This window comes from Ptychodera flava, chromosome 21 (genome assembly GCF_041260155.1).
Source record: "Ptychodera flava strain L36383 chromosome 21, AS_Pfla_20210202, whole genome shotgun sequence".
NCBI lineage: Eukaryota > Metazoa > Hemichordata > Enteropneusta > Ptychoderidae > Ptychodera > Ptychodera flava.
In genome coordinates, this window is record NC_091948.1 from 19,824,474 (window position 1) to 19,940,057 (window position 115,584).

At 38.2% G+C, this 115,584-nt stretch overlaps 7 protein-coding genes across 9 annotated transcripts; 3 read left to right on the forward strand and 4 right to left on the reverse strand.

Annotated features, from left to right (window-relative positions):
* Positions 1 to 1,099: 1,099 nt before the first annotated feature.
* LOC139121661 (synaptotagmin-7-like) lies at positions 1,100 to 29,131 on the forward strand. 2 transcript variants are annotated; one of them, XM_070686738.1, is made up of 4 exons: positions 1,100 to 1,256; positions 20,852 to 21,711; positions 22,270 to 22,444; positions 26,012 to 29,131. In XM_070686738.1, exons 1-4 carry the CDS (start codon positions 1,208 to 1,210, stop codon positions 26,152 to 26,154), a joined length of 1,227 nt encoding a protein of 408 aa, XP_070542839.1. In that variant the 5' UTR covers positions 1,100 to 1,207; the 3' UTR covers positions 26,155 to 29,131. The 2 variants fall into 2 exon arrangements, with proteins under 2 accessions (XP_070542839.1, XP_070542840.1); XM_070686739.1 differs by lacking the exon at positions 1,100 to 1,256 and adding an exon at positions 6,177 to 6,300.
* LOC139121660 (protein FAM151A-like) lies at positions 28,539 to 34,351 on the reverse strand. Its single transcript, XM_070686737.1, has 3 exons — positions 34,207 to 34,351; positions 31,926 to 32,057; positions 28,539 to 31,221 (listed from the first exon to the last, which is right to left on the reverse strand). The coding sequence occupies exons 1-3, from the start codon at positions 34,268 to 34,270 to the stop codon at positions 29,828 to 29,830; spliced, it is 1,590 nt and encodes a 529-aa protein (XP_070542838.1). The 5' UTR covers positions 34,271 to 34,351; the 3' UTR covers positions 28,539 to 29,827.
* A 1,043-nt stretch (positions 34,352 to 35,394) lies between these two features.
* On the forward strand, positions 35,395 to 56,576 carry LOC139121662 (uncharacterized). 2 transcript variants are annotated; one of them, XM_070686740.1, is made up of 12 exons: positions 35,395 to 35,513; positions 37,582 to 37,915; positions 43,112 to 45,690; positions 46,130 to 46,273; positions 46,649 to 46,864; positions 49,617 to 49,697; positions 50,536 to 50,694; positions 50,969 to 51,097; positions 51,666 to 51,806; positions 53,721 to 53,869; positions 55,071 to 55,230; positions 55,579 to 56,576. In XM_070686740.1, the coding sequence occupies exons 2-12, from the start codon at positions 37,834 to 37,836 to the stop codon at positions 55,678 to 55,680; spliced, it is 3,942 nt and encodes a 1,313-aa protein (XP_070542841.1). In that variant the 5' UTR covers positions 35,395 to 35,513; positions 37,582 to 37,833; the 3' UTR covers positions 55,681 to 56,576. The 2 variants fall into 2 exon arrangements, with proteins under 2 accessions (XP_070542841.1, XP_070542842.1); XM_070686741.1 differs by lacking the exons at positions 35,395 to 35,513; positions 53,721 to 53,869; positions 55,071 to 55,230; positions 55,579 to 56,576 and adding an exon at positions 53,469 to 53,592 and having other exon boundaries at positions 37,419 to 37,915; positions 51,666 to 51,848.
* Positions 56,577 to 57,002: 426 nt separating this feature from the next.
* On the reverse strand, positions 57,003 to 64,942 carry LOC139121664 (glycosylated lysosomal membrane protein A-like). Its single transcript, XM_070686743.1, has 7 exons — positions 64,787 to 64,942; positions 63,654 to 63,926; positions 62,679 to 62,873; positions 61,830 to 62,057; positions 61,120 to 61,233; positions 59,659 to 59,816; positions 57,003 to 58,830 (listed from the first exon to the last, which is right to left on the reverse strand). The coding sequence occupies exons 1-7, from the start codon at positions 64,913 to 64,915 to the stop codon at positions 58,656 to 58,658; spliced, it is 1,272 nt and encodes a 423-aa protein (XP_070542844.1). The 5' UTR covers positions 64,916 to 64,942; the 3' UTR covers positions 57,003 to 58,655.
* Positions 64,943 to 65,212: 270 nt separating this feature from the next.
* LOC139121666 (alpha- and gamma-adaptin-binding protein p34-like) lies at positions 65,213 to 75,849 on the reverse strand. The gene is made up of 8 exons (XM_070686744.1): positions 75,726 to 75,849; positions 74,004 to 74,191; positions 72,503 to 72,602; positions 71,501 to 71,614; positions 71,281 to 71,349; positions 70,517 to 70,984; positions 69,971 to 70,078; positions 65,213 to 69,183 (listed from the first exon to the last, which is right to left on the reverse strand). The coding sequence occupies exons 1-8, from the start codon at positions 75,790 to 75,792 to the stop codon at positions 69,035 to 69,037; spliced, it is 1,263 nt and encodes a 420-aa protein (XP_070542845.1). The 5' UTR covers positions 75,793 to 75,849; the 3' UTR covers positions 65,213 to 69,034.
* A 13-nt stretch (positions 75,850 to 75,862) lies between these two features.
* LOC139121663 (IQ domain-containing protein H-like) lies at positions 75,863 to 99,328 on the forward strand. The gene is made up of 21 exons (XM_070686742.1): positions 75,863 to 76,087; positions 80,092 to 80,217; positions 81,108 to 81,208; positions 81,788 to 81,871; positions 82,509 to 82,590; positions 83,387 to 83,587; positions 84,105 to 84,288; positions 85,054 to 85,274; positions 86,813 to 87,021; positions 87,381 to 87,717; positions 88,426 to 88,576; positions 88,917 to 89,092; positions 90,000 to 90,141; positions 90,669 to 90,799; positions 91,335 to 91,523; positions 92,594 to 92,714; positions 93,354 to 93,628; positions 94,257 to 94,442; positions 95,128 to 95,253; positions 95,731 to 95,901; positions 98,060 to 99,328. The coding sequence occupies exons 1-21, from the start codon at positions 76,028 to 76,030 to the stop codon at positions 98,192 to 98,194; spliced, it is 3,408 nt and encodes a 1,135-aa protein (XP_070542843.1). The 5' UTR covers positions 75,863 to 76,027; the 3' UTR covers positions 98,195 to 99,328.
* A 4,549-nt stretch (positions 99,329 to 103,877) lies between these two features.
* LOC139121667 (transmembrane protein 53-like) lies at positions 103,878 to 113,160 on the reverse strand. Its single transcript, XM_070686745.1, has 3 exons — positions 112,789 to 113,160; positions 110,400 to 110,514; positions 103,878 to 106,985 (listed from the first exon to the last, which is right to left on the reverse strand). The coding sequence occupies exons 1-3, from the start codon at positions 113,023 to 113,025 to the stop codon at positions 106,246 to 106,248; spliced, it is 1,092 nt and encodes a 363-aa protein (XP_070542846.1). The 5' UTR covers positions 113,026 to 113,160; the 3' UTR covers positions 103,878 to 106,245.
* Positions 113,161 to 115,584: the final 2,424 nt, after the last annotated feature.

Consider the following 115,584-nt stretch of genomic DNA (forward strand, 5'->3'; position numbering starts at 1 on the left):
TTGCAACACTATATCCTCTATGATCTTGTACTTCTTGTACAGGATGTTCCTCCACATTTCCTGGCATGTCCAGCGAAAGATGACTTGAACCATAAGAAAAATCACATAGTATAAAAAAAAATCTGACACAGTTGCTTTCAAGAGAATACTACGAAAGAGCGATGAATGCACGGGAAAACATATGAATGTTGGTGTTTTTAGACTGTTACTAGTAATTTGGAATTGAAACACAAATGCATCATGTTTATAGAGAAAGTGAGTTTCAATTATAGGTATACTGTCACCTTTTCCAATTTTCCAGAGTTACCATGGAAAGAGAAAATCTAACCAATCACAGATTTTAAGCGGGTGGCCGCTTTTTAAAAACAGGGCCCTTACACGGGCATTTTGAATACCAAGGAATGCCCCTTTGGTCATATATGGCATATTTAGATTACAGGTGACTGTGTACCTTTAAAGAGGAAGAGTCAATTGACAAGCTGCACTGTATTTTCACTAAGTAGCAGCCTGAGCAATTCTTATAGTGAATCTTGACGGGTACTCCTGCTATTTCAAGGTCAAGTTCGATAATATGCCGCTGATTCACGTGTGTGAACTTCCTCTGCCGAGAGTCAAATTATCATGTTAGTCTTTGGTGTCAAGGGCAATGTGCAATTTCTTAGCTAACAGGAAAAGATTTGGCATGATGCACTGCCGTTTTCCGTCGCACCATTCGCTTGAGCTTAAAAGCAGGGTTTTATAATCGACGGAATTGCCGTAGTTTTCCTTGCGGCCTGAGGGCCTGAAGAAGTGTGAGCCATCCTTTAGAAATCAAATATGACAGAGACGGACAAGTGTAAATGATTCCTATCATACCTGTACTGACGTCATCAACACGTGTGAAAGTTCGAAACAGAATATAAACTTGCAAACTTTCCTTTCCATACTTGACTCACTCCTTTGTCAGGGAAACAAAAAACCTGTTGTTCGGGCGAAATCGTTAAAAACAGCCCTCTACGACCTTTTCCGGAATATCTTTCCCATCTGACCATAAATATGCGGGCGAGTTTTCGTTACCAAAGCAACAGGTGGACTCGAAGTAAGGACAACCTTTGGTTTGGTTGATTGGTTGGTTGGCTAGTTGCCGTGGTGTACCACCGTCTGTAAACGTTGCGAACGACATAAACTTTTGAGGACTTCATTCCGTGGAAAAAAACCGCCACCGTAAATGGAATTCAGCTGTGGGTTGACAAATGTGACGTGTTCCATAATGGACGGTAAGTTGAAAGTGTCTTCAGAGTGTTCAATATTGTTCACTATTTTTGCCCAGTATGGCCTCCAACTATTCAAGGTATGGCGCTAACGTGCCACGTTGGTGACATGTGCTCAACAACCTCGCCCAAATCGAACGTCGAGTCGTGACCACCGGTCGCTCGCAACACAAGTGCGTCATATTGCGATTGGAAACTTATCATATCATGTTTAAGATTGACTTTTTCAACTTTTGCTGGTCACGACTTTAAACGTTTCCACAGAGATATGCAACTGACGTGACCACTTGCCCTTTTTGTAGCAACTTACAGTGACTTAAATATAGAGATTCTCACTTTGCCATGGTAACAGAAACCCTTTAGGTTTCGGTTTATTGGGCAGCATTCTTTCCTTTCAAAGCGTAACGCAGACTCCCTCTTTGGTGTATCCCCGTACCGAGCATCATCTTAGACTGACGTATTACCAGTATCTAGTGCGTCATGCGTCAGAGAAAAGTGTAGTCAGATTTCCAGTGCAGACAAGATTATTTACCCATATTAGTTGATTGCGAGACAGCTAAGGAATACATCTCCGAGTGAGAACATCTCTGATTTCTCAAAAATTCGAACAAAGATTAAAATTTAAATGTCTCGTCTGGGATAAGCGTGTGCCAGCCACGAATTTTGCCTTCACGTTGAAAATTGCGCAACGGTGTACCGACTCTGCTTTTTGCCGTACGCGAAGTGAGAATTAAATTTAGTTTGAAACCAGGCGAATATTAAACAATTCAAGAGGTACCGGTATATACACCAGTCTCAAAATGAACTCGGCTGCCTTTGTCAGAAATTGCACTTTGCATTTTCAAACAAGTTTTAAATGTTGATGGCCAACTCTTTGAAACGTTTTCTAGGTTTCACGTAGCGATGATATGGCCGTGCGTGCAAATAATAAATAGTTTTACATAGCTTGACCAGCAGTCGACTTGGCAACTGCGTTTATTTGAACTTTGCGCTCTTCACGACTATCATCCGACTTCATCCAGAGCCTGTGTGACATTTTGCTAACGCATTAACCCTGTTAATCCGAGATTCCCCACATTAGGTGTCAATACTGCCACTCTGTTCATTAATGATGGCTGAAAGGCGTGTTCTTTAGAACTAGCGTGGGTGTAGTGCTTCCGTCGCTAAACTGATCCAAGTGTGTCGCCGATTACTTATCATTATGTGTGCATGTGTGTATGCATGCATACCCGAATGTGTATACATAGTCTATCATGCACGCGTGCATGTGTGCGTGTATGTATGTGTGCGTGTATGTATGTGTACGTGTATGTATGTGTGCGTGTATGTATGTATGTATATATGTATGTATGTATGTATGTATGTATGTATGTATGTATGTATGTATGTATGTATGTATGTATGTATGTATGTATGTATGTATGTATGTATGTATGTATGCATGCTTGCATGTATTGGTGTATAAATGGGTGTGTCGTTATTTGCATAAATTTCGCTGGAAGTCAAAAAGTCATATGATACACTCCCACGATCCTCTGGACAGACAGAAAAAATCGTATATATGTGACGGTGTGAAATTTTGAAATTGCTACAGACATTTTTTTTCAGTTTTCATTCACAGGTTTTCATTCTAAGTGTTTTATGTTTTGTATTGAAATCAGCTGAAAATTTTAGCGAACACAATGCTCATGAATGCTGACGTCGTCAAAATGGTGTTCAAGATTAAGTCGTTAATGTTCGTTTTGGTGCAAAAAGCTGCCTTCCAGTGACAGTGACACCCTGATTCTATGTTCAGGACACATATAGACTGTGCACACGCTTGCATAAGTAACACAAGACAGACATCCTATAACAGATTTTCAATCAACGATCAGAATAAGAGCCTGACGGATTGCGATCGAAAGCAGTTTCGGAAATCGTGCACGTTGTCGCGCCTCCTTGCTTAATGCCGCCGCACGTCCTATACATTTTAAAAGCCGTACTTTATTTTTTCGCCTTAGTTTCGTTCAGGATTTTTGAGTGACGCCAAGGTACTGTTTTTCTGCCCGCGACGTCCGGCTAGCATTAACGTGAACTGAGATTCCTAAACGTTGTGTTTATACTTTGAGTATTGTTCTAGGAGCTTTAAAGGGAAATAGTCGTCGGAACTGCGCTTAAAGGTCGTATGGGACCCATATGACCAACGTAAACACTGTATCCAAGGTACGATGGTTATTGATGAAAGTTAAAACTTGTCTGTCATAATCTACATCGTATAATTTAAATGTTGCAGCTATGATGATGAGATGCATCTAGATATCGTCAGTATCGTACACGGAATACATTGTTTGTAAACAAGAAACTCGCACAGGCGCAGTTCCGACGTTTCCTTTTAAACACTCGTCCTGTCTGTCTATTAAGATTAGAATCACTAATTTCTAGTGAACACAAGGCCATTCTGTCACCGAAACGTCCGTGTCACGACTTTGAGCTGGCCACATTTAAATATTTTGACAACCGAACAACTATTACACATCACCGTAAGATTGAATTTAAGGGCTCTTCACATGAGTACATTGCCATATAAATGTAGAAATGCAACACATTTGCTCATCAAATGGACGAACGTATGTCATGGCAATAAAACTGCTCACGTGCAACCGAGATAGCAATGTGACACCATTACGATCAGACGCTCTCGCCAACTGTTGCGTGACATATATATTTCAGTGAGTTCAATCGAAAGAATGATAGAAATAACGCATTTACTTTCCCAGGAACGTGGCGACGTTCTTTCATCCACGTTATAGAGACGTTTTTCCCGAACATCAGCGAGCATTTGAGTTTAGTCTTCCCATACATACACGGGCACATCTGATAATACACCGGATACTTTGATTCAAACAACGTTCGTTTGCGCAAGTGCAAGCTGTTGACAGGATAGAACATTCTGCTTGACGTGAACCGAAAACATGAGATCGATGCTATAACAACGTTTAATTGAGCTTGCGCAGTGAGCAAAGCTATCGATTATAAGGCTGGACAGTCGGAATATGTTCAACGCAAAACGCATTATCTTACCATGCCCGTGTGGATGCGCTGCTCTAACAAGTGGCCATCATTTTGTGCAAAGCTTGAAATCTAGAGTGCTGAAGTGCTTGCACGTATTACGTACGCACTGCAATCCAATCTCTCAATAGCAAAAGACAGGGACGTAATCAAATCGGTAACATTGCGTAAGGAAGATCCGACTTGTATGTTATGTAGACAGAGTAGACTAAGCATATGGCAAAGTATCACACTAATAACTACCTCAAACTTATACAGGGGATTACATGAAGACCGAACAACGAATGAATGTGCTATTTATTAACTCGCCGTGTATTTTTCAATCTACCGTACAAATTTACCCGGTGTAATGACGTCATATTTGATGGTCAAATGAAGACTTTGAAGGAAGGTGACTTCAAGGAGATGACGCTGCTTGTCACCTTTACATTTAGGGAAAATTTGACCCACGTTGGCGTGCTTTAATTTGTTTGTACTTTTCTGTCTGAGAGAGACAGGAACACTTTCCCCGATAGGGCTGACAACCTTTAAAGTGTATACTGCTTTACAAAGCTTCGTCTGCTTTGTTCATGAACAGCTCTAGGGGAAAGCCGAATACTTCACACGAACGCCACTTTTTTGGACACCTACCCTCCAGAGAAAGTCATGAAATGTTTTCAATACGCGATTTATGTCTAGAAATTTCAAGAAGGTCTGAGTATTGAGATGGGCAAGCATAAAAAAATTCGGTAGCTTGACAAACGCAATCACAAACCACAGAAAGTCTGGTTTTCTTTTTCCGTTCTGCGGCTCGGAGCAGCTCATCATACAAGAAACAGAAATAATAATTCATATCATATCAGTATCTATCGATAATATACGAATGAGATTGAGTCACAGTGGACACTGCCTAACCATAGGCAAACATTTTGTTCCATCTTTAGTGTTCAAGCTAGGGATTAAAGTGCTAGATTACTCTTAGATATCATAAAAAATCATAATACATACCAGGTAATATATATATATATATATATATATATATATATATATATATATATATATATATATATATATATATATATATATATATATACATATATGGCATCTGTGTATTTACTTATTTGATATTTGCCCTTTTTACAATTTGACCTTTTTTAGAGCTTTCGAGGTCACGATATTTTAGTTACCACTGACATGATGCTCCTGGGTTTTTTAACATCCCAAGTCACTTTTATCTCCCCCTCCCCCTCAGAGGTTGTTAACCCTCTTTGCGAGCTGTTTGGCAATGCAGTTAATGGGGGTTAGCCTAATTCCGGTCTAGAAATTGTATAACCCAGCTTTACACGCCGTACTATGGTGACCCTTCTTCTAAATCGGTGGCGAAACCGGTCTTTCCTATATCCAAATGACGATCTCAGTCCGTGACCGCGCAATTGTCGTTGTCATGACAACCTTTAGGTCAGTCTTATGAGCAAGTAATTTAATAAAAAACCTTGTCGATGTGAAGTGGGTCCGCAAAGTGGGTGTCATGTGAGCATGTATGTACAAAGTATTAACACTGAGGCCAGTGCAATGGATTGTGACAAAAACTGTACGGCAGATGACGACAAAGCGAAATACCGTGAGACAAGCGCCACCTGTGAAACAGCAGCTCGTCGATTATCCAACACGAAATGTAAATTTTTTACCTCAAGCCGGCGATGCACATGCACCGAGAAAGTAATATCTAATAAGGCTAATATCTATGAAAGGCATTAGCGAACAGAACGGGGTCGAAAATCTCTCCGATCTGATCACCCTGTGTAGCTGAACGTCGATGATATCATCCTCGCGTCTGTCAGCCAGAAGCAAGTCCATCAGTAACCTAGGGAGTTCACATTGCAGCTTTCCCGAGTCGCTTAAAGATACCCATCCTGATGTATAAGCGATAGCGCTGCACATGTGACCGACACTACCTTAATCGTCAGTTTCTCCAACGCATCATGAAAGTGTGAAAGATTCTAACGCAGCTGCACGATGGAAGGTAACGTAACGATTTTAAAATAGCTATTTTAGCAATTACCTTATCACCCAACCAATGCAATTTATTTTGCACTGAAGGAGGAATATAGAGGACTTTTTGTTGTAGAAATGTCAACTGGACTGGTAGGCTTGGTATGTAATCTAACTGTGCCTGAAAAGTTTTCTATATTTCTATTGTTATTTCGTCGAATACAAAAACCGTGACAGTTTCGCGCTGTAAAATTTGCATATTTGCGACCATCGCTAAGGGAGATACAACCTATACTAGACTAACAATTCATCTTGTATGACCAAGTTTAGTAGCTAGGGATCAACGGATTCTCTCCGCACAATATGAAATATTTTACTGTAATACTCCGGAATTTGCCACCAAACTATTCTGTATCCAAAAGGTCTGCCAGTCTCGTTGTTTTGGCGCCATCGATATTCACTTGAGCCAGACGACTTAGTTGCGACAGACTGCCTGTGCTAAGGACATGGATGTCCTGTCTGCCTACGATTTGTATCCGTTATGCGTAGTAATGGTTGGCCTCGTTAAATCTGTTAAATCTAAGCTGTTGTTTCGAACAGCAGAATAGGGAGCCACGGCGCAAAGTTACTTTCCCGGTCAAACGCCAGAAATGTGTTAAGACTTCCAAGTGCCTTGACATTTCTGTTGGTTTCATAATTTATTTGACTTTGTTTGATATCCGTGCCCCTGGGTACATAGCTCGTCGCGGTTCGTGTTTTCACATCCGGGATTATTCACACTCCGTCATTCGCAATCACCCAGTCACGCACCACTGTTCAATGCGTAGGTAACAACCAGGAATACACGAAAGGGTTTCTTTAGATCAATTTTAAATGACGTTATACGCCTGTCATATCATTTTAACAAAGACGGTGTGTCCTAGTCAATGCTCTTCGAATATTTTTGACGCACCACAAAGTTGGAAGGCTCTGCAATCCATGTTCATTGTTGCATATAGTCGCGTGCGACTATGCTCTTTGAATAAGTAACAAGTCGCGAGGCTCATCGAGGGCAAGTTAATGGCCCACAAGGGAATGAAATCACATCTACAGCGCGAGACGCACAAAACCACGCGCGATTTCAATATGTATTCGACATCACTATAGAGAGATAACTTTGTCAAGGAGATATCAAGTCAATTTGGACAGTTCACCGGACTCACTATCGGTGGATGGTCAGTTTAAGACTTCAGCATGCATGGTTCTGTGCTCTTGAGCACGGATACTTTGCTCCTCCATTGAGTATTAAATGGGTAGTGGGTACCTCGTCCTGAAATCTCGCTGGTTTGATGATGAATTAAATACACATACGAGATAAATGAAAATTTCCCGGTGGGCGGATTACAAAAATGCGTTGATAGATGTATGTTTCAAAGAACCTAAACTTATATGACTCGAAAAGGGTATCAAATGCTTCGATAATAGCGCCGCATAAAGCATTCGCAACAATACCTTCAAGGGAAACAGTTGTCGAAACTGCGCCTGTGCGAGTTTCTTGTTTACAAACAGTGCATTTTGTGCACGATATCTAGATGCACCTCATCATCATAGCTGCAATATTTAACTTATACGATGTAGATTATGACAGACATGTTTTAGCTTTCATCAATCACCATCGAACCTTGGATACAGTGTTGACATTGGTCGTATGGGTCCCATACGACCTGCGAGCGCAGTTCCGACGACTTTATATCCCTTCAAGTTGGCTGGCTTCGATATATGTGCAAAACGAGAGATCATCTATGAGAACAGGTTAGAGGATATGATGACGATTAAGCTGTCTGCCCGTATGTTCTTTGGTCACCAGGCTGACGGCGATTGATGACGGGGAAATAATGACGCAATTTCCGTTTCACACGAGCCTGGCCACGACCAAAGTGGCATACCATTTGTCTCATACTGATGAGGTCAGCAATTAAACTTGTCCCTCTGTAATCTTAAGTCGGTATGTGTACTAATGGAACGGTGGATAAGATCTATCTGTGTGGCTTGTTGGTTTGATTGTTTTAGTAAATAAATACATACTATTATAATTTAGTTTACAGAGTGGCCATGAACATGGTCACTTAATCATTATGCTGTTCTTTGTCCCAAGGCCCCGTTATCTGTCGAAGATAACTTGTCGATCAATTATGCAGACATTCGCTAATTGACAAAACTTGTTCCTGATGCCAAACACATTTAATGGTGATTGTTATATTGACCCTTGACAATTTTTTTTTCCAATTTTTATTACTCATTAAACCCAGAACAATGCGATTGCGTCATCGTAAATTCATGCCTATAAGCGAACCCCTGTTTTAAACGTGTGTTCACATGATATACAAAAGACCGTCAAGGTGTACACCGTACGGCTTTGTAGACTTCGTGACTATTTTATTCTTTTCATTGCGCGCGCACACGCATTCTCCCTTTTGAGCCTCTGGCAGTTTACCTGCAGGCATGACGTCACTGTCATGAAAATAGGCGACAAAAATAGCACGCTGAAAAACATGCCAAAACATGGAAGAAACTTCGGCAAAAATGGCGCTGTTGAAGTGCAATATTATCGTTGTCCACTTGTTGCACCATAGAAATGTTTATTGCATGTAGGCTACTCAGTGATTAGGTTGTTAGCAGGGAACTTTAAAACGTTGAAAAAATTCTTTCTACAACATGATTGCCCCATTTCCATTCTTTAAACTTTTCAAACCCTAAGTTGCAATCATTGATGATTAAGTGCCTTGCGCACGAAGCCTAATCGTCTTGCCGAAAGGGGTAAGCCTAATTCAAGAGCCGCGGTGCCAACGTGCGCCGCGTGCTGGGGTGCCAAATTTCACAGGCCTCGATTCACGTTCTGCACTTTAAGCTAGAAACAGATTCAGCCACATATGTCGATGATTGACTACCATATCTTGATTATCATTTGACGCGGTTTCACTTCAGCTTACAGTGGGTTTGAAAAGACACGTACTTGACCTTGTCACCTTGGGAACTTCTATACATTCTAGTCCAAATAGTGAACTCTGGCTCCTTGTTTGTTTATGCATGTTTGTTTGTTTGTTTGTTTACAAATAAGTCAATAAATGATAATTCTAAAAGTCTCTAATACTATCCCATATATGAAATAAAGCATAGCCCACCTTTGCCATACTCATGTGTGTCCACCAGTCTCTCTGAATACTCACCCTTTTCATGAGTTATTAGCAAGGGTGAATATTTAGAGAGAGTGGTGGACACATATGAGTGCTAACTCCTCATGGCAAAGGCGGGCTATGCTTTATTTCATATGTGGGATTGTATTAGAAACTTTTAGAAATATCATTTATTGACTAGATTTGTAAACAAACAAACAAACAAACAAACAAAAACAAATAAACAAACACAGACACCATTCTTTATTGACAAATATGAACACCAATATGACTGTTTATTGGTTCTTCTTTATATATGGAAATAATCATACTTAACAAATAAATATAACACGCATAAACAAACAAACAAGGAGTCAGAGATCCCTGTGGCAGAACTTGAATCGTGGCCAGTGAATTTAAAATTCGACACGCGGCACTTGGTCACGCAGCCCGTGGTTCTTGAATTAGGCTTACCCTGCTGAAATTTTGAATTTTGCACTGATCTCAACGATTTACATTAACAAGGCATGCACTGTGTACCGAACGAACAAGTGTCCAATTCGCGTACAAATGCCACAATCTTGTATGCCTTCGGGACGTGTATAGAGATGTGTGTCCTCGGGCATCGCAGAATGAAATACACACTCTTCGGAAATTAAGAAACTGTCACACCGGTCGCAAATAGCACGGCGTTTTATCCGCCCACATAGTGACATTTTCATAGCCCATGGAAAACATTGAATCGACCGTGATTTTGATAAGAGTAAATTTTGTGGTTGTTTGAACCGCTTAAAAAATAGGTACCGTTTTAGCAGTTTGATCAACTGTAATTAAATCCTAATTTCTATGGTTACCCTATTCTTTTCCGGGTCTCTGCTGAACGACATACCGTCGAGATGGATGCCTACTTCAAAATCAATACCCTTAAGGCACGACGAACACATTGTACCGGCATGACGCAGTTGCGTCGGGGTAAACATATCACAGCTTTCATTCAATAGGGTCTACCTATTGAAATGCTTAGCCCAGGAAATCCGCTATGCTACAGATGATCTGGATCTTCCCTGGCCAGTCACGGTATCGTCAAGGGACTTCGGTACCTGGTTGAATGAACCCAACAACTGAGGGAAACCTACAAGTACGGAACTACGTTGAAGAAAACATGCACGGTCTGGATAGGCCAGAGCCAATATTTATCCCTGGCATCTCTGCGGCTTCTCAAAGAAGACAGTTGAACTTTAAGTCAGACGCCTGATATTAAAGATTAGACTCGGCGATTAGGGAGCTCTCCCCAAGGGTTTTGATTAAAAACGTTTCTTGGCATTTTCTCCGGTTTTTTTGTGATTTAACAGTGAACAGATTGTTAGAGAAAATATGGTATACTAAATTATGGCTGATTGTATCCCGGCCCGTTACGAAAGAGCATACTTCCCTTGCCAAAAGTTGTGATCACAATCTTTGACATTTCAGAGACTCCTATGTCGAGTCACATATCTTCAATTCCTGTGTTTTCGGCGCACTTTTACTTTTAAATGCGTTCTCTTTGTTACAAACCTTCCAAGTAAACAGCAAGCTATCTATCAGACGAATTCATGGATCTGGAGCGGCAATATCTAATAAAGCGCAAATATTTTTGAAATTTAAAATGCTACCATACCTGATGCAATCATATAGCGATAAGACAGTACGTAGCCATATGTTCTCGTTTTCCTGTAAGGCCAAAAAAATAAATTGTGCTGTTCCGATAACATGGTTTTCAAAAATAGGGTAGGTAGGTCTGCAAGAATTTTTTTCCAAAATATTTTCATTTTTAAATATGCATTTTCAGAGGTTCAGGGCGGTCAAACACTGGCAACAACATTTCCAGAAAAACGTATCATACATATAGTAAAAGGAATAAAACCGTAAAAGACGTCCTTGTTCAAGCAAAAATCAAATGCCAGGTAACGAACACGTGATTCTACGCGTTAATTCTATCTTTTTTACTTCCGTGTTTACGTAGCACTAAAAAGTTTAGGGTCGGCAGACAAAAAATAGAGTAGGTCGGGTTATCGGAACAGCACAAGTTTTTTTTCTTTGGCCTGAGGCAGGAAAGTGCAGCTTCTTTGCTTAAGGTAGAATGCGCCTCAAGACAGATACTTGGACTTTCAAATTTCTACAATTCTTTTCTGATCTACCGCTCGTTGAAGCTCATTATAAAGCTCTTTGAGTCCGAAAGATTTTCAATTGCTTAGTTTTTCGAAAATCGAAAATTTCGTTTTTCCTCATAGAGTTAACACAGGGATGGCGGCCATGTTGAATTTCGACATCTTGGGACACAGAAAGAGCATTCAGTGCCATTTACAGACGGAATGGGTAAATAATGTAATGGCGTAATTTCTGTTATGTAGCATACAATATTTGAGTAATGTACAATGGTGTCACATTCGGCATGCATCTTCTTGTGCAACATTATTTATTGAGTTTGAGACACAGCAATTCAATAAAGGTATTTCCTTTTTTCATGTTATTAAAACACACCGCACAAGACAGTTATTCTGTCCTTTTTAAAGTTTCCAAAAGTTTGCCAGGACAGTTTCCCGAACTAGTGAAGCATTTCCAGTCTTTTCGAGTGATATCAGTATGGACGTTAGGGACTGGTCAAACAATGGAGGTACCTGCGGCCAGAGCCTGCGCACATTTCCTCCTGTGTCATACCTGGGAAATATACCTAACAACGCGCTGTCTGATAATCGCGTGCACTGTGTCATAACAGCGAGTCAGTTTATCAGAGATAATCTTTATCTAGAAATCTTACAGATGACATCAGATCGCAATCTGAGAAATGTAACATGTGCCAGTTGTGCGTACAGATCCACGGCTTAAAATGTTGTATTTTTCGTCTTTTCTCAGGTTACTTTTAATCTTATTAGGAATTTTTTCCCCAATTCAATAGCCGTTTTTTTCCAATGCCCGAAGCGAAACAAAGTATCTACTTGTAGGGCGTCACTAGACATCTGTAATTTGTGCTCCATGAGGGTGCTATTAATTAACTTTCAGAAAGGTCTTCAAAATACAACGCCCCCGTGTTTGGCGAAAATGTCACCACAAGATTATTATCTTTCGATATGCAACTCTGACCTTTCTGTCCGCAAATGATACTTGAAAATTGACAGCCAGGCGATATTAAATGTAAGCTACTGCCAGGTTTTTAATGTACTATTTGTATTGGTTTTATTATAGTGACATAAGATAAACAATTGACACGAAAAAGCGATAAATCACCCCCCCCCCCCCCCCTTTTTATCATGTTGTAAGAATAAGAGTAATGTATGATATATAAGATGGGAGTCACTTTGTCTGACGAAGACTCTTGGATGAAATATAACAAAGATGGCTATTTTGAAATCGAGGTGCGAATAAACGAGAAAGTCGAACGCATTATGTCATTGCATCACCACTCTCCTATAAACACCGAGGCACCCATAGAAAAAGTTATACAAGCACACTGCAGCAAACCAAAGCGCAGTTCTTCCGTTCACCGAACCGCCGCAGGAAACGGATTGTGGAGAAGAAGCAAGTGCCGTAAAACGTAATAGGTTTTACGACAATGCAAAGACGTCGCTATGAGTTTCACAGTGTCTACGATAAGGAAGCTCAGTACTATCTAGGATAATCAAACCAGCAAACCGACTGTTTATATCGATAAAATATTACAACGGCCTCCCCATCCACACAATATTTAAAAAATATATTACACCGTCGATAAATTGAAATTGTTATCTCTGATCATGACCTTGCGCCAGCAACGACGCCACAAATGAAGAGGCCGCATTGTCACATAGAGGCATTGTAGGCACCGCAGGTACAGAAAAAAGTGAATTCAAACTATATAGTTTCCCTTACAATAAATCGATGCGCTGATCCCCTGACATGAAAATGTGGAGCAGACTTCAATTAACTAGGTCCGGATATGATAAACGCCCGCGCATTTTCATATGCGTTTCCATGCATTTTGTCCCTTTCAGCTGCTCTGTGCCTTTTCAATTTAAAGACAGTCAACAGACTCTCATCACTTCGCATTATATATTGTGTAATCTACAAACGCTGGATGTCAAGTCAAATGGTAGATGAGTCCCTAGACTGCTGCTAATCCTGTTTCATTGCTCACATTTATTTTGTTTCATAATTTGAAACTGAAGGTAATTCCCCTTCTTGCTATTTATTGACTAAGATGACTTTCAGAGTGGGCGCTGTGCGATATGAGGAGGGCGGACTGGAGGCGTGTGTGTCCGTCAAAATATCCTTTCCCGACAGCGGGAAGAGATTTCCCTCTTCTTCCGTCAGCATTTATGATAATGACCCTAAAAACTCATGAAATCATATTCCCCGTGCGCGTTGTTCTGTTCAGTCAAGAGACCACGGATATGTATGAAATTTTGTTTCAGTTCACCCATGAATTCATTCATGAATTGAATGTTTCACCTATGTTTCACTTATTCGCCCCTAAATCCCTATTTAAAGGTCAAAACTTACCACTGATCTTACCACTCACGACGATGGTTTTTTGCCAAGCCATGGTGGGAGGATTAGATCCAACAGCCGCGAACTGAAACTATAAACCTTGACAGAACTCCGCTCAGTCAATTTCGGTTCAGTGCCGCAAGCGGAAAGCCCTGTTTAAAAGCGGAAGAGCTACACCGACGTATGTCATATTTGAATATGACACATTTGAAAAATCTCTAAAGGCTTGTCCCCTATCTTTTGAGAAAAGGATGGCAAACTACATCACTCTTGTATCAAAGTCAAAGGATGGTAAAGTTAACGCACCTGAAAAATGATAAGCGATCATCGCAAGTTCTTCAGGGTTTTATTATACCCACGTAACCAAAACATCCATTTTCTTAGTCTCCCACAAAAAATTTTAGTTTTGAATGTCGAATAGAATCCTCGATATTTTCGACCAGAATCAGCAATGTTATTTGTAGACCTATCCAAAAATTTGATATTCAGTCTGCGCGTCTTTGTAAGCCTGTATATGAAGAGCCGTGGGCCGGTCCCTAAGCATATGAATCTCGATCACAATCCCTTCATCTGTACTTCGACCTACAATTCACTTTCAGCTAATCGCGACGTTTTTCGTCAAAGACTTAATTTTGTTCCTGACTAGAATCACGGTCATTCCAAAACTTCTATTCTCAACAACTACAACAACATCGCATATGCGCGATGCAGTGTGGCGGGACTGAGGATATGCTTTATTATTTAAAGCCCGGTCAGCTGCAATGTGTTTCTCGCATTTTACTTACAAAAAAAGCAGTCCAATCTTAGGGAGATGTTCTTTTTCCGTTATTAAGGTAGTATGCGCCTCGAAAGTGAAAGATTTAAACTTTTGCTCAAACTTTCCTTAAGGTATTTTTCAACCATTCTCTTTTAAAAGCAAGAATTATAATCGGGGGTCACCGTGCAAATTTTGGTACTAGACAAACAAATAACGAAAGATTTACCGATATTTTAAATTGGCCGCCATCCCTGTGTTAACTATATCGAGAAAAATAAAAATTTTCGAATTTCGTAAAACTAAGCCCGTAAAAAGTTTTTTTACACCAAGAGCTTTAAAATGAACCCCCACAAGTGGTGTATCAGAAGATAATTGTAAAAGTTCGAGAGTCTGAATGTTTGTTCCCGAGGGGCGTTCTACCAGATTGTCTTCGTAATTGTCATTGTTTCATCCTTGGCGATGAATTTGGTCAACTGTTCATAATTTGTTTTTACTCGCTTGCGGTGGCTATATACATGTACAGTGACTTGTGAGTCGAACATTATTTACTTGTTAAGATCCAAGTTGTACGCGCCTCGCCAATATTATGAGGTCACACTTCAGCAATTATTTTTACATAAATTGCTTTTGATTTCAAGCCATCTCATCGACAACATTGCAGAAAGATGCAGCTAACTGGGTCTTCAACATATGTAGAGACATATGTATAACAATCGTCATGAAGAAAGAAAATCATGCAAATATTATCGAAAGTTACAGCGGTGACCCTTTAACCTTCGGCATGCATACCTTGTGACGCCACGGTAGTGTTATCTGAGAAAGGATCATAATTACAGTATGAGCAGATAGCTCACGTGACCTTGTTGATTCCGCGACATAACTCGAGGGTCATGAAATATGCATAGCACTTATATTTGAGAAGGTGCCAATGCTATGGCAGTGACCTCGTTGATAATGGATGACGTGTCTCCCATCTTTTATCACTGTGAAGTAATATCGCATACGGAACATAAAAAAGTGTTGACTGCACGGAAAACCCTGGATGTAGCTAGCTTCCCACAGTTTGGGAGAAAATTGTTGTAGAGAAATACCGAAACGTAACATGTTTTGGAAATCGCCCATTGATTGACATTGATTGACATCGGTTTGACCACAGACAGTAACCCCCCTCTACTGCCTATAGTTTGACATAGATTCAGGGCATTCTGACGGGACATTTGGCGTCTAGATTATCGTACGTCTTTGTTGACCCTCACGTCATCCTATACGTGATGTGAACGATTTTTGTAACGCTGTTCATACTTTAATGGAAGTGAACACCAGCTGGCTCGGTTTTCTTTTTACGTTTCACTGTTTTAATGGCGACCTACATTGCCAACAGATAATCGTTATGCTCAATGACGTGAATGATGTTTTTAATCGTCTGCTCTTTTTGTTATTGAGCAGACAATGACCCGGTTCTGCCTCATGAACTTATTAATTCGCTACCGAATCGTTGCAGTTGACAAACGAGCTCAGATTTTCCTGCATTTCCCGTATTTTATCTGCTTTTCCTCCTCATTTGCGGCCTTGTTTTTCTCAGAAGACACAAGAAAATGGAAACCGCCCACTATACAAGTGACCGACCGGACCACTGGTAATGCAGTTGGTTTTCTTTGTTTGGTACAATATTAGTGGGTGATTCATCATCATAAAATTTCGTATGTCGAATATGTTTCGACATCAGACAAGTGCATGTCTGAGCTACTTGTAACGATACTTTGAATTTAATTACCTAACTCGTAAATTTTCCTATCCAACAACAAATATTATACACTGTGGGGATTTCAGACTAACAGGATCAAATGTTATCCTGGTGATCGGAGAGAGTTTGTCTTACTATACCAAAAATGAACGAAGTCAATTTTATAGAACACAACTTCCCAATATCATGACATATGGTATTCCTTATTTCGAGTAAAAGCCATAAAATTTGTCCATGCATGCTTCACAAAACTATAACGATAAGTCTGAAGTTGATGACTTTATTATCCATGGTGCGAACAGACAGACATGTCACACCTTCCAGCCTAACACCTAATTCCCCAATCAAAGCAGATTAAGTCTACCTAGCAACCAACCCAGCAACAGGCCGGCATTAAGTGGCTTATAATGATCGCATACGTGGCAAAATATCAACAAGTGCCGAAGAAAGACGTCTGTTTGTCACTCACTCACGCGCGACTGCGAAGTGTCGATAAATGGTCTTCAAATTGCTCGACCGTTCTACTTTCACTGCGGGCAAATTGCAGTATCCATACAGTGACGGAGTTTGAGAATAGGTGATCAACGTACATGTGTGGGTGTACCCTACGTTCAGTTTTTCGTACTTTCTTTATTTCACACTTTTCAGGCAGAAAATGTTTCTCATAGTAGACCACCTCTGAAAAACAAATACGCAAATATAGAGAAGGAAAATGTGAGAGAAATGTGAGACCACAAGGAGGGGAGACATCGATGTATTTAAATTACATTTAATATCATGATGAAGACGATCATAAAGACTTTAGGATATAGTTCGGTTAGGAGTTTACCCAAAAATATCATCAGAAAAAATATAAATACAATCTAGTTCTGAATTCGTATTTTTACACGTTTCGATCATTTCCACGGTTGCAAACTGCTTGTTCCAGTGTACAGAGCGCTTGCTCACGTGACCCGAGCTCCAAACAGCCGCGACTTTTACTCAGAGTCTAAAACTGGAGTACATTATCTTCCTCTCATGATTGACTAGCTGTCATCCCAGTAAGGGTTTCATTGAGATTAATGCTGTTTTAACTGCTCAACGTTATGACAGATGTTGAAACTTTTTAAAGAGCGTAAAGTGGGCCAAGTGGAGGCTGACGAGTGGTGATTTACTTGGCTAAAGTACGCCGAACTGCTACATTTCATCCAATGGGTAACTCGACTGATGCGTGCACGTATAGGAATATAGCTCGTGGTCGTTCGCAGGAGGCGTGCACCCGCCAACAATTCACAGGAAATTTGTCTATTTTTTAAGTTTGTAAGATTCTACAAAGTCAACACATCACAGATCGCCACATCACGAAACCTCTGTCAGCGCTGCAGCTGGAATAGATATCGTCGCCCGGAAAATGGGTCACGTGACCACAGGTCGCGATAACGCCGTCTGACAAGTAGATATATCGAAGATTGCCCAGAGAGTATTTCACTATTTACATCGGACGTAACACACAGAGTCGTGAGGTTTAGAAAACGACAATATCTGATGATATCAATGCAGTTTTTTTTTTAAAAACTGCAGCGTATTGTTAATACTTGACTTAATTAGGGTAAACATGTTTATTGAAAGGCAGTCTAGCGATAAATTACCTCAAGTATTTGAAACTGTTATCAGATTGTCCTGATAAGTACGACATCGGTGAAAAACTGAACACGTGTGTAAACTGACAGAATTCACATCAGGGAATTGCTAAGGGTTAAAAAAGTGGGACACGGGTATCCGCACTGTATGTTTGTTTGTTGACATCGCTGTCCTGATCAGGCATTTTCGAAGTGTGCAGAACAATATGTGTTAATTTTAGCGTCCCATTTTAGCACTGACACTTCAACAGGCGGCAGGCCCAAACTAATTTGAATTTACCATTTCACCCTTTAAGAATGGCGGTCTCCTATCGGTATTCAAAGTCTGACCTGCATGCACATTAATCTCAAAAACATTATTTGCACAGATGTGGAAAACTGCAGTAAATCCACCATGACGCACTGCAGTATTAATTATGTTTCAGAGCTGGAAAAAATCATATACACTTACACAAATATAATTAGACTTAAACTATTATAAATATTATGTATTGAGCAAACTGTTAGTAACTTTGATATATATTCAGTTTGTTTTGCTCTTAAAACTCGTTCTACTCTTAACATCATATTGTCGAGACAACCTCTAAAGTATATATTGTCCTTTATTATAATTTTATTACTATCTGAATGCTCTTACAGACTAGAACTTATTTGTCAACAATAATATCCGACTCGCATATCCAATATAGATATGTGGTGTCGACAAGGCTTATACTAGATCTTTCATGATCGTACTTTAAGGCAGAACGCGCCTCAGGGATAGATATTTGGACTCCCGGACACTTTTACGATTCTTTTCTCATCTACCATTTGTTGGGACTCATTTAAAGCTCTTGGAGTAAGAAAAATGTCTACCGTCTTAGTTTTCCGAAAATCCAAAATTGTTATATTTTCCCCATACAGGGATGGTAGCCGTTGTGAATCGCAAATATCGGTAAATTTTACATAATTTGTTTCTCTAGTACGAAACTTTGCACGGAGACCCCTGATTTTTATTCTTGATTGGGTAAGAGAACGATGATAAGTTTCATTGAGGAAAGTTTGAGCAAAAGTTCAAGTCTTTCACTTTAATGGCGCGTACTGTCATCATCTGTTTTCCAGCACAAAAAGAATGATAAATGTTAGCAAACAATACAGCTAAAAACAACGAAGAATGTTACCAACAAATACAGCTAAGCAGCGAGAACGTAGCACACTCCAAACCAGGGGAGTTGTCCATGAGAAAAAAAACAGCGGATGTATAAAAGCCACATGGGCTGTGAAAGAGTTTTTCTCATCGGGTCCACAAAATAATATTTGAACTTTCAATTGGCCAACAAAATAACATTATACGGTGATTAAAAATACTTGTCAGCTGGCATGATCACATACAAAATCTATGTAACACAATGTGTGATGAATGACATGTCAGCCCGGGAATGTCAAACCTTTCGATCTCAATGTTACTACTTTCTGCATATTTCCTAATTTTATACTGGTCCGGTACTGGTACGCGCACAATGGATAGACCATCGCGTGATATGATAAAAGACAGAGACCGATCCAAGAAGCTACAGATAGAGCAAAGAAACTTAACTTTTCCCTGCAGGCTTTAAAGCCCATGTGCATAATACAAGAGTTTGTGAAAAAACCGTCAAATTTGATCTTCTCTCTTCGCTGCTTTTTCCGGTTCATGGGTGTACAAATATATGGTTAACTCGTTGTACGCTTGTCCCTCTTGATTACTAGTACTGTCTGTCTGTCATTCCTCCCCGCCTGTTCCGCGTCTATCTTCTCGACGCTTCAACTCCTTCCCTCCCCTCATTATATAGCCTCTTTATCATTCTCTCAATCTCTATACCTCCCCTCCCCTCCCCCTCCCCCTCTCTCTCTCTCTCTCTCTCTCTCTCTCTCTCTCTCTCTCTCTCTCTCTCTCTCTCTCTCTCTCTCTCTCTCTCTCTCTCTCTCTCTCCCCAATTGCATGATATGGTAAAAAAATATCGCTGGTTACTGTATATTAGAGCTTCTGAGGCAGTGGTGAGAGGGGGAAAACAAAGTGAGAACAAATACTAACACACATTATAACTATTAACCAATCGAAGAGAACACAAAAAAGTAACAGGAGACAAGTACTCAAAGACAAACGGCGATTTACGGATGACACTTATCAGTCTAATTTGCATGATATCTAGAATACAGTACTCTCGTAACGATAGACGTTCTTTCTGTCTATCCCCAAGTTGCACAAACGATCAAATTCGCCCTATCACTCACATGAGCGCGGTCTCAAGTTCTTGAAATCGTATGCCACACCTTGGAGCATATGTTGCGTGGCCTGGCTGAATTCGTCGAGGCTTATTTCACCATTACACCCCTCAAAGTGTTTAGTGCGTTTCCAAATCATGTAACTTAATTCGAATGGCCACGGGGAAAACAAGACTTATGCTTATCGGAGCTGCACTGCCGGCATGAATTGTTAATTCAGGAGATTACCCGCATGTAGCTAGACCTACACGGTCAATTGCAATGACACAGTTTTTCTATCGCTGCAAGTTATATCTTGCTTCACCCGTAACTGGAAGGATGGTACCTATGCTCAACTAAAATGTAAAAATTATGATTTCACGTCAGATAATGAAAGTTTCACTTGATTTTGTTTTTCAAACAAAACACTAAACTCCACTCCATTCTTTTGTTCTGTAACAGTCATCCAGAAAAGTAAAGATAAATCGCAATCTAATAGACATCAATATGCACACACTGTCGATACATGTTGATGGCAATTGTATCAAATTTGCCCATTTATTTGAATCTTCCTTTCTTTACAGTTTACGTCCAGTACATCCTCGGCGCATGCGCGGCGGTCTTGTCGTTCGTCCTCATCCTCGGATGTATTCTGTGCTGGCGGTCGAAGAAATCGTCAGAGAGGGAAAAAATACGACCGGAAAGAGTCAGCGTTGAGATGGGAAGCTCTCCATTTCAACGATCAGTGACAACAGGCCAAAGCGAAATCAGAGAATTATCGCCAAAACGGCACTCCGGGGACGAGGAGCTGCTGTTTGACAGTTTGAGGTTGATCAACGAGCGAAGTGAAATCCGACGAAATTCATCAACGGGCTCCATGATTGGTTTGCAAAACAGTGCGTGTGCGTCGCCCATTGGGAGCAATTACGTTTCCCCGTACACGTCACGGCCGCCTTCACCAACCACATTTACGGACTGGAGCAATTACAGTACGGAAACCGAAGAATTGTCCGGCACTGCCGACGAAGGCTCCAACCGTCCTCTTCCAAGGCTTGATTTTAACATCCTTTACTCACCAGTGGAGTCAACTCTAGTTGTCACAGTAACAAAGGTCGTTAACCTACCCATTAAAAGTGGTTCGACCTGTGACTCTTTCGTCAAACTTTACCTTCTTCCCCAGTTTCCCGAGGCCTTGCGAACGAACGTCTGTAAGAAGTCCGTCGAACCGGAATTCAACGAGCACTTCCAATTCCAGGGCCTGACGATCGACGAGATCGACAAATCGACTCTGAGATTCAAAGTCTACATCAAAGAATTCTGGAAGAAAAAGAAACGATTTATTGGTGAGGTCATGTTTCCTTGCACCGATGCTGATCTTACTTCTGAAATACCATACACTTACTCCAAAGAGTTGAATCCGAACAGAAGCAAAACCACAAGAAGGGTAAGATAGTAGATCGATTTTTTATCGGGCGTACGTTAGCACATTAAATTCCGAATATCGTTATTTGTAGAAAAGAGCGAAGGAAAGTCTGTCTTGAACACTGATAACCATAAGCACGCAATGTGAGCCAAGTCGGTCCACACACAGGGACTGTGACTCTAGAAAAAAAAACTCTAGGGTCTATGGACTGTACGATTGTAAGCCTCCTGACATTTTAATGAGGACGATCGAAGAGAAAATTAATTTACTAGACGTATCAAGTGGGGAGGCAAGAATGGAAACACGGTAGTCGACATGGTAGACATTTGAAAATCGGAAGTGTTAGTGCATACAATTGTCAGTATTGAAGGAAGACAATGTAGAAAAGACTGGAACAAACTTTCATCTGTACAGAACTCGAAAGCCGGGACTAAAAGAGCGGTGTTGCTTTCACCATCGACACACGCACGCCAGTCTTGAACGATTTTCGACATACTAAGGTCTTTTGTGAGCTTTTCTTAGTGTTGATACGCCTTGCATTCTCAAAGTAAAGTAGTTTTCGCTCTTTGTTTCTGTCAGAGATCAAAATCTGCGGCTTCCGTCGCAGCGAAGAGAAGAAGTAGAGGGAAAATTCACGTCGGCTACGGTGAATTGTTCGTACTGCTGCAATATCAGGCAGCCTCGAATAGAATGAAAGTCCTCGTGAGAAAAGCTGAGAATCTCGGCAAGACGAACTGGATGCCGGGAACTGCAGGTTGGTATATTATAAATGTCAGCGATTACACGTGACACGCTGATAACGTGTACAAACGTACATCCTAGATTTGAAGGAAATCCGTCTTAGAAGGCATAGGGAGGTGTTTTTTCTTTTACCTTGTCCGCGGGTGTTTGCTAATATCCGAGGAAACGTCTGTAGTGTTACATCGCATTATATTACTGATGCATTTGAAATCAAAATCTGCTAACCTTTTACGGGGAATATATTGAAATTGTCACGTCAAGGATAGGTCACAAAAAATAATGTTGAAAATATCAATAACATGAACACCTAAAAATTGTTGAGGATATTCAGCTTAGGTTTCAGTTTCATCGGGATTCGCTATTGTCGGCGTAGGCTTATTTGTAATATATCTGAGCATTGACGTCAAAGCAACTGAACACGTGACGACTGTGCACGTTATCAGACTTGACAAGATTACTGAAAACCGACAAAAATGTTGTCAGCAAGGAAAATACCAGAGTCCTCTTGCTTGTCGAAACTGAATGTCTTTCTTACCCTCTATCTCTCTGCAAGTTTTCGAAGAACATATTGCAAACGACTTTTGAACGTATGTTTAGCCACGCTGTCAGCGACGGAGAGCAATTCAGACATGTTGATTTTCCATCGTCGTCCGTCGTCTACTGTGACCTTTGCGCTTCTTCTCTGAAACCACTGCTCAGGAATCTTTCATTTTTGGTCTACAATTTGGTCACTCGGGATGACTGAACGTTGACCAAGTGATGAGGAAATTTGCATATGCGAATTTTTTTGGCCTAGTTTCTCATTTACGGTCCAAGAGATTCTTCTCTGATACCGCTGGTCTGACAGCTTTCAAATTCGATTTGCGGTTTCTTAGGGATGCCCTGATTAAATGTGATCAAAATTGCTTCAACATTTGCTTATGTAGATTTTGGGGAATTTTTCTATATTTTGCTTAATTTTTCTTTAAAATTTTCTTCTCTGTAACCGTCTGTCTAATAGCAATCAGATTTTGTTTGTAAGTTCCCAGGGATGACCCAATGCAAGATTCTTCAAACGGTGATGAAATTTGCATATGCAAATCTTTATGGCTGATTTTCTAATTTTATGGTCAAACAGATCCTTCTCAGATACCGCTGGTCTGATAGCTTTGATATTTGATGCGTAGCTTCTTAGGAGCGCACTTATTGAGCATGCGTTTTTTACAGCATAGTCATGAGTCTTTTGTATTGATTGGCGTGCTCGAGCAAAATTGATATAAACCAATACACAGTATTTGATGACGTAATGGCTACATCACACAACAAACGTAACGTGTACACAAACTTTTACTGAAATTATTCAATGAATAGGGCAACAATTTAAGTCAACGTTCAATGATATTATTGATTTATTACAGTATCGTGTTCCCTGTATCACCAAACGGGGAAGATTGGAGGGGTTACAGGTCCCCTATCGGAGGAAATCCACCCCCTTACATTCAACTTGTTATAGTCACCTTGCGTACGCATATAAATAAACTGTGCACGTTTGTAATGGGGTCGTGTATACGCTGACATCTTGAGGTGTTGCTTTTTATTGTGTTCGAGTAAATTTAGGGTCAGGACCTGAATTCATATTCAATATGCTTCAAAGCACATGTTTCCAGATGTTCCCGAATCTATTCCAACCTTCGCACCAGACTTTGAAACTCGAAGTGATCCATCAAGCACACGTCAAACATATTTAACACCGGAGGTCATTTTACATGTAAATAGCTAGTGATTCATAAATAAAGGAAAAGTTGAAAAAAAGATACATACGGCATCAAACATTCATTAAAAATCTGAGCAGAGAGGTCTTCTAACAAAGTTCCATAATGTCAAATCGAAAGTCACCCGTCCCATAGAGACGCTCTAACAGATCTACTATAGGCCTAACGCCTTATCGTGAGTTTCTTTTGCTAGATAAACCAACTGGCGTTGTGAGAAGCAAAAATTGCAAAATTAGGGAATTCCTAGTTGAGGCAAGCACTTGCGTCGGGCATTCGTCAAATTATTTTTCTCTCAGTGTTTACTTCCATTCCATAACTATTCCTTTACTGCCCCTGCACAGAGGTGGTTGACAGAGATCCAAAAACATTAAAAAAAGATGTAGAAAGATGTAGACACATTTACTTTGGGATGAGTTCCAAAGAAAGTAAGGTTAAGCTCTCATTTGATTATGTATTCTGCCGTGCGTTCTCATTGCGACAAGGCTCTCGTTGACAAATTTTCGAATCGGGTAATGCAATAAATTTCTCGACTCATTTAACGTGCTAGACACAGTGTTGTGTGGAAATTCCAGCTCGTTAGTCGCCGCAGAATTACTTCCTAAAGCCTTCAAAGTTCTGCGCGTATTTTCTGTAATAGCGACCTCGGAAAACGGTACACTTTTTAATTAAAGGACTTATAGTACTATTTGTAGGTATGGGTGGGAGGTGTTTGAACTCGCTTTAATGTAGGTCAACATGTTTATATTTTTTTGCGATAAGATAGGTATGAGAATACGGGCATATGTGTAGGAAGATATGATATAGTTCGATTCGCTAAATTTTAATAGTCTTTTCATGAGTGTTTAATGAAGTATCAGAAAACGATTCCCTCGTTTTCGCAGACGTGTCCGTGATGATTCCGCTCACATTTGAGTCGCGTTGCTCCAGTCTTTTCTAAGTGACAAAAACTGTTGGTACAACAAGGTGAGCCGCTCGAGGCCATGCGACGGACTGTCGTCGGCCTGAAAACCAGCCTGAATACAAATGACATCGACAGTTTATCAAGTCATCTGCCATTCCTCCAACATGGCGGATGTTTTATCAGTGCTGTATGTCTACATTAGGTCTCATGTGATTTGGCCGGATGGACGTATGTCGTTCAGTCACGTGATCATAAAATCATCGTCAGTCCGCGCCGGTAAATGTCGCTGTCATGGCGGGGACTCCTGGGACTGGGTTTTTGAGGATGTAATGGATGTTCAATAAAAGAAAAGTTTACTGGCAAAGTAAAGTATGAAGAAGTATATTGTTGAAAGGCTAGCACCACTCAACGTTTCAGGGACGATGTAAAAATAATGTAAACTATAGACAAAAAGAATATACTTGTACATCTGGCCCTCTAGGCCCTATACGTTTTTAAAATAGAACTTGACGATCGCTAGCTCAGAGTCGTAATGAATTTGAAAATTAAAATTTAAAAATGTTGGTCATGTCACAAAGTCAGGTCGAAATGCTTAGTTTCGACTTGTGAACATAACCTATATGTGCAACATGTCCATATGTTTTTGTTGACATCTGAAGTTTAAGTCCAGACTAGAATTCATTTGTCAACAATAACACTGCGTATACTGTACAGATTGCATCGTCTTTGCATTGCAAGGCTAGGCCATTTTCTTTGTTGTAGAACATCCCTTTGGCGAAAAAGAAGAAATTCACTTTTCTGGGACAAAAGTCATGAGAACATTATCAAAAGTTGCATCTATTGTCAATATATCGGTCATTATTTTTCGATGGCATATTGGAAACGCCTTATCTGTTTTTCCGATAACCTAGATATTATTTATTTTCAGATCATTACGTCATCGTTAATGCTACAAGACGAGGCAAAGTGGTCGATTCTAAAGAGACGCGAACTAATGGAGGATATTCGCCAGTGTGGAATGAGCCTTTTCTCTTTGAAGTTCGAGTAACGAAGTCCATAACTATTCTCTAGAATTCATCGTGATGAAGGGGCGACTGTACTCTCGTGACGGGGTTCTCGGTCACGTCCTTGTCGGACCCGATACCACTGAATCAGGTATCGCACACTGGAACGAGGTGATGCAGCCTCGTGCGCGGGAAACGGCAAGGTGGCACTCGATACTTCCTGTCAGCAAGTACTGAGAAACGGAAAGTGACGACGCCCACTTACGTCAACACTTCGGATTACAGGAGCGTGAGCGCACCAACTTTGAGTAGAAGGTCGTGGAATAATGATGATAGATGCCAAGGAGAAGACTTGATCGATGAAGTTGTCTTGGAGACCGGAGTCCATGCGACAGATGGCAGAGATGTCGAGGAGAGATATTTGTGTGTGCAGATGCACTACGGTATCTGTGAAAGGCGGTGCAAGTTTTCGACGAAGGAAAATAACTTGATGACTTTTTGATTATTATTTTGCTTTACATGAATTACTTACGCGTGTTTTTGGTGTTGATATATCGCTGTTTGTTTTTGGAAATATCGTTATCTGCCATCTTTTTCTGAAGCGATCTGCCCTAGTCTGAAATTCAGGGACACTGTGTGTAATTTTTGGAAAGAGTTACTTAAACACCCTCCCCTCCCCCCATTTTTTTCTTAGGTAGGATATACAACACTTTTAAGAATGCTAACCCTAAAACTACCCCTAACGCTAATTCAAAACCCTTCCAAACGTTGTATTTGATGTGCTTCCTCCAGGAAAGTCCACAATAAAAGTGATTTCCAGGTACGACGGGGCCTAAAGGAACTCTTGCCTAATTTTGTTTGATTACATTTATGCTGCCAAATGATAATTCGCAGATAACGCCATATTACAGGTCATTGGTTCTCACTCTTTGAAAAAAAGTTCTTTTTGAAAAAAAAAAGCAAAGCAACTTTCGATATTATTACAATTTTTCTCGGCATTGCGCATGCCCACGCTCGATGACTAGGTAGGGGTGGCTGTTATTTCGATACGAACACAGTATACGAGTGCTCGATTGTGTCAGATTTTATGCAAGGTTAAAGCTAATGTAATTTCCTCAGCTGACGTTCAGTCCTATTCGTATACAGTTACGTAAGCTAGTTAACAAAGTTGCAGGAAAAAATCGTCATCTTTTCTGCTCCTGTGATGATAAGAATTGATTTGTTAGTAATCCAGTTTCTTTGACCCGAATTCCATCTGACATTTTTTGAACTCTTCTCGGGGGCTCTCCTTGGAAATAATGAAGCCAGAGAAAGCATAGATATGGGACTCGTCACGCAACTGGAAAGTGCGGTCCTCTGAGCTATATACGATAGGCAAGACGGCAGACGTCATTTCCAAAATGGCAGACCTCTGATTATATATTGTAAGTATGCTGATGGTTTTCTCTGTATCCAACGCCCACGAGCTATTGTAACCTTTCGATAAAGCTTTTCCTCGTAGATTACTGTTGTGGTTCGAATTTATTATCTATGAAAATTCTGACTGATTATTCCTTTGCGAAATTGATCGGTTTTGATGTTACAATTTCATTTTAAGGTTTTGCAAAATTAAATCCTGCGTTAGTTCTTTATGGAGGCCATCTCATATTTATGTACGGAACTGTGACAATACTGTTTGACTTTCATGCATGACATTATGATGAAGGCCGGTCGATTACTACCAATCTAACGACAATGTCCGTCGGCATGAGTGAAAAAGGACTGGTTCAGATGATATGTATAAATTGACTGCGTACATGAACAGCATTTTAGAACCATTTTTGGCCGGCGTCCAGCCTTAATAGCCGCGTTAAAGTTGAAGGTCAATGACTCAAATGACAGGAAGCAATGATGATATCTGATCCCGATGATGCGTAACACAGATGTTGCTTAAGTACTTTCCGGGTAAAATTCTGTGTGCGAAGGTACACATCGGTTGAATTAATTCATTATAGTAGCCTACAGCTGATGTAGAGAAGTATCTCAATATCTACAGTCAGGCAGAGGCTGTCATTTTGTCACGTGTAACCCGTCTACAATGTACCCTGCGTATCACCAACTATTTATTTGTATCAAATAAACTCAGCATTTTGTACCAAAATCTTTCTATTATTATCTATCATCCGAGTGAGGCCGATGACTAACTTCATGACACTTGGTCACATGATCTTTTAGGTTGGTGACGTTAATGTGTATTATTTGGGAAATTAAAATGTATCAAATCCGCGAATCAAACATTTTAATTTTGTTAGTTTGACTATTACTCATCTGTGTTGGGTGTATATCCTCAACTGCAGCACTCGAAGATCCTAGTGTTCTTAATACAAGTGCGCCCTCAACAATCAATGTTGTTAAGTTTACAATTCTATCAGTGCTGTATTGTGTTTGGTAACAGAAATGCAACGTTAATAATTTTTTTTCAACAAATCGTTATCACGTTTAATAATGGAAAATTTACTTTTAGAGAGCGGCATATTTAAACAATACAGAAGACTTATTCAGAGAGTCGATTTGGAAAATGATTGGTGTATGATTTAAGAGTTCTGGCGTTCCACTTTGCCCAAGATTACGTCTTTTTCGTTGAGCGTCGATACGGAAGAGAGATTTTAAGTGCATTGGTGGAGTACTTTAAATGTTCTTGAAAAATCATGATATATCGATAATTGATCATGCACTGTAGCTCTTCCGTAACGCCATGGCTTATGGGACATGGATTTCCTTGTTGAAATATACATATTTTGATTCAGTTTGTGTTTCCATTTAAGTTTGAGATAGGTTTGCTTATTTGGTTAAGGAAAAGATTTTTCTTTCTTCTGTTTGTGGCCAAGAAGGGTAATAATACTATACAGGTGTTACTTTTGCTAAATGAAAGAAAAGCTTTATCAATTGACTTGTCAATTTACAGATTTACGAAAAACATTTAATAAATTGGTGTAGTTTGATGTACTTGGATTGTACCCTTGTTATGAATTATTTTTTGAATAAATCTTATTGACAAAACCCAACGCCAAGGTGTCGCAGCGAAAAGTCCTCATTATTTTGAGGATTTCAGGTTTTGCTATTGCAGGCACTACCAGTGTCTTTGAGTAGATTTCACACTATTACTTCGGGGATGTTCCTATTTAAAGTAGTGATCAAGGATATCGTGACATTTTTTCTTTGAAAGGGGGTTCAGATAATTTACATCACTTCACGTAGCTCTGCATGGCAGAACTGTATGTTCATTGGCTACGTCCCCCACCACATGATCGATGAACACACAGCCCTTTTCACCGTGATTGGCGGGGCCCCAAGTAACATAAATTCAGCTAAAGGCGAGAAGAGGAGTGAAGACTACCTTACGAGGCTCCCGAAAGCTGCTTGCCCGGTCCAAGACGGGGCCGAACATCATCATTTCTACGGCATTGCCATTTATTGCACAATTGGGGTTTAGCAAACGTTAAAATGTAATTGGTTAAAAGTTTTTTGAATTTTGTGTCAAAAGTTAAATTACCTGTTTTTATCTAAAGAAATCGAAAAGAATGGCTGTGTAAACGATAAACTACCACAGTTAACAATTTGCATTAAAATCCTTCAGGTGGTTTACAAGTTAATAGTTTCACCTTTTTTTAAAACTTTCGCGATATTAAGTTCGATTACAGGTATTAATATAGCTTTCATCCCTGTCCAATATATGATGAAAAGGGTGTGGATATGATTTGTCACTGTAGCTGCTGGAATGTCGTCTGCATGAGCAAAGGGAGAAACACAAATAGGTAATGTACACGTTGTTTCCATGCCGTTGAAACCTCGGATGGCAATACGTGAACGTCTTCCAGTACAATGTCAAGTTCATCCCCGGTTTTCGTCATGACGATGTAGAAGAATTCATGGTCACCGGAAGGTTCGAATTCTATCTCAACGCTTTCGAAATCCGGAGGTTGTCCGCCATGTCCATCGCTACATCGCGCAGGAGTAACTTTCGCTGTGACGGTCCCTCTCTCGCTGCTGTCCGTCACAGAGAATTCGTAGCAGTCTGTCTGAACCACGCTTCCGCTAACTCTAGACTCGTCGCCTCCTTCCTCGTTTGGCTCGATGAAAACATTTCCGTCATGAGCGATATTGATTCTTATTCCGCCGATGACAGATTTCAAATTGCTGACCCCGGCGCTGCGAAGGTAGATCTCGAGCCCTGCGCCAGGTTGGAACGTGTGGTGCCTTTCCTTTGGTACGAATTGAACTTGTCCGTGGATTTCAGTCGGCAATGACGATGGCTTGTGTTCTGCTTTGCTCTCGATGAATACGCCGTGGTGTGACCCGGCTAATCCCGCACCTTCAAGACTCAGATACACGTGGTCGCCTACTGCACCACTCGACAGTCCATTCCACGAACCAACATCCCATATTCTATCGATTTCTACGGTCACGTTTTCGTACTTTTTAAGCGCTTCTAGAAATCTATCCATTATTAAGTCCGGTAGGTCATAATATATACGCCTAGGATCGCCATGTTTACGTAAAGCCACTAAACCATCTTCGTCGAGTTGGTCGCCCGATCCGTGCCAAACAGTGATCGAAAAGTCGTCCCGAAGTCCCAACAACCAAACAAACTTTTGCCAGGACGTGATTGCCCAGAGAGCACGAACAGGGAAAGTGACTGGATTCTCAAGTGGATATGTGTACATCAAGTTGTCATAGATCATAGTCCACGAGTACATATTTTCTTCTGGCGGTGCCCATGGCAACCCCGCGTTGGTGGTCCAACCGAGTGACATCACCGTTAAGGGGAAGATCCTGTTACATGTTGTAATGAACTCAACAGGTGGGATTGGGTCGCTTTCCGAGTTCGGCCCTCGAACGATGTCAGCGTTCACCCACAACGGCTGGTGGATTCTTGACTCCATGTCCTTGACGATGTTCATGGATATTTCAACTGCTTCGATCTGCTTGAAATCAAGTTTCATTCCTTTGTTTGTTTCTGTTGTGTTGTAGATCCATTCTTCGAGTGTAATGTCGCTATACACAATAGGTGGATGGGCCATCACAGGGGTGTCTGTTTCGTTTGGCGTTCCCATACCTTCCAAAACTATGTCTCCTTCTAACATCATCGTGTCATCTGCAAAGGAGAATGGAAAAAAGTCTCTGTTTTATTTTCTATGCAAATAAAGTAAGGCCAAATATAAGAAAAGTTTTGTTTCCAATCTTCCTCTGTGTTTATCTAGACTAAACGCGTCCAGTTCTGTCACGTTCGCCTTAAAAACAAAGTAAATATAAATATATAACAGTGTGGTACGCGCAGACTTGGTTCAGTATGTTATTTCTGAACTGAGAGTGAGAGTGAACGCGATACAGGCATACCGGACAGTTTTACCCGGCAGAAACGGACTCGCCACTGCGCAGACTCAAAGGTAGTGCATTCGATTGCAAGGAAAACCTGACCTGGGCTGCCAAATTTCAAATTGGTTTGTATGAAATAGAAGAGACACAAGAGAAACTGTAGCAAAACAATTTAACTTTCTGAAAATTAACCGACTTGCACCAAGTCTATGGTACGCACGGCGAACAGAAAATCGTAGTAAGCTTATTGTTGTCATCTTGCAGCTTGTCAATTTCGGCCACTGCATGTAGACACTCCATTCCTATTTGGTTGTTTTTATGTCAGAAACATGATCTTGTGGGCTGAAAAGGGACAATTAAATAAAAACACGTTGCTGCACAACATTCTGTGCAAGATCGACAGCGAGAAATAAACCTATACATGCATAGTCCAAACCTGACGAACAGGTAATCGAAATATGGTAAAAATTATGTAAAACCTACCGTTGAGGGCATCTTTTAGCTGACTTTGGCTGTTGACTCCATGGGCCCACACAATGTGGAGTCCATCGCCATCTTCCACCTCATAGAAGTCAACAACATTTACAATCGTGTTGGAACATATGCAAATTCCCACTGTACAAACAAAGCCAAATAATACAAAATGAACCTCATAATTACAGCGTATCATCAGTTTTTCTTGAAAAGATTTCGACCATGCATTCATGTGGTATAATTTTGAAATCAGCAACCCAATACTTTCTCGGGAAAGCAGGGATGAAATCTCGGTTTACAGTTGCTGCAGTTTCGTAGCCCCGCAACTCCCCTTGATGATTTTTTTTTGTGTGGGGGAGGCAACTCCGCTTGAAGATTTTTTGTGGGGAGGGTTGGCCACCTCCCCCACACAAAAAATCCTTTAGGGGAGTTGCGGGGCTACGAAACTGCCGCAAGGTTTACAGTTAATAAACATGCAAACGCCTCTATAATATAATCGGATGTTTTTTTAGTATTTCAATTTATGGGAATATCTCCTGAACACGAGGAGCGGAGACTTGAAGACAGTGGTTTTAAATAAATGAAAGGGATATTTTAAATAGCATATTTTCCGTGCACAGAAAACGAATAAATGTCAATGCAGTTGCTCGTGTTTATTCCAGTGAAAGAACATTGAGGATATGATACGGTAGCCTGCGTAAGCCTTCAGTGCACGCGACTATCGACAGTCTAGTCCGTTGTGCCTTTTCTTTACTATACTATACTATTGATGTAATCTCTCGCACATACAGGGGTGGGGAATGCCGCAAGCATTACCGGGAGCTGCGAAACACAACGTGCCTTACGGCACTTACGGCTCGCGCCTTGGGCGTTACGCTTGCGATCACCCCCCTCCCCCGTCGTATATGCGAAAGACTACACCAATAAGAGACAGAAAAGGCACAAGGAACTGTCGACAGTCTAACTCTATCTCCGCAACGGATATACAGTGACCAAATCGATAACAATGCCGATACAAACAAATTTTTAGGTTTCCAACATGATTATCAACTGATAATCAATGCAATGACCATCAGTTGATAAAGTAGATCTTCAACTCACTATTTGTTTGGAAGGAGCATATACATAAATGGAGAAAAATATGGGCTTGGAAAATATTTCAGTGACAAGGCACTCTTAACCGGAATGGGTTTGGTAGATAAGCACTTTATGAACATTGGCCTTTTGTCATACAGAACTTATTGGATCTGATCGTAAAAATATGTGTGCAGTTACGAAATTAATACGGCGACCTATTTACATTTTGAAGCAGGCAATGAGGTGATAACACTACTTGAACTATGTTACGCATGCGCACCTCTGCCACACTACATGAACAAACTTAGCACCAAGAGTTTCAGTGGACTTTGTGTCCGTAGTTGCGTCGACCCACATTTTGCAAGATGGAACACCAAAATAAGACCAAATAGGGCAATTGCAATAATACAAGATCTGCAATGTTCCATTTTAAGAATAACTTAACACCATGGTTGTTATTTTCTTTCCCTGGAGTCAGATGTTGATTTGATATATAACTGTCAAACAGTGCGTAACTTGGTGGCACAAACTATAAGGCGTAAAAGTGCCTTGCTCTATAAGTGCCAGTGCATATGTACAGCTTAGCTAGCAAATCTTGTTTAGTGCTGTGGCATTGAAAGAGCGAGTTCGTCGAGGTTCAAACAAACATTTTATTTCTTGCGATGATCACGTGCGTATAATTGCAAGATAAGAATGTGTGTGGTTGTCATTGAGTCGAAACAATGTCTGCAATTTTCTAACCGTTTCCATGACGTCGTGAACTCGACACGGACTCTATGACATTGACCAGCAGAGAGTCCGTCTGCCACAGTGTCTTTTCAAAGGGCTTCATGAATCAAGTGTACGTGAGAGGTAGCTTTCTTGTTTGTAATGTGATGAAGGAATGGCGTGCGTCAGACCAGTGAAATTTACTTCACAATGTCTGCTACATCAAGGTAATAGTGTAGAGATGAAAAACCCATGATTCGCTTGCACTTATATTGTATGCGGATAAAATTTACAACAAATATTACAGGTGTCTTGATTAACAAAAATCAGTGATTCCCTCAGTTGAGAATTGCTGTAACTGTGCACGAAAACAAAAACAGATGCGTGGGTCCAACTAAAAATGCCGATTACGTTCAATTAACAGAGTAGGCGTGTACACCAAGGCCCGGCAACAGACGGACCCCCAAGCAACAATTTATCTTACAGGGATAGTAGTGAAACTTACCCGTACTTTCGACCAGGCATAGAGTTGTCAGCGCGAAGACTGACAGATAAATAGTTACTTGCATGACGGAACATCGACGGATAATGGGTAAAACTCACAACTCCAAGCGTTGATCGCCTTCTATCGGTCTCGTTAATTCACGGGTTTTACAATAACAGATAAGACGGTTGGACATCGATCAGTGTTCACAGTGCCATCTTTGTCTGTCACTAGGTAACGATCGAGTACAGTGCAATATATATAATTTGAAAAACGGCGATTGAGAAGAGACAAGCGGTAAATATTGGAAGGGATGGTCCGAAATGCAGACGTACACATCATTTTTCTCGTTCCAAAACCTGATAAGTATTTTTTTCATAACATGCATACTCTTCCTCCATAAAAATCAAAATTTGGTCAACCTCAAAATGGCTGAATGGCGAAATTTTTCCCGCAATTTGCTCTCCTGATTTCTCCCCGTCCTCCATAAAAAAATCAAAATTTGGTCAACCTCAAAATGGCTGAATGGCGAAATTTTTCCCGCAATTTTGCTCTCCTGATTTCTTCCCGTTTTTAACCACCCCAAGGTATAATGGTCGACCCCTACCAGAAATCACTGGATCGAATGGCCATAGTCAAATAAAGACCACTCGGGCGGGCAGCCAACCAGCCTAACCAGACATTGTAACTAAATGTATTTTCAGTTTAAATATAGTACTTAAAGGAATTTTAGGCAAAACATAATGGCGGGGAAAGTAAAAGTTGTTCGCAACCGCCATCCCATTCAAATTGAAAAGGTTTCCCTCCCATCCACACTTCTTGGTTCCCCTTTCCCTCCCAATACAAGAAACTCCGGAGTGTCCCTCTCCCCGGCCGCCACAAGAACCTCCCCCCTCCTGCTATCTTCCCATAACAAAAGTTTTCCTCTGCCAATTCATCTACACATGATTTTGTCCTCCCCCTAAAGTCTGCTTAAAATAATTATAAAACAAAACTTTTCCCGGACCACTGACATAAAATAGATGCCTCTTTGCACGCCCACTGATAGAAAAAAACAACTGCCTTCTCGCCATCGAACCACTTGCGAACACCTCTATACACGAACAGCATCATTGGTGGCGCTTGCCACTTGATTTTATTCCTAACTTTGAAAGACAAACGTACATCTTCATGGTTGTTATAGAGGGCGGACAAGCTTGATTCCAGAGTAATTGGAAAAGTTTCGCTCATTCGCCTCTCCAGAAAAGTGACACAAGCAAACAAAAACAGCCGAGGACAAGCAAAGGTCGAAACGTCGTCATCTCTACATCTGGTTTTCATCAGAATAGGTGGGTATATTGAGCACCGTGACGATTGGAGTTCACTTTGGAGAATGTCACGTGATGAACACGTGATCATCGTTCTGTCCTGTTCACCTTATAATCTATCTCCAAGTATACATACATGTCTCCTTTGATCTTTTCATTTCTGTCTTCTTCATTTCTCCTGCTCTCTCCTTATCGTTCGAAGAAATATTTCCCCTTTTCAGTGGATTGATGCTATTTATGCAGAAGTGGTCTTGGCCGGGGTTCATGTGCACAGAAGCGAAACAAAATATTTACAATGACCTTGGAGCCGTGACTATGACATTGTTGATGAGAAAATCACCTGTGATAGTTTTTTCTCTAAAGATTTCCAGAATTTCCGCCCGTGGATATGGCAGTTGGATTTCGCTACATTCAAACAAGTGACCAATACACGATAGAAAATTGATCAGATTGTCTCACTCTTGCGCATATGGAGAGTTGATCTCAAGGCAATCACATTTTAGAGAAATATGAGACAATAGAAGAAGGTTGTAAGCTTGTTTGCCATCTGCCACACATACGTGTACGAACATACAGCTGTAGACACTGCTTTTACTTCGATCTTTGCTGTGTAATTCTTCTGCACGTCACTTGTCCTCCTCTTATTCCAGCAACAAGGGATCTACAAACACTTCGTACATGAAAATGTCATGAAACTAAAATTCAATGAGATCATAAACAGTCTTCCTCCGATACATTTTCAACGTAGGAATGCTCAGGGAGCCAGAACACGATTCAAATTATTAATCTATTCAAAATATAAAACAAAACTATCACAAATGATAGTATCTTGTGCGGTGTGCAAATGGAGAGATAACATTTGGATTGGGACTGTTGGGTGAATTATTGGTTAACTCTGGTAACAAGACCGCGTTTGATCGTCTTGTGATAACCATTCATGAAGAGTGTATGTCTTCCAATGTGATAGTGAATGTAAATTGGGATAACAATTAAACGAACTTTCTTATTTAATTAAAGCCTAGCAATGTGCACGTGATCAAAGAAAGATTCACGTTCAATCACATTTATCAAATTTGTCTCATTTCAAACGTTCTTCTTTTCCAAAATATGTAGTTGTAGTAGTTATCCACAAATACTTGTCAGCTTGTTGACTCGGCTGCGGTCAGTTATCTTGAAGGGGGGAGACATGCAGAGATTAAAGCAAAATTTTGCCGAAGCGGAATTCATCTCTGAATAATTAAGCGAGCGGAACGTCTTCAATTGATAGCGAATATTTACTAGTAAGTCGCGCAAAGAAAACATGCCATGCCTGGGCCTTTATCGAGCAAAGGATACGCTTTTATTTTAAAAATCACTCATCTAAAATAATATAATTTTGTTGCCTTATCATGAAGCCATTTCGGTGAATCACTTGTTTCACAAGCGGAATCGCTTGTATGGCAAGGGCTTAACATTTTGGACTTGTTCTTCTCAAATTGTGCGAGAATGTTTAGAACTAAGGCAAAATGCCGTGTCGTTTGTAAATTTAATTCTCAAAGTATAACTATTGCTCTACTATATCTCAGATATGTAGAGTTCCCTTCATTCCATTCCGCAAAAGATGTATTTTGCCTTCTGGCCCTGTGGTGCATGGTGTATCATTCTTGTCTTCCCTGCGAGTATACGACTCACTTGGTTGGGAACTGAGATGATGGCATATTCTGTCACTGGGCCAATGGAATCACCCGGCGATTGATGACCGCGCTGAATATGTTTTTCTCCCTAATCTGTCTTTCTTTCACTATTTTCTTCGGCAAAGTTCGGGTAAAACTGTCCTAACCGTTTCTGGTGTAGATAAACAATATTATTACTGGTAGTATATTGGTCGGGAGCAGTCGATGGATTTGCGATAACCTAGGGGGTCTGCCTTGGATTCCGAAAGTTTACATCAATCAGCGAAGAGTCTTGCATGAGAGATGGGAGTGTAGCAAAGACGGTGCATGGCATGGCAGTGACATGACAGCACATCTCCGTATCCTATTTCATCGGTCGTCGGCACTGGCGTAAACAGTCTTTCACATTGTGTATGCCTATTTGATCTTTCTTACAGTAAATCATCGCTCGGGTATCAACTTTCAGTGCGTGAGCGTGAGATGTAGACGGGGATGCATGCCGGGGATGCATGTAGCTGACCCAGGATAACTTTCTGAAGCAGTTCCCGGATTCGCTGACAACAAACAGGTCTATATTGGCAGGGCTGTTACAATCTTCTATCGTATCGCCCACCACTTCACTTGAAAAGCAGAGGCTTGAGGGTGTGCTCGTTTCCCCCAATCCTCCGTCAGCGAATGAAGCTGATAAAATGGCCAACGCGAAGCTCTCGTCAGTACGGGTGATCTGCTGTACTCTGCTGGTCATCGCAGTCGGAAAGCAAAATGCCCAAGGTGAGATTCTTCTTGTCTGTTTCAGGCTGTGTTAAGTGTGGCTTGGTTACTTTGATCAAGTCGACAAGATTATGTTTCATACCCAAAGTCTGTGACCTTGCCATGTTTTCAAGTCTGAAAAGTGACAACTGCAACTTTCCAGAGAATTTTCACTTCGGAATTGACGTGTCAAGGTTGCTGATCGACTGTTCAGTATCTATCGTAGATGCCATTCGGAAAACTTTTAACCATCGCCCTGAACCTCGAAATCGCAGATTATCCGGGGATATCGGGCACGACGTGAAACTTTGTAAATTATGCTATTAAAACACCATTTACACGATGTCAAAGTCACGCTGATTTCGGCAATTTCGATGCAAAGGTCAGTCCTGAGGTCGAGATTTATTGACATACTTGACCCACACTGACCCCACGGAGTATATAGTACAAAACAAACTTAAAAGTTAGAACAGAGCTAACCAGAAAGATTCTTGTCCGTGGAAGACGTTCTTCGTTGATATTCGATATCAGGAAACTATTTAGTTTCTTGCAGAGATTGCATACACATATTAAAATGTAACTCGAAGACTGCAGGTTTAATTTAATCCAGACTTGCCATGCATATCATATCAGGCTATCTTGAAACGGAAATAGTGACAAAAGAGAACAAGTATGAAATGTTGAGATGAAGCTGAGCACAGAGAACATTTCATTGTAAATAAAGATATCAATACAATCAATATCAAGATGTATGGTCAGAAATACTAGCACTGCACTGAATTTCTTCTGTGTTTTAGTTTATAAAAATTAGCACACATCGATACCTATGATTGCCTTAAAGAGAAGTATATGTAAATGATTGTGAATATATGTCTACAGCAATCATTCATGACAACTGCTGTCTGAAAAAAATTACAAAATTGAATGGAAAAGTAGTTTATTTACATATTATATATATATATATATATATATATATATATATATATATATATATTATATTCATACATATATACAGTACACGCATACATGCATAATATACTGATATATACATAGAATTATTTCAAGTATTACAGTAAGTATTGAAATTTTACACTCATACATGGCGTGTAGAGATTAATAAAAGAGAGTTTGAAGAAAATATTTACATACGTGACTGCCTGTTAGCTACTCCACTTAAATATTGTTGTTCGAAATGTTTTCAGAGGATTTCAGTACTAATTTCATATGTGTAAATAACTTTGTTTTATTGCTGAAAAATTGATTCAAAAAGTTTCAGTTGATTGTTTTTGTCTATTTTATATCCTCAAAGCAAAGTTTTGACAACTCAAGGTGTTCAGTGACAAACAACAGTGCTGTTGATTATCAGGTCAACTGTGGAGGATGACCTTTTTATGCAAATTATAAATATAGTTCACCTTTGACCTCAGCTGTGACCCCAGGCACTATAATTAACTTTTGTGATATCAAAGCAAACAAACAGTGGCATCTTCTAAAACCTGCCTAAAGTTGGCGTCATACTCATCCTCAGCCTCAGGGGTCACGCGAAAATGAGGATGAGGATGACGCTACAGCGTCAGCTTCACCGGCGTCAGATCCGATTATTCCCGAATGCGTCTGATGGAATAGTAAGTGTAAAAACGACTTTAAAAATGTGCTCCAAGTTTCATATCACTGTAAATGTTAATCAAAACACAGTTGGGTTTGTATTTCATAATATTTAGTAAACTCTCTGCTTCTCACGATGTAGCTACAACGCAACATTCTTAGCCCTTAATTTCAATTTAAAGTTCAAAGGTGGCGTTGACTTTTCAGGCCTCAAGTCATAGTTCTACAACTTAATTGTTTTATATATCCTCTGAATAATTAGGGCTTTCATATCGCCTCTCATAGTTCCGATTTTTACAAATTTCGGACATGTATACCTTTTTGCACCAATTTTTGGAAAATCTTAACGCAAGAGTTGAGAGGTACCAACAAACACATCCATGGATCCATGGACTGAAAATTACGAACATTTCCTAAAATCTAGCCTGTATGAGATATTCTAACGATTAAAAATTACCTGCGAAACAGTTTTACGATTCAAAAGAAAGTTGAGAAAGAATGGAGTTGTTATTTTCTTAAGTTATGGGCGAATTTTATCATTTATCCGTCATCGGGTAGCGTAACTTCGGCAATCTTCGGATACGACGCTGAAGCTGACGCTGAGCAGCGTCATTTTCAGCGTCAGCTAGAAAGGTCACCTGAGGCTGAGGATGAGGATGACGCCAACTTTACGCTCGTTCTTCTAAAACAGTTCCCTTGTGGATGACTGTATGGCATTATGGGTACCATCAACTTGGTTTATTCACCTATTGTAGAGATTTTTTGAATGATTCTTTATAAGCTTATTCTTTAATGGAGAAAAGTTTGTTTTTTCTGACTTACCACTGAACAGATGGGATTGAATTTTGGTTATTGTTCAATTTCAACATCAGGTCTGTGAAAGAAAATGAAATATAGTTTGATTTCAGGGGGGTTGGAGGAAATAGGTATGGCAGCATTTTTTTTCCTGCCACAGTGGCAGTAATTTTATTTTCTATTGTCTGTCCTCCATCAATTTTTTTTCCCAAATAGGGAAGCAATGCAAATTTTTGTTTGTGATAACCAGTTTTTTAATCTGCTATTCTTGAATTAATCACTGGTTAACAACTGCATATCTAAAAAAATGTGTAGTGTTCTACGTAAGCACAGGACAGATGACATTAAATTAGAGGACAGAGATTGTGTAAACAAAGAATTGTCTCTAATGAATTCTTTATTGAAATTGAATTGTAAAAACCTGGAAAAAAGCTACCAGAACATCTTGTGGATGTAAACAATCTAATGTCCGCTGTGATGTGAGTAGAAATGAGTCACACTTTACAATCCATATGGCTGTTATATCAGTTCTATTATATCAGTTTTATGTACAAGAGATAACTGGTAACAAATCCATGAGAAGCTGTCTGATTGGCTGAGTGTTGTAATCCAGACCCCCCTGAGTTGCTTTCCTTCAAGCCATCTGAGTAGAACCAGGAACCGGAAGAAAATATTATGCACTTGTAGTGTGAGCTATGAAATATGTTTGCCAGGATGTAGCATACAGCAAAAGCCTTTTGTAGAATGAGGTTGACCTAACTTTTATTGGGTGTTTATATTACAAATATTGGTAAAAAGACATTGGACTTCTTCATGTATTTTGAAAATGTTATCTCTGTCAAAGGCAGCACACTCACCTCCAGAGAATGAAAGAATGAAAGAGTCAGATTTCCAAAAGTTTGTGAAATTTTTTTCTTTGGTCTGCTATGGTAATTTTTTATTTCTCAAGACATTACTTGATCAATTCTTTTTCTTCTTTACCTGCCGACAAATTTGTTTCCACAACTCCCCCCCCCCCCGAAATCAAATGGTTCTCCCCTTAGAGAATGAAAAACAATTCTGATGCATTAGTTTCATCGTAATTATGATACCTAAATTGTAGTTCTGGTGCATCTTCTTGTAGTAAGGCAGTGGACTATGGGCATGGGATACCTCCTTTAACGTGTCAGTCCTCCATCCCTGTTTCTTGCACTTTAGTTCTGTTGATATCGACTGTTTATGTGATTTTAGTCCTCTTTTCTCCTTGGAAAGTCATAGTCAGTTGGTTGTCGGTTTGTTCAGAGATAAAGTTGATAACAAACCTGTCCCTTTAAGAAAAGGTTTCATATACTTTGAAGGTTTTGCCGTAAATGTTTTTCACATCCACAAAGAAGTTGCTGCTCTGTATGTTCCACATTAAAAACACCAAATACCCTCCTTTCGAAAGTATGTGTAGGACAGTAGCTGCATGGTTGCAACCAGCAATAGTTAGACAGTGGGAGAGCTATCTTGTGGGTTTTTAATTTGAAGAAAACAAGTTGCGGCCAGTATTATTTTCTTTTCCTTCTTTCCCAGAAGAACTGAAATCAGATACTTTGAGGAGGTTCTGAGACAGTAGGCAAGTCTGGCAACATCATCCAGAACGCTTCTAATTGTTACAAAGTTAAGGGGCTCTGTAGGACCTCTGAGCCTGTCCATAAACAGTGTCCAGGGCACACTCACATGTTTTATGACTCTTCTAGAACTTATAAATCATGTCAGTGAGACTTGTGTTAGTATTTTACAGTCAGAGTTTAGGAAAGTTGAGAAGGGCAAGGAGACACCAGAGTTTCGTTTGTACATAACCCCGAGGATGAAAAGATATGATAGCGACCGCTTGTAGCGGTGTCCTGATGAAATCATATACATGTAGTTTTTGTTTGCTAGAGTCTCAAACAACGACTTGGACTTTGAAGGCTTCATTGACTGTTATATACATATGTCAAGGATTTTCCAGGCCGGCGTTAGTTATCTGAATGGCTTCCTATATCTTCATGCAGCTTGTGGATTTCTTGTTATTTTTCTGCTGAACGTAAATATTTGAATAATTACAATTACTCTGTCTTTCTTTACTGCACGAATGGAAATAAATCATTCAAAATACTTCCAATGATGTACTTGTCATTTCTCTGTTTACAGCGATAAACTCTTTCACAATTTATATATACACTATCTTTAAGAATGCACGTAATGTGATATTTATATGATGGAAAAGTTTGGAGCAGAAAGAAGTGCTTGATATTTCAATATTGTATTTGAGCTGCAAGGAAGGTGATCTAGCAAGGCAGTGTAATCAACACTGACAGCAGAATGACACAAATAGTATGGCTATAGCGCTGTTCACGGTTACAGGTTTGTTACTAAATATAGCTGTACGCGTGCGACATCGGACACGCAGCTTGAAATGCGGACAAATTTTATCAATGTTGCATGCGTGGCTGTTTTTGCAGCTTGTACTCTGAGTCGTGAATATTTTTTTAGTATTCATTGTTACACTAGCAGTTGCCCACTGAGATGTATTTTCGTCGTTCTAGCATGCGTAATTTTCAAAAGCTTAATCTAAAAATGCGGACAAATATTTATTTTTGCATATTAATGAGAGAACAGTGACGTAAACCGTGAACAGCCCTATTCCACAGAGTTATGGCAACCTCAAAAGAGTCCGTGTTTGAGGTCTGTCAATATTGCTCGTTGCTGCATGTTTATACTGCTCATTACCATTTTTAATCCAAACTTGTGAATTATAACAAGTCCACATATGATATGGGATTTTCAATCAAAAATAATTATTTTTTCCAGGATTTGGTGGTGGAAAGGCAGGTGAAGATGGCAAAGAAGATTTGCCGGGATTCCATTCTATGGATCAAGGTGATGCAGCTTTCTCCACAGAACATAGGATCCTCAACATCCCATTTACAGTGAGAGACATTATTTCAGCTGAAAACGTCCGACCGACAGCCGTTCCACAGGCAGATAAGTTCCAAGACAAGAAGAAAGAAGACGTACATTATCAGAGTACAATGAGCGTTCAAAGAGATCGTGTCAGTCGCACTGCTATCCCATCTCAGACTCTAACCATAAAAGATCTGAAAAAATCTAAACCCATTGTTCTTATGTCAAATGAGATATTTCCAACACCCACTGCAAGATGGAAACAGCCAGGACTTGATAATGATGACAAGGATGATACCATAGCAACTGGCGTCATGGAGACATCAGAGCTGGACGACAACTTTGAACAAAATACTGTTCGGCTTCACAATGGTGATGTTTTAAAAACAGCAAAGGGTATGAAAAATACAGTCGTAAACTTTAGACATGAAACATCTAAAAGCGTAACAAGACGGCAGGAATCCCAAGTACCTTTAAATAGCCTGTTCGGAAAATCCATTGTGGCAAGCGAAGTGTTTTCCTCCCTGGTAATTCATGATGTTAAATCAATTCCCATCAAGGATATTGCCAGAACCCAATTGATATCTACAGCCCAATTAGCATCTACCATAACTGCAAATGGAAAGAAACAGGAAGTCAGTGCTGAACAAGGCAATTCCTTGCACATTCCTCTGCAGTCAAGAAATGTAAAAGAACTGAAAGAAACTCAGAAAGTGATAGAAATTTATCCCACACCTGTAGTCACGTCATCACTGACCAGATCTGAGATTATGGAAGTCACTCGTCGTGTCGTCAAAACCGATGAAAAAAGTATCGGAAGTCCCTTTCAAGATGCAACCATGCTTTCTCAAAGTATGCCTCCTGTGAAAGAGTTGAAACACACCACTGTTCGTCAGAATATACAGCCATCTAAAGACTTGAAATACCAAAGCTCTGTTCTAGGTGATATAATTACTCAAGAATCCAACATGCAAACATGGGCAGCCACTTCCTCCATCCAGGAAATTAAACCAATCCCAACACCATCAATCACGTTTGACCCAAAGGAAAATAAATTTATGCCCTCTTCAACTTTGGAAATTTTAGCATCACCCGATGGAACAGAAAGTTTATCAAGAATGGTAAATTTGAAAACAATCACTGGTGACAAATTCATCACAGCTGGTAAGGAAGTAATTTCATCCTCAGTTTCCATGGAGAGAGGAAGAAAGACAACAGTTGCTATGGAAACTGCTTCTGAATCTTTTCCTAGAATGACATGGAAAGGTAGCGAGGATGTGAAAGATATTATGAGAACACATCAAGCAGCAAAGTCAGAAGAAATCAGGAATTCACAGAAATTGATTGCACAAACTACACACGATGAAGTACTATCACAGGCAATCTCTCCGACATTCTCCATTCCAGTTGTCATGAGAACAAAGAAAACAAAAGAGGACGAATTTTCAAAAATTGTTCCTGTGTTCTCTACAGTCCCCTTGAACTCTGTGGACAAACTTACTAGGGTCCTGCCAAGTTCAAGTATCCAGAATGCAAGATCATTTAGTGACAAGTTACCTGAAAAATCTAAACAACTTTTGAAGTCTGCAGTCACACAAGAATTTACATCACCAGTCAATGAAGTGGTCACTTTGTCAGCACAAGTGGAAAAATCTGTTGCAGGAGGCAAAAAATCAACACAACAACCTCACATAACAGCCTCTTCATCATTGGATCATATGCAGAGTCACATGACTTCAGACAACCAATGGCTGACAGTCGGTCCAACTTCCAGCCAATCAGAAAGAAGCTCTATGAAAAGTGCAGAAGTATCAAAATCTCACACGATTGAACCCAGTGACATAGTTTTTAGCACTCAAGATATAATATCTAGCACTCAAGGCATAACCATAAGTCATTTCAGTGTTTCAAACCCAACCACAACATCAAGTTTGCACAGCAACACAGCAATGACAACCTCTGTCACCAGTTCTGCCCCTGTGACTGAAAGAATAGAAGTGAAACCACCACCAAACAGACCCCCAACAAAACCATCACCCACCAAACCACCCCCTAAGAAGGTGCCACGAAAGCCAACCACTGAAATCTCTTTGACAACAGGAAACAGGCAGCACACAAGTAGCAGAAAACCAGAGGAGAGCACAATCCCGACCACACCAAGCTACCCTGAAGTCTACATTGAGCTAGTCATGGAAATGACCTGGACAGAGTTCTGTCCAATGAGAAAGGACTTCAAGACAAACTTGGCCATGATCGCCAAAAATGTGTCCGTCATCAAGGCCACGAGTTTTGGAGTGGTTTTACTCAATGACTACAGAAACTGCAACAGAGAGAAATCAAACCAAAAGTTTCTTGAGAGAAGATCATCTGAAGTCTACATTGATCTGTATTATGCGATCAAGAATAAATACAGTAAGACGCTTACAGTCCAAGCTGGATATGCCATCGAAACCAATCATCAACATCTTGGTGCTTATGCTGACAAGGTAATCATTCCACTTTCAGACTTACAGATAAGTTTGTAAATAAGAGAAAAAATTTTGTAAGAAAAATTCACGGACTAAAATCAATGATGAGGGGACAGAAAATACCCATGTACAATGTTCCTGTCAAAGATTCATGGATATGTGCTTGAAGTTGTAGGGCAACTTGAGACAGACAAAATTGTTTCTTTGTTGTTAAGTGTACTGATGGCAGATCATAATCTCTGTTGTTTTATGGGAAGAAAACGAATTCCATATAAATCATCTTGAAACAGATTTTACATCAAAGACACATAAGCTAAAAGAATCATCTGCTCATTAAAAGAGCATCTATGTTTTTGAAAGTAAATGATGCTATCGTTATGAAGTTTTGGAAAGGAGTTTCTTTTCATATAGTATGGTATGCCTGTGCACTAGCTTATAGATTTGCACTCTCTTTCAGTTGCTAAAAGTATCTATTAGTGGCGAGGCAAGTACAAGTCAGCCCACATATGGAGACAAGCCGCCTCACTTCATGGGCTGGACTATTGGTGTGGTAGTGGCTGGTGTACTACTCATGGTCTTTTTTGTCTCAGGGACATACAAGGTGAGACGAAAGCTTTGTCATTAACATTCAACTAAGTAAACTTGAAAATGGCTAATACTCTCAATGACTGTGGTTGCCCTTCTCATATAGCTTACAGATAATCTGGTAAAGTAGTTTTTAAAGTTGCTACCAATGTTGCTTCAAAGTAAAACTACAAATTTGAATTGCTGCCAAAAGTGACGGCAGCTTTCTGCTTATCATATTCAGACTCTAATACATTTTTATGTAGCATAGATGGTTGATAGATAGAGAGTTGGCAGTCTGTATATAAAATTTACAAGGTAGGGCTGTCGAAGACTGATTTCGGAGGAGGAACATAATTTCTGATGGTCTACTTGTACAATTTTTGATGTTTATAATTTTTTTCGTCTTTAGATGAGAAAAAGACGATTGAAGAAGAAACAAATGGAAGTGTTTTACGGAAGTTGTGGTGAATGCCTGGTTATAAACAACACCAGTTATGATAAAGAAACTGTTCACCTGACGTCGTTTTCTCAGCAAACCAGTCATTCTAAACTTTCTAAGAAGAACTCCAAATCCATCGTAGCTGCGGTCAATTATGCCATGGAGTGGGATGAAGTAGCACCTCAGGTAAGAGCTGAGATCTGTCCGTGAGCTTTGAGATAGTGATTGAGTTAAGAGGAAGATAATACAGTGATTTTCTTTCATTTTGTGGATGTCATTGTAACGGTATACAGATTGTTGACACATGTTGAAGTGAAGCGAGTGGTATCTGTGCATGCATTTGCGCTTAACATAGAGTATGATGAGTTTACAGGCATATGCAAGTGAATAAAGTAGAATTATTCAGCAGTAGAATTACTCAGCAGTACGTAATTACAAGATGTTGCTCTGGTAGAATAAAGTAATTTGTGTTGCAGCATGTTTGGGTTGACATGTCATGTCAACCAAACATGCTGCAACACAAACATGTAGGTCAAGTTCGCTTTGATCATAGGTTAAAGATGACTTCCGTTTGAAGATGACTTGCAAAAATCATGTAACAACTGCATTTTGTGATGAGATGATGTTTACGTTTTGCTATGTAATATATTCTGTACTTAACCCTTTGAGTGCTGTGATTTTTCCCACCAAAATTTCAGTGTTACATTTTATCGATTTTTATGAATTTCTCTGTAATTTTTTTTGTAATTTTGGACCAAACTGACATAACTTTTTATTAGCTAGAATTTTTGACCAAAATCTTTCAGAAAAATTGGGAAAAAATTTGTTTAGATATGAAAAAGGTTGTGGGTGTTATGTTCTATAGAGGTAACAAAAATTGACTTTGGCACTCAAAGGGTTAATTTTGAAGAAAGCATCCATGATGATAGAATCAATGATACTCTCTGTAGAAGTCCTTGACATTATATCACTCTCCGATATTCAGTGAGTGATACAGCACCGACCACCCATTTAGCAAGCTGTAAATGAGATAGTAAAATCTAGTCAATAGCTTAATTTTACATTAACATTGATCTTTTCATGAATAAAGAAATTTTCAGGCAAAATATTTTCATCTACGAAAGAATGATTTCTGACCTGTGAGATTGATCAGTCAGTAATGATGGTATTACATAACAAATCAAATCTTATCTATCTGTCTTTTACACACACACACACACACACACACACAGAGTCCTCCAGTGATTCATATTACACAGACCATGATCTGTTTCTCTATATTATAAAATGTTAATGTCCCTATAAATCCCAAGTACCCCACTCAGGGTGGTCAGTTTTTGGTTTAGAAATGTCATCCCCAAGTTGATTTTCATATATCTATGCATAATTCACATTGAGACAATCGCCAATACAACAGTAATTATAAACTGAGAATCGAAAGTGCCCATAAACTTCAAATGTTTGGCACAATGTGGTACACCAATCCCCACTTTAGGGATTTTCCATTTAATCTTTGAAGGGGTGATCATCCAAAATTAGTTTCTGCCTTTCAAGACACGGTATATTTTTTCAGCATTAAGGCAGACCGCGTTAAATTTATTACAGAATTCTACATTTTTCATATGTTCCATGGGATTGGTTCAACCATATAGACAGCTGAGGCGATATCTTCTCCCTCTACTGTTTATGGTTCAGCCATTCAACCACAGTTGGCTGGTAAACTGCAGTACGTGTTGCAAATATTTTGATTCTGTTTTGGGTGGCTCCTATAAATATACTGCACAGCTGCAAATAACATCATGATACAAAAGAGCAAGTCTCAAAAAACTAAAATTAGAAATGAATTTTCCTAAAAGAAGCTGTATAGGATACTGTTTATTTGTTCCCCTTGGTGTGTTCCATCTATTCTGAGAATGAGACGAGCATCTGTGATATGTCACTCACCATCTCTGATCACATGCCACCCCTTTTTTTTGAATTGGAATCTTCCACCGCTCTGTGGAGAATGTGTAACATTACCTGGCACTGTCCATGGATGACAGGGTGGATATATCTCTGAGATAGGAAAGAAAGGCTGGGTAGTTAACATTATGACATAGTTTTGTATCAGACAAACAGATGTTGTTACAATGATCTATGTCTTGACATGAAACTCTTGTAGGAGTTAATTTGTTCCATGCGTGACCTTCACACAGCTCCAAGTCATATCACACGATGACCTGTAGATGGAAGGTCACCAGAGGTCTCACATCTATCAAGTGTCCCTGTGTTTGACAAACAAACAGGGAATTAAGCATAAACAATGGGTTTTTTTTATGTGAAGGTTACAGAGCTGAAATTGTTTGTCTATTTTTATGTTATTGTTTGCGTTGAAAAATCATATCGTGAACTTCCAAAACAATTCAATTAGCCTCTTTTAAACTGGACTTGCAAACTCTGCTGTGAAAACAATAGACACATTTAGCCTTCTGAAGGTTATGAGCAAGGATTAAAGGGTAAAGAGCTGACTTTTCATGATTTTTCAACTATTTGTCTTTATTGTCAACTATAGTTTCTTGTTCTACCCCCCTCCCTCCCCCTCCCCCTCTCTCTAGTATACACAGTGCTCAGCTTGTCAACTCTGTCTGTTCGTCTGTAGCCTATACATTGTTATTATTGACCAGTCAATTTTGGTCTAGACAAGAATTCAAATGTAAACAATACCAAGTGTGTTTTACACATAGAGATGCTGTGTTGTGTGTTTCAAGCATGCTTTGGAAAGTAGAACAAGAACTAATTGGTATACAAAACATGGTGAAAAATCATCAAATGTTACACCTACTGGTCCTTTAAAAGATGAAAGTGTTATCTTGTTTGCCACTGGACTCAAACGGAACAAGAGTATACAAGCTGTACAATTAAATAAGATAATCATTTCTTTATCTTGTTCATCACACAGGTGTTTCCATCTCATGTTCTGACAGTTGAAAATTTGTCCAAATTTTACATGTACACGGAGGCCATAGATGAAGAATTTCAGGTAATTCATGCCTTTTAAAGTATTTCTTTGATTCCAGGGAGAGATTTGTTTTCAGTGGTAAGAGGATACAGGTGACTGTTAAGTGTAAATATTCTTGATGAGACAATACATGTAAGATTTGTTATAATTGTATCAAATTATTGACAAAATCTAACTACTCTAAATTAAATGTTATTTAATATTGACATAAGGTGAATTCAACTTTGATAATTACAGTGATCACTGAAATTTTTTTCATCTTATTTTGCCCTCAGACATGATAAATAATGTGGCATGTGATTTGTATACAGATTTACTTGTTGTTGTTGAATATGTATGTGACAGAACTCTCAACAGATACTGTAGGAAACAGAAAGTTGTTACTAAAGAACTTGACAAGAACGTACAAGGCTTTAAACAATATAGTGCCGAGATATATAAAGGAGCTTATATTCGTTCATAATCTAGGGCGTACTCTTCTGTCGACTGCTGAGGGTGCAACTATCAGTTTACATCAGCCAATCGCTAACACTCTGTTTTTACGGAGATAGGTCATTTTCTGTATGTGCTCCACGGCTTTGGAACAGGCTGCCACCGAAACTCTGATGTGTTGATAATTTTAATGTTTTTAAGTCTCATTTAAAAACTTACCTTTTTAAAGAGAGTTACTTGTGTGATTGTAAACCATTTTCCATTGCTCTATTTTTATAACTGAAATATTTCTAAAGTAATTTGCATTTATCTGGAGAAGAGTACTTTGAAGTTTGTCAGGATTCTAGAGGCAAATCAGTTACTAAATTGGTCAATAGTAATTACTGACAAGATCACTGTTGAATTCCTAATTTCTGTTTTTCTGCAGAGCCTCCCAAATCCTACGGTAAAAGCTTGTGAAATTCCATCGGGAATTGATCATAAGAACCGGTTCAGCCATGTTTTACCACCGTTGAAGAGCCGTGTTCAGCTCACTTACAGGATGGAAGATGAAACTTCAGAATACATTAATGCTAACTTTGTCAAGGTAAGGAACAGTGTGTATATACTTTCCTCAAAAATTAAGTAGCATTATTCGCTGGATTTGCCATGTTGTCTTGCCATAAAAAAATTTGTCATATTTCAGTGAGATATTGTTTTTCTTAGATGATTAGCATAAAGTAAAGATGAAATACGATATCAAATTACCCATAGGATGATTGACAACTTCATGTTATTAGACAACAAAATAAAGAAAATTGGTACATTTGTCAAAATGGTAAATATTAGTCATTTCATCTACATTTCTTTATGTTGCCCAGGGTTACAATGATCAGAGGAAAGAGTACATAGCAACACAAGCCCCGATGGAAAACACGGTCGTTGACTTCTGGAGAATGATTTGGGAGCAGCAGTCACGGGTCATTCTAATGATAACAGATATCAATAAGGTACATCAGATACATAATAGTTATATGCGAAGTATGTGAGTTGTACTGATATGTGATGTTGTATGATGTGATACTGTGATGATTTACGCGGCACACGTAGGGTCATGACGCGACAAAGAGATGTAATCACTTGAAATCCTCTCTTGATGACTCTCAAAATAACATCAAACCTTAGTTGGCAAGTTTCTCTTGACAGCTGCGGCACAAATGTTATGAACATAGTTCCTCAAGGGAAAATTTTAACACACACTTACCAAAGACAACCAGTATATGGTCTCCAGAAAGACAAGTATTGACCAACAGTCTTAACCTGATCACCCCCAATTCCCTGTAAACAGGTCCACAATCACCATTGATAACAATGGTTTTGGACCAAACCATGGTGGTGAAAGGGTTAAAATGTGTCCCTCTTTCTATTAAAAGTTATGACAGATTGTTTTCAGTGTGTCAAACACAAATGACATCTATGTATCTCTGTAGGTCACAAAGTAAAGAAATATAAGCAGCCCATAACAATTATATCTGATAATGAAACTCTTGTCCCGTTATGCTATGGCTCTTTTCTCAGAAACGATGTTATCAGTACTGGCCGGTGCGTCCGGACGGTGAACATTCGACACAGTTACACGGTGATTATCTCATATCGGTGCAGGCTCGACACATCAAAGAATATTGTACTGTCACAACACTACTTATCAAAGATATTGAAGTAAGTGAATGCTTAGGTTGATGGGACTGGTCAATGCCTTGTGTAAAAATACCGTCAAGGACACTACGTGCTCACATTCGGTTTGAATTGGTCCATTCGAGAAATATTTAAACCAGGAAAAACAAGAATGACAAAAGCAAATAAGGTCTCCAACTTAGGTACTGGAGGTCATCTTTAGGAACATGCATATCAACTTCTATAGCAATGGGAGAAGCAGATCCTAAATACATAAGCAAATGTCAACAACAAAAAACAGAGAAGGCTTGATAAAAAGAATAGGTGGGAGTGGGCAAAAAATTCACGAGGGATCTGGTAAAAAGTAATGCTACATCATTGATCTTCTAAACCCTACCCCCTCCTGCATATCAAATGTTTCACCCCTTGGTATTACATAAGACCAAATGACAGGAAGTACATTTACAACCTTGGAGATTTTTAATTAATGCCATGAGTGTTATCATTCTAATGTAAACAGCACTTAAGTTAGTTACAGATAGTGAAATGCCTTCCACTGTGGGTGGTGATTACAACATCTGGAATTATCCTGGATCCAAATTTCTCATCAGTTTTTGTATGTCTTACATAGAAAAGTTGCAAAAATTGGTCCAAAATGAAAAAAATCACCTCAGCTTTGTTTTCTGGATCAAATTTTCCTACAAATTGGTATCAAATATGACAAAATTATGTTCACAGCCTTCAAAGTTGTCTCACAACATATCCTGGGTTGGTGTAGGTCATTTAAGGTCACAAACTGATAAAAAAGTAGCTAAAATATACAAATTTGGGGGTTTCCCAACACTTTGAGCAGAAAATTTATCTAATAACATCTTTCGGGACTTTATACCAAATTACAAAGCTATCAAACAAGGGACTTTATACCAAATTACAAAGCTATCAAACAAGTAATGTTGAAATAATGTTTTATTGACCCAAAATGACAATATTGTCTTAAAAATACAATTTTTTATATTTCAGGACAATTTCCACATATCTAACTATTGTCATCTTGTACGTCTGTGTACGAAATATGAAAGCTGTCTGTCCAGGGGTTTTAAAAGGAAACACTGTCTAAGATTTTTTGACCAAAAATGACAAACTTGCACAAAAATAGTAATTTTCCCAAATTTGTCATAATTTCAACAAATTAGAAGAGTAACACCCTTGCAAAGAGACAACCAAAATTTGAGAGTGATTGGGCCGGCGGTTTCAGAGAAGAAGAATTTTTACTGAAAATGAGAAAATCACAAAAAAATTCAGCAAAAATACAAAATTAAGGATATCTTCACAATATTCATAAAACTGTATAAGGTTAACCTAAGGTACTTGCACACAAATTTTCAAAGCAATCAAAAAAGCGGTTCTTGAGTTATTAATTCTTACCATTTTCACATTTTGTAAGCTCATTTGCATAATTTTGGCAATGCAGACTTCATTTGAACAAAATCCCATCTATAGCCCAGGATGCATCCACACACCAAATACCAAGCTGAAACGTGCAGCGGTTTGCGTGTTTTTGATGTTGACGGACATACTGTACGTACATGCATACATACATACGTACATACATACATACATACATACATACATACATACACACATACATACAGACGCCATCGACTTCAGCCTATACGATAAACTCACATTGGTAAAACCAAATGTGAGCTAAAAATGTTGCATCAAAGTTCATCGTGAAGATGCCTGTTTTCTCCTAACTGACAGAAATGCATAAGAAAGAAAAATGATACACAAAAGAGTTGTCGAATGTGTTTCAAAATCACATTTACTTAGCATCTTTTGACATTTTGATGTATTCCAGATTTAAATTATCAAAATATTTTAAGACAGTTAAACAATTACGCCCATTAGTCATTTCCTGCTCTTGAAACACCCTTTCTTCCAATTTTTTTTCCACAGAAAAATTTGTGTCGTACGCTGACACACCATTGGTTTACAAATTGGTCACATGACACACTGCCTGGTCAGCCATCATCAATTGTCTCCTTCCTGTTAGATGCCAGGCAGGATATACATGAACACCATGGCCCAGTTGTTGTACACTGCAGGTATGTATAGGGAGATGAAAACATTCGGAAAAACATGCTATATTTGTCTGATGAGACTTATTTGATACGATAGCCTTGACTGTTCTGAAGTTGTGATATACCAAGGTGAACCTCAGTAACATCACTAGAAAACTTCTGGCCTGTGAAATTTTATTTTGGGACACCTTAAAAGAAACTACTGGTGCACCTGTAATATAAATATAACATGTACCCTTGAGAAAACTATAATTTTCACAGCACATTTCTGGTACGTCTGTTGCTTTTGTGGAATTCATTTTGATGCCTACGGAGCAATTTCACCAGTTTATTGATGTGAAAATGGAAAATTTTACACCAAAGAGTTTCCATAGAGTGTAGCAAGCATTTTGAATTTCTAATATTGGTCAATTTTTGGGTAACTTGTTTCTCAAATCCCAATATAATAAGCATGGTGACTTTTGACGTTTGTTCTTGATTGTTAAAGAGTATATTTTTAAATTTCTTAGGGGAAAGTTTGAGCAAAACTTCACAACTTTCTGTTTAAAGGTGTGTATTAAATATGTAAAATACAAGCATTGCTTTTGTTTTTTGAAAGTGTTCCAAAAATTATACTGGATTAACAGTTAATGATGAATTAAGATAGGTATCAATTGATCATTGCCTCTCAAACAGGCAATCTGGCCATGCAAGAACTTTGGTCGCCCTTTCACTCACAGGAGTTCCCCCTTTAATGTGTGACATACGTTGGATTGTGATTTACAGCTTACCCAATGTCACTTACAGGGCACTCATGTCCTTAAATGGACATATTTTGTAACTTGCCTTGTGTTGTTAGGATAGATTGTATGTATAGTATCTTGAAGAGAAAGGGATGCTTTGTTACTATCACAGACTGAGGAAAATCTCAGTGATATTATCTGCAGTCTAGATGGTATCATTAGTGGAATGAACAGACCACGGTGTTGTGGTTCTGGGATAGTCATCTCCTGGAAATTTTTCCATTTGACACTTGACAGTATCCTGACCCTAACCCTAATGGGTGGATGAGAAGAGTATGGGTGACACATGCCCAGGGGGTGACCGCCCTGATACTGAAGATTACATGCTTGCAAGAATTTATGCATAATGTGCATGCTCATGGTTTTGCCACTGCTGGAAAGTGGATTATTGTATCAAATTACCTTGGCAACATTAATGTAGACTTATTGATCTTTGCCTACAGCCCTGGTACTGGACAAACAGGCACCGTGATAGCTATTGACATCGGTATGCGAGCACTAGAAGATCAGAGCTCTGTGGATGTACCGTACACTGTTTGTTGTATCAGACAAGACAGAGCTGGAGCTGTACAAACCAAAGAACAGTACAACTACATCTACCAGGTGGGTGACTGAAATGGTTGTCATGGAGATGAAACTAATAATTGAAAGTGCTGGCTAACTGATTGGAGAACAAAACATTGCTCATCTAAAATATTTTTTCTATAAATGAAATTAAGTACAATTTCTTTGAATTTTGAATTTGCAAAATGTTTTACTTTAATATGATAATCAGCATGGATTTGATTGCCTAAAATGTCAGAATTTATGGCTCATACCTCATTTATTAGTGTTGGTCACATCAGAATCACATTTGTACTTTAATATTAAAAACAAGTGGAAGTGAATGACAACACTCCCGTAACTGATTTCCTGTGTACGACATGCTTATGACAATTTTGTATTTTGCAGGCTTTGTACTACTACTCAACTCGTCTACAGAAGCAGTTTTACGCATCATCTGCTGATTGTGATGAATTGGAAGACATAACAGAGCACGGCTCTGAGGTTTAAATCCTGAATGAACTATTGAATTGCTACTGGTAATTGTTAAGAGACTCATCAAGGAGATGTGAGCTTTGGTTCAATGACCTTCAAATCTTGTGGCCATGGAAGGGACTCTGTTTACAAGATGTATGTGTGATAAGTTGACCTTTAGTCTTCTTAGACACAGCCAAGTTGAAGGAAACGTTTCAAATGCTCGCAATATCTACAAAACTTGTTTAATGTCAGCTTGTGTCATCATATGGAGTAAATTTAATGAATGCTGATCAGGGAGTTTGTGATATGTTTCGCTGACTTGACGATTTCACCTGCTGAGGGGTCTTTCTCAAGAGTGGACTGTAAGTAGATTTCTGTCCACTTAAGATTAGTTGAAGGACTTGAACCATCAACTAGCATAGTTGACATGGTGAGAAATGGGAACAGATGATAAACCAATGACACTCACGGTCACGTGATATTGTGCGGGAAAACTGCATAAAAACAAAAGATTACAACTGGTTGACCACTGGAGGGCCATATGTGCTGCTATTTCTACAGTCTACATACTGTCAATTTTGAGTTTGCCCTGATGGTACATGAAAGAAAAATGCAAAAGTTGATGTCAAAGAGAAGATGAAGAGATTTTTGATCAATAAGCAAGCTGAAATTATAATTTGTGAATTAAAATTCAGCAAGAGAATATGACATTTGTTGGTAAAAATGTCACACAGCAAGCTGAACTCAGTAATTTAATGTATTCCGATATTTCTACGCATTTAGTCTGAAGTATAGAACAAACTGATTATTTTATGGGTTCTTTGATTAATACATTGCTATCATGTGACACAAAAATATATCATGTGAACAGTAATGTAGATTTTAATGATTTTTATCTGGACTTTACAAATAAATATTCAAAAAGATCACTTGTGGGAGGAACTGTATCTTTTATCGTACCGTAGAGGGCCACAAAGTAATTTGATGTTGCTGGAAAGCTTATCATCACAGAAAATGCTTTCTGACTCATAGAGGTGCCATCAAAATAAACCAAGACATGTTGATTCAGGTTTCATGGTTTGAGCCAAAGGAAAATATCAAGGAGGAAAGTCAGCAAGCCAGCCAATGACAACTGATATATTGTATGGGATTGAGGGTTTGAACTTGTGGCCCGTGTTGCACGGAACCATAATCACACTGAGACATGCAAACATCAATTCAAACAAAGAAACAAAATGGTTTTAGAGTTTCAGAAGACTAAATGTAAATTATAATCATTTCAACATCACTTTGGCTTTGTAATACTGCCACGTTCTTCAGGGATTCTTTAAAACAACAGACCACACACACGCTCATAAAAGGCAAATTCTTTTATTGAAAAGCATGTGCCATTGAAAATATTTTCACAATTTTGAATACCCTCTCAAGTTTCTTTTGTAAAAAGAGAGCACCATGGTGTCACTATGACGACAACACTGTATTTTCTTATGATGTCACGATGACAGTGGTGCAAAATCATTATGACATCACTGGCAGGTATAGTGATGTCATAAGGAAGATGCTATGACATCACTATGGCACTTATTGTGATATCAGTTTTGTCATTGTACACCAATGGCCAAATCTGATCCAGATATAGTTTTTAATTGTTCAAAGGACATTTTTGTTGTGTACTTTCTGTGTACAAAAAATATACATCTTGTGAATGATATTTTGCATTGTCATGCTGTCTGTTGTACCCAGTAAATTATTATATGGTCCTGGGCAAACACCTTTAATCACATAACAACTTACATCTATAACTGTTCAGGGTCAGGTTCATGACTTGGCTGTCTATTAGATTTTACAATCTGTAAAAACTCTGTATGCTATCTCTGATTATTAGAAACATGAGAATTCTCAGAGTCATGAAAACATTTTGAGACTGAATGGTACTAGGTGGATTTCACAAGTTTATAAAAACATTTGACATTTAATACACAGGGTGAGTATTGGGGTCAATGATGATGTGTAAAAGAATGCTTGCTGTTATCGGGGCAGACAGTAGCTAATAGTTTACAATCCCATTGTGCTTACTTTTATTTCTGAAAACTAAAAAAAATAACTTTAGAAAAACACCCCCCCCCCCAAAAAAAAACCAATTGAAGGAAGTGACAGCGAATTATTTACATGCTACAAGAAGTGAAAGTAAAATGTTTAAAACACTATTTCCAAACAAAAGGCAAGATCTAACAATACAAAAAGAACCAAAGCTCCTGTAAATGAAACACCATAGTAACAAACACTGCAAATAAATGCAGTACGATTGCTACTTAAAAGATCTCATTCCCTGTCATGGGTCAAATCCCAGATACATGCTGCTGCAGCTGAATAGATCTACCCAAGTGTCACGTTCAACTACAGCTTTTTGTCAAGCAGCATTGATTCAACTTTCATCTCAAATCTTCCCGATATATCTTTAAATTTCACCCTTCCTGATATTTCTTATCTTTTATATATTTTTTTCAATTTTGATTTTTTGTAATTTTATATCTCCGATGATGTGCATACAACAAGGCATTGTACATCTTAAAGTCTCGTTATTGGCTTCACAGCTAATATGTTGCTTGCAGTGTTGCACTCTTGTCTCAGGCTTTGGACATGGATGATGGTGGGCATTTGAAGCAGGTGATTTCTGATGTCGTTATTCTCACAGATCAGATGAAACCACTGTGCTCTATCTTCACACACGCACATAATTTCTTTGTGACCAATTTTGAACAGTACCCGTTCGCTTGGATATTCCATAGTTTCAACAGGAACAAAAGGGGATAAAATACCCTACAATAGTGAAGGAGTTGGTATGAAATTTTTTTTCATGCAGAAAAGTGAAGGATGTTATCAACTTATTTTCTTTTGACTGTGCCATTTAATCAGCCTCTAAATTTCAGAGTCGCATTTCCACATCAGATAATTCAAAATCTCTTGGTGGCGTCGGCTGAAGACATACCTCTTTGAACTTTATGTACCTAGTTCACAAGAAGGGTGAGTTCTTTGTATTTCTGCCTTCGTTTCTTGATGCAGACATATGTGCCACCCGCAACGATCAGAAGAACTGGTATTCCCAGGCCAGCTATCAACACAATGATGACGAGTAGTGACAGTTCGTCTTCGGGTGGTGTGCCATAACCAACATTGGTTGTCCTGTTGTCATAAGAATATACTTTCAAAGTTAATATTGAAATATCATTAATGAAATGGTTGCCATGCCATCATACATTACATCGATGTTTGGCTTTCAATTTCACATTGATGCAGTACACAAATCTCAGTCCAAAATGCTGAATGATATTTGTTTGAAATATTATCAGACTACTACTACTCAGTACTACTACTACTACTACTACTACTACTACTACTACTACTACTACTACTACTACTCAGTACTACATCTATACTACTACCACTCACTGTAACTCACTACTGCTACTACCTGTCATTATTGTTATGATTATTGATAGTGCTGTTATTGTTACTGTCGTTTCTTTCATTCATTGATTTCATAACTTGGTTTGTATACACACAGAAAGGGATAATAGAGAATTAAAACACACACACAGTGACCCGAAGTCATTGTCTTTGACCACAGATCCTTCCCCAAAACAAGCATTTGGAAATGTCAAATCCCTTCAAACAATGAATATTGCTGAAATAGGGACTTCGAACTTTTCTGAACAATACACATTTACAGACAAACTCTGAACAGTGATTGAGTACCACACAATATACACTGATTCCATGGAATCACAAAATATATATTTTGGACAGTACTGAATTTGCCCATGATGATCAAAATAGGGGCAAGCCCTATATACTATAAATTTGCTGCTCTGCAGAGTGAAACTGTCACAGAACTCTCCATAGGCATTTACCGTAAATGGAAACAAAATACCCAGAACATTTGAAGTACACAAATATGACACTTTACAATCCATTTCTGATCAGTAAACTACTATACAGGTAATAACTTACCAAGTAACATAGTGATGGGCATTATAGAATCCATCTTTTGATGTTCCAAACGACAAGTTGAATGCAGCCATATCAACTTCTTTCATGTCATAAAATTTCACCATGATACTTTCCCTTGGAATGTACAAATTTTCAGTCTGTAAATCATCGCTGTTGGCCTAAAACAAAATAGAAATATTCCATCAAGCAAATTCTGAACCAGAGGTTACAGGATCTTGGTTTTATACAGGCTCCCCTAGCTGTATTTTTTAATTCATTCTCCTCGTTTTTTATTCAGTTTGTGAAATAAAGTTAATATTTGTTGTATTCCCAAATCATGTGAGAACGCCCATTGTTGAATTGTAAATAGAGCATGCATGTTTGTAAAATCAAATGTTATTATTGTTGTTGTTGAGAACAAAAGTTTAATCCAGACTAGAATTTATTTGTCATTATATTACCATGCCCTGTCCATTGCGTTTTAATTGGTCGAGCTGAACCACATGACTGACCACAAATGCACAGTAATGGTTTGTTTCCATGCCCGTGAATATGAATAATATCGTAAACATAGTAACTTTACGGCTAAAACGAAAATTGTGATTTGTACAAAGATCATAATCAACCACAAAATAAAATGGAGCATTTGTGGGCCAAGTTTAGACGCTTTTTTTCAAAAAAATCTCCGGATTTGCAAAATTTTTGCAGCGCGTGCACTACTCACTGACAGGTTCTGGGGCCCTGTTGTCGTTCGCACGGGAAATTTTCGTAAATTTTGACGGTTTTTCGGGGTTCGTTGATAATATAATGGAAATAACAGACTCCGCGCTGACCATCAACGTTTATTTATGGGCACGGGCTAGAGGAAAGCCAAATTAACAGGCTCGGCAAGCCTCGCCCATTAATTTTTGGCTTTCCTCTTGCCTTTGCCCATAAATAAACGTTAATGGTCAGTGCGTCGTCCGTTATTTCTACAATCATAACAATGCATATTGTGCATAATGCAGTTTGTTTGCAATGCAAAAACTCTGTAATTTAACATACCGGTACTTGAGTTGGCAGAATATGAACATGCACTTCTCATTTCAGAACAAAGATATTATAAAAAGGTACAGCTATGAGTTGGGCTTCAATAACGTATATTTCCACATAACTTGAGGGGGAACAATGTGCAAATGCACTTGACTTTCTGGGGAACAAAGATAATGAAAATGTAATCAAAAGTTACACTAAAGAGATTGGCTTCCATTTGAAAATCACTGCCTGACTATCTATTAAATTTAAATAGAGCCGTGTTGATCTTGACTGATACCAGTATTGTTAAGGGTAGCACACTGTTTATCAACTGTTTTACTGTAGCATGAGCTGTTGAAGACAACAGTCTGATGAAGGAGACTGTTGTCTTTGAAAGCTTACGTTACAGTAGAACAGTTGATAAACAGTGTGCTACCCTTGACCATCTATTACTATTGTTAACTGTACCTCCAATGCATTTGAAAGATCTCTGGCTTGGCCGAAGTAACATACAGGTTTCCACTGAGAGTAGCTTCCATATTTTGACTTAGGCGGCTGTGGTGGTAAGTGTAACTCATCAACCTGCATTGAACATGTAGAAACGGATAAAAATTGAGACCCCGGTCTCTTGAACATTTTTATCAACAAAATTGTCCTTTCAATGACTACATACAATATGTTACTTTGGCTCTGTGATGCCTTGCAAAATTTTGTACTCTAGCCTCCAACTGTTGCTGCAAAGAGGTCATTGGTTCAGATGGCATGGACAAATCATTGATCAGCTTAATCTCTCCAACCACTGCCAGAACACATTCCGCTTGATTCCTGAGCAATGCTTCATCACGCACTTATCTTTCCCCTAAGTAGACAGATATTTGGTTGATTTTTGAACAGCAACAGCTGGTTTCTGCATTCCTCATGTTAGTTAACTTTCACATTCTAGAAGTGACCTACCTACTCCGACACTCCTTTCGATATTTATTTTTACAATAGTAAGTTTCACTGGAAAGCCTTTGAGGTGCATTTCACTGTCTCAATCCACGGTTTGAAAAAACAAGAATTAGAGTGACAAGTACTGTGCATATTTCTCATATTAAAATCTATAGAAACATTTATACATAATCAAAAATATTCATAATCTTTTGGAGAGACCATTACTATGAGGGCACCACACTCACTTCAAACATTCCTGGAGTATACTCATCGTCAATGGACTTTGTCATTTGTTTTATGATGTCTTCCTTGGGATTTTTCTGACCACTGACGGCAAGTACTTCCAAGGCAAACCTGGAACTATTGAAGGCTGGTTCTAGACTGTCGATGGTGAAATCCACCTGAGTAGTGTTGGCTGTGTATTGTAAATGTGGCAGTATCTTTGATCTGTCCTTTTCGCCATAAGCTGTGAACTGCAATGGTACAGCGAGTGATATCAATGTGCTGAAGTCAGCTTAAGGATGGATCATGAACTTGCAATATCATTCATCATGCTACACATGGTGAAATAAATAAAATACAGTGGCCTATACTAATACTCTGATCAAATTATGTAAGAACGTGAAAGACTCAACATTGCCAAAATCTACTGACATTGATGCCAGAACATAATCCATCATCAATGTTCAAAATACGTTCAAACACAGTCCTTCCACCCAGTGTGGTTCAAATCACAGCATTGTATGGCTTCCATTGTAATGGACATATCCATCATGCCTCAGAAAATCCTTTACGGGACAAGAAGCAAAAGGTAAGCAATAAAACTACAACTTTGAAAGTCAGCGAAGCCAACTGTGGCAAAGTGTTGTATTTCTCTATGCTTTACAGCTGTTTGGAAAGTTAGAGAAATTGACAAATTCTGAAACACAACATTGACTGCAATATTAAACAGTGTATTTATAACCTGTCCTCACTTTGCTGAAATTCATGAAAGAAGTTTCCACTGAGTGATATGACAAGGAAACTCCCTTATCAACCAAAAAACACTGCCATCGCCTCCAATGCCGAGTGTGATGACACGGACAATACCTTACCTGTATTGAGATAGTACCATTGCCTTTGATGCTGGGCTGGTACAGTGTTGTGTTAAGCACAGCACTGTGTGTAGTCTCATTGATGGTAATATTCATGTCTTGCCACTTGAGATCTTCTAGCAACAGTGACTTCATGTTGCATCTGGGACACTTTGAAATGACCGATGTGTCATTGACATCATCATACTCGAACATCTGAAACACAATAGATGGAATTACATTATTGCTATCACCGTAGAACTTACAATACAATATGTTAGGACTTTGTGTCTTTCACCTGTTCTTCACACATTGTAAAAAATTCAAAGTTCATGCATCCATTCTCTCCAGCCCTAATTCAATGTACATCTACATGTAGAGATGGAACCTAGATGAAAGTGACTGGCATATTGTTAATTATTACAGGTTTGGTCTCAGCTAATAACAGTAAATTCACCAGGCACAATATTCACTTGATCTTTCATCATTTGTTCTCTGACAACTGACCAGAAGTATCTTTACTGTAGTATCATGCTTCCGCCAATACACTTTATCTAATCTAATCATTTGAGGTGGTGCTCTGACGAAAGTGCCATTTTAGCGAATGATAAAAGTATTGGCTACTCCTGTTATCCGTTAAATTCAACCAAACCCTAATTTCTTCCAGTGGTACCATATGATCATTCTCTGAGTCCATGGATGGGTTCACTGAAATGTCAAGTACTCCGGTAATCCTCATCTCATTAAACATTCCCAATTGGGAACCAATGTACAGTGTTGACACTGTTATCAATTTCCTGCATTCACTCGAACCAACAAAAGCATTGTTTTATTCAAAAGGCTGCAAGTGGAAGGGATCTACATTCCTAATGATTCTGACTATCAGCCTCTGGGAATAGTATTATTTAGAGCAAGTGATACAATCATGGAAAGCACAGCATCTGTGGACAAAATGAATACTTGTGTAAAGGTATCATCAGGCGAATTCAAACTTACCCTGGTAAACACCATGGCCATGGAGTATATGACATCATTTGGTACAAATTCTATGGCTGTGTTGCTCTCTCCAGAACTCATCAATTTTTCCCAGTTCACATGAAGCTTGGTGTTATTTGGCGTGGTTGCAAGGACTAAGGTCGGCGCTCCTATAGAACTCCATAGGTAGTGTATGACGTCATTGCCTACAGCTTTGACGTATACTAAATTTTTATTGTCTGTACTGTTTTTACATACTGCTATTGTGCAATTCGGATTATATTCTATGGATAACTGAAATACAAAAACAACATGAAACTATGTGAACTGCCACATACCATAATCACGCGTATGACATATTAATACATTTTAAACGATTAAATACATGAAAGGGGAAAACAATTTATTTGTGATCCTCAGATACCAAGCCATTTTTGATGAATAAGGACACCCTCATAAAACAGCCTTCAGCTTCAGTCAGTAAGACTGTATGCTACTGGTTTCTAATGTCACTTCTGCTTTACTGATCTTGCTGTTTTTGTTATATATTGGACGGTACAGGCTGGTTGTGATTAAGTTACAAGCACTTCTCAATTGTTGAAAACATGGTGATTTACATAGCTTAGTACCTCCATGAATGAATTAATATCATGAGTTTCCATTTCTATGGCATTGTTTCTTTGGGAACATGGCTAAATCACGGTCCCTACACAGGGTGGAGGGGCCGTGGCTAAATGAATCGTAAAGCCGTCTAGTGTGATTGAACAGTGTGGCACAATTTCTAGAATGGTTTCAATGTGCACGGTCGACCGGTCCTCCTCTCTGATGACAACGGACAAGGCTGAGCTCTGAGTGACAAGGGACAATACGTTGTGACACTGTGACAGTTTAAGGACCGGCATTACAAGCAAATAGTCGCATACTTTAAAGTTAAAAAGTGTAAACGTTGGTCAAAACCCAGAAACCTCTTCGAATTATTCACTAGTGTGAAATAACATGGAAAGTAGTCGCATTGGACTGGTACAAAACTGTCTCTTCTCGTTCGAGTTCAATGGGCTTAGTAAACTTCCGGCAAAATACCTATCGTTCGGAACTTTGTATCACAAACTTCGATCAGAGCAACATTTGAAAATATATGCTGAGGATGGTCTTACCTTTCGCTCTGATGTTGAAGCTAATGAAAAGGTTGATATGATTAAATGAACACAAAGAAATATTGCCAGACATCGATGACTCTCCATCACAATGTACGCCATGTTTGGTGGTTTTGCAGTTCGGGTCATGTGAGTTTAGCACCTTTAGCTTGGTGTTAATTCTTTATAGTAGGAAGCTAATTTCACAGCGGCTAGAGGGTCTGTGTATGAATCACAGTCATGTGATCCCTTGCTCCATTTCAATGTATCGTTTTACAAAACTACTCTTCGATAAGTGTGCCCAAAATAAAATCACAGATATTAGCTGGACAGCCAGAGATAATTTTGTTTGACTGTGGTTGACAAAAATCACAACTTTCGTTTACTCGGTCTCGGTAGTAAAATAAATCTTTCTCTAGAACCTCAATTGAATGCAAAATCATCACATTTGATGTGGTAAAATTCACTTTATTACTGTCAATAATTCATAATTGTTGAAGCAAGTATATAAGGTGTTTCTTTGGAAGAAAAAAAAAATTGATTACTCATTTTTCATTACAATATACACATTTGGTAATATGATATAAATTTTTGAATTGATTGTCTACAAGGGGTTTATATAGCTCAGGCACCGTACCTGTAATCAGAGTGGTACTAGAGTAATACTCAAGAGTATGAGGCAAGAAACAAAGCCATAACTTGGACTCTCTGTAGGTTAATGAACCTTACAAACTAACACACTGTATGATTCTGTACAGAAAATAAACGAAAAAACTCAAAGAAGATTATCTGTTGGTTGGTTGTTGCAGAGCTAGTCTTAAAATCACATGTCTGCAACTAATGTTACGTATAATTCATTATTACTTACTGTACAATGATCAATTCACTTTTCAAGATGAGAATGATAGTGCGCATGCTGTTCACAATGACAGTGATGCGATGGATTCCGTCAGCAAAGCCAGCATTATCTAGCAGCAACATCCTCTCCCTTAGTCATTATTACCTTTGGAAAACTACATTGGAAGTGGTATGGTAAGACTTCAAAACTCAAGAAAATCCAAGGAACAGAAATTTCAATGCAATTCACACGGGATGTATTATTGTACAAAAACAACAAAACTGATATCAAGTGAATTATGTGATCTCCATTGCTGTATACTGGTCTGATTCAATAGTTGCAGACAACGACAGACAAACACAATTAAATTAAATTAAAAACAATACAGTTGAGGATGAAAAAATGAAAGTGGTCCACCCCATCTGCTGGATAGCCAGGTCTTGTGAGTCTAAGGGCTGAGAGAATTCAAATTGATCACTTCAATTACATTTTCACAGGTCCAACAATATCACAGTAAAACTGCTTGTTCAAAAAATATGGGGGGAAAATGTATACCATTTGCGCTTTTGAGTCAAGTACACGTTTTCCCAGGTTTTCATATTTTGAGATAGTATTTCTAACTTCTTCCACATTACTCCCAGAAATTATGCAGCTTGCCCTAGTAGCCGATCCCTCCCATTAACAGAAGATATGATTATATAAATCATAGACATTAGAGGGAGAAAGAGCATAAACTTTCAATTTACAGTTGGTTTACTCATGTGTTTCTTCTCTTTTAAATCTTCCATGGAAGAAAGTCTGTATTTTTTCAACTGACTTTCAGTGTATAAGCATTTGATAGTATGACATAAAATACTGTAAAACACATTGATTTTAGTAGCTGCATGCTTTTTCAGTGTTTTTGGATTTTCATCACAATCAGCTGGTTTTTTGAATTTGGCTTAAAGGACGTGCCAACCATAGAAATCATAGGGAAAAATTTAAATTAGCAGCATCTGAAATTCATGAATCAACAGGCTTCACTAAATTAGCTAAACATGCATGCTAGCTAAAAGTCATGTTTTACAGTAACCAATCCTCCCCTTCAATGATTAAAAACATTTGACGAAGGGGTTATGTGAATTTTGCTGCTGACTAGAAACATTTTGAACTGAGCTATGAATTAGCCATTGTAGCCATACACCATAGAAAGTTACGCCCTACATCTCATTTGCATACTACGATTTATAACATACCTCAAACAATGAAAAGCACCTTCTTATACAGATATTTACAATTAAAAACTTTTGAAAGTTTACATTTTTCAAAATAATACTGCTTTATAAAAAACATTACACAAACTTTATTTCTGACAAGATGCATGGTATCTTCATATTACTGACAGAATCTCACCTCACTCCTTCATGCAGTATAAGTAAATTATCAAATCTAAATATTCAAACTACGTTATCGTTTGGAGTTTACGGCTTCATTGCACCTATCAATGGATCAACCCCTGCTACTGAAACACAGTGATTTTTTCCAAACCCTAGAAACGGAATGGGTTAATGCAATGTTAATATGGAAATATTTCAGTCATCAAAAATTAATAGTTCTTTGTTGACCTTGGCAAATGATGACATGCACCAACATACTAGAATTTCATTCACGGGCAAGTTACTGTAATATTTGATGATTTTTTTTCACCATATTTGTTTTTAATGTTAACCACACTGTCTTGCTCTACTCCCCAATCACGTTTAGATACAGCATTGAGCTTGTCAACCCAGCCTGTACATGTATAGATTGTATTGTTGTTGTCGACAAGCGAATTTCAGTCTGGACTAGAAGTCAATGTACATGATAACAGTGCATTTTACACGTGTTGACGCTATGTTGACGTGTCAAGCTGAATTGTTGGTGTTTCAGTATGCCTAGGGGAGTAGAAGTTTAACTTGCAATTGGAATAAAACAAAAATAGTGAAAAAATCATCGAGAATTACAGCTACAGGACCTTTCAATAGAGTGCTTATTACAGCACCCAGGTAACTTTCCTGATGATACCTAGGTAGACTACAATACTTGATAAAATGTTGTTCTAACAAACTAATCTGAGACACATATTCTTTTTGCACTGATAACTAATCTCATGTAATTACCAATTATTTATTCTATCCATCACCACGACTACAGAGAAACCAATTTAGGTAAAATAGCCAGTACTCAGAGTTTATACAGAGAAGTAGTGAAATAGCCAGTACTCAGAGTTTATACAGAGAAGTTATGGGAAGGAAAGTATCTTACTGAAGGGAAAAAATACCTTGGCCTTGAACTCACAATATTCTGATCGCGAACTTGCTGTCTTTGCCACTGTGTCATCTAATGTATGAAATATCAAGAGTTCATAACCTTCCAATGGAAAACCTGTCAATTGTGAGACAGGATGTCTACTCTGTCAATTCAACAAACTTGTCTGAATTTATATTCTGTATTCATGTATCAACCTTGTCTGGGAAGGCAATAATTTGATATGAATAATTTGTTTCACTTCAATGAAGATTGACATGTGTCTGACATGAAGCAATGCTGCTTTTTACAAAGGTACATATCAGACTGTTTTTTTCATCACACACAAAACAGGAATCACAAGTTCTGTAGAACTCTAGTTGAGTACCTGTTTGTGGAAACCATCTTTGATGTTCAACATAACATAATTACTGAACAATGGACCATTCTTTGTGATATTAAATATGTGAGTGCAAGGATTTTCAAATTGGTGTATATTTTCACCAACTTTTGGATTCTCCCGATATCTGCTTTAGTTAAATTATACATTTTTTACTTTTAAAATTTGTGTAAATTTAGAGTGTTCATTATCTATCCTAGGGTTCTTGTCCAATTTTTTACAATCTTTTGCAGCAATACAGGGCAAAAGAAACCTTTTCCATTCAGATTAAAATTGACACTATAAAATATGCTATGAATTAACTTTGTGAACTTATTTATTATCAAAGGTGACTGGAACTGACAGTTTCTTTTTGTATAGAAAAGTTGAATATTTTAATTTAGAGAAGATTTGATACAGAAATGCTGACTATATCATGCTACTTACATTTCAAAATTTTCAAAGACGAAGTGAAGTGTTGATCGTAAAATTACTGGGGAATTCATGGGATTCTAAATGCAACCTTTCAATGCTACCAATAGGAATATTGACGTCTAACAAATACTGAATGTGTGTACTACATATATGTATGAAAATAATATATGGGGGAGAAAACACTTAAATGCCGAGAAGTACCATACAAAACCTAGAAAGCCAGTTACCTTTCATAAAAGAACATTAGTTTTGCCTTTACTGTAAATTTAAAATCATGATTAAAAATAAAATTGACGCTGTTAAGTCCACACTCTGTATGACTGTCATTGTCACCATCTTTATCTGCCTGATTCTAATCACTGTCGTCATCACCCTCCTCATCGTCATCTGAAGAGAGTCCCTCTATTTCAGCCATGTCTCCTCCCATTGCTCTCCAGAATGCAACTGTCACTTTTTCTGCGTACGATTTCCTCTCTTCTGCAGGCAATGTCTCGGCTTTCTCTGTGGAACAGAAAGTCAAGTCCATGGTTACAAGAGGAAAAGGTAACTCAGGATACTGTCTCATAAAGTTACCAGCTACGCTTTTTTGATTGCTTGATTTTGATCCTAAATATCTTCATTTCTTTCTGTATCATCAGAAGAAAATACCAAGTTACCATGGTAATATTTCAAAAAATAAACCTGTACACAGTATTCTCAAATGCATTGAAAATACATCTCTTGCCTAAACAGAGTTTGGTATAAAAGTAGATTGACCGTCCACTGTACAAGTGAATCAGATGCAAGTGTTTAAGGTAGTATGCGTCTCGAAAGTGAAAGAAGCTTTTGCTCAAACTTTCCTCAATGAATCTTTCAACCATTCTCTTTCAAAATCAAGACTAAAAATCGTCGTAAACCACGCGCCTCTTTACGGCAACAGCTCAGCGCTACCCGTCAAGAGATTGACTTTTGCGTAGGTCAGCGGAGCGGAAATTATTGCTCTGGCTCGCGAGAATGCTAAAAATCAGAGGTCACCGTGAAAATTTTGGTGCTACAGAAACAAATAACTCAAGATTTACGGATATTTGAAATTGAAAATGGCCGCCATTCCTGTGAAAAATAAAATTTTCGAATTTCGAAAAATTAAGCCAGTAAACAGTTTTCTTACACCAAGAGCTTTAAAATGAACCTTCGCAAGTGGTAGATCAGAAAAGAATTGTAAAAGTTTGAGAGTCTGAATATCTATCCCTGAGGCACGTTCTACCTTAAACCTGTGATGCTTTTGGAATAAAGTACAGTGATGGATTACCTTTCATTTTTGCAAATTCTTCAAAGAGTTGTTCAAAGGAGGTCTCTCCAGGATCTTCATTGCCAAGTGCTTGATATAATGCTCTGTCGTGCTCATTTAGAAGAGAATCTATCAAATAAAAGGATGTAGATGATTTCAAGTTGTCAAAATGAGAGTCAGAGGTGGTGTTTGTACCAACACAAAGCATCATGGCAACCGGGATGCTTCATGCCATTCGACTCACATTCATCAAAGGTCTACATGTGAAATTATGTGAATGAGCTTGTGCAGGAATTTGCCCGACAATTTAATTAAGATGTGTCAAAGCGGAATAACATAAATGACATCATACACAAAACAGAATTGGTTAACAAATTTAAAGATGACTCTGTCCTTTTCAGTTTTTGAGGAAAAGATTCACGAGAACAGAGCAGAAGATTGTATTTTGGCGTGTACTTTGGAAAACTATCATTGGTCTTGTTATGTTCACACACTGGATATATTGAGAGACTGAAGTGAAATCTTTATAGGAATGTAACATGAAAAAATAAAACCATCATGACTTACCTATCCTTTCTGTCGTACTACTTGCTTTTTCTTTTTCCTTTTCTTTATCTTTCTCTTTCTCTTTGTCATCTTTTGACACTGCAGCAGCTGCTGTCGCTCCTTCCACATTTGCTGCCATTTCCTCCTCGTCAACGGCTACCACTTTCTGGCATTTACCCTCTTTTTCCATGGGTTCACTATCTGCTTTCTCTGTCTTATCAGAGTCACTGTTTTTATCACTAGAATTATTATCATTCTCTGTCCTATCATTGTCTCTGTCATTTTCATCCTCCGCATCACTCTGTCTTTCCCGTACATTTGTGTCCTTCATCTGATTGGCGGCCTGACCTCCACCAGTGTCCTCTTCTTTTGTTTCGTTGTCGGCTTTCTCGCTGAAAGCACTGGCTTCCGCTTCTGCCCTGTTGTTGGATCTGGAGTTCATTCCTTCACACAGTCCAAGGTAATCCAACGGACTGGCATTGGGTCTCTCTGTAAGATAAGATCCATCAGTAAGTGTTTTGTATTGTTCAAAAGTAAACTTTTTATCATGTAGGCAAGTTAAGTATCAGCAAAAGAGGGCAAAAGATCTCATTGCAGCACATTTCAATGGACTTTATCAGGTACTGAGAAAAAATGTTTTCAAACAGTTTATCAAGAAAATACTAATGAACAGTAAGTGTGGCCTATGCTAGCAACTGGTGTGGAGTGTAATTCCTGAGTATTATAATTATAATAAATCTTGCACGTAAAATGGATATAAAAAAGTGTTTTATAAAGAAAATTACCTTTCATGGCAAGATTTGACCATGTATGGGCGTGCAGTGCTGAAATAATTCTCTTTATTCCATAAATATCTAGAAGGTAAAAAAAATTACGGAAAACTTTATTTATTTCAGTATGTAAAGTTCCTGTATCGTCAACAGTTCAATGCAAACCACTGTAAGAGACACCTTGACAATAAACTTTGGTTATTTAGAGACAGAAAACTCTGAAGCTGTAGATTACCTTCATCTTCTTCCTCCTCCTCGTCATCACGGTCTTCTGATGTTGTCGTTTTCAGTTCCACCAACTCAAAGGCATTGTCTATGCACCATAGCTGGGCATCGTGTTGTGAGATGTCTGTCAATGAAACAATGAAAAATTCACAGCATCAGAATGATTACACCCAGAATTTTACCATGCTTTTCTTGCCCATCCATCAGGTTGAGGGTATGGTTGAGGACATTGTGATATTGCGCAAAAATTTATACTTCTGCCAGCTTTGGTCCAACTTTACAAAGTACTCTTTTACAAAAATTTGTGTGGCGTATAATAATTGTTTCAGACGACTTTTTATCTTTCCAGGCGCTGTAGTATTAGTACCATGTTTGTTGCCTATGATGTATTGTCTTTTGGAGAGTTATTACATAAAAGTGTTTTTAACCTTTTGAACAGAATTAAGAGATCTCAGAATTTTTATATTAAGGCTATATCGATTCATTACAGTGCAGACATTGGAGGAATATAATGAATTTTGTACTGGTAGGCTGTCTTTGTATCTATGTTATGTGTGTTTTTCATTTCTCTATGGGCCTAGAGCCTGATTCAAATAAATAAATAAATAAATAAATAAATATTTTGATATTCAAGAACAGGGAAATTCACATGCAAGTGAGAAGTGCCTTAGATATGTCACTGTACAGTTGGTAAAGGAATATAGTTAAGGCAGAGGGACCATGGTTATGGTAACCTGTCTAGTTCTCATTCTCTGGTAATGGCATTTGTAGATGTGTAAATAGCCCATTAGCACTTAATCAGGCTTTTGTTTTCCACTACATTTTACATCTACTGGGTAAAGTGCCGGTTTAGTATTAAAATGTGATAGTTGTCTGGGGCCTTTATAATAAATAACAAATGTGTACTTATGGAGAAATTAGCAATCTCATGTCATGGAGCAGAAATGAGACAAAAACGCTGTAATTCTTTTGTGCAATGTAATCTTTGAAGAAAAACATCAGCGATTCTTACCTTGTCCAGAGATGAATTGATTACATGCTAATATCCTAACTTCCGGTTCCCATTCCCTGATAAATGGAAGCCAAGACTTCACTTCTTCAAAACTTGATTTCTAGGATGAAGTATCAATCATGAAAATGATCAGTTTATTGTTTGTTTCTGTGTTTCTAAGGATACTGACAGCAATCAACTGATAGATCTTAGGATCCTAAAATCAGGATCATTCAGTTGACTGTAATTGCCACCTATGTAACCAGTTACCTGTGTAAGTTTTTTTCTGTATAACAGAGAATGTAACTGGCATCCTTCAACTGTAAACTGCTGGCGACAGTGAAAACTCATCAGGAAAAGCTAGTATGTCTGAAATGGTAGGACCGATGCATGATTGTTAGTAGCACAGCCCTTCAATAAACACCAATTTATGTTTTATATTTCATTTTTGTTGACTTTCTTCATTTCCTCCCTTCTCCTCCTTCCCTCTGTTTCTGTCTGAGCTGTCCCCCTGTCTCTCCCCCTCCCCTTTCCTCCTCCTCCTCCATGATTAGACCAAGGAAACAGTTGTATTTTTATCAAACCTTTTCACCTCTCTGTCTTCTCTACTTCAATTTACCAACACACTTGCTCTGTTCAACTTACAGGTGAATAAACGAAAAATACAAGAAAACAATACCGCAATGATACGGTGTCGCTCAAATTTGATCAGAATTGGTACATACCAGTATGGGTACCAAAGATCAACAATAAATGTTGTTTCTATCTGTTCAGTGCAGGAAAATTCTACGTTGATGTTATGACAATGATTTCTGCACAGTACAACCAGAAAAACAACAAGAAATATTTAAACCAGAAAAACAAGAATGACAAAAGTAAATAAGGTCTGAAACTTTAGGTACTGGAGGTCAACTTTAGCAACATGCATAGCAGAGGAATGTTTCAACACAGCTAGTCCCTCTTAGTTTGAGCAGGTCTGTTAATATGTAACAGTTCATAAACAATGACAGGAAATGACTCAAGGTCAGTGGAGTAGCCTGTTTCAGTCATTGGCATGCCACCACTCCTGCACATTTGCAGGATTTCCCTTTTTCTTACCTCATTTGCATATTTTTGACACTGACATGTTCATTTGAACAACGTCACATCTCAACCCCTGGGTCTACCTGTACACCAAATATTGAGATGGTAGGTGCGGCTGTTTGGGAGCTTTTGTGTGTGACGGACATACATCTACACATACCAGTACATACCCGGTACCTGGGTACATACATACATACATACACATAGACATACAGACACCACTGACTCATCATATTAGCTCTTTTGGTATTTATATACATACCAAATATGAGCTAAAAATCACATCAAACTATTTGGATTTTAGGTATTGTTATTATTGTTAAAACAGCACCTTCATGTTAACATCAACAATGCTTACGTAAAATTATGAAACCATTGTTGACACCAGTTTTCATATATCTTTACAATCAACCATACTCAAGAGCCTGGAACATTTTACCTTATTTTCGAACACTATAATGATAGCTTCTACAGATGCTGCAAAGTCAGAATCTCCAAGTGTCTTCCGAGGAAGTGTGCATAATTCAACATCAGCTGCATAGTATTTGTTTGAAATACTCCAAGGATATGCTTTAATGCTTTCAACTCTAGTCTTGAATGTCGGTAAAGTATCCGCACCGATTATGTCTGAAAGGGTACAAGATTTTATTAATTTTCACCAATTGTTGGTTATCAGGTTAAACCATACTGGTGCTGATTAATCCCTGGATTTGGATTGCAGTACTTTTTAAGACACGTGAGAACGTGTTCTTTATTTTTTTACTAGTCTGTAAATTACATGCTTGGGCAACCACAAACATCACACAACCACAGCATTCTCTCACCAGTGGCCCCTTAACACTGCAATTAACCATGGTCCCTTGGACGAACTTACTGAGAATCAAACATTCTCACTTGGTAGGATTCTTTTCCCTTCACACTGAATTTCCGACGACATTTTACAACAGTATGTAATGTTTGTACACATAGTAAAATACCCTCTCTCAAGTAGAAGGTTGTATGCTTAAGATCTCTGACAAATGTCATAAATAATGGGAACTCAAGCTTTGTCAAAACTTGCACCATTCTTTACTTATAGCAATAGCATGAGTGGGCGGGCGGGCAATTCTCCGCTATTTTTACTCGGTATATTGTGAGAAATTAGTATGAAATCATGAGTGGCGGTAAAGTTTGGGCTATCCGGAACTGCTATCAGTGGGCAGAAAAAAATTGGGTGCAGAGAAGCAGGAAACTATATATACTACGGATAAAATTGTCTTGATGACATCATAAATTCGTTGCTCGATAATAGCCGTTTACATGTATGTATCGGAAATTCAAAGGCACAGGCTCTCTGGGCACCAGCAAAAGCAATGTTTGCAGGTCGATCTTGAGTCCTCTTTCTGAACACTATTCTCCTGACCTGACCCCACTGGCCCACATAATCACGAACGTGGACTTGCCTAGTGGGCGTGAGAGACTGCGCTTCGAACGTGCTGGGGTCCAGACACTTCGCACCAAAACCAGTTCGCCCCACACAACTTCGTCCCAAAACCATTTCGTACCAAAACCACCTCGTCCCAAGTACTACTTCGCCCAACCCCACTTCGCCCCAAGTACCACATCGTACTAAAACCACTTCGCCCAAAGTATAGTACCGTCAACTCGTCCTGAAACAACGATGTTACGACGTATCATAAGGTTGTTTTTACCTACAACTTGGAAGCATTAATGTGTTAGGACATTTTGGCTACCACGAACCATTTATTGTTGCATGAAACCATAAACGATAGAATAAGAAAATAGAAACACGCAAATGCTACAACTCAGGTGCCTTGCGCGGAATTGCACGATGTCAATTTCGCGAATGCGTACACTTTCAAGATTTCAGTCCCAGGATGACAGAAAGGTGGTTATTTTCAGCTTTACCAGTTAGCGATACGTTTCGGGCAAAGTGGTTTGGGGACATGACTTTTGGGGCGAAGTGGTTTTGGTACGAGGTTGTATTGGTGCGAAGTGGTTTGGTGCGAAATGGTATGGGACGAGATGGTATGGTGCGAAGTGGTTTTGGTGCGAAGTGTCTGGGAACCCTTCGAACGTGCTGGGACGTTCAAGCACAGTCAACGATAGGTGTAGCCTAACACATAAGGAGGCATCTGCAGAAACCAAAGTTCATGGGTACCTTTTATAACGCTGTTTGGATCAAGAATTGGTGAGCAGCTAACCACAACAGCACAGGGCGCAGCCATTTTGCATTACTGCCACCACCGTTTACAATATAAAATGCTTTCGTTTTCGGTAAACATCCTCCCTTTCAACAGAGCATGCGTGAAACCTTGTTTGCGTCCTGGTTGCTGAGAAACGTTACCGCGGAAGCAATGGCGAGTCGTAAAGGAATATAGCATGAATTACAGCGACTAGATGGTCTTGGTCGGAATCATTCGACTTCAGTGTATTTCTAGTGCTTAGGAGACACCTAACAAAATGTTTGCGGGAACCGAAATCGATCGAAGACACGAGGATCTCGGTGAGATCCTGGCCAAGGTAATGTACGACTTCCACCGTCTTCCGCCACTCGACTTTGAAACTCACTGTAGCGTAAGATGGCTACCCTTCCGAAAAAGACAGGTGAAACCATTATCACTAGATTATATTTAAAGTCTGTATCCGTTGCAACTGCATTAGAAGTAATTGTAATGAATGGCTTTGTAGTTGTAATTTCCCTTCATAGCAACAGACTTTTAAAATCGAACTGTGAACTGTACAGTCAGCAGTACACAGACAACCAAGCGCTCTGCACAGTGCAGTGCACGGTTGAGAATGAGAGTGTACTCGTGCTCAAATCTGCTTAACGCTCCTTTGTTTGGATCCCGTTATCGATCAATGAAAGATACAAAAACACATTACTTATGAATTCTGTTGTTAGTCTCATTAAAAGACAACGATGGATATGAAAAGGATTGTTTTTATTCTTACCTTACTTAAAAAATGTAGAAAACCCGAAAATAACAACAACAACAACAACAACAAGTTGAACAACAACAAATTTACAAAGTGGTCTATTCGGCCATGGATATACCTCCATGATTCAACCTACAAAATGTGTAGTGTGAATATTCAAAATACACACTAGTAGCTAGACAAGTGAAGAGTAGTTCTATAAACGCTGGGTGTTTATACGTGTGAGAAATCTACTGGACAATTTTTTTTGCTAAATCTGCCTTAGAGTATTAGTTGTGACTTTTAAAAAATCATTTATTGCATCACTAACTTATTCTACACTCTGCATTCAATTAGGAGTACTCCCCCACAATTAAAAGGATCTGTGTGAGACATTATAACCATGCAAACTCTCAACCTGTATCAACTTTGACCCAGGGTTGATAATGTGTAATTTTTCACATACTACTAGTTTGAAATTTTGAAAATGAAAAAACAAAAAAGGAAACCAGATTTGGTTAGAAACCTGTAACAGGTATGCCTGATTACAACTCTGACAGGCCAAACAAAGATTTCATTGTTCATTGTAATATGACTTAAGTACTAATACCTTTTAGCAACAACTTTCCTTTTCCAAGCTACGGTTCGTTTTAGGTTATTCCTGGAAGTATTAGTCAAGCTGATGTTAATAAATCATATTAAATTTTGAGATGGAAGTTTTGAAAAGAAGGAATATTCTGATAGATGTACACTGCATGCATATTCGAGAGAAATGTTCTGTTATTGATTTGGGTGATGTTGTTCTGTCGAAGAGCAAGTCTGGTGCCTGTGTATACATGTATGCCAGGCTGTTTGCTGCCATAAAATTGTTCAAATAATCAGTCTAGTCCAATATATGGTACTTTGGTTTGATGGCGTTTTAATGCCTATAATTGAAATCATTCAAGTACAAAAAGAAGCAATTTAAACCCAACAAATTTGAACATGTTAGACCATCAATATTGAACTATACCCCTGGTAACTGTAGATGTTATTCTCAATAGTGGCTATAAATTAGAGAGAAATAATGAGGGTTGTTCAAACAGACATGAAAAGAATTTGAAAAGTGATGCTGATTAATTATTGCGTAAGAAACTCCATTGTTATCAGCCATTTAAATATTTAATTTTCATCATAGCTGTCAAATAATTTCTCAATCGCATTTTGGTACAACTTTTGTCTGATGATAGCTTTTGCGATCAAATTAAAAAAATCATTTATTAATGGAGAATGATTTGTTTTAGAAAGCACAATCAGTATTGCAATATCCTCACCAGCCAGGTCTATGCAGACACCTGTTTTAAAGGCGGAGCCTCCCTTTAAAAGGGCGCCAACCTATGGCGGCGTTCATTGTGTAAGTGGACACCAAACAGGTAACATGAGGGCACACGCTCCAGAAAATGCCACTTTTTAGTTTTTCCGACCGCAAAAACGCTGACAGACTGCCAAGCGGTCAGCACAAAGCTGCTGCCGATCAAACTCAGTGGTTATATTCAAATTCTAACGTGACTGGAAGACGTTTTTTAAGGAAATTCGAGTGTGGTGCTGGGGAATAAATGACCGTTGGCAATTTGAACTGACCGTCAATCAAACGATTATATAAGCTCTGTTTGCAGGATTAGCAAAAGTTGACAAAAGATTGAAATCAGTTTGTGTAATTAATGTTATAGAAATCAAACATCGTACTGGCCATGTGTTTGACTGGGAGGAGAACTCCACTAATGCGAGAACCAGGGATTGAAAAGTGCGGCTTTAATCATAGACAGTGGAACTACACCACTGTCTATGGTTAAATGCTGGGATGCCAATTGCACATGCGTGGACATCTTGTATGTCGTCCATTGTATATCACACCAAATAAATTATGCATTTCTGATATGCATATTACATAGCTAGAGTTGCAGAAGATAATGCTTGTTCATCAAAATTTAATCAACCATACGGTTGTGTCACATACTTCCAAAAAAGCCAACATTGTATTGTACAGTAAAAATATTTGGTCGTTGCAGTAGCAAGAAAAATAAATCAGCTGCAATTAAACTTTCAACATTTCTTTTACTTCTGGTCATATCAAACTCTGAATTTCCTCTCCAGTGCTTTCAAACCTTAAATATTTCTGTAATTTACCAAAACATCAGACTGCGTTGTCAGAATGGAGGAGTATGAATACCCTCTTGTGAAACAAATATACCCTTGTTTGTTCTATTCCTAAGCTAGATTAATGTTTACTCCACATTCAATAACTTTCCAGTGTCATGTTGACTTTGTAGAATTCCTACTCAAAAGAAACTCGGGGAGCCGTATCCTCACACTTTCTTTCAACATTTACAGAGAAACGCAGACTCCCCTTGCTGTGAATGAAATACCATGTCTTTGAAACTTCACCATGGTTGCTCTACTGAAAAGCTTCCACCACGTCCATTTTATCCACTGTGGCATTTACACTGCTGTGCCAGATATTGACTTAATTAAGCTATTTAGAAGCTTTAATATTATCGCTGACAGTTTGACGCAGAAACCTCTCTCGGAGTTAAGTGAATTATTGTTTAAAGTGAAACGGGACCAATAAATATCCATTGCAGAGGTGCAATTCATGTAGCTATTGAAATATTTATCGTCAAGCTAAATATAATGTGAGTGATTATTCTGCCGTAAAATACAAGACAGGAAATGTCAATTTTGAGATAAAAGGGTTTTTTGTATTTCAATGATGATAGATCATTGTCATTTTAAATTTGAATATCAAACTGTGCCTGGTTTTTTGATTGAATTTAATGGTCTACAGACTACTCTAGTAGCATGGTCTTTGTTTCTATGCAAATATTTCTTTTTTCTCCTCAAAACGTTTACATCATGAAGATAAGGACAATCAAGAATCAACAAATATTTCAAACTATCCAAACAAAATGAACAATACACATTTTTTATGTACTTTATGATAAATAGTCAATAAAGTGTTCCTACAGTGCCTTCAGTTCTATCCATTTTACACCCAAATGTTTTGCGGAAATAAAACACTGTTTATTTGTTTCTGGTATAAACTCAAACTACCAAAGAAAGCAAAACTTGCTAAAAAGCCGGTGTTGATCATCTCGTATAGTATTTCAGATGTTCATTGAATACTGGCAGAACACTTTGAATGCTAGAAAGAGGTTAGAAATTGATATACTGTAGCCAATTATAAAAGGGTGTTGGTGTAATACAAAAAGGGAATTTTGTTTTCGTTCCTTTCTTTGTAAGTGTGCACTGTACAGACTACCTTTGAAAATTGAATGTGAAGTTTTCTTCTGACATACCTTACTTGTTTGATTTTGAATAATTATTCTGTTTAAAGAATTGTTAAAAAAATACTTTAATATAGTGTTGAAAAAGCTACTTTGAGAGAACATTTTAGTGAGAAGTAGATAAGTTATTGCTAAAGCATTTTATTGTCAGCATTCTGCCAAGAAAACATTTATTTTTCTTGACAGTGTATTGTTTTCACATCTGAAGTGTGCCACTGTCTCAAACTGATTTATTAACTTGTGCAATTAATATTCATCAGTTTTTTCACGCTCCTATCTGTGTAGGTTCAGGAAGATTTACAGCAACTTCATGATCACATTGGTCAGAAGACGTTGTCAGATGGAACACGTGAGTTGATCGACCTCAGAGCTTTGGAAAGCGCCATCGAGAGAACCCAGCAAGGCATCAAGGTATTACAATGAGATGTACAGTATATGCACTTCAGTGTCTTGAGGGACATCAGTGTAATCAGAAAGTAAAATAAGTACAAACAGACAGCAAAGAATACACAACACCAATTTAGCAGTCAAGTTTATTGGATGTCATTTTACACTTGTGAAAATATCCTAGGCAATCATCCTTTATATATCAACGCTTAATATTTAGATGTCTCTTCCAATCCATATATAAATAGTGCATATACTTGCTTCAAAATTTTCTAATGTAAAACAGGCCGTGTATCTTGTTGGTCCAGAAAAGCTCTGTACGATGGCTCTAGATAGTTTATGGTATTTGAGTTACCTAACTCAGAAGATCTGTCTTGTATGTGCAACTGTCAGCAAAAACTCAAGGGACAGATCCAATACTGAGAAATGTATTAGGTTTTTAACACTAACTGTGAAGTTACTAGACATATCATTGAAAGGCTACCTTCTTTGTTTACATAAGCCACTTAACATCCTCTCAAACGTCATTTGTATGCGATTTTCAGTGTTAGGTACCAAAATAATGCAAAATTTTATGATGTATGTACAATTTTATGTCAAAGTGAGTGACACTTGCTTCACAATATATCATATATAGCCCATATTTACAGTGAAGAAAATCATCAAATTTACATGTGCCAACAATAGTGAATAGGTTTTTCATGTATTGTGTTTTACATTGTGACAGTGAAAAAAATCAATGAAATGTATAGATTTCCAAGGATGTTATTCAGCAAGGTCACAAAGGTCTTGGAATCTATTGAGGATTTGTCACAACCATTCAAGCAACAATGTGCAATTTTTGAAATAACACATGACATTTTCAATACAAGGAATAACAATCTACCTTTTCTTTGTTTCGTTTCCTTCATCAGACTCAAACAGAAAATGTCCTGCACTCGGCAAATAACCAAGTGATGACCTTACCAGCACTGGACTTGGCTGGCGCTAAACATCAACTGCCCATTGCATCTCAGTAAGTAAATGATTAATCTCCTGTCAGCTCTGGTTCTATTCAAATTATTTCTCAGTTAAACTGTTAAAGCATATCAAGTTCTTTTGTAGGCTTTGATAATACCAGGAAGTTTCCGACTGACGGATCAGTGTCGTTCCTAAGTCAAATCGCATTGAACAATGCCATGTAAATCTTTCATGTTCAAATATTTGTGCAGCAGGATGGGATCATTTTGAATAATGCCACATTCATATTAATCAATGTCAGAAAGTGTGCTCAAGATTTGATATACTGTATATTCTGTTATACAAATACATTCTTGTATACGTTGAATATTGATTTCATCTAGCCCAATATTATGAGTGACCAAATTCAACATTTGTAAAATTTTTCTTTGATGGTAATGTTATTTTTAAACTGAAACAGTATCGTTAAAACAAAACATGACAATTGTGAAATTACATGAATAGACACTCAAAAGAAAAGGATTTCGGTGTCTATTGTATAGTACATTGCATTAAGGGTACAACATGTACTATTGACAATGGATCATTTTGAAATATTCATTGACATTCTTTTTGCACTTTTTGTAATTTTCAGAGAGGCTCTGTATGACCTGCATACAGGACAAAAATATGAATTATCAAAACGGACGAGACGACACACACTGGGCATTGCAGAAAGGTACTTCCATTTTTTTTTGTGGTTCATTTCTAGTGATCTATGGCCATTGAGTAATTTTGCAGTGAAATTCTGTTATTTCACTCCTGGAAAGACGGAAAAATGAATTTGGATGTTATTGGGCAATACAATTTGCCATCAGATAAATGTGCAAGAGGCGAGCAACATATACATGTCTATATGCATGCTTACAGTCTGTGAACCTGTTAATGTGATATCCACTTTGATATTGAAAGACTTAAACTTTTGCTCAAACTTTCGTCAACAACGTTCTCTCTCATAAATCAATAAAAATAGGGGGCACTACAGTGTAAATTTGGTACTACATAAACAAATTACCCAAAATTTTTTGATGTTTAAATTTAAAATTGCTGCTATCCTAATGTTCACTCTATGGGAGAAAAATTAAATTTTCGATTTTAACAAAAGCAAGGCAGTGAAAATTTTAGATACTCAACAAATTCAAAATTCAGAAAGTGATCATTCCATACTTCAATATTTTATTTCCATATCCTTTTTTAGCTCAGAATTGTAACATATTTATTTTCAATTCTAAGAATTACAGTTGTTGTAATCCCTGATTGAACAGCATATACCCGGTAATCTTTTTTAATTTTATTCAATCCTTTTGATATTGTAGGGATTTTGACAAGAAGCCAGTGCCAAGGCTTACTAAAATGGAACCTGTACAGAACATGCAGGGACCATCACCAGGACAACAGGTCAGTCACACCTTGAATCAGAATATTAACGTCTGGCTTGTTATAGACACATATATAGGTTTCCAGGATGAAATCAGAACGTTTATTATTACTGTGGTTCAGCCAGGTTGCAGATTATAGTAATTGCAGTATGCAATTACTATTCTGACTGCCTTGAAATTTTAATTTTAGTTGTTTGTTTCAGTGCTTGTTCTATTCTTACCAATTTTGAAGAAAATAGCATTGTATACTGACACACAAAATATGAACCAAAAATATCAGGATAGACATCGCAACATCTCCAGCCTCACTAGTGTGTTTCCTTCAATAGCCTGTTTATTACGGAAAATAAGTGTGTGAGGTTCTGTTTGCAGTACACTGGATTGCTCAACACCTCACAAACATTCTTTATTAGAAGTAAACTATAGGTTGAGACGTTTGTGCAAGTCCAGCCAATTAGATTCATCGCAACAGAAACATACAATTTGTAAACAACCTGCCACAGTACATTGATATGGAATTCATCTGTGGATGAAATACCAAAATCCGATGTTGTCGAAACCAGGATTTTTATAGTGAGGACTCTAAACTCATACCATGTTTCCCAGTTTACAGGTAAAACAGTACTACTGATTTGTCAATGATAGGATTCTCCTCTTCTATCGCGCCCTCGATAAATCTTTGGACTCGGATTTTATCAATCTAAAATTTATGTTACTGTACCGGTACTTGATATTGAGACATCAAACCAAAACTGTTTGCACTAATGTATATCTTCCCGTTCCATAACTCCATCTTGTAACATTCTCTATTGCAGTCCAAGTATGCATTTAACATGAGAGCAGTTCACGATCCAACCAACTCTCAGAACAGAGACGTCCTGAGTGACACGTACGGCGTGTCGCTACCAGCCATTGTTGACAAGAGACAAAACAAAGTACCTGTGCAAAAAGTCAACACAGGGTCCACAGTGGATCACCTTGCAGTTTTACCTAGAGCAAACAGAGTGGATCCATCAGTAAGTTTAAAATTTTAAGGTAGAATGCATCTTGGGGACAGATACTCTCAAACTTTATCAACACTATTATGGTCTACCAATTGTGAGGGCTCATTTTGAAGCTCATGGAGTAAATATAGTTTTTACCATCTTATTTTTGTGAAAATAGAAAATTTTATTTTTCCTCATAGACTTAACACAGGAGAGGTGGCCATTTTGAATTTCAAACACGAATAAATTTTAAGGTACCAGAATTTGTTTCTCTGATACCAAAATTTGCATGGTGATCCCTATTTTTCACTTGTAATTTTGAAAGGAAAAGGTGTACCCGTAAAGTTCCCTACAGAAAGTTTGAGCAAAAGTTTGAGTCTTTCAATTTCAAGGCACATGTACGATCTAATTCTACCACTTCTGGTATAAACCCTGTGTTTACAGATTTTTAAATATAAACAAGCCTTGGCACATTTGCCAATTTTTCCAAACACTTCTGTTATTTCTTTTTATTGTGGTTATCTAACATTATATGTATCCGTTTCAGCTGATACCACCGCCAATTACAGAGAAAGATGCCAAGAAAGGAATCCTGAGTCTTCTAGAAAGAGGTTTGATTCCCCCGGCTGCGGAACTGACGCTGGATCCGTCCCCTGTCAGGCACAGAATGATAGAATTGAGAGATCCTGCTGAGAAAAAAGAACAGAAAGGACCTGCTCCTGCCATTGGAGGCAAGTACCAAGTCCTGTAAAATGTTTCTTATCAATGGCATCTTATTAAAGCTGCCACTTACAGACAAGCTGATTATTGGAGAAACTTGATAAAAATGTAAACTTCAGTTGAAAATTTGACAATGTAAATAATGTACATGAGACACTACACAGAAATTGCACTTAAGGTAATATGCACCTCGAAAGTGAAAGACTTAAACTTTTGCTCATATTTTCCTCAGTGAAACTTTGAACCATTCTCTTACCAAAGCAAGAATAAAAATCAGGGGTCACCGTGCAAACTGTGGTACTAGAGAGACAAATAACTTGCGATTTCTCGATATTTGAAATTCAAAATGGCCGCCATCCCTGTGTTAACTCTATGGGAAAAAATAAAATTTTCGATTTTCAAAAAACTAAGACGGTGAAAACTTTTCTTTCGCTAAGAGCTTCAAAATGAGCCCCCACAAGTGGTAGGTCAGAGGAAAATTGATAAAATTTGAAGGCCCGAATTTCTGTCCCCGAGGTGCGTTCTACCTTAAATCAATCCCATCAACATGGACACAAGAAGTGACGTTTTGAAAGGGTGTGTTGAATCCTGAAATATGTCAGGCGTACTACAATGCAAATTGAAAATGTTTCTAGAAAAAATTTCCGGCACAGTGTGTCGTATTTGTTATTATGTATTTCTCCTGAAGACGCGTTCAGGGAAATCAAAGCCTATTCCACTGAAATGTCCAAATTTACCACTGATCAACTCACTTATTGTTTTTTTTTATTATACAGATGGCACTTTCAATTTTGCTTCCGTCAAGATGGACCTGCAAAGCAAACCAGCCGACACCATATCGCTCGGGTCGCGGTCAAGATCTGCCAAACTGCCGTCAGAGAAAGATGGAGAGAGCACGTGGGGGCCTGGAAGTCCGCGGTCCAGAATGGCTTCATCTGCAAAATCTGGGAGAAGTGTTGTGCCCATCAAAACTCATGAGGGTCCTCTTCAACCTTTGGTAAGTTTCAGATCAGCCAAAGTCCCAACATTGCATATTTCCATTGCTTTTACCATGAATCCTTATATAGCTGCTTTTACTTTATCATCATTTGCCAGGAAATGTCCAAGTGCACAAAACCTGAAATTAAGGGTTCCGGCAAACTGTCACAATTTAATTGGGGACTTTATAAGACAAATTATCATTAATATGATTTCATAAACTACAGTCAGATTATAGTCTGAGAGAGAAAATTATCACATCAATGTTCTATATCTTCCTCTAGCAGTTGACATCCTTTTTAAGGGTTGGCATGAATATTAATAATGCTTCAATGTCTGTTGTGCAGCTTTCCTACACAAAACTACTACCCATCTGACTACCATTGTTTTATGCATTATTAATTTTGAGTGTCATGTTAACTTTCACTGCATCAGCGATATGTACGTGTAACTGAGTTGGTAAGTTGAAGGATTCACCTTGACACTGTCACTGTTTCTCATCCCTGCATGGTTTAGGCATCACAGCATTATACATGTTACCCTCACACCATCACATCATACGCAAATGACTTCACAGCATACTGTCACAGCATCACAGCATACCATCACACCATCCATCATATCCAAACAGCATCACAGCATACCATCACACCACCACATCATATCCAAATGGCATCACAGCGTATACGTACCATCACATCATATCCAAATTGCATCACAGTAAACCATCACACCATCACATCATATCCCAGTGGCATCACAGCATATACATACCATCACATCATATCGAAATGGTATTACAGCTTGCCGTCATAGCATCACAGCATATACCATCACACTATCTCATCGTATGCAAATGGCGACACATCATACCATCACAGCACATGAATGCATTATCATATGATTGAAGCACCACAGCACATCCACACAGCATGAAGTGACACAACAAGCACATCTGATTTTTTGTAACACACTGATGACAGTTTGATGTGCACACCCTTCACCTACAAATTTGGCTGTATACATTTCAAGCATATTTCACAAGCAATGTTTGATCATATCAAATCACAATCGTCACTCAGGCACACTGAAGTCATGCAACACTTTCAATACATGTATACTACACTGTGGTTCAGCCAGATTGTATTCCTTCATGTGGTGAGACCCACGTACAAGATTTACAGGTGTAGCATTAATTGGTCGACATTGATGGACCGGACCGGCATCTTCAAAAGTTACATTTTCTTTATGAGGCACACTCACAAAATTATTCATCAATACATGTTTTCAGTCAGGACAAAATTAAATTGACTGAGTTGTGTTGGCTGTGGTTAACATCCATAATTGGATATCCTCTTACAGACTGGAACACAACTAATCCCTAGGATCGAGTCCCCTACCTTTAATACCATGAATCTAACCGTGAAATGAAGGGCACTTAGAATGTATTGGCAGACATGACTGCAGTCAGGGTTGAAAGTTTACAGTATACGATGTAGGTCTGACCATCACATTCATAGGTCTGATAGTAATGAGGTTTATTTGTTCTGACTACAGCCACCACCGACGACACCAGCCAGTGAATTCAAACATCTAAGTCACAGGTTTGCAATCCAGCACGGTAAAATCAGGGACCAATCGCAGGACTTCCTGGCTTTCAAGCAGCACTACTGTTTGTCATGGGGCAGCATTGTCACCATGCTACAGTACATGGAAAGAATGCTACAAAACTATGCTGTACCATTGGCTTTCATCAATGGAGATAAGTAAGTGATCATATATGCTTACCCATGATAATGTCTACCATCTGTAGAACAGCATTGAATATAAAAAGACACACTATTTACAAAAGTAACAAATAGACAAGGTGCATTGATACATAACATTTTTTCTCAAGTGTAAACAGTTTGGATGTTTTAAAGGTAATATTAAAACATTATTTTTTTTGAAACATCTTTGATGTTTAGCCTTTAAATTTCAACCAGGCTTGAACTACCTTAAAGTACAAACAACGGGGAAGATGAAACTCTGTCTGTCACATTGGCCAAAAAGTTTTAAATGGTACTACTGCGAAATGTGGTTGAAAATATGAAAATATTTCCACTTTTTATTTTTGAATCAACAGACTTGCAGATCTATCTTTAGAGTTTGAGTTAGAAAAACAGCCAACAGTAAAAGACTTGCTTAGTGTCATAATTAACATAGACGATGTAGAAGCCATTATAAAAAGGCCTGGGAGACGGTTCCTAGGACCTGACGGTGAACACGTTGCTGCAACCAAAATACAAGCCACATGGCGGCGTTACAAAGACAGAACGGCATACTTGGAGTACAGGAGAAAGAAGTGGGCAGCTGGCGTTATTGCCATTTCATGGATTATGAATGTCAAGTTATCAAAGATAAGAAAACAGTTGAAAGCGACAAGACTGAAACATCTGGACTCTTTCAGGGAAAGGTCAAAGGTGAGAGGAATAAAATGAAGAGTAATTGAGGGAAAAGGTCTACTTTATTATTTTGTCAATTCGACTGACATATGTCATGTTGTTATAGCGCAGTACCTTCACCACTGAACTAGTGGTGGAGGGACTGTGGTTATAGTGTGTGGTAATGTGTTCATCAGATTCAGTAACTCTTTCACCCCCTGATCCATGTGTATGGATCGACCCATGTATAGGAAAGCAATAGGATTGTACCACACACACTGATGGTGAAGGGGTTTTCACTGGTAACTATCAGAATTTGGATGACAACAGTTGTGGCATGTACCAGCAGTGCATGAATACAAGCTTGGGGTCAATCACTGTCTCTCATCAGTCAAAATTGAAAGACTTTGAATCAGTTTAACCTTGTTTACAGATGCCATAATACAGTGGGAAAAGTAATCCATTCTCAAAATAAATATGATGATTTTGCTGTAGAATGTAACTTTTTTGACATGGATAGACACTGATCAATACTAGAAAATAACTGCTCAAAGGTTATTACATCTAGCATAGTTTTCAACAACAAAATGCACGCAAACTTTGGGAAATATGCCTAAAACTTTACTGAGTCTCCGTTTTGTTTTCGTTAATAACATTTCTCTTTAAATCAGTCATTCCCTAACTAACCCCTCTCTCTCTATACTCTGTATACATTTTCATCATACTTGTTAATTTCTTACCACACAGAAACTGAAAGCCAACTGGGACCGTATTCAGAAATCCAGAAGGGTTCTGATCCATCTGCCGTCGCTGGGATACTCCCAGAAAATCAGAGATGCTGTGAAGGATATGAACATTAGGCAAAATTTACAAATGGCAAGGATATGTGATATTGGAGGTGAGTATATCTTATGTAGTGGACGTGAACCAGATACATGTGATTTCATTTGATTTGATCATTGTCACTATGAAGGCATCTTTGATCTGAAAACAGACTTTAGACAGTAAAAAGTTAGACACATCTTCCATCGTCGTCACAAGTTTTGATGTTGGCGCATTGTGAAAACTTCCATCTGTATTCAACACAGCGCACAGTATCAACAGCAGTTCAGGTTTGATCAACACTGGTTTGATGAACACTATCCATGAACACTATCAGGTTTGATGAACACTATCCACCCGCGGTTTTATTTTGCTTTTCATTTGTTTTGACATCGTCTTTATTTTATCTTTCACAGATCCAAACGTTGAAGTAATTTACATTTGTCCCGTCCAAGTCAACGATGAAACTCTTCAGTACTACGCTAAGTTAATGGGTTTAAAGTCAGCAGTCAGCTCTGGTAACGTAGACGACCAGATAGATGTATCCAGTCGATATAAAATCATTGTACCAGAAGCTTCAAATAGATTCCCGGTAAGTGTCAGCAAAATTCCGTCCTCCATATTTTCCTTCTATTGCTTTCCATGGATTCATTTTCCGTATCAACTTTCTCTCCCTCTTCAGTCATTCTCCATTTTTCATCTTGCCCACCAAATTCTAACCAGCACATCTTGTAAACTGGCAGTGGTGTTTTCATAAAACAATATTGTTGATATTGTTGAACCAAGTCAGTGTCTATATGTACAATTTCCTACAGAGAATTTGATGCATAAATCTGACCATTAACGTTATACAAAGAGTGACAATGTTTGGAGTTATTGAAAAATCTCCTGAATGATATAATATATCTTAATTAAGAAATAATATTAATGAGAAATAAAATATACAGAACATTGATTGCTGAACTATCATTTCACAATATTGTGACTTCCAAATATTTAACTGAATACTGTAAAATTTCAGTATATCAATTGCTACAGCTGACATTTTTACTTTGTAATTTACATTTATTTTTGTTCAGTCCTCGATTATTTGTGAATTCAAGACTTTTGATATACCATCGAGACCATCCTTTATCCCTGTAGATTGGAAGTATTAAGCACATGTGTATAAAAGAGATGTGATTGGTCTGATGGTGTTGTACCTCTCATAACAGTTATGCTTGACTGTGCCCTATCAATAGGACTGTCAATAGAGGGCGTACGCTAAAAATGCTGGTTTTCAATACTCCATCTCTGATTCACTTGAGGTCACTTGAGGTCACTTGACTTCAACAATCTGTCGATTATATGTTTTCATTCATGCATGGCTGCACCCACAGTCCTGACAATAGCATACAACAAAGACACTCCGATATCATTGCCTTAGAGAGAGCCATAAAAGAGTCTTGGAATTCCAACTTGTGCATTGACCAGACTTGATTTCTTTACGTCTTCTGCAGAGTCATTCAATGTGCCTAGCAACGCTCCTAAAGTACAGTCCCAAGGCTTTGCAGAGGATACAGAATTTAATAAAAGGAAGAGAAGCGTATATTGTTCCGGGCGTCCTGCACAAGGACGATCTTTCAGTGGCGGACATCTTGGGTAAATACATTGTCTTCACCTGCAGACATCAAAATTTATCCTTATGGTTAACCCTTTGAGTGCTGTAATTTTTCCCACCAAAATTTTAATGCAACATTTTACCAATTTTTATAAATTTTTCCGTACATTTTTGGAAAATTTTGGACCAAATGGACATCACATTTCATTGGCTATATTTTTTTATCAAAATTTTAGCAAAAATCTGATAAAAATTGACCGGGGTAAATTTTGTAAAGGTGACAAAAATTGACTGTGGCGCTCAAAGGGTTAATGCTCTCCATATTTATACATTTAGGGCACTTTTTATGTCATAGCACCCATTAGATTCTAGCCTGGCAAAAAATGTGGTAATAGAGGTCTCCAATACAGATAATGCAGTTTAAAATTCTTTCATAAAAAAAATATAAAATCCACAAGAATTAGAATTATGAAAGTATGTGAAAATCGATAAACAAGTCTGAGTGATTTTTTGTGAAATATTTGTAAAGTGCATGAGTATGAAAGTTTCCCTTGTCTTATTTTACCAGATATTCCACTGTTGGGCCCAGAGCCAGACATTGCACAGTTGTACAGCACAAAATCAGGTTCCAAGAGAATATTTGCAAGTGCCAATGTTGAAGTACCTCCCAGTGAATATGATGTCTATAGTCTGCCACAGGTGAGCAGTTTAATCTCTACCTCTGGACTTTCACAAAGACTAGAATCATCTACGGTGTGTCTTGCAACATAGATTATAGTGGTGTCAAGGGTCAGCATAACTCCCACCATGTTAATTCATACAACATGACATCTGTGGCTGTATTGTTGTCTGCGAGATCCAGCCAGTTTGATAGAAAGCTCTGTAACAACTACCGCCGTCATATTTGCTGCATTCCATACTGGATTGGCATTGTAACTGATTTGCCCATAAATACATGTATATGCATATTTTTGCAACCAGAAGTTGAATTTTTAACTTTTTATTACACTATCAATACTAAATTGCAAGATTTTTCAAGTGTCATGAAAATGAGCTAAATTCGTTATCTTTTCCCACCTGTGCAGGTCACAAGACAAAGATAATATTCCAAAATAGAGTTTACAAAACATTATCGACATGAGAACGACACTCACAATTATGGAGTATTTTACATTAAAAAAAATATGATGCACTGATTATGATATTGATCCTGTCTTCTTTAATTTCGACTTAGATGCATGAATGTTTAGCCCAGTTAGTCACAGAAAATCTGGACGTAAAAAGATGGTTGTTCAAATTAGATGATGAGTTTGATGGCAGGGGGATTGCCTACTGTGACGTTACAACCAATCTCAAGTGTTACCCCTGGGCAAAGAAGGAAGAACAAAGATATGGGGAGAAATGGAAAAAGAAATGGGCTCAGGTAAAGTAGATGTTGGTGAATAATTTGAACCAGTGTCTAAGGTACATCAGATTGTTTTGCCCTCTTTAAAGAAGTTAACCCTTTAAGCGCCAAGATTAATCTTTGTCACCTTTACAAAATGTAAACCAGTCCACTTTTTTCAGATTTTTGCCCAAATTTTGATAAGATATTGTAGCCAATGAAATTTTAGGTCCATTTGGTCCAAAATTATAAAAAAATTAACAGAAAATTTCATAAAAATTGGTAAAATGTAGCACTCAAATTTTGGTGGGAAAAAATTACAGCACTCAAAGGGTTAACTGTCATTACTGATAACAATATGTTTTGGCCAAACCATGGTGGTGAAAGGGTTGAGTAATTGCTCCAAATGTTTCATCAGTTTGTTGCTAAGGAACAAAGAGATTAAAAATGAAAACTGCTGGTGTGATTAAACATCTGAATCAGAGCTTAAAATGCCCCAGTGTAACATAAATATACCAGTACATGACAGACAGACATCACTGACAAAGGACATTCTAGAACTCTTCAGTATCTGTTTTCTTCTCTAAATTTTATCATTCACCAGGCTTTTTGGATTGTCCTTTGTTGCTTATCAACAGATAAGGCTTTCCTCACATCCTGCTCAAACTGTAAAGTTTTAAAGTTTTAAAGGTACAAATTTTTGTTTAACCCTTTGAGCGCCAAAGTCAATTTTTGTTGCCTATAAAAAATATTTCCAATCAATTTTTTTTCCAGATTTTTGCTAAAATTTTGATAAAAAATTGTAGCCTTTGAAATATAATGTCCATTTGGTCCAAAATTATAAAAAAAAATTACAGAAAAATTCATGAAAATTGGCAAAATATTTCACTAAAATTTTGGGAAAAATTACAACACTCAAAGGGTTAATAAAAGTGAATACTTGTAAACCTTCCTGGTTTGATCGGCATTTCCTACACATTGCTTCTTCATTTGCTGTCAGTGAATTTTTCAACATTTTGACACATTTTCTGTAGAATTTAACCTTGTATCAAACTTTCTGGAAAAATTATTTTGAGACTCAAGAGACTTTCTTTTCCACAAAAAAACAGGAAGCAGCATTCATCAAAATCCATGCAGAAATTCCAGAGGTTATTGCAAAACATAGCAAGCCAGTGAACACTTCAGTTTTTCCAACATGGGAGAAATTCCTCGAAGCTTTTCTCAGTCAAGGTGAGTATTAAACCCAATAGATGCAAAAATGGAAATTCAAACCATATCACTTCAGATATTTTGAGAGTGCATGTTACAATGAAGAAATATGTTGGAATATGATGATATCAACTAACAGGTTTCAGTGTGTACTGTAGCAACTCTATGGTATACTCTGTGTATCGTATGTGATGTATCTATGAAGTATTGTTGGAGAAGATCTCCCAACATGTACCGTAGTTATGTGAATATGCATTGCTCAGATTTCGTCCTGAATAGTTCTCACCAGAATAGAAATATCCGGAGCATATATCAGTGGACTTTGCTTTGATCCTTTGCCTGATTCCATTGGAGGAGGAGGAAGACGAAGTTGACATTTGCTGAAAACATCAAATAAACGACTACAAAATATAGCAATGACAGTTGGTCACTTTTCCGATGCAGAATGCTGCAAAATGGCAGTAAAAATTTGTCACTTCACTGTCAACTTTGATACAGTTTGGCTAGATCAAAAATGATAGTGTTCAGTACATGCATGTTAAGGTGTTGACATGCCATAAATATTATCAAAAGCCTGAAGAACACAGCAATTACCGTTACTAATAAAAATCCATCTCCATACCAAATCTAATCCTCAACTTTTTTTATCATTTCCAACAGGAGGTGTAATTGAAGCCTGCCCTCCATCAGACAGTGTGACAGCACTATCTGTTGATATGCTGATAGAACCGACAGGCAAGATCAGCGTCATATCGTGTGGTGATCAGATCCACGCTGAAACTCCATTCATGTCCTGGGGAATCTCTGTCCCACAGTCCTCTGTGGAAGCAGCTGTATTGAATGACACTTGTAATAAAGTCGGTAAAGCCTGCCACCAACGGGGCGTCATTGGATACTTCACTGTAGATTTTGTCACCTTCATTGATGGACGCTCAGTAAGTATAATAGTATTATGAATTGTGAAATTTTTTCCTAAGTTCTTATCTCTGTTGTTTCTGTTCATTTTATCATTGGGAGTACAAGCAAGCAAAATCTTTCCAGCTGATCAAGTTGCCATGAAAATTACATGTCAAAAGAAACAGCATTTCATGAACAGCAGGAAATCTTTCACTTGGCGTTAAAAATTCACAATCACAATACTTTTGGAACCATGATTGCTGTATTGTATTCTCCTGATTGTCAGACACTTCGCAGACACAATGAGGAAAAGGGTATTAGCATTGTCGGTTACACTGAGTCAGTGTTGCAGTGAGGCTGCATATGCAGCCAGTGTTCAGTAGGACACCCTCTAAAAAATCATCATTTCTGTTTATTTTTGCATAAATTTAAATATTTACTCATCATCATTGGCTAAAGCAATAGTTATAAGACAATGTGCAATTACCAAAAGTTTGTCAAAAGTCCACTAAAAGGCGAGTTTAATACTGTACCTCAAACCATTCTGATTCCATACTAATCCATTCATATATTTTTCAAATTTACTTAAATTTTAAGCCATCTTTGTCTATTGACATGACACTTGTTACAACTTTATGATTCACTTACTCATTCCGAAACTTTCAGATGGATCAGAAGTTGTGGGCCATAGATTTGAATCTGTCATACGGGGACAGCATAGCCATGTCTCAGCTTATGCTGTACGTCACCAGCGGCAAACTGGACACCAAGAACTGTGTCTTGGAAGTGCCGCCACCGAAGAAGGAAAAGAAGACGAAAAGAAGAAGTCGGTGGGATCCTGAAGAACCAGAGGTAAGTTTGAAAGTTTTGATGGAGTGGCAGTCAAGTTCTGTAGATGTGTTTGATGCTCAGATTTGTGAGTTTGTTGATTGGCGAGAGTTAAATTTAATTTCTCTGCAAGCAAAATAAAATACGAGATGTAATGAAGAATTAAATGTTACTGAAGGTGCATATGGCCTCTCCTGTACACCCCTATTCAATTGTGTACAAATGAAACAATGAAATGAAAGATCATTTACAGGCATTTTTTCACATGACCTAGAAAAAGGTACAGATAAGAATACTTTAGGCATTAATGATTTGAATTCCATCTATGCTTGCCACACGAGTATTCCTCCTTTACATGTTGTGAACGTTAATATCAGTAGATCATAGCCGCAGTGTTCACATAGCTTATCCAGTGTATGCACCACCTGCATGTCAGCCACTTTTGTAACTTGGTCTAGCCATTTTATTTTTAGTATGACATAAATATTGATGTACCGGTAGAAAAAACAGGAACGCAGTTTCATTCATCAACACAAAGAAGATAATGCCAACAATGTATTTCAGTCAATTTTTCACCATTTTGAAACCGTAACATAATTCTTTACCTGTCATGCGACTCTGGGTGAAAAAACTCAGACAAAAAATCAATAACTCAGACAGAAAACTATCCTGATGATAATGGAAATCATAACCTTTTGTTGATACGTAGGCACCTCCGAACATCAATCGGTTTGCTGTGATGAGTACACGACTTCTACACACCAATCTAGCTGTGGTTCACTACAGTGTATTCTTCCAGATGTGTAGAGCCCACGGCATTGGCTTTGACATCAAGGTACGTACTTGACAGTAACACATGCAAGTTCAGTGTCTAAACTCAATTATGACTTTCAGAGATTTTTATTCCTTTCAGAAGTAAATTCTTGAACAAACCTATTGTTTTCTATTACAAAAATGGATCTTTGTACAGGGAAAAGCCTTTTCATAGTACTTTACCATAACAAGATGGCTGCAAGTCTAACGCTTTTCCTTGAAATTATCGGTATCGCTAAAATTAGCCTGGGTGTAATTTTACTTTTTCTAATTCAAGTGAAAAAGTCACAAAATCTCTACTGCAATGCTACTGAAAATATATTATTAAATGTACACGTCAGACCACCAGATACTTGCATTGAAAACTTTGCCATAAATTCAGTAATTTTGTCTTTCATTCTATTGGTAACGGAGAATTCATATCCAAGAAAGTAGGCTACTCAGACGCTACTCGAGTCTTGCTCTGATTAAATTCTTTGCATTATGATTTGGATTACAGGAAAAGCAAGGCACCGTGTTCACGTTGATTGACAGTTTCAAGAGAGAAGGGATTGGTATGTTAACGATAGGGGAGGAGCTTCAGGGATCACTGGCAACATTTGCGAGAAATCTCTCTGTTATCCACCAGGAAATATCTGCTCCTAACATGCAAGGACAGACTAATTTCAAGGTAAGAATAGGAAGTGGGGAATTTACAGTTCTAATATCCACCGAGACCCATGCACAACAGACATGACACATGATAATGATAATGTATAATTAATGTTTAATACTTTAATGGCTTCTGTAATGTAAAAATTTTTTTTCTCTGAGATTTAATTAGACATCCAAATCTTTCTGATATCTCCAATAAAAAATATATAAAAAAGGTAAGAATAGTATTCACCATGCCAATAAGTATGTGTATAACATTCGTATATTAAAACTCATCATGCAGTGAGTATCTTTACAACAATTATATCAAACAACAATGAAAATTTCACTGAAATTTTGCTAGAATTGATAACACATTTTGTGAGGTTTTGAACATTATAACACGGTAAATATAAGGTCTTACCAACAATATGAACATATACAGTGTAATATTAGCCTTCCATGGTACACTTGATGATCAGTATGAACATGTATTCAAAACAACATTTTTTACACTTTAGGTACAGGGAAATGTTTCATTTCACCATAGGAGACTGCAAACAAATGTCATAATTTCTGGAAAGCAGCTGTGTACATGTATGTGGCTTGAGATTTAACACAACACTGCTCGGACGTGCAGTATTACAAAATTAGGAGTAATAGGTGCTATACTATAAGCGTGACTATGGTATTTACAGAAACTTGTCACAATGAATATATTAATCTCTTCCGAACTTGGCAAACAACTGATGTACATTCCTTTACATCAGCTCAGCCATGTTGCTTTGTTAAAAAAACGGCTTCAGAATCATTACCTATGGATTCAGTTTGATTCTTTCCAAAGCTATATTAATCTTCATGCACACAAACCAGCAGAATCTCATAATTCAGATTTAAATACATCTGGCAGAGTTGTGTTGATTTGCCTGCCAATCAAATCCAGACATCAAGGAGCTGACAGTGGAATGCCTTTCTCATTAACCCTTTGAGTGCCAAAGTCAACTTTCGTTGCCTTCATAAAATATAGTGCAGACAATTTTTTTTTAGATCAAGACAATTTCTTTTCACATTTTTCCCAGAATTTTGATAAAAAATTGTAGTCAATGAACAGTAATATCCTTTTGCTCCAAAATTACAAAAACAATTACAGAAAAATTGATGAAAATTTGAAAAATGTTGCACTAAAATTTAGGAGGGGAAAAATTACAGCTCTCAAAGAGTTAACCCAGATATTCCTATCAGTGTAAAAGTATTGTAACAGATATCATAGATAGTGCCCAGTCTTTAAATTGTTTTGCATATCCTGTGTACTGTCAGCCGAACTTCATTTTTTATGAGCGGAAATTTCTTTTACTTTAAAAGGATGGACAAATACTAACAGGTTGTACTTATATTGCTTACTTTAAGGTACTCTGCAGCTTGAAAGTAAAAGACCTAAAACTTTTGCTCAAACTTTCCTCAAGGAAACAATCAAATATTCACTTTCAAAATCAAGAATAAAAATCCAGAGTCATGGTGTAAAGTTCGGACCTAGAGAAACAAATAGCCCAAATTTACCTATACTTGAAATTCAAAATGGCTGCCATCCCTATGTTATCTCTATGGCGAAAATAAAATTCCTGATTTCACTAAACTAATCCCCTGAAAATTTTATTCACCACAAGTTTCAGAATGAGCTGCCACATGCGGTAGACCAGAAAAGCATTGAAGACCAGAAAAGTAATGAAAACATTTGAGAGTCCAAATATCTGTCCTTAATGCACATTCTACTTTTAATGTACCGAAAAGCTGCAGAAAACCCATTATCCTCAATTCACTTGATACAGCTCACAGTACAAGATCAATATTTTGTGCAACATTTAGAAGTGAAAGAGTTCCTGAACGGATGGTTATACACACTCCAGAATGTTTAACCCTTTGAGCGCCACAATTTTTCCCACCAAAATTTTAGTGCAACATTTAGCCAATTTTTATAAATTTTTCTGTAATATTTTTGATAATTTTGGAGCAAATGGAAATCATATTTCATTGGCTACAGTTTTTTATCAAAATTTTGGCAAAAATCCGAAAAAAAATGATTGGGTATTATTTTATGAAGGTGACAAAAATTGACTTTGCCGCTCAAAGGGTAAAACAAACTTTACTGTGACTTTTGTCTCAACATTATAAAATCTGTTCCCTTGTATTTCCCACAGGCTGCCATTGAAGACATCGAGGGCATATTAGGAACTACGATACAGAATGTGGACAGAGCTAAACAAGAGGCAGAAGAGAGGGCGCTAGAGCGAGACAAGCAGAGAGCAGCAGAGATATCGGCAGCATCAAATTGAAATGAACTTTGAACCCACCATACATGGAAAAAACGGGCTACGTACTTAGACCTGCTATGTACTTAGACAAAAAGGTCGAACAAATTAATTTTACTGAATGATCAACTAATCAGGGTATTCCTTATCTATGAAAATGTTGATATGATAACCAATGACAATAGAACAATAGAATATATGCTAATTTGCTAGTCATTGTTCTGTGTAGTCTCAAGCAGTAGATTTATTTAACTTCAATTGAGACCTGGGTTATTTTCAGTCCAGAGACAAAAAGTATCTCTTTGTCTGTGGGTCAACAAATTTTCAGAATCTGACAGACTGCTTTTGTGGACAGAACTCGTAAAAGCAATATTTGACTTTTAGAAGCAAACTTGTTTTTTTTGCAAAGTTGTTGTTTGTAGAATTCATTACTGTGCACCTTGGATATACCAGACTCTCTGAAACATCTTGAGCATTTACTATTCCGTTCAGTTTCAGAAATTTTGTATAAAAAGCAATGTCATTGTATTTAAATGATCTCACGTAACTGCTTTGTCAGCAATTCTTTGTACATCTCTCGTCAAAAAATGGCTAAAAATGCTATTTTTGTACAGATTTTGTAAAACATTGAAGTATTACTTTATTTTTAAGTGCTCATAGTGATGTGAATGGACATGTACAAATTTAAATCTGTGTATATATAAACCATTGTTTTTTCTAATATGGTGTAAATTAAAACAACACTTGAAAGAGTTTGTTTCAACTACCAGTATGTTATTGTTGAATGATACTGACTACGGTGACCGTTATTAACAGTAACTTAAAACGTTATATTCCTTATTTGCTTTGAAAAATTGTTTTTTAATTGTGGAAATACTTTGGTAATATTCTTTGAGAAAAAATATTTGTTCAAAGTATTTTTATATCAATTATTCAGTACCCATTCTTTCCTCAGAAACTCGACGAAATATGTTGTCAAATTGTTCAAATTAAATATATACCAACCTCCTGAACATGTACTGTACTGACTTTGACAGCTTCCATTAATTGTAAATACAATTTTTGTCTGTTCTTGAGACCATTTTAAAATTTTCTAGGTACTCTGAAAGTGTTGAAACTTGTGTCTTCCAGAAATTAAAAACAAAATAATCAAAAGTACACACTGTTTACCTCACCTTGAACATGAAGAGAGTTGCGACAGATGGAGAAATGAGTTTTTCTAATTAGGCTGTAGTACCCAATAGTCATTTGAAAATTTCACAGAAATGGACAACCAGCGTTACATATTACTGCGTTGTCGCATTTCTAAGTGCACCACTATTTTACACTCATAAACTTTAGAGTCTGTAATGCTATACAGGACACATACAATTCTGTATTTTTAACCTTTAAGGTCATAAAGGTGAGCTGGCACAGAAACAGCGCGTACATTGCATTGCACTCCACTGCCAAGCATGTTTGCTTGTAGTTATAAGGTACAAAGTTGGGCCTTGGCAGCAGTTACTGGCTGGTCTGTGGGCAAATCTGTTCACCCTAAGGTCTATGCAACAACCTATCAATACTTTACATAGTGTGAAGTCCTGTGAGCCCCCCCCCCCCCCCCCCCCCCTCACGACCATATTGTCTGGGTGACAGGGCCTTTTTGCAGTGTAATATCCACAAACAACTGTGCTGCTTGCCTGTTATCACTGTGCTATGGCACAGTGCAGATTGTCTATTTCCACTGCAGGTAGTAATAGCAAAGTCACCTGGTAGGAAATACCTGTCTTGGTGTGGTCTTTTCATTGATTTGTGCATCAAACATGAAAACAAGCTAATATTAATAGTGGGACAAAAAATAACGTTGTAAATATTTTAGGTGATATTATTACCCTCAAAAAGAGTGGTTTCTTTTTCTCCTTGTCACCGCACCAGTGATGGCTCTCAGTGTTTCATGCCAAAGTCCCCTACACTCCCATATATTGTACACAGACTACCAATTGAGCAACTGGTACAGTTGCTTGACAAAAATTCTCAGCTCAGTTTGATGTACATTTGAGGTGTCAGAATTGTACCAAATTTGAGTCAGATACAGTACAGAACCAACATCACGGTGAGGCTGGATTACACTCCACATTATTCAACGAACACAAAAACTATGTAAAATGCAGCCATTACAGTGATAGCTATGCATGCTCAGCATGCAACAATTATCTCTTTTTTTAAGACACTTTCCTTCTATTGCACCATTATACAATCTTGAAGTATCTTCATTGCAAGATATACATGATATATGTACGGTAGTGTCACTGTAGAGCACTGCAGACGACAAGCATCATTCAGTCATATCTGGCAGTAAAGTACACCATGCAGTGTGAGCGACGTCCTACTTTCTGGCAAATAGGTCAATGTACTTTAACCCTTTGAGTGAAGTTGTAAAAGTCAAAACCGGCCCGTAAAAGGCAGGAATCCTATCTGAAAACACCACAGGTATGGACCCACAGCAAGCTCCAGTCAATTTTTTTCAGGTTTTAGTCAAAATTTTGATTAAAAACTGTAGCCAATAAAATGTGATATCCATTCAGTCCAATATTATCAAAAAATTACAGAAAAATTCATAAAACTTGGTTAAAATCTAAAGTTTTGGTGGGAACAATTACAGCACTCAAAGGTTAAGGTACCGTTCAGTTTTTACGGCGGGGGGGGGGCCGGCAAAATCCAGGGGGGGGTCATCATAATTTTGGAATCCACGAAGGGGGGGTCATCACTTTTTCACTGGTAGGAAAGGGGGGTCACCACATTTTCAAAAACATAATACCTACAATAAAGTTCACTTTATGCCATGGCCATGATCGACCCTCTTTACCGGCGGGCCGCCTTCGGCGGCCCACTACAATAAATATATACTTTATGTATTACCCATGACCCTCTTAACGGGCAGACGCCTTTGGCGGCCCACTCCAATTAGGTTTACTTCATGCAATGGCCATGATCGACCCTCTTTTTACCAGCGGCCACCTTTGGTTGCCAACTAGAATAAAGTTGACTTTACGTAATGGCCCATGACCCTCTTAACCGGAGGGCTGCCTTTGGCGAACCACTCAAATAAAGTTTACTTTGTACAATGTCCATGGACATAAGTTGTCCATGGAAATGAAGTTCAAAATTGCCTTACAGTCGTCCTAATTAACAGATGTTTTGCATGGATGTGGCTGAGAAGTTTGTGTACTTTCATCTCTGCTACACGAATAAAGTGCGCCGCGTACCGGAGTTCAAATCCAAACCGTGCCGGTAAATTTGACATATGGGTTTTGGTTATTTTTCAGCGGGGGGGGGGGGGGGGGTCATCAAATTTTTTCGTCTGACAAAGGGGGGGTCATCATTTTTTCGCGAAAAATTCAGGGGGGGTCATCATTTTTTTGAACACCGGCGACAAGATTTTGCCGGCCCCCCCCAGGCCGTAAAAACTGAACGGTCCCTAAATTGCTACCAATAAGCATCTTTCATCAGATGTATCCGGCATGGCAGTGACGATGTATCCTACTGTCAGAAACACAGGTCAATAAACTTTGCTATTTTCAAGAAATTATAGTGGTCATTTTGAAATCAATAAAATCCAGTCGTTCAAACCATAAATTATTTCCTACCTCAGTATTGAGCATTGGCCATCGACTGTTACAAAAAGCTGTATTAAGTACCCTTTAGTGACAGTTTTTGACTCTAACATGTATCATGGAAACAGATTTTTCAAACAATGGAGTGGACAAATTCTAAAGCTCACAGTTGCAATATGTAGATTGCCTACAGGTACATTTTGAAACAGCAATATATCTTAGATAAATCTCTATTTTGAATTTTTCTTCGAGGTATGTCAAAAAATTGATCACAAGCAAAGGTCACATGCCGGCTGTAATTACTTCTCAAAGGGGAACTAACCATGCACCCATTAGGATATTATAGAATTTGTTGGATATACCATACATTGAGTGCTTACTTTTTTTCTACTATATAGCACGGGAAGTCAAAAGTACTGTTACTGGGGTGAAAATCTGAAAGAACATTAAGTAGCCAGTACCCAGTTTACATTTCATTCACATTTAAATGTCATAGGTTTGCGGCAAGTCTGTGCATATAAGTCATGATCAAAAGCAGTGTAAATTGAAGGAATAAACTTCAGCAGACGGCCATGTTAGTGGTCAGTTGTTGCTAGGCTTGTGGGGTGAACGTGATGGCCCAGCCAGTAACTGCTACCAAGGCAATCCAAGTGAGGGAGGAGGACAGTCTAAACAACATGTCATAAATAGCAATTATACACTTTCTGCCGAAGAGAAAATTTGTGTCTCACCCCCTCCCAAAGAAAAAACTTGTTGGGATAGATTGTCATAACATTTTGTCAAATTTCTGAACAAAATGAACCTAACATGATATAAAGAGCAATTATACACTTTTTGCTGATGAGAAAATTTATGGATCATTTTGCTCACATTCCTGTCCACTGGGAGTGTGGGATCAACACTGTGGGAAAAATCAATCCCACTCTCTCAGAAATTGTCCCCCTCTCTGCAGTATACATAACACGAGCTCTGACTGGATGGTAAAAACAGACTTTTGTTCCACGTACAAAATATCATCCAATGACACAATGAGTAACACACAGACCGGAACAACAAAGTAAGTAGGTCAGAGTACAGTGCCAGACGACAGCGGTGTCACAATTTTGGATTATGTTGTATGTCGTTGGTGACAGACTCACAAAAGACAGTGGAATTTTCCAAAAACTGGTGATCATAGGCCACTTGGAACATAGCCAATTTTTTTCTGTTGGCCTTCTCATCCATAGAGTTGTCAAAGTATCGGCAGTGGAACTCACAACAGAGTTTGCGTTAGTGACACGGTATACTAGATGGCTATGAAGTAGGATAGTCTCTGATACAGTTATGATTTAACGCGTTTTGTGGTCATGTGAGAAAAAGAATCTCACACCCCGAAGGACCTGGGGATCAGATTTCTCATACTTGTTGGGGATATTTGTCTCACACTCACTGTAGAGACAAAATATCCCTAACTCCTGTGAGAAATCTGATCCCAGGTCCTTGGGGGTGTGAGATTCTATTAGTCCAACCCCTTTCTCAAGAAAAAATTGTTGGGATAGATTGTCTTAGCATTTTGTCAAATTTCTGAAATATCGCTTATAAATTGTCTATAATGCTTGTAAAACAGCCTTAATTTCCCCCATGGTTCAGTAACTGACACAACAAAATGAGCCAAAACTACCATAGAGATTAGCCCTTTTTGACTGAAAGCTTGGATTGAGTGCTTGAATGTCCTCACATTTGTACAGTTCTGTGCATTGGAACTAATGTCTGGATAGTCTATTTTTCATCCAAAAGATACACTGGCTAATCCTGAATGGTGTTGAATCATTTCAGGGCCCAATTTGTCTAAAACTGCCAGGAAACATTTTTTTTCAGCCTTAATCCAAAAACACTAAGCCACTTGTCAAAACCAAGGTGCAACACAAATCATAGTTGTACCAAACTGGTGATGAATGTGTTTCTAAAAAATTAACTTTTCATTTTCTGGCCTGGGTCCCCTTGCAATGAATATGTTATATAAAACCAGAAGTAGAATGTGAAAAAAAATTACAAATGATGAGTGTTAATGAAACCCTTGTGAAATTCTTATTGCTATAAGATTAATAATTGATTAATAACACTCACAAGCTGAGTTGCATTGCTCTGCAATTTTTAAAGCCCCAAATTTATTATTACATTTTTACATCTTAACATGAATTGATTGAGTCTGTAAAAATTTCAACAAATTGACAAAGTGGCAATAAGCATTCAATACACTGACAAAAATTTCCAATCAAAGATGATAAGATATTTCCTCATGAACACAATCGAATGGTACTAATGGTAAATGGCCTGGTCTCTCACCAGGCTGACAAAAAAAAAGAATGGAAACTGGTGACTTTTTTCTCCTCACGTACGGCATACGCATTAGTCTGCTAAAATTGCATGCTAGCTGGATTTGAGTGCGTAATTTCACTTCCGCACTCGATTGATGAAAAAACTGACTGCAAAATACAATGTGCCGTTGAATAAACCTACACTACATATTCGGATTGTACGCGATGTAACATTATTTTAATGAAAACAGTTTAACGAACAACTTGAACAATGTTGAAACGTAACAGCGAAGGGTATACATGCGACCGTCGAAACACATCGGGCAACCCAAAAGTTAGAGTTATGGCAGCTTATCCAGACGGTTTGTGGACGTTTCAGCACCAAGTCGTTTCGGCACCAAGTCGTTTCGGCCTTCCAATATCAGGCCCCAAGTCGTTTCGGCACCGCAACCCAAGACGTTTCGGCACCGCTGAAGGCTACCTGTGGGAACTTGTGCTGGAGCGTGATGTTACAAATCAAAGTACTAAAAAGTATAGTGTCAACTAACATTCACGTACATGCTTTAATCTTTGTGAGAACATGGGAAGAGACCGTAAGAAAAAACTTCATATCATTTTCAAATCTGTGACACAAGTTTATCGATATCAATAGCCGCCGACACGGCAAAAGTTTGAAAGCGGTGACGAAACAGCACGGCAAAATTCACACAAAATGCACATAAAGTACGGGTCAGAAAGGAAAGGTCACGCTTACGAATATGACGGATCAGTCAATTACTAAATAGTTTGAAAAAAAATCGAAATACAGATGCCGAAACGTCTTTGGTTGCGGTGCCGAAGTGACTTGGGGCTGGAAATTGAGAGGCCGAAACGACTTGGGCCGAAACGACTTGGTGCCTGAACGACCAGTTACCATCCAGACACTTCTGCAGTGTTCAAAATTTATCGAGATTCCGACGAGCTCTGCCGATGAATCATTTTTTTCACGGACTCGTAGAGCAAAGTTGAAAGAAAACAGATTTGTCTGCTTCGACGCCATGCTGCATGTGTGCTTGATCAAAATTTGGGAACAGCGAGACGCGATGATCGTGCACAGTTGGCATTTATATAATTTGTCGCAACATTTCTGTCAATCACTCACTTTCAGAAACTATCGCTCGCCTGAAAATTAGCAATTCATAGGCAAAGCTGACATGATAACGTGCCTAACGTGATAACGTGTGGACTACGATGCCGATTTTTCAGACAACGCCCAGAGAATCCGAAACTTTCCACACAAAATGAGTGATTGACAGAAATGTGTTGTGTTGCCTAAGCCCAGTCGTGTGGAGTGCTTTCGGTGTTATCCTTTGCGTATAGAAAACGCATAACGAAGAAAAAAATGCGTAGAGAGTCAATTTTGTAATCTCGAAACACTAAGCCAGGGAAAAGTTTTCTTACATCAAGAGCTTTAGAATGAACCCCCACAAGTTGTATATCAGAAAAGAATGGTAAAAGTTTGAGAGTCTGAATATCACAATATCACAGCAAAATGAGTAAGAGTTCCTGACTTCTAGATTTTTACTATTTTCACGTTTCTTGACCTCACTTGCATATTTTTTTAACTTGCAGCATTTTCTTGACCAACAGGACCTCTTCCATCCATAATGCATCATCCCCCTCCACTAAATACCAAATTGAAAGTGATACAAACAGCGTTTTTCTCAGTACTTGCAGTAAATGGACAGTCAGACATGTCGATAGACACTAGATTTTCCATCACAGGACAAAATGGGAGCTAAAAATTGCGAGATAATTCTTTACCATACAAAAGAACCTGCAAAAAAAAGCTGAGTCTACAGTTGTTCTGATTGTTTTTGACAAATATAGTATTGAGTATCAACATCAGTTGGTCAGCAATGGGCCCAATAACATCCAAACTTCATTTGTAATAGAATTATTTTAGACGGATTGACATGCTGAAAGAAAATGCCAATACCAAATCAGATAATATGAACGCTGACATTTCTCATAAAGCAGCGAGTGCTGCATAGAATCAAAGGAACATACGTATTATGCCATTGAAAAATAAAATGACAACATTTTCACTTTTATTGGGTGAGACAGCCATGTTTTCTTTCTCTACTTCAGCTTGGCCCAATTCTGGTGTTTTCACTTGTATGCAGAGAAATTGTTAGAGGCTGGGTTAAAGCTTTGACATTATGGTGCCAACTGTCAGTTTCTGTGTACTGAGGAAACTGTTTAGTGTTTCCTCATACTCTTTCGGATGATTCTTCAAATGCAATGTGTGACCTGATTTTGGCCAACATTTGGCAAAGACGAGATTTCCCTGTTTTTCAAGGCTTTCCATGGCTAACTTCAAAGTATCTGGGTCGCACATTGGATCGTCCAGGGAATAGAAAAACTGACATGGAGCTTTGACTGGTGAATTCTTGAAGATGTCAATTGCTTCATCAAAGGTGTTCACGGTCACGTTGCACGTCACTGAGAAATACGCCATTAATGTGTTTTCTATCAATGCTCTGACCAAAGCATTAGGGTGGATAGACTTGGACACTCCAATGGTCATTTGCTTTAGACCACCAATCACAACACTGTCGAACACTTGACCCTGAATCTGCTCTTTCACATCTGCATATTGAGAAGACTGCGCCAGATGTAACAGTAGCATAGAGTACACATAGCAGCCAATCGAAAAGCCATGGACTATGATTGGTTTGTTTGTATGATTGCTCTTTAAATACTCCAATAAATCCCTGGTAAGAATGCTGGCTTTGGGTGGCCACAAGAAATGGTATGCCTGTGGTCGAATGGTTAAAATATCACAGTTTTGCCGAGTGTAGAAAGGATGGAACTTCTCCAAGGATTTCCCTGTTGCTCCAAGCCATCCAAGTAATACAACAAGAGGTTTCTTTCCAGGTATTGCTGAAACATAAATATGAAGTGATTAAATTCTTGGCTAACAATTTCTGTGAGTTTCTACAAGATTGGAGTGTACATGTACATAAGGGGTTAAAATATTTATTTTTTGGCAATTTAACCCTTTTCCTGCCAAGTCCATATTTCACCATCAGGTCAAGATGGTTAACATTAGTGAAGCACGACATATTTCATATGGTGTATAACATTTGAATACTGTTGAAAACAAAAACACTGTAAGCTTCATTTTTATGGACTAAAGATGTTATGTGAGACCAAGCCAAGTGGGAGATAATACATATGGTTTTGGCTCAATACTGCTTTTTACTGACTTAGCAGATGGGGAAGTGATACTGTCTGGCAAGAAAAAGGTTAAACATGCACACCTCGTTAGTCAAGTTTGCATCTGCATATGCATTTGGCTTATCAGTACCAGTACACCGACAGAGTTAGTTTATCAAAAAGATATTCAAAGTCCGACATTAAAAGTTATCCATTACAGGGTCCTCTTTTTGGAATTATTGAGTATGGACTATGTCATTTGATTTTGGAGTTTCAGGGTTTGGCACACACCACACATAAATAATTTGACTATCTGCTACAATTAAGTTGTTTTACTCTGGCAAACACCCTCAAAGGATATGTCAATTGCCGCCCGTTATCTTTCTTGTAGAATATTACGAAGCCAAACACTACAGCAGAACTTTGCCTCTAAAAAAAATTGTTTTCCTATTCAGGTGTATGATCTACAACTGATATTTCTTTAAAACTTTGCAGTCCTGGTGAACCACATCGGAAGACGCACTCTATCATTTTAAGATCATGAAGTATGATTTGTAAGGAAAAATCATTTTTGTTTGGAATCTAGTCCCTATGAAAATAATTAAAAAATACACGTGCATTATATACCCAGAAAAGTAGCTTCAATATAATGTGAACATTGACAGTGCAATCTGTCTATGTCTGACTTACACAATAGCAATCTCCTTTTCCTTTTGCAAGTCAAAGTTTATAAAGAGGAAAACATCAGACAATCCTACATAGGCCTTTTGGATTCATTTGATGATCTTGGCAATTTCCCTTGGATGGCCAAATATTCCATCCCTTGGTTCATGTTACAGTGGCTTGCGGTAGGCCTACATGGCAAACACCCCTCTAACATCACAGGGGCATTCACCATGTACATGTACCTTACCACAAGTAGTCTAGGTAGGACTTCTCCTTGGTACAGTTTGTGCTGCCCTAGAAAACTTACAGGGACATGGCACGTCACCGAAACGGAGGAGGTCCTTAGTTTACCGCAAGCAGCTGTGACAGGCCCATCTCTCCTACTCAGCAAACTTATAATACACTGTTGATTGTCTTTCCATGCACGTACATTCTTTTATGTTTATCACAATTCTTTGGATCAATTACTCCAAGGCAATAAATATCATTAAAATATGATGATTAACCGTCAGTCAAATTTTTTCTGTTCAGACTGACAGCCGTACCTTGTCAACAGTTATGGCTATTGGTGTGAGCCTCAAATTTGCAACAGCACTTTGCGACATTCTCTGAGCAATGAAAAGATGTCTTGTGCCTTTAGATAAATTGTTGCATTTCAGCTGAGTATATCTTTGTGTTGAAAAGTAAACATTGGCAATGCCAAACAAGAGCAAATTATAAACAGAGAAACTCCAAAGTCAAATGACCAGCACTGTATGTATGTACATAGACCTTTAATACTGTATGCCACAAAAATAATATTATCAAGTTTAAATGAGGGGACCACAATAAATTAACATGCAAATTAGATCATGCAAATTAAGGTATTCCGAGGTAATAGCAAATTTCAGGCATAGCATGGATCAAAGATTAATATCTAATTATACACACAGTCCTCACTTTCTTGCTCTTTCCTGTCTCGTATTGTTAAATATATCAGGAGCCTATACAAATCATCATTTACACCGCATTCGTATAAGTTCAAATCGACTTTTGCAATCTGGAGACCCTTGTTCAAGTTGTTGGTGGTCTTTCAGCTTTTAGCACATCTTCCTGCACATAGGAAGATTAGTATTTGTCTCACTCTAGCTACTGGCAGATAGTGGGCTTAATCATTAATAGTACACTATCATGTAAAAGTTACATCAGAGGCACTTATAAATCATGGTGCAGGAATGCCACTATCAATCCTTTGTGTACAGGTCGATTCATAATGCACCAAAAGGCTAACCTCAGAGTCACCTTTGGCAGAGTCTACAAGCTGTTACCTAGGAGACCAGCTGTGCTGTTTATTCAAGTATGCAACTTTATTCATGATAAGGACAAAGGGCACGGGCTGGAATAGACCATGTTCCGAACCGTGCGAGATATTCCGAGATATCGCAAGAATACGTGGTTCGCAGTGGACGTGTTCTCGCAACACAGGACAAACTGCGTAAAACAGGACAAGTCGCTAATTACGTTAAACACTGCATAAAATATATGAAGTTGCAATCTTTGCTCAGTTCTGCACTTTTTCTAGTTCCATACAAAGTTTGACTTGTATTACTAAGCTGGAAACCTGTTTCTACGGGCATGTATTAAAGTCTCGTGAGATCTCGCAATCAGCGGAACATCGTCTATTGAGCAATGGGGGTCCATGAAAGTGATATTGCAGACCTTTGCGTATAATGTTGCCACTTGTAGAAACTGTAGCTAAAACCCTCCCAGAACTTGTTCAACTGCCAACTTGACCTCATTGACGTGTGATATCTATTGTTTGTACACTAACGTAATAAAATAATCAAATAAAATTAGAATGTTAATTATGATTCATGAGGCAATGGTAGTTAATCATATTTCTAGTGTTCAGTACCCATGAATGTAACTGGCAATACTTGAAGTAAATGATTGCTAGATTTTCCTATTCATTCCTCTTGATAGAGGTCACCCAACTTTTTTAGAAGTGCGTATTTTAGAAGCAGCCATTCACTCACCACTGAGTCAACTGAATTCTGTTGTCTGCAGAATGAAACAATTTGGATTGATCTAGCTTTAAATTGCCCAGACAATGCTCACAGCAAACTTGTTTGCCATCCATTTTATATTATTATTATTTTTACGATATCATGACGGATCATATCTTGTCATTTTTGAAAATTTTTGGTGGATTATCAATTTTCCAGTACTTTCCAGGATTCAGTTTCATTTTCCATGACTTTTCCAGGAGGCTTAAAATTTAAAAACTTTCAAGGACTTTCCAGGAGCGTACAGACCCTTTATATAGATGGAAGAATTGGGTTTTCATACAAGAATACATAATTAACAGAAGACCATTTACTGCCATTTACTGAGAAGTTTATGCTGTAGAGCTTTTCTGATCAAAGAAATAAAATTTTGCACAGAAATCTGAATAAAGAAAATCTTATACTGTTTAAATAGAACAATTAATACCTTTATCCACAGCAGTTTGTTTCAACTCCATGTGTTCAGATATCCGTACAGTTTGGGTTGACATGTTTCTTCCGAGCAATCCATGGGACACTTGTAACATCTGTAGCCTTCTCATCTGTTTATACAGAATCACTCATGATCACTATAGATAGAGAATCAATCATGATCACTAGAATCATTATTGTATTGGTATAAAATGTATGCTATTAAATCTTTGGTCAACTTTCTGCAAGACTAATCTGTTGGAATATTATCTGTGCAAACTTCAACCCTACACTTTCATTATCTCATCTCAAACATATGGCAACAATCCTATTGCAACTTTCCAGCTATTACACGATAATCTGTCCCACTGTTATTAAAGCCTCAGTATATTCTGATCATGTAGGGTCAGCAAATCACTTGATTTTCAAGAAATTCACAGTGCTTTCATAAGTACATGAGCAATATTTTAGTATTATGAAAAACATTACAATTTGGAAGGCAAGTGGATACTTTACACAACTGTCCACCCTCTATGATTAAAAACTTTCCCAAACAGCCAATTACTATGATAATATTCCTTTTCAAACTGCCCCACAGAACAATAAATTACTCACAGTTCTGTTCGATTTGTTCCTATGCGAGCCACTTTTCTGATTCTTTTCTGCTCTACATAACTAAGCAGTAATGTCAAGCATCTACATAATTGTTTCATTATATCAAGTAAAATTACATTTCGATATTTCAGTAAAAATTTCAAAACTACCATTAAATGGCCAATAACATTCTACAGGTACTACAAATACTGTACTTTTGGGAAGCAATTTATGAAAAAACTAAAAGGGTTATTCTCTTCGAAAAGTGAGCATTTAAAATGTTTTTGGTCATTTCTATAGGAAAAAAATCAATATTCTTTGTTTCATAAAGCAGGTCAAAGTATCCCTTATTCACTTTCCATTTATATCATTCTGCATGGCTGAAGGGGGGGGGGGGGGTGTGGGACTTACTGGGTAATTTAATTTATATCTTTTTTCTAGCCATGACTCTTGAGGTATAAAATGTCAAATACCCAGGGGGTAGGGGCGGGGAATAGAGGCTCATGCACTAGCTACATATGGATGATGAAAGCGAGAAAATTTGTCTAATGCAAATGATAGGAAAATCACTGAAATGTAATTGCTAGATTATTCCAGTAGGGCGCTGCAGATGATGGCTCAGCATCTTAACAATTATCACTCACATTTGAACAACACTGCAAAATGTAAACAAACAAACAGCCTGCTTCATCGTAAGACTACAGTACAGTACAGTACAGTACAATACAGTACAGTACAGTAGAAGTTGTGAGTGGGACTGTTACAAATTCAATTAGGTGAACAAAATTTCTGGACACACCTTTGTCATTTGAATTTTCATTTGATTAGAACATAACGTTTATTAGAAACGACTGCTTTTAAAACTATAACACATATGTCAGAAATGCACACACCATTTTTGCCTTTTCTTCATGATAAACAATCTGTGTTTACTGGAGCAACAGAAACTATTATAGGATGCATGTGACAGATGAGGTGGAAAAGAGATGCTCTTTAAAGCAGTGCATGTTTTGAGGGATCCAGTACAAGGAAAAGCTTCTTGTAATTCAGCTAAATTTTAATCATGATTTGATCTCATTAATATTTAGAAAAAAATTGACATTCACAACATGAATGCAGGATTATATTATGTCGTATTGATACAATATTAGTGCAAAGGACTAAATGCTTTTTCTGCATGTTTATTGAGTGAATGTTGGACGTCAATGAGGGCGGCAGAGCGATTTTCCGATCATCGGCATGAGGGGGCCTCGGTCGTCTCATCTCGGGTCGAATTTTCCGGTCTGCCAGTTTTCATAGCAGATTGACAAATACGACATTTTTCAAAAGGATAAATATGCTTAATTGTGGCCTCTGTTGCATTCATGAAGAAATATGTGAGGTTATACTTTTAAAAGGACGAGTACCGTAACTTTTTCAAGATATTTTTCGCCTGTGTACAGTCTAGACAGAATATCCGGCTTCGGCGGCTAATTGACAGCGGGCCGAGTCAAAGTTTGCTATTGACACGCAGTACGATTTCCACCATAATTCACCACATTTTTAAAATTTGTTATACGATGCATGCATTTATGACAAAAAAGTGGATTTTAGAGCAGTTGGTGGGGTGCTCAAAACGCGATACGACACCGCCTTGTTCACCCATGGATGTAAAAAATAGATTACATCCATGGTTCACAAAAACAGCACCTTCTCGCTTAGCCCTGCGTACGATGCTGTGTGTTCCGCTACAGCTAATAGCCCCGCTCACCGCGGGGCTATTAGCTGTAGCGGAACACACAGCATCGTACGCAGGGCTACTTCTCGCTTACCTGCAATATACTGGAAACCGGGGGTAGGGACGTTGTGTCAAATACGCCTTTGTAAAACGGAGCTGGCTTGATAGATGATGAGTTCACGATATTATATAACAAGAGCAGGGGTTTATGACGCAACCAAACTTCACGAATCATCGTCCACACTCGATCTGCATCTGGTCGACGACCTTCTGAACACGAGCAAGCTGTCACAAATTGCTGCTTCTTAGAAGCTGATAAGGAGTGAACCATTTAATATCCTGAGGGGGGGGGGAGAATGAACATGGGGATATGCTGGACAGGAGCTTGGATCCTGGAGACCTGTGGAATGATGACCGGCACACATCAGCGTCAGCAGATTGCGATTGGCACAAGGGGCAACTTTCACCTCTCTGAGAGTGAAGGCGGCGTGACAATTTCATTGCATAAATTATTAATTAGCCTATAAATATGCGGCTGACTCGCAGCGTGTTTGCAAGGTTATATCTGATTGGTCGATTGTCACTATTCACAGCAACTTAGGGAGTTTATTTGTATTATTTCATTATAACGGTAAGATTCTGCCAACCAATTGGATAACAGCTTCGAAATCGCTGCGAGTCGGCCCTAAACATGTTATTCTATGCAAAATGTACATGCAGTTAGGGAGTCACCATTATGTGGGATTGAATTATCCCAGGGCATTCAGAATATTTTGATAAATAAACACTAATGAAGTCAACATCCAACGAGAGTCCTGTCACAACTTCACTCTGTATCACCACCAGCTGTGGGTCCATAGCTGTGGTGTTTTCAGACGGGATTCCTGCCTTTTACGGGCCGGTTTTGACTTTTAACCCCGATTCTAACCCCGTGGCAGGGTTAAAATCGTAAAAGTCAACACCGGCCCGTAAAAGGCAGGAATCCCGTCTGAAAACACCACAGCTATGGACCCACGGCTAGTTAAAATCCAGTGGGACATGTTGCATTTTGAAAACTTCTGAATATTTGAAATTAAATGCCATTTTTTGATACTTGGAAAAACTGATCAAGTGAACATTTTTGTATAAGCCCTTGTTCGTTAATATTTTTGAACACTCCCCCCCCTTTCCTGATCATCATTCTCCGAGCGACGTCGAGACCACCATCCATTATTCCGGAAACCCCCGGTTGTATATATACAATATATAATATATAATAATAGGTCCCTAAAGGGAGGGCTGTGTCCCTAAAACGGGGTGCTAATCGTATCGGAAATGATTTGTTCTAGCGAACGCATATCAGTTTACAAAGTGGGGAGCTGCGTGCTATTAGATTTTTTATCAGTCTTCACACAGACTTGTTTTAGGTAAATGCCAGGCCATATAGCAATCTTATACTCGTGCTTGGTAAGTTGGTGTAACGAATACATCGTCTCTGCGGTAATACCATATACCTGTAATAAGTCATTTCTTAAAGCAGCTGTGATGCAGTTTAGGTTCGGTTACATACCGTACACTATAATGATTGATAACAGACTACCGAACAAGGTAGATTTGAAAGACATTTTATAATAATATCATACAACATCAATCCTGTGATGGAGTTTCCGGGGCTAGAGTGAGTACAAAATAGCTTATCACAGACAGAAAGAGAAGGCACAAAGAAAGAGCAGAGTTACTGTAGGCGATCGCCAACTTCCCTTTATATTTATGTCATATTGAACATGCCATGACCATGGACAGCTGTGTCAGGTTAAAATCTGCATCCTGATAAAATACCAAAACAATTTTATTATATTCCAGTTTCATAGATTCATTCCTATTCAATGAGCCCATGTGGCTGTACAGGTGTCATTGGCAACTGTATATGCTCTTTACCTTCCAGGATGACGTAGGATTTTAATGAATAACTCACAAAACATTGGGGGCTCAAAACTTTGTGAATTTACACTATGGAACACTGGCATGAATACTTGAATGGACTGTAAAATTTACCATGTAGTATAGGTAATACAAATGTATTCATAAAACTGGAAAAGGAACGACCTTGATATTTATATCAGTAATGTCTGACCAATTTTGTTATTCATTTCTGACAGTGGGGGCGCTGTCATTCTTCACTCCTCATCCCATACTAGTATGCTACTGTGAAATTCCTATCAACAATCAAAAGGGCAGAAATGCTAACTTTTTTGATATTTTGTGTCAACCATAATTTCTTGCTCTACTCTCAAAGCATGTTGATATATACAGTATTCAGCTTGTCAACTAAGCCTGTATATGTTTGAACTGCATTTTTACATGCTGACGAGCGTATTCTGGTCCAGACTAGAATTCAAAAGTAAACAACAGTGCATTTTACACATGTAGACGTTTTGAAATGGTGGGTCTTTCAACATGACAACTTGTAATTGATTGGCGTGCAAAATAAAAATAATGAAAAACATAAAAATTTAGCATTACTGGCCCTTCAATTACTCCATTTTCAATAATGTTACCTAAACTATTTTGAGAATGTCTATTCAACACATTGCTATTTAACAAACACACACATACTTTTGCCACTTCAAACCAACAATTCCCGTGCATGAAAATATCTCATGCACACAAATAAATATACCCAACGGGGTCAATGCCATCCTTCAACACCAACATCATCATCTTTGCTACAAATTTACCTCTAATGCTGATTAATTTACACATTCTGAGAACCAAAGGGCATATCCATGGCATCGAAGAGTTAATACCACAAATGAAATAAGACAGGTAGACACATCTGTCTACAAAAACACCTGAGATTTGGTAGAATCTACTTGCATCCCTGCTTACTGAAGAGAGTATAAACACCAAT

Excerpts from the sequence above, each read along its gene's own strand:
- LOC139121661 (XM_070686738.1), top strand. The coding sequence starts at position 1,208 with ATGGAATTCAGCTGTGGGTTGACAAATGTGACGTGTTCCATAATGGAC. Across the intron at positions 21,712-22,269 it reads GAAGCAAAACCACAAGAAGG|AGATCAAAATCTGCGGCTTC; the intron begins GTAAGATAGTAG and ends TGTTTCTGTCAG. Across the intron at positions 22,445-26,011 it reads CTGGATGCCGGGAACTGCAG|ATCATTACGTCATCGTTAAT; the intron begins GTTGGTATATTA and ends ATTTATTTTCAG.
- LOC139121664 (XM_070686743.1), bottom strand. The coding sequence starts at position 64,915 with ATGACCCGAACTGCAAAACCACCAAACATGGCGTACATTGTGATGGAG. Across the intron at positions 63,927-64,786 it reads CTTCAACATCAGAGCGAAAG|TTATCCATAGAATATAATCC; the intron begins GTAAGACCATCC and ends TTTGTATTTCAG. Across the intron at positions 59,817-61,119 it reads ATCTTTCAAATGCATTGGAG|GCCAACAGCGATGATTTACA; the intron begins GTACAGTTAACA and ends ATTTTGTTTTAG.
- LOC139121663 (XM_070686742.1), top strand. The coding sequence starts at position 76,028 with ATGTTTGCGGGAACCGAAATCGATCGAAGACACGAGGATCTCGGTGAG. Across the intron at positions 89,093-89,999 it reads AAGCTTCAAATAGATTCCCG|AGTCATTCAATGTGCCTAGC; the intron begins GTAAGTGTCAGC and ends CGTCTTCTGCAG. Across the intron at positions 94,443-95,127 it reads GGGATCCTGAAGAACCAGAG|GCACCTCCGAACATCAATCG; the intron begins GTAAGTTTGAAA and ends GTTGATACGTAG.
- LOC139121660 (XM_070686737.1), bottom strand. The coding sequence starts at position 34,270 with ATGCAAGTAACTATTTATCTGTCAGTCTTCGCGCTGACAACTCTATGC. Across the intron at positions 32,058-34,206 it reads ATGCCTGGTCGAAAGTACGG|TGGGAATTTGCATATGTTCC; the intron begins GTAAGTTTCACT and ends TTGTTTGTACAG. Across the intron at positions 31,222-31,925 it reads GCTAAAAGATGCCCTCAACG|ATGACACGATGATGTTAGAA; the intron begins GTAGGTTTTACA and ends TCTCCTTTGCAG.
- LOC139121667 (XM_070686745.1), bottom strand. The coding sequence starts at position 113,025 with ATGGTTCACTCCTTATCAGCTTCTAAGAAGCAGCAATTTGTGACAGCT. Across the intron at positions 110,515-112,788 it reads CGGTTTCCAGTATATTGCAG|ATGAGAAGGCTACAGATGTT; the intron begins GTAAGCGAGAAG and ends CTGTATAAACAG. Across the intron at positions 106,986-110,399 it reads ACAAACTGCTGTGGATAAAG|CAATACCTGGAAAGAAACCT; the intron begins GTATTAATTGTT and ends TTTATGTTTCAG.
- LOC139121662 (XM_070686740.1), top strand. The coding sequence starts at position 37,834 with ATGGCCAACGCGAAGCTCTCGTCAGTACGGGTGATCTGCTGTACTCTG. Across the intron at positions 46,274-46,648 it reads TTGTCTCAGGGACATACAAG|ATGAGAAAAAGACGATTGAA; the intron begins GTGAGACGAAAG and ends TTTCGTCTTTAG. Across the intron at positions 46,865-49,616 it reads GGGATGAAGTAGCACCTCAG|GTGTTTCCATCTCATGTTCT; the intron begins GTAAGAGCTGAG and ends TTCATCACACAG.
- LOC139121666 (XM_070686744.1), bottom strand. The coding sequence starts at position 75,792 with ATGGCTGCGCCCTGTGCTGTTGTGGTTAGCTGCTCACCAATTCTTGAT. Across the intron at positions 71,615-72,502 it reads TCAATTCATCTCTGGACAAG|ACATCTCACAACACGATGCC; the intron begins GTAAGAATCGCT and ends TTTCATTGACAG. Across the intron at positions 70,079-70,516 it reads TAGTACGACAGAAAGGATAG|ATTCTCTTCTAAATGAGCAC; the intron begins GTAAGTCATGAT and ends TTTATTTGATAG.